Source organism: Cyprinus carpio, chromosome B4 (genome assembly GCF_018340385.1).
Source record: "Cyprinus carpio isolate SPL01 chromosome B4, ASM1834038v1, whole genome shotgun sequence".
Taxonomy (NCBI): Eukaryota; Metazoa; Chordata; class Actinopteri; order Cypriniformes; family Cyprinidae; genus Cyprinus; species Cyprinus carpio.
Genome location: NC_056600.1, coordinates 29,560,645 through 29,704,823, shown reverse-complemented (window position 1 = coordinate 29,704,823; position 144,179 = coordinate 29,560,645). Strand labels below are relative to the sequence as shown.

At 37.9% G+C, this 144,179-nt stretch overlaps 3 protein-coding genes across 4 annotated transcripts; 1 reads left to right on the top strand and 2 right to left on the bottom strand.

The window, feature by feature from the left end:
- Nucleotides 1-20,675: 20,675 nt before the first annotated feature.
- Nucleotides 20,676-29,690, bottom strand: LOC109071926 (membrane-spanning 4-domains subfamily A member 15-like). Its single transcript, XM_042722494.1, has 8 exons — nt 29,464-29,690; nt 26,761-26,959; nt 26,165-26,275; nt 26,001-26,069; nt 23,233-23,370; nt 22,634-22,750; nt 21,631-21,708; nt 20,676-21,109 (listed from the first exon to the last, which is right to left on the bottom strand). Exons 2-8 carry the CDS (start codon nt 26,932-26,934, stop codon nt 21,026-21,028), a joined length of 771 nt encoding a protein of 256 aa, XP_042578428.1. The 5' UTR covers nt 26,935-26,959; nt 29,464-29,690; the 3' UTR covers nt 20,676-21,025.
- Nucleotides 29,691-37,752: 8,062 nt separating this feature from the next.
- On the bottom strand, nt 37,753-70,439 carry LOC109069575 (membrane-spanning 4-domains subfamily A member 4A-like). Its single transcript, XM_042722495.1, has 8 exons — nt 70,366-70,439; nt 48,174-48,372; nt 47,588-47,698; nt 47,422-47,490; nt 46,677-46,820; nt 45,109-45,222; nt 40,156-40,230; nt 37,753-37,854 (listed from the first exon to the last, which is right to left on the bottom strand). The coding sequence occupies exons 2-8, from the start codon at nt 48,345-48,347 to the stop codon at nt 37,783-37,785; spliced, it is 759 nt and encodes a 252-aa protein (XP_042578429.1). The 5' UTR covers nt 48,348-48,372; nt 70,366-70,439; the 3' UTR covers nt 37,753-37,782.
- Nucleotides 70,440-88,048: 17,609 nt separating this feature from the next.
- On the top strand, nt 88,049-100,481 carry LOC109069574 (gastrula zinc finger protein XlCGF8.2DB-like). 2 transcript variants are annotated; one of them, XM_042722868.1, is made up of 4 exons: nt 88,049-88,241; nt 95,642-95,668; nt 95,927-96,078; nt 99,034-100,481. In XM_042722868.1, exons 3-4 carry the CDS (start codon nt 95,997-95,999, stop codon nt 99,825-99,827), a joined length of 876 nt encoding a protein of 291 aa, XP_042578802.1. In that variant the 5' UTR covers nt 88,049-88,241; nt 95,642-95,668; nt 95,927-95,996; the 3' UTR covers nt 99,828-100,481. The 2 variants fall into 2 exon arrangements, with proteins under 2 accessions (XP_042578802.1, XP_042578801.1); XM_042722867.1 differs by lacking the exon at nt 95,642-95,668.
- Nucleotides 100,482-144,179: the final 43,698 nt, after the last annotated feature.

Here is a 144,179-nt window from a genome sequence, read left to right as displayed (position 1 = left end):
GACAGCTACGTTACGCCCCCATCAGACAACAGGTGCGTCACAAGAAAGCACCAGAATTCAAATAAACACTCTTCTGCCTATCTTTGACTTTAGACTTTTTTATTAGTGGATGGTCTCATTCTGTTAGTGACACTGTATGCTACAAAACCATGCTGTTTTTTACTATCGTGACTCAGGTTTTGAGCATATGTTGTTCGATAAGGGATACAAACAATACTGTCCCTGAAGAACCAAAACGTAAACAAAGGAATTATCATCCATATTACAACAGTATTCCTTTGTTGGACTAAAAGTGCTCTATGAGATGTCGGTCAGTGGACCCTTACCTTTCTAACTAAACCGGGATTTACATCTATAGATGTGTTTATGACTCATTATTACGACAAGTCTGGTATATACTGCATTTTGTTTATGCATGTTTTGATATGTACTGCTTACACAAATTTAGCAAATACATTCCTTATAAGCTTTCCATTGAAAAACAGCGATCTGTTGTTGATGCTTCAGGCTTAGACCTTTATAATGATATATAGTTTGTATTGATGAATTTTGCCCCATTTCATTTAATCTATTCGTAAACATTGACACATGCAAACAAAGAGAGTTCAGTGCGCTGGCGTCCAGATGTGAGATAACAGGTTAAAGGGTAGCATTCTCACCGGCAGTGTGTACTAGGAAGTGACAGTAACGTTTTTGTGCGTGGCGTTCAACAACAGAAACAAAGAAGAACAACGTCAACAACAGGAGGATGGAGGATGCTGTGATCGGATCTGTGTTTTTGTTGTGTCTCGCGGGTTTCACAATAATGATCATGGAATGTCTACGTATACATAAAGTGATTGAAAGAACGGAAAGGACGACTAAGAATCTCAAACGACAACTAGCAGTGATACATTTGCTACAAGTGCCTGCACTTCAGCGTCCGTCCATCTATCACTGTTCATCATACTTGAGAAATAAGTTGACACAATGTTTACTGTATGTTTACAATGTGTTTTAAATCACGGAGGATGAGGGCGTTTTCAATCAATCAATGTCTACTTACGTCATGGGTAGTACCAGTTGTGCTGGTTAGACCCTGCTCCGGAGTAGGATCTAATTTGGTTCTCAAAAATGGCAGTCCGGTACTAAAATTGCACCCAGTTCCAGTGGTCCAAGAATGCCAAAAAGTGGGTAGTTCCACAATTAGTTCTGGTACTATGAAAAGGTTTCCACGGTGCGAAAGGCCCTTTCGACTCGTTGGATGGAAACGGTGCTTCATTAGCAAATGTTTTTGTTTTGTTACAGTTTTGCGCATAAGTTTAATTTGTATCATTGGATGGAAACATAACTAGTGCTGCTGGATCTTTTGAGAAGTGAACAGCAACACGGATGGGGTGCTACAATCCAGATCCATGAGGTCTTTTCTGTCTGACCAGTGGTACATCATACAGAGTGCTCTCCCTCCAGAGTGTTTGACATGTGCCTCGTTCCACTGTCACCGCATTGTCCTCCGAGTCTCTGAGGAGGTGCTGGCTTTTCACTAAGAGATTCACCTCCTGAAGACCCCAGAACACATGGGCTTTCTCTGATGTTAAAGCTAAGCTATTTCATTTTATTTATATAGCACAAATAAACACAACAGAAGTTGACCAAAGTGCTTTTTCAGAATATAAAACTTAAATACAAATAAGAAAGAAAGCAATAAGACATAACAAAAATCAATAAAACATAATTAAGAATTGCTGAAAGCTCGGGCCAGAAGATAAGACTTTAACTTTGCTTTAAACTCATGGACAGAGGACAGGGATCTCAGATAAAAAGGAAGACTGTTCCAGAGCCTAGGTCCAACAACAGCAAATGCACGACCCCCTCTTGATTTCAGTCCTGTTCAAGGCTGAGCTAGAGAATAATTGTTTGCGGATTGCAGGCACCTGACTGATGTGTTTAGATTTAAAAGTTCAGACAGGTACGATGGTGCAAGACCATTAAGAGATTTAAAAACAAACATCAATATTTTAAAATCAACTCTATGATGAACCGGCAAACAATTTAGAGACATTAAAATAGGAGTAATATATTGGCGTTTGCGGTCTCCCGTTAGAAATCTGGCTGCAGCATTTTGCACCATTTGAAGCCATGTAATAGAGGACTTGGAAATTCAGCATATAAAGAATTACAATAATCCGAAAGAGATAAAACGAAAGCATGTGTGACTCTTTCAAGATCTTTGGGGGACAGACTCTAGACATAAGTTTCAGATGAAAAAAGCCTGACTTAACTACATTAACTACATGTTTATGTGATGATCAAACTTAAAGGAAGAGTCCAGAGTTCTTCACAGAATTTTCACAGTTGGTTTGATATAAGAGTGATTTCCAACATCAACAATGTTTTATCCTTTACCCACAGAGGGCCCAAACATAATTGCTTCAGTTTTACTCGCATTAAGATGTAGAAAATTTTAGGACATCCAGGATCTTATGTCATTTAGACAGGCAAGCAAGGTTTCTAAGCCTTTCTTGTCAGTGTGCTTAAAAGGCAGATACATTTGAGTGTCATCTGCATAAAAGTGAAAAAATACTCCATGCCTTCTAAGAATAGAACCTAGAGGTAAAATATATAATGAAAACAGAGTTGGAGACAAAATGGATCCTTGAGGAACACCACAGGTAAGAGGAGCTATGGATGAGACAGAGCCTCCAATGCCAACTGAAAAGGTCCTGTCAGTAAGAAAAGATTTAAACCAGCTGAGGGCACTTCCACAGATGCCGACATAATGTTCAAAACATGACAATAGAATGGCATGATCAACAGTTTCAAGTCTAAGAGCATTAAAGTCTCAAGTCTAAGAGCATTAAAATGACTGAGTCTCCGGAGTCAACAGATAGCAGAATGTCATTCAAAACTCTTAATAGTGCAGATTCTGTACTGTGGTTTGTCCTAGAACCGGACTGAAATTTATCAAGGATAATATCTGCATCAAGGAAGCTCTGTAATTGCAGTAGCACTGTTTTCTCTAGGATCTTAGATATAAAAGGTAAATTAGAAATCGGTCTAAAGTTTGATAAATCAGTGATGTTCAAATTAGGTCTTTTCAATATTGGTCTCACCCTGGCATGTTTATAAAGAGCGGGGACAGAGCCTGAGAGAAGGCTTTTGTTGATAATTAACAGGATCCATGTCCCAACACTGTCAAATATCTCCTTAAAAAAACGAGTAGGAATAATATCAAGAGAGGAGGTAGAAGGGTTCAAATTGTTGACTATATCTGTTAGACAAGACATAGTAATTGGGTTAAAAGAATTTAAAAACCTGGTGGCCATGACAGAATCGGCTGGATTAACAGATGAGGGTAATATAGAACGTCTAATCACTACTATTTTGTCAACAAAAAAACTCAGAAATTTTTCACACAGAGGATGATTCAGTGAGATAATTGTTTCCTACAGGGTTAAAGACAGACTTAAAAATATTAAACAAGATCCTAGAATTATTTTTATTTTTATCAATTATCTCAGAGAAATGGCAAGACTTAGCAGCCTTGACAGCTTTCTGATATGATATTAAAGACTCCCGTAGTATTTCATAGGACACCTGTAGCTTATCATTTTTCCATCTGCGCTCTGCTCTTCTGCAAGCTTGTCTTAGATGGCGAGTGTTACTGTTCAGTTTTATTTTTCTGATGTTTAAGTCTCAGAGGGGCAACAGTATCAAGCACGTTGGTACAAAGAGAATTAAATAAATTGAGTAGTTCATCAATGTCTACTGTATTTGCTAGATGTTCAATAGGAAACATCTGATAAGCTTCAAGAAATGCAGCAGAAAAGGCTTCAGCAGAGGCAGGGCAGGATAAACCTACAAGTGACCATTTTACAAGTCTAACAGGTGTAATGATATGACAAGAAAGATCGACATTAAAAACAACTGGTCTATGATCTGAGAAAATAGGATCACCAATTTGAACATCTGAGATAGGGAAACCATGAGTTAATACCAGATCAAGTATATGTCCATGTACATGAGTTGGCTCGTTTACCCATTGAACAAAATCACAGCCTTCTATAAGATTCACAAAGTCTTTGGCTAGTGAGGTATTTAAAAAGTTATAGTTACTAGGTGTGAGTTCCAAGAATGAACTAAGATCATCAACTGAGAGCCAGGTCTCCGTCACAAACAGAAAGTCAATATTGCCAGAAGTTATAAAGTCATTAAAAATAAACTTTTTATTTCCCAATGATCTAGAGTTTACTAAAGCCATCTTAATAGGTAGAGAGTCACTGACCGACTGCGGTACATGTTTTACTGCCTGACACAATGGACGAAGATGCCGCGAAGACGTGCCGCGAAGACGTGTTGGGCAACATTTTGATTTAATAATAAAAATACAAATACGACTACGGACAAACAAAGAGACAGACAGCAAGCCATTGACAGCGGCGCCATCTTTTTCTATGTTGTAAATAGTTGTAAAAGTACTTTCAGTAATGTATAGAATAATTTGTTTTAATGTGAAAAAAATATATTTACAGGACAAAAAATTAAACCGAAGAATGTTTAGTGAAAAAAATATAAGCTCCATTAAAAAAAAATTAACAATGAACATATTTACTTTTATTTACACAATATGCAAAACAAAAATACAAAATGTATGGAAAGTACTCAGGCTTATATACAAATAAATTACACTGCAAAAATTAATAACGTATACAACTTGTTTAATTTTTAACTTGCATCACAAAAGTAAACTATAGAAATTAGGTTGTTTCATTGGCAATGTGAAAAATTGTAATGTACCCATTTTTTCACTGCAGCTCCACCAGCTTCCACTCACTCCCTCATCTGTCCCAGGACACTCACTCCCTCATCTGTCCCAGGACACTCGCTCCCTCACCTGTCCCAGGACACTTGCAATCCTAAAGCAGAGCAAATAAACCATGCCTGTTAACAACAACAGCACAATGAATTTCAGCAAAAACTCTCTATTAACTTGCTTAGTTTGTATTTTTTAAGTTTTTCCCCAGCAGGCTCATTTTCTCCAGAATAGTACTAAAACGAGAAAATGGAAACACTTATGAAAAATATGAAGACATGTTTGCAATCTTAACATTAGAGAATACGACACAACAGGACATGCATACAAAATACTTAAGTGCTAAAGTTTGGTTAAAACATTTGTAGACATATCTTGAATGACAGGACTACAAAAACATAACAAAGGGAAAGACTATTGCCTTATATAGTGGTTGTTTTATTGTCTGTGGGCTTTGTGTTAAAAAAACCTAACTAGGTATTTGAGTAAATGAAAACACATACTTACATTCAATGTGAATTCCCCCACAGAACTCTCACCCGCCGTGTTCTTTAAATATTAATACCATTGTCATCTGCGCGCAAGTGATTCTGAGATATGGTAGGGTGCGAAGTGTACATTTTCAGAGTACATAAAGATGTATAATGTAAAGTGAATACTGCAAAATTACTGCATGCTCCTTAAGAGTGTAAATTAGTTTAGGTTTAGGATAATTTAAGTAAATTATTTCTCTAGGCCATTAAGCTGACTAACAACAATATTAGAAAAGAACTGGGAAGGTCTGAAACATGAAGATAGTGCCATACATACCATTGTGCAACCTGTATGAACTGAAAAATACTGAACATAGAAGAATACCAACAAAACAAAACAGTCAATGAACAGATCAGAACAAGGAAACAGAGCATCAAATGAATTTATGATGCTATGAACTTATGAACTCTTAACACAAACATAAACTTGACTTTTTTAAATTAATTCTTTAATTGATGAAGGGGTGTGCCATCTTTCATCACCAAACTTATCAAATATTCCCTGGCTCTCAACAAGAACGCTACTCTGTCAATTCAATTCCATGCAGCCAGGGGACTTTTGAACCCTTTACCATGTGGATTGCAGCTGTTCATTATGTCAAATAGCCTGTCAATTATCTAAAAGCAAGTGTTTGCATTAAATGAAAGCATTTTATTCATAACCATGTTTGCATATAGTATTACCTCAATGAATTCAGCTTTTGCTTCACAGTGTTTGAACTGTGGATAGCTGATTTCACAATGTGCACAGAGCTACTGTCACTGAGCGACTTGAGTGTCTGTGCAGCCAAGGACACCTTCATCTTCTGGGAATTGAAAAATATGTGCTTGTCTGTTAACTTGTTGGCTGCATGCAATCCATCTTTGATTTGAACATCATTTGATTAAACAACGTGTGTCCAGTTGATCTGGCCAGTACTGCTCTTTATAGGACTGTAGACCTGCAACATATTCCATGCCAGATCCATTGTGATGCAGAGTACCCTTATGCCACGCTCATGCAGCTCCTTCAGCGCATGCAGAATTAACACTTTCTGTGTATCTGGTGACAGTGTTGGTGAGGTAGTAGGCAACTGGAGCCTTCCAATGCCCTTGTAAGCCAACCACCATGAAAACAAGAGCCTCTGAGGCAACATCTGTTTCATTCATACCATGTTCTGTGTCTGCGTATTGTACTGAATGTGTTTCTTGATAGCCATGGCATCCAACATCAGAGTTACACTTACATATTTAGCTGGGTCTTCCTCTTGTCGTCTTTTCAGCATGTCCAACATCATCATGTTGAGGACAGGCTTGGCATTGTGTTTGTATGTGTATCATTCAATGTGTGCAGGTGTATGTGCGAATGTGTCTGAAAACAGTGGCAGAGAGAAACAGATAGGATCGAATTTGACCATAGCCATAATGCTCACAGTTGTTCTAGTCTTAACTAGTACAAATATTCACAACATTAGGCAGAGGAGGGTCGACCTCTTGGAAATCCTGAGAACAGTCCACTGACCAACTCTCCTCAGCTTTCCTTGAGGCCTTTGTTTTCCTGGTTGCCACAGGCTAAAATAAATATTAAATATATGTCACTAACTATTTAATGACAAGCTATCAAATAATTATAAACCAGTGACGATAAAACCCTACTCTTTGTAGATGAGGGGGGAAACTGAAGATCGATGGTTTAGCTCCATCCCTAATCCTCACAGTTTGACCTGTCCTGTCAAAGTCCTTCAGCTTGAAGTGTTCACTGCATAGCAAGGAGGACTCACCTGCGGAAGAACCTTCCCTTCTTAGAGCCACTTCTCACTGCCGCCTCAACTGTATGTTTTTGGGAAACTCAATGTGTGAGAAGAGTTAGTGAATGTCAGCTTGCCAACTACTAGCGGTTAATGGTAGATTCATGCTGCTTAGCCGAAACGAGTAACGTTAGGTTGGCACAAGTCGGTTTTGATAAAAAAAAATGCAATATAAATGAATATCTCGATTATAGGCAATTTAGTTTATGACATATTCAGAGCTGGGTAGTAACGGATTACATGTAATCTGGATTACATAATCAGATTCCAAAACTCAAGTACTTGTAATTAGAGTAAACTACTTTTTAAAATACTCGTAATCAGACTACAGTTACTTTTTTATGGATTACATGATAACATTTTATTTACACAATGGTAATAAATTGTTCACAATTAATTGATTCTCCTAAATTTCCTTTTTTTTAACGTGTATATTTTTTCCTGTTAAACCTGCCACTTATATACGTTCGTGATTCTTCGAGTTTTTCCGGCGGACGGGGGAGGGGTGTCAGAATCGCGCTCAGAAGAAATCAGCAACAAGATAATGGAAAATGGAGGGGAATATAGCCTTTAATATGTTCTTTAATATATTTTTTGAAATGTTGATTTTTTGAATTTATGAATTTATTTTTTCTTTGTATATGTCAAAATAGTACAAGATTAGACTAATTCAATATATGTTATATCAAATAAGGATTAGCACAAATGTAATCTAAATGTAATCCAAAAGTAATCAGATTACGTTACCAAAAATGTGTAATCTAAGAGATTATATTACTGACTACAAATTTTGTCATGTAATCTGTAATCAGTAACTGATTACAATTCATAAGTAATCTACCCAGCTCTGGACATATTATATACCATATGCTAAAACTATATAAGAATACAAACTTTCTGGTTATCTATAATGTCTCAACTCGCAGCTAAATAGCGATAAGGCTAGCTATTAATAGTCTGACAGTCAATTACTGTCAGCATCATGTTTTAATGACCAAATACAACCAGATCAGTGTCAGTCAACAACTTTTCAGTCTTACCTGTGAAAAGTAATTCCTCAAGACCTACTTTTAATTGTGTGGCGGTTTGTACAGCCCCAAGCAGCAGACGATGGAGGCATTTTCTCGAGTCCACTTATGAGATTCCACAAGATTCCCCACAAATGTTGCAGAAAACATTATATTACATAGTATATTCATGGTCAGTGCAGACATTTACCTGAAATTACTTTCTCATCGATTCTAACTACTCCTTGCTAGTCCAGTCAGAGAAGTATAATAAAGAAGTCTACTGTCTGACAACAAGCACTGCTCGGTGTTCACAGGTGTCTGAGTTATGTTTGTCATTTTTTCCGCGATGACACTCCTCTTGTTACTACAAAACGTAGGTTAAAAGATATTTGTGGCACATTTAAGATAAATATTCAGTTATTCCTGTATGTTTCCACTCTACTTGCTGAGTGAAGAAGCAACTAAAGTAGCAACAAAGCTGTGATTCTGTTTTTTGTTGAAGTCAGTTACATGCGTTTTGGTAGTGGTGAGCACTTTTACATATAAGTCTGCTTATATAGCAACTGCAAAAGCAGGACACAGCTACTGCAAATGATCTCAGACGTATTGATGCATATAATGTCATTGTAAAAATCACTACAACTAGCTTATATATTTAGTTAACTGAGATTCTTTGAAAAGAATATTCTTCTGCGGAATAATAATAATAGTAATAGTACAAACAAATCATTTTCACTCTAACATCCTTGAAGTAATTACATTCAGTTACATTCATAAAAATAGGAATGTGGAAACTAAAACTACGAACCTTTTTTTGTTACTGCCTTTATTATTTTTGAAAAAATAAAAAATTCATAAAAACACTATGAAATGTATAATTAGTATTAAAAGTATTAAATAAAATAATATTAATAAACATCAAAATAGAATTATTTGTTCTATTTTTTATGTTACATTTATTTAACCAGGAAAAAGTGACAACATTTAAGTGTAATAGGGACATATGTAGGCCATTATATGCCTCCTCCTTTTAAAACACCACCGCACGCCACTCCTTTTAAAACACCACCGCACGCCACTCCTTTTAAAACACCACCGCACGCCACCTTATTTATATAAGGACTGTCAGTTTAACGCGTTACCTTATTTAATTAGTTATGAAAAAATAACGTGATTAAAATATTTTAATGTAGTTAATGCACTGGTCCCACCCCCAGACCTGTATAACATACAGTTGACTGTTGACCAATAAGATTCAGGGCAACAACTCCATAAATGCAGTTATGCCATAAAATTCAAGATATTGGGGTTTTTGCATCATATTTATATCATACAATATCACACGAGCAGCAAGAACAATATCATATGAGTGCTGATTTTGTCCTGAAAGTTTAAATGTGATTTTATATAAGTAGTTGATATTGTGTTATATTTTAAACAGAATATTATGTATTATTGCTCAATTTTGCAGAGAACATATTACCTTTAAAGCCATAGCAGAAATGTTGTGCATCTCTGAGCAACACAGCGGTGTTTAGTTCCTGAATGAATCCGCGTTTCAGTGTTGCCAGATTGGAAATGTCCAAGTATTGTACCAGAACCTCAAAATTATCGTATTTGGAAGAATACGAGTCAAACAGAGAGAATACAGCTATCATCTAGACAAACAATGATTTGACACAACGTGCAAATTACCACAATAGATAAAAAACTAGGAGTACCTTAGTGGGAAGGTTCAAACTCCACCTCCGAGTCGCTGTCTTCTGATGCCTGCGTGTTGCCAGATGTTGAGGGAGTCTTTTTGTGGTACAAATTCGATGCCGTCATGGACAGCAACATAGTGCTGTATGGCTTAAAAGCAGTGCACCTCCCCAAATTTTTTTACACACTCTGAGGTGTGCACAAGCCCATTCAGAGTATGTGAAATGAGCCATTTCGTGGCTTTGTTTTGATGAGGTTGACTTTGGAAAAAACACGTTCATATTTTGCATTTGAATGGGGAAACACAGAACATTGAGGGCAAACTTTCCCAATTCACTGAACATGTTTGCCCTCTCGAAATCCTGCAAAGTAGAAATATGGTGCCAGAATTCATCAACATCCATTGCCTTTGTATCTTCATTTAAGGCATGGCACTTGTTGCATGAGGAGAAGCAGAGACGAATACTCCGCACGTGCCTTGCCATCAGTAGTGAAGGCAGGAGAGATACACACGATTTGAGTCAAGAGGGCATCATCAAAGTCAAATCATTTCTTTATTTCTCCGCATGCAACCCGGAGAAAATTCTGACAGCGCAGATGAAAATCTGTCAGGGTGTCTGCTGGAATATTAGCCTGCTGGACATTCTGCATTACTTTTACACCCAAGTACAGTGGGCCTCATTTACGAAACTAACGTACGTTAGGCGTACAGTTGTTTCAACGCACAACTTGGAATTGATCAATATGAACATGAGCAGTGGCTACGATCAAATCTCATGTCTGGTCTCAGCTCTTGTAAGCAAGTTTTTGAGTTACCGAAAATTGCACGCAGCATAGTAAATTGAAGAATGACAGCATTTTGTTCATTTGTATTTTCCTGAACCGTCAAACCAAGCTCATTAGTCCATCGTTAACCAGTAAGTTTAGAAGGTTTTAGCTTTTTTATGTGCAAATAGCAGTGTAAACAAGAACATGAGGATTTAATCGTCACATCATGCATCTGCAGCGCTTTTGTGAAAGAAGAAAAATGGAAATTAAGTCTATAAAAGGAATAAAATACAAAGGATCACATAAAAGATATTAATAGGCTATAATATAATTAACAGATTAACAAAAAGAAAAAAAAAGTGCAACAAGCATAGGCATATAGCATTTTTTTTCCTTTTCTTTACATCTTTATTTGATTTAATCCATCTGATCACACGGGTGCCTCACTCACACAAAAAATACATTGGTTCTAGCGTTGCCTGACATTTTTTAATTTATTTTTTTTCATTATATGTTTTTTTGATTTAATAAAAGTTGCACTGTTTATTTTAAAAGGTCCGCTGTAAAATCAGTGTGCAGTGCCCAAACAAACATTTTGCGCATGTGAAGGATTTTACACGGATATAAGAACATGAGTGAAGTATAAAGCCATGTTTAGGCTACATAATGAGTTATGCAAACAAATGTTTAAAAAAAATGGCAAAATTTGAAACATTTGGATTCTTGTGGTATGAGACAGGCTTGTGAGCCCAGTGCCTTTTCAGTTTTGCTTGACATTTGTATTCTGTTCATAATGAATGCCACTAACGCCTAATTTGTGTTTTATTTGTAATATATAATTTTATAACTATTTATTTTCATTCTTGTTCTATTCTGAATACCATTAAATTTAAAATATTTGTTGTAGAGTGAGAGGAACTAAATAGGCTGTCTATATTTACCAGTATTTTAATATTCATATAAATTACATAAATTAATGGTGTTTTTGGAGTAAGATCAATTTCACTTTCATGAGTTTATGTCCTCTTTTTGGCCGGATTTCGTTTCTCCGTGTCGTAAACTCTAGGTGTTTTTAGGGGCATGATATTCAAATATTTTCTACCGCCACATTTATCAACGTGCTATCATTCATATGATCAGACTGGGGGCATACGAATGTTTCATGAATCACACGTGAACTCTGTCGTAAGTTGATTTGTGGACACAGATCTGCGCTTATTTCTATGTAAGATTGATAAATGAGGCCCTGTGTGTTTAGTCTGAGCTTTGGGCCGTCATTTTTGTCGATCTGATTCAGTGGAGTGTGCAGAACATAGTCTCTGTCCATTAAGGTAAGAAGGAGATCTGTGTAGGTTTCACAGACCTTGTTCTTCAATGAAGTAATCACTACTTTCTCACTTTGAAAATATTGATTAAGGTCTGTGAATTTAGGCAGTGCCCACTGTCTGTCTTGGTCGGAATAGATCTGCACCAGTTTCCAGAAACAGGTGTGAATCCTATTTGTGCCTTCATCGAAAAATGAACACGGACACAAAGCGTTTTCACATGCCCGATGTCTGTTGACTCATCAATCAAAACGCTGCATTTTTTTATTTTCAGGATTTCGGTTGGACTCTAAAAGTAACAGTCGCCAATGACATGCTTAGTTATAGTAGTTGTCTTTGTGCGATCAAGGCTCATGTGCTGAGTGGTTTTCGAATCTTTAAATATATCTTTCAAGACCTTGACCAAATGGTCCGAGGTCCTTAATGCTATGTTTTATCCAACAGTTTTATCACCAATCCTCGACTCATCCCTGAGATCTCCAGAACACCCAAGGCTACGCACTCTACCCGGCCGGGTGCGGAAGTGCTTGCAGGTGGCGTCAAGATCGTAAACAAAGGCAGGGGAAGCACGGAGGTCTAATAGCTAAGCTAAAGCTAACACTGCTCTGTCTCTCTTTACCCAGCATTTCCTCACTAATGTGCGGCCACTGGTGAACAAAATGGACGAGTTACCACTTCGCATCACCCACAGTAAGAGACTTTTGGATTGCAATGTCATGGTTTTCACAGAATCATGGCTACACAGTGACATACCCAATAATGCTATTGAGCTAGCCGTTACATGCTCCGGGGAGAAAGGACAGCAGAAGACTCCGGCAAGACCAAAGGTGGCGGATTGTGCATTTATGTTAACAAAGCTTGGTGTACAAACACTGTCATTGTTGGGAGACACTGCTCAGCTAACCTAAAGTTTCTTATGGTTAAATGTAGACCTTTTTATCTGCCGCGGGAGTTCACTTCCACCATTATAACTGCAGCCTATATTCCACCAGATGCTAATGCCAAGCTTGCTATGAACGAACTGCATGCGGCCATTAGTAAACAACAGACTGCTCACCCGGAGGCTGCTTTTATTGTCGCTGGTGATTTTAATCACTCCAACTTAAAGACAGTGCTCCCCAAATTCCATCAACTTGTTTCCTGCCACACTAGAGGAGACAAAATTTTTGATCATGTTTACACAAACATTGATGGAGCTTACATCGCGACCCCCCTCCCCCACCTCGGACAGTCTGATCACCTTTCTTTGTTTCTCAGCCCTGAGTATTCACCCCTCATCTACCGTGTGAAGCCATCAGTGAGGACCATCAAAGTGTGGCCAACTGGAGCAGACTCTTTACTTCAGGACAGGTTTCAATACACGTACTGGAATATGTTTGCTTCTCAGGCTGCCTGTGGCTCTCATGCGGACATTGATATCTATACCTCCTCTGTACTGGATTACATCAACACCACCATTGACTGTGTTACAACAGAGAAACGGATCACAACACACCCTAATCAGAAGCCATTGATGAACAAGGAGGTGCGACTTCTGCTTAAAGCCTGCAACACTGCCTTCAGGTCAGATGACGCTTAGGCCTACAGCAAATCCAGGGCTAACCTGAGGAGGGGCATCAAAACTTTTCAAACTATTACCCCCGACACATGTGGCAGGGCTTCCAGGTCATCAGCAACTACAAACCATGCAACTCCACTCCAACGGTCACAGACGTCTCCTTCCTTAACAAGCTAAATGACTTTTATGCTCGATTGTAAAGTGAGTGTAATTAGTTGGCAAGATAATTGGCTTTTATCCAACCCCTCAAACTCACCTCCACAGATGTCTACACTGCTATGAGCCGGATCAACACCCGCAAGGCTGCTGGCCCAGACAGCATTCCTGGACGTGTGTGTAGGGCATGTGCAGAGCAGCTTACAGGGGTCTTCACAGCCATTTTCAACCTGTCCCTCACCCAAGCAACTGTGCCAACATGCTTTAAGTCCACATCCATTGTGCCAGTGCCAAACTGAATACCGCCCCGTAGCACTCCTACTGTTATGAAGTGCTTTGAGTGACTGGTCCTAGCACACCTCAAGGACTGCCTCCCACCCACACTGGTCTCACACCAATTCGCCTACTGTAGCAATAGGAGCACAGAGGATGCAGTATACACAGTGCTGCACTCTGTACTGACACACTTGGACAATAGTAAAACATATGCACGGATGTTGTTTGTTGACTTCAGCTCAGCATTTAACACTGTCATTCCTTCCAAACTGACCACAAATCTTGGAGACCTGGACATTAACACCTCCCTCTGCAACTGGGTTATGGACTTTCTGACCAACAGACCTCAGCATGTTAGGTCAGGCCACACCTGCTCCACCACCATCACACTGAACACCGGCGTACCACAGGGCTGTGTGCTGAGCCCATTTCTCTACTCCCTCTACACCCACGACTGCAAGCCTGTGCATGGATCCAACTCCATTATTAAGTTTGAAGATGACACCACGGTGATTGGCCTCATCAGAGACAACGATGAGACTGCCTACAGGGAGGAGGTACAGCACCTGGCCACATGGTGCGCTGACAATAACCTGCTCCTTAACACCAGCAAGACAAAGGAGCTCATTGTGGACTTCAGGAAGAAGAAAGGAAGAACGCATTACCACATCCACATTAACGTGATGATTGTTGAATATGTCTCCAGCTTCAAGTTCCTGGGAACCACCATCTCGGAGGACCTGTCCTGGACCACAAACACCTCCAGCCTGGTCAAAAAGGCTCACCAGCGCCTCTTCTTTCTCAGGACACTGAAGAAGAACCAGCTGTCTTTAGCCATCCTGGTGAACTTCAACTGGTGTGTGATCGAGGACATCCTGACCAGTTGTATCACAGTCTGGTATGGGAACTGCTCAGTTGTTGACCGCAAGGCCAGGGGTGGACTTACCCATTAGGCAAAGGTGGGCGACCGCCTTGGGCCCCCTAATGCCAGGGGGGCCCCCTAAAATGCTTTTCATATAGTAGTTGCGCATTAAGCTCTGACACATTAACAGTTGCTGTTTATGGTGTTTATTACCACGACAACCGTCTGAGTCCGTGGCGCCTGCAGGTGTATGGCTGTATGCACTGTGAGTACCATGAACGCTCAGACTGACCTCCGATTTCCCCCGCAAACATTTCAGCTGACTGAACCAGCCATGCCATTTATTATGAATTTATAAGTCTTTTGCATGCCAAATTCAATTTCTGCATAGAAATATTACACCAAACAGAAGCAGAAAATTGTGCTATATGCAGTATCATGAGATCGGGTTAGCCTACAACAATTTAATTTATTGGTGTGACGAGTGGGCGGGGCCAAGAGTCGTGGGAACGGAGCGAGGCCGGTGGAGTGATTGGGAAATGAGCGACACCTGCTTCACTCCACCCGCCTCGCTCTGTTCCCACGGCTCTCGGCCATGCCTCACTCGTCACAGTTGCCTATTTTACAAATGGGAATACAATGAATTCATGATGTGTAAAAAAAAAAAAAAAAAAAGAGGCTAATAAATAATTCATATATCATACAAAATTATGTTGCAGAAAATCCTTTACATGTTAAGATATTAAGCACAGAGCAACATAAAAAAATCAGAAAAAGCAGCTATATAATTATAGGACAAAGTTTTACATAGCCTATATTTGCCATTATAATTTGTGTTTATATTTTAATTGTACAGAATTATAAAATAAAACGCAAAGTATAATCGGTCTGTTTTAGGCTTTTCCTTATTTTTATATTTTAGATATCCATCAGTTATGGTGATGAAAAAATTATTCACCATCTCCTTAATGGACGTGCCTTTAAAGAGAAATGCATGGATTACATAATGAAAGAGTTTTTATTTTATATCTGAATTATTTCATTTTAAAGTAGGCTAGTAATTTAAAGCTTTCTATTTTTTTTATTAATTTTTTTTAATCAGGTCTGTGAGGCAATTTGCTGAGTTTAGGTTCATCATTGTGAAGTACTCCTGTTCAAACCCCAGGTGGCAGAAAGCGTTTGTTTTCTTTATTTCATAAAAGCACAACGTTCTGTTGATATTTTGAGTGCACACAAATAAAACTAGCCCCTTTACAGTTTAGAATGAGATATTACTCTTACCTTTATGAGAGAAAATGACTGCATATTAAGTTGTTTCCACTGTTAGAAAAAACTGCAAGTGATCACGCCGGCGCCGTTAAAAAAAACTAAAATAAAAAATACGTACATTTTACAAATAAAAAATGCTCCAAACATTTTTCTAAATTGACTTTATAAAAAACTAAATGAAATATAATCACTTTTCCATTACAGGTGCATCTCAAATTAGAATGTCGTGGAAAAGTTTCACTATTTCAGTAATTCAACTCAAATTGTAAAACTCATGTATTAAATAAATTCAGTGCACACAGACTGAAGTAGTTTAAGTAGTTTAATCACACATGCTAAAATCATTCCAATTAAAGTGCTTTATTTTTTTTATCTTGTACCTCTCTCAACATCACAACAGCGTCATGAATGAGCTAATGAAACAGGCATTCAGGTAGCCTACCATCGGCACCTAAATAGGCTGTGGAACCTGATAACTACACGCAAATAGACCTATTAATGAAAAAAAAGAACAAGAAAAAATACAACCTGAGCCTGTCGCTCACAAACAATAGCCTTACTAGGCTATGAGAAGCATCAACAATAGTCGCACTGTCGCAGTGGTGGTGACGTAATGGGTCAAATGTCATATCGTTGTTGCATATGTGTAATGGTAATTTAGACATACAAATATTCCACATATTTTTCATCCGCGCTACTACCCGCCCGCAAGAAGTTAATTATCCACCCGCATCCCTGCCCGTGAATTTTAGGAATGTCACAATTCAGCCGTTTTAGCCACTTTTATGCGGGTACCCGTGGGTACCCGACCCGTTGCAGGACTCTAATGGAGGTGATCAGTTTGTGGCACTGCTGAGGTGGTATGGAAGCCTAGGTTTCTTTGACAGTGGCCTTCAGCTCATCTGCATTTTTTGGTCTCTTGTTTCTTATTTTCCTCTTGACAATACCCCATAGATTCTCTCTGGGCTTCAGGTCTGGTGAGTTTGCTGGCCAGTCAAGCACACCAACACCATGGTCATTTAACCAACTTCTGGTGCTTTTGGCACTGGACTTCAAGCAACTTGGGCTATGAGCTTCTCCACCCTTCCTCCAGACTCTAGTTTCCAAATGAAATACAAAACTTGCTTTTATCTGAAAAGAGGACTTTGGACGACTGGGCAACAGTCCAGTTCTTCTTCTCCTTAGCCCAGGTAAGGACGCCTCTGACGTTGTCTGTGGTTCAGGAGTGGCTTAACAAGAGGAATACGACAACTGTAGCCAAATTCCTTGATACGTCTGCGTGTGGTGGCTCTTGATGCCTTGACCCCAGCCTCAGTCCATTCCTTGTGAAGTTCACTCAAATCCTTGAATGGATTTTGCTTGACAATCCTCATAAGGCTGCAGTTCTCTCGGTTGGTTGTGCATCTTTTTCTTCCTCACTTTTTTCTTCCACTCAACTTTCTGTTAACATGCTTGGATACAGCACTCTGTGAACAGCCTGCTTCTTTGGCAATGAATGTTTGTGTCTTACCCTCCTTGTGAAGGATGTCATTGATTGTCTTCTGGACAACTGTCAGATCAGCAGTCTTCCCCATGATTGTGTAGCCTAGTGAACCAAACTGAGAGACCATTTTGAAGTCGATAAGCTGATTGGCATGTCACCATATTCTAATTTATGGAGATGCACCTGTACATACAAAACTGAACTATTTTAATAGCTGAAACAGCAGTATGAATTTCTTTTTTTGGGGGAAAAAGACAGGCTAGGGCCTATATTTGAGGTCCCTGCAGGGCTCTAATCTACTTTATCCAACACTGTTTTGTTCTCATCTGTGAGCATGCTCTTGATGTACAGGTCCTTCTCAAAAAATTAGCATATTGTGAAAAAGTTCATTATTTTCCATAATGTAATGATAAAAATTAAACTTTCATATATTTTAGATTCATTGCACACCAACTGAAATATTTCAGGTCTTTTATTGTTTTAATACTGATGATTTTGGCATACAGCTCATGAAAACCCAAAATTCCTATCTCAAAAAATTAGCATATTTCATCCGACCAATAAAAGAAAAGTGTTTTTAATACAACAAAAGTCAACCTTCAAATAATTATGTTCAGTTATGCACTCAATACTTGGTCAGGAATCCTTTTGCAGAAATGACTGCTTCAATGCAGCGTGGCATGGAGGCAATCAGCCTGTGGCACTGCTGAGGTGTGTTATGGAGGCCCAGGATGCTTCGATAGCGGCCTTAAGCTCATCCAGAGTGTTGGGTCTTGCGTCTCTCAACTTTCTCTTCAGAATATCCCACAGATTCTCTATGGGGTTCAGGTCAGGAGAGTTGGCAGGCCAATTGAGCACAGTAATACCATGGTCAGTAAACCATTTACCAGTGGTTTTGGCACTGTGAGCAGGTGCCAGGTCGTGCTGAAAAACGAAATCTTCATCTCCATAAAGCTTTTCAGCAGATGGAAGGCCTTGTTACAGCACTCTGGGAACAGCCTATTCGTTCAGAAATTTCTTTCTGTGTCTTACCCTCTCGCTTGAGGGTGTCAATGATGGCCTTCTGGGTTAACCTCTTACCCATGATTGCGGTTTTGAGTAATGAACCAGGCTGGGAGTTTTAAAAGCCTCAGTAATCTTTTGCAGGTGTTTAGAGTTAATTAGTTTATTCAGATGATTAGGTTAATAGCTCGTTTAGAGAACCTTTTCATGATATGCTAATTTTTTGAGATAGGAATTTTGGGTTTTCATGAGCTGTATGCCAAAATCATCAGTATTAAAACAATAAAAGACCTGAAATATTTCAGTTGGTGTGCAATGAATCTAAAATATATGAAAGTTTAATTTTTATCATTACATTATGGAAAATAATGAACTTTTTCACAATATGCTAATTTTTTGAGAAGGACCTGTTTGTATTTAAAGCCATTTAACATTTAGGCTACAATGTAGAAACATTGGACACAACTATGGGGCACCATCAGTAAACATCAAAACAAAAAAGGAACCTCAAGGTTTATCTAAGAAAATGTATGAAAATGTATAGGGCCCCATTCCTATATTTTGCCTGGGGCCCCCTATTCACTAAATTTGCCCCTGCGCAAGGCACTGCAGAGTGTGGTGAAAACCGCCCAGCCCATCACAGGGCCACCACTTCTGCTATTGAGGACATCCAGAGGAAACGCTGTCTACGTCGAGCTCGCAGCATCCTTAAGGACTCCTCTCACCCTGACTATAGACTGTTTAACCCCCTGCCCTCCGGGAGGCCCTTCAGGAGCCTCTGGACAAGGACCAGCAGATTCAGTAACAGCTTTTTCCCCACAGCTGTCTCCTTACTAAATTCTGCCCACTATCGCCCAGGTGTTTTTTGGCATTTCATTGAATGACGTGTTTTTGTATCTTAGGTAACCACACCATGAAAAGGTGGAATTATCAAGTATTTAAGAGCAGGAACAGCTTTTATATGATTTCAGAATAACTTCTTGTTCCTGTTACACTGAATGATCTCTGACAAGCTGTATTTTCGGGACAAAACTCTTAAGTCTTATTATGTAAATGTAAGTGTTGGCTGTTATATAAAAAATATTAAGACAACAGATGTATTTGTTAACTTGCTAATTTATGTTCATTTAAAGCTGTAATGGTAAAATCAAAGGTCCGGACCGTTAGGCTGAATGACAATTTTACACTTTGGAACATTAGTTTCCATATTTTGATATTATTTTCTCCAAAGTTATTTGAAATATGAAAGTTGACACTTTACTTGCATTTAACGTCATTATATATATATATATAAAATTACTTTTGTAAACTTGTTTTAATGTGGACACCAAAATGGTGACATCTTGTCTTTGACCCACATATATCGAGACACTGGCATTTAACAGTAATTATGAACATGCACAGTTGATATTGAAGTAAACATTTATTTGAATAAAAAGTTACATCCAATTGCTGAAAACGGCAATCACATTGACTTTTGGTTTATGTTTCTTTTGAATAATAGATTTCTTCTCACCCAGATTCCAAACTGATGACTTTTTGAATGTAAGACTAATGATGCTTTAATCCATTGCTACAGCAATCCAGTGCGAGGGCTGTTGAATGATTGAATCTAATTGGTTGATGAATGTTTGGAGGTGTGCATAAATCTAGATAGTTATGTAAAATGAAAGTAGCATTTTGTTAATTATGCACAACATTTGGAACTCTATTATGCACCTGATTAACTGTGATGAATATTCATGTACTGATACCTAACAGCTTTTACATTTGCAATGTGCATTCTTATTTACAACCTGTTTACATTCCAGTTAATTTTCGCATGAAAGCACCACATACAACTGCAGCAGCACAACCCTCAGGCAAAGAAAACATCTTCTCTTGTACACTAACAATCAATATATTAAAGTGCTTAATGTATATTGAAAATATACTGAATAATATGTGTTAATATATTACAAGATATTGAATAATACATAAGGAATTGATACCTTTCATATATTGAAAAATGTGACAATATATTTAAATATGTAGTGTATTTATTCAATAATAATATTTATAATATATAGATATACATGTGATAAAATACCTTTAAACTGAAATAAATAATATGAAAATAAACCTGTTAAATGATTTTAACAAGACATCCAATGCTCCAAAAATAGAAAACTTTAATATTTGTTTTCAGTTTTTTTCATACATCACAAATATTTTCATAAATGAAATGTGTAACAAAGCAAACAAAGTAACAGAAAAGTTTATGAATGTGTTCGACTATATATAAACCCAAGCATTAACTCTTGAAAGATAAATTGAGTGTTAAAATAAAGCTATTACATGTAAAAATTTATTTTTATATGGCTCAATATATAGCCATACATGGCCCATGAATATACTGCAGTATAGTTTCCATGTATGGAAATGTATTATTTTAGAAATTGCATTATATTTTTTTAAAAACATTCCCATATATTTTTTGTTTTCATAAGGGAATACTGTCCACTTAATAATATTGATTGCATTCACTGTATTCTGGCGGCGCGTCTGCAGGATGGTGAGGAATGGAAGAGCTGCTGGTCACAGGTATCTGCAAGAAGAAAAAACGCTATATGATGAGCTTTCTTGCTTGATTGCTTATTTATTGATAATATTATGTAACAATTATTGCTCTCATTACTGAGTGCTTTACACATTTCCAGTACACATTTATAAAGCGTGCATACGAACAGATTTGATCTTAGCATGCTTAAATCCACGCCAGCGCTCATATTTGTAAAAACTGCCTTTGACGTGGAAGAGTGCTTAGCATCACATCAGGGTCTGAGCACATGTACGTACTTCTGAGTTTTTGTCCTGACAAGACTACAGGTTTTTGGAAGTGTAAGCAGTTTTTGCAGCTCGCCGTTCTAGATGAAAGGATTTGGACGATGACTGGTGGTCTTTTATATGTTAATGACATTAATCAGTCATTTACGAGGCAAGAGAGCTGAAACCATTCAGTCGTGCACAAGTTCAAGATCATTTGTAGATTTGACATCAGAAAGAGGGGAATATGAGCGTTTTCTGTGCGCATGTTCATTTTAATTTTGGATAACGAGTTTCTCTTACCTCTGAGCTGTTAAGATCCTGGAAACGAATGGGTCTGAAATCAGAGGACTGTGGTGCTGAGACCTGAGCATACTGCATCTTTAGAAAAACACGGGGTGTTAGAATTAGGGATACATAAGAAATTGGTTCTACAAGAAAGGGTGTTTTAACAACGAAAACCCAACAAATGTCTTGAATAAAATATTATTAAGTGGAGCATATTTAATGTCGTTTCAGAGCACATATTGACATACTTTATAAACAACAACAACTTCTGAGAGTACAAATGTGTGACTCAAACTCTTTCTAGAGCTTTAAATCTACATACCCTTATGTTCCTTCAACCAGAGTACTGAACCTCTCAGTCAAAATGTGGACTTTTTAAAAGTGTTTTACTTTCAAATTGACAGCCTAAATTTGTGCCTTCGTAGTAATAGAAGTAAACAAATTTAAAGCAAACGAGTCCTTAAACTCACTCTGTATGAAGTGTGAGGTGGATTATTTTGAAATCAGCAGGTTTGTTAAATTATTTTGTTCAATTATTTTTTTTTAGTTCTATCAGGAGAGAAAACACACTGGTCAAACTCAGGCCTCAAGTTCAAGTCTAACATAATTATCTTGACCAAAACATTTTATGCTATACGTTTTTAGGGCAACAGTAAAAATGCTTCTCATGAACTCCATCTCTGCAAGCGCTGCAGGTTTAATATTTGAGAACATAATGTGTGCTGAGTTCACTTTATTTATTTCAAGTTTATTTGTATCGTGCGTTTCACGATAGAAATCGTTGCAAAGCAGCTTTACAGCAAATGAAGTTTCTACAATATTTAGTAGTAGCTTATCAGTGGTGACTGTCAGTTAACATCAATTAAAGACAATCAAACAGACGATGAACACTATTAACAGCAATTATTATATGACGCAATCAAACTTACAGCAAAATGTGGTAGTTCTGTATTTACTCGTGAATTTTACATTGAACTGGAGAGAAGTTTGAGCTCTTCTGATTTGGCTCATCACTCACCTGAGGACTACAACAGCAAGCGATGGCTTTACAGGCAAATGTTGACAGACAGATGGAGATGATAAACTCAACCACGGCGAATAACAATAACACACCACTGATTCCCATATAGACAGTCTGAGAGAAAAATCAACATGAACACAAATAATTAGAACAGTAGTGTTGGACGCACCTGCTTTTGTGTCGAATAAAACACGAGTTCCAGTCACGCCGACGCTGTCTTCTTCCTTCCATATACTGAACCTTGTTACATTTGCTAATAGTTCACTGCGTGACATGACAGTAGTTTTTTTTAATGGCAAAATGATTCTAAATTGGCTTCTAATATCCAGTTAAATAACCGTTTGTAACCTTTATCTGTGAATTCTCATACACATGCAAAAAAGTTTGGAGTGTTTTTCGATAATGGCCTGAACTCAGCAGTAAACAATAGCTTTTATCATCTCAGATCTATTGTGAAACTGGAAGCATTATAATCAGTAAATACTAAACAAATGTGAATATTTGGGCTCACATTTTTGGCCATTTTTCTCCTTTGAACAAAAAACAAAAATGCAATTTCGGTGCATCCCTAGTGAATATAGAAGTTGAAGACATACCTCATAATTTCTTAAATAACCACAGTCATAACCCCTGCAGGACATGTGTAGACCTATAATATAATCAAGTGAAGTGAAAGTAATGTAATTGCATTGGGTTATAGTACTGAAAATATTCATTCCCAGTGAAGCCTTCACCTACAGGCAGAGAAACAGAGAAAACAGATTAATACATTAGCAAAAACTTTAAAACATTGTGTCAACACCTTAAATGTAGATAGAGAGTTGTTGTGGGTGTTGTGATAAATATACTATATTATACATATATGTGTGTGAAAGAGGTGTTATGGGTGTAAGAGCAAGTGTGTCTTGTGTGTAATAAAGTGAAACAATTATAACTTGTCTTTTTAAATATAATGTGGTTTTTACAGCAAAGTCCGGTCAATCTTCACAGATTTTTTTTTTTAGCTTACAGCGAAAATATATATATTTTTTTTGCATTAAACCTAACCAGAAGAGAAATAGGAAGCATTCTGCAAAACTTGACTATAGATTTAAGCTTAGACAGCAGAGGATGAAAATGTGCCTAATTAGCCCTTCAGAAAAGTTGAGATGGTGTTTTCTTTTCATCTTGCTTCTGTATAATGCATATCAAAGTAGGGTTTATAAGCGCAGCGCTGCTTTGTTTAGAAACAAAACATGGGCGTTTACTACCAAATGGTGGTCTGGGGGCACATAAATCAGACTGAAAGGGCACTTTAGCGTTGCGATTAAAGAGCCAGGGGCTCAAGCAACTCCAGCCCACCCCTCAAGCCCAGAAATTTATGTTAAATTATACAACACTGTAAAAACTTTGAAATCACCAGCATGATTTATGATGTCTTGCTTTTATGAAATTTGATCAAGAGTCATCGTAGCTACACAAAACACACTCTGAAGTTTCCCCAGCCATTGAGATTTGATGTTATTAGTTGCTGAAATTTGATCGGCTGGTACTGGCCATGTCTTTTTTTTTTATGTATTCGAGTCATATTACGTTATGATAATAGATCAATAGATGCCTGAATAGATGTGCACCTTTGGGCCCTTCCTGACAAGTTTAGGGTCTTTATGAATTATGGTCAGTGATGCGCTTACTACAGTCGTAGCCAAAAGTTTTGAGAATTACATAAATATTAGTTTTCAAAAAGTTTGCTGCTAAACTGCTTTTAGATCTTTGTTTCAGTTGTTTCTGTGATGTACTGAAATATAATTACAAGCACTTCATACGCTTCAAAGGCTTTTATCGACAATTACATGACATTTATGCAAAGAGTCAGTATTTGCAGTGTTGGCCCTTCTTTTTCAGGACCTCTGCAATTCGACTGGGCATGCTCTCAATCAACTTCTGGGCCAAATCCTGACTGATAGCAACCCATTCTTTCATAATAACTTCTTGGAGTTTGTCAGAACATTGTTTGTCCACCCGCCTCTTGAGGATTGACCACAAGTTCTCTTATGGGATTAAGATCTGGGGAGTTTCCAGGCCATGGACCCAAAATTTCAACATTCTGGTCCCCGAGCCACTTAGTTATCACTTTTGCCTTATGGCACGGTGCTCCATCGTGCTGGAAAATGCATTGTTCTTCACCAAACTGTTGTTGGGTTGTTGGGAGGAAGGTGCTGTTGGAGGGTGTTTTGGTACCATTCTTTATTCATGCTGTGTTTTGGGGCAGAATTGTGAGTGAGCCCACTCCCTTGGATGAGAAGCAACCCCACACATGAATGGTGTCAGGATGCTTTACTGTTGGCATGACACAGGACTGATGGTAGCGCTCACCTTATTCTTCTCCGGACAAGCCTTTTTCCAGATGCCCCAAACAATCGGAAAGGGGCTTCATCGGAGAATATGACTTTGCCCCAGTCCTCAGCAGTCCATTCACTATACTTTCTGCAGAAGATCAATCTGTCCCTGATGTTTTTTTTGGAGAGAAGTGGCTTCTTTGCTGCCCTTCTTGACACCAGGCCATCTTCCAAAAGTCTTGGCCTCACTGTGCGTGCAGATGCGCTCACACACCTGCCTGCTGCCATTCCTGAGCAAGCTCTGCACTGGTGGCACTCCGATCCCGCAGCTGAATCCTCTTTAGGAGAAGATCCTGGCACTTTGCTGGACTTTCTTGGACGCCCTGAAGCCTTCTTTACAAGAATTGAACCTCTTTCCTTGAAGTTCTTGATGAACCTATAAATTGTTGATTTAGGTGCAATCTTAGTAGCCACAATATCCTTGCCTGTGAAGCCATTTTTATGCACCGCAATGATGGCTGCACGCGTTTCTTTGCAGGTCACCATGGTTTTAACAATGGAAGAACAATGATTTCAAGCATCCACCCTCCTTTTAACAAATGTCAAGTCTGCCATTTAACCCAATCAGCCTGACATAATGATCTCCAGCCTTGTGCTCGTCAACATTCTCACCTGAGTTAACAAGATGATTACTGAAATGATCTCAGCAGGTCCTTTAATGACAGCAATGAAATGCAGTGGAAAAGTTTTTTTGGGATTAAGTTAATTTCATGGCAAAGAAGGACTATGCAATTCATCTGATCACTCTTCATAACATTCTGGAGTATATGCAAATTGCTATTATAAAAACTTAAGTAGCAACTTTTCCAATTTCCAATATTTATGTAATTCTCAAAACTTTTGGCCACGACTGTATACATTTAGGGGAGAAAAAGAAGAAGAAATCAGTATAAACCAGTTCAGAAAATCAGTACAAACACAACAGAACACTATTTCTGTACTTCCAGCTGGTGCTTAGACCCCAAAAATAAGTGTTGTGTACATACCAAACACAAACTGGAGGGAGAATTAATTTTGTTTTCTGCAGCAATGCAGAGTGAGCCTGCAGTAATGTACTGAAAGGAGAGAAAGGACAAAATTGAGGCTTGGGCTGAAATATGTAGCTTGTTTTATAAAAGACAGAACACTTCCTTGTATGACTGTTTCTTACGATGAGAGATCCCCAGAAAGGAATACCAGCATGGACAAAGATGGACTCTCCATAAAGTTTAGACACAATGCCAAACAGCAGAGTCATCACACTGATCGTTATCTGGACCGTCTGTGAGGGACAAAAAGAAGTGTGAGTAGCATGAGAGTCTTTCATAAAGGGGGACAATATAAAATATACAATATAGATTTATGGCAGCTGTAGTTATGGACTTATGGTTGTACTAAAAAAATATCTTTGCAAAATATTATGCAAATATGGAATTATCATTGTATGAAAGTCATTGTATTTGCGGATGTGCAAGATTGGATTACTTCCCTTTTTTTTGATAGTTTGCAACTCCTACAACATTCTTCTCTGTGACTGACACACTGTAAAGTTTGCTGTTTATTCTGTAATTGATAAACCTGATCTTATACTGGTGTGTTTCCTGCACTGCCACCAAGACAATAAGTCACATTCTTCAATAAATATTGTGTATGCTTTGTTAATGTGTGTAGTACTAATTTTTTAATTTATTTAAGTACATTTCTTACCTCACATTGACAAGCACATATAAAAAAAACAATTATTTGTGTTTAAGAGACAATTCTCACCCCAAAGGCTTTCGGTTGGCCTTTGAGAAATGCCTGAACTCCATGAAGAGGTGAAGCTCCTGTCTCCTGTTGTACATAAACAGGGAGAGGAGCATTTGTCACCGTTGTTTGTGTTGCTGGTTGAAACTGGATGACGAGCGTCGAAGAGTTCACAGGAATGACAGTGTGAGACATTCTGGTTTCTCAATCTCAAACTGACCTGTACAGAATCATAGTAAATCAAAACATATAAATGATATGATTATGAAACAGATCATGTTTAAATTGATCTACATCATTTAAGGCTTTTAGCAGATGCTAATTTCCAAAGACACTTATAAAAGTGACTTAAAGGGCGAGTTCACCCAAAAATGAAAATTTTACTCACCCCAGATGGGTCTTCTTTCAGTTGAATCCAGTCAGAGTTATATTAAAAATTGTCTTTGATCTTTCATGCTGTTTCATGGCACTCAGCGGGTGTTGCAGTGCTTCAGTCCAAAAGAAGTTAAATAAAAAGCGCCCTTCCATCGGAGGAAATTCCCACACAGTTCTTCCATTCAATGTCATGTTCACGTACAAATGAATCCAATGTGGTGAAAAGTTGCTCACCTGTTGCACGTTCACGAAGAGGGTGACAGAAAAGAAAGTCCTCCTTAATTTCTCCTTCATCAGCACATCTAACGTAAACCAACAACTGCGCTTCTCCGGCAATATCGGTGCTCTCGTCAAGTTGGAGAGAAAAAATGAACTCGATTAAATTTTCGTGATTTTCTGCTCTTTCACATCCATTGCCATTCGACCAATACAGTTAGTCACCATATCGTTTGACACCTGAATCAATGCTAATTGATCAGCAGTGCTTTGTCCACACATAACAGAAACAGTTTTTTTGGCGCAGGGTAGGAAGAAAGTCTCACCTAAATTGTGTGGTTCTCCAGTTTTGGCAATCCAGTGAGAGATAATGAACGATGCACGAAGAGCCCTCTCACTGACTTTCTGTAGTATTGATTTTTGACCACATAGCTCCTGTAGTTTTCACTGAAAAAATTCAAGTGGTTTTGACTCCAGTGATTCGTGTTTAGTTGTCAAGTGTCTTAGCATTTTGGAAGGTTTAAGACTCTCCTTTGCTAACACCTCGCCGCAAATCACACACTGTGGTCGGGAATCTCCCCGATCGCTGGTCTGAGTGAAACCACCAATCTTTGTCAGCGCCAATTAAAAACCACTCCATATCTAATCAGCAGTCCAGCTCATGTGAGTACTTCCAATTAGCAGTTAATTTGTTGTATTATATTGCCAGCAGGCAGTGGTATTAGGTGAGCATTTTATAACATTCAAAATAAAAGTCTTCCTGCACCACCCCCTGTGACCCCCAGGTTAAGAACCGCTGCTGTAAACAAATGTTAGTTTTCACGAGACCCGCCGGCGCATGCGCAGCGCTGACCTCCATACGTCATGCTCCCGGAGCTGCTTCTGTGTGCAACTGTTAGCACAAGCCACATTAAAGTGATTATTACATTTTGAATATGGATAATGTTCTTACAAAAACGCACTGAGTCGCTACAGGAGGCCTCTGTTCACCCCCCGGAGCCATGTGAGACACTTTTTTATGGAAGGGCGCCTTTTATTTCACTTCTTTTGGACTGAAGCACTGCAACACCCACTGAGTGCCATGAAACAGCTTGAAAGATCAAAGACAATTTTTAATATAACTCTGACTGGATTCAACTGAAAGAAGACAGTCATATACACCTAGGATGACTCGGGGATGAGTAAAATGCAGCCCTATTTTCATTTTGGGGTGAACTAACCCTTTAAAAGCGCTCCCTTTTCATGCTGATATATGATTCATTAACTCACAACCGCAGTCTGTAAATGTGACCGTGATTTCAACTAAAAATCTTTTTTAGGCCTACTGTTCTACTGAAAAAAAAGTCACATCTTGGATGGCCTAAGGTTGAGTAAAAAAAATTTTTTTTTTTTTTGGTGAACTATCCCTTTAAGGGCACTGCGCGTCGACATCTGCCTGGGGCTGTCTTGCGCACCTTACTTCCTGTCGCAATTTCCACGTTACAGTGACAGTAAACTTCTGCGTTCTGTCTCTTATGTGTCAGTTTAATATTTACATCATCTGCATTAGGTCGCAATAGAGTGAGTTTTGAGCAAAAATACTGTGTATTAATCTCATACTGTCACATACCGACACATGAAATAGATGAGCACTGACTTTCTGAAATTTATTGTCACATTTCAGTCTTTTACTTGCTCATGTTTTAAAAAATACATATATTTTTGTTTATTTTATATGCTTTGTTGGTGGTTGATGACTTTCCCTCTGTACATGGCTAAGGGGACGAGCAGTTCTGAGCTGCTTGGAATTCTGTATCATTAATTTAAAAAACAAATAGTGCCACATTGATGTGACATTGATGGATTATTGTTCAAATAACATGTTTCATTTTAACATATAAAGAAATTGTAACACTAAAGTGTTTTAGGTGTAATATTTCTGTAAAGGCTAGGGACAGAAAAATTGACATTTCCATAGAATGACCCTGAATCATAATGGATTCGAACTCGCAGAATAATAGAATCTGTGACGAATCGCCCCTGACTCCTCGAGTAAACACCTTTCAACTAGAAGTACACCAAACACACAAACACGCTTAAAATCGTCACATTTAAATGATGGCATCATATAAGTTATGGGAAGGTCATACTTACCGATAAATAACACAGAAGTTGAAAGCTTTGGTTTATAGCGTTCAGAAATGGAGTCTTATCACACGACGAACTCAAAGTTTCTTTAGTTTCGGTTTACCTGTGAAACACCTCTAAATCAGAGAGAGCGCGAGAGAGAGTTGCGACAGGGAAATGCTCGATCGTCACGTGATTCACGTAGACCTCAAATACTTCCAACTAATTTTCTGGAGCAGTTGCTAAAGATCGAGTTGTTGATAAAAGTTGCTAAATAACGCTGTGATGACGTCATTGCATAACCATTACACAAAACAGCGTTTTTACGTAGAATACATATATACATACATTATATATATATATATATAAAATTTGTAAAAGTAACATAAATGTAAGTAGTATCATCTTTATGATCGGATTTTTTACAACATTGAATTATTGAACAGTTTATGTATATTATGTATTTTCTTATTAACTAGTAACATTGCACATTCTGAACAATTATAGTTGTAAGCGGTGTACTGGTAGTTAGTGTGCTACACAAAAGTCTATAGAAACAGGACACAGTGTACTGTTTATATGAAGTAACAATATGTATTTATTTTTCACAGGTGTCTTACCTGTGTTTTAAATTCCACATTGCATTTTGTGTTTTCAGGTTACAGGTTTCAACTTAATGGATAACATCCTGGAAGAAAATGCCTAGTACCTTTTCAGTTTTTCCACATATTTTGTTCTTACAATGTACCTAACTGAACAACAATTATAAATACAAGCTAATAACATGCTGTATCATAAATGTGCATATATTATTGAACATTTGTAACTAGCAGCATTGATGCACATTTGATGTTTGTATTGTTAGACATCTTTCTCCAGCTCTCTCCAGGCTGATGTGCTGCTTGGCTGGCTAACTGTTCAATGGTTTCCTCTTTTTGTGTAATTCAGATAAAAATATGTCTTTTATATCATTTGAGTCACTGTACAAAAGTTGCTAAAAGTTGCCAAAAACTTTTTAAAAATAGATAAATTTGTTGCTAGGTGCTTTTTTTTATTTTTTTTTATAAATGTTGCTAGGGTAGTCTGAAAAGTTGATAATTCTAGCAACAAAATTGCTAAGTTGGCAACACAGGCAGGAAGTTCATAGCAGACAAAGAATACATTGAGTTGTAGAGACAGAACTGCGATTTAAAAGAATTTATTTACATTACATATACATGTCGATGTATTTTAGAAGTAGTTATATCAGTGTTGTTTTTAAAAGATAAATTACGCTAATATTTGAGGATTAAATGCGGTCAACTATTGCTGCTTGCCTTGTTAACATATTTTAAGCTAAAGTTAAGTGGGTTAAAGACGCTGTGTTTGCTGGTGTTTTGAAATAGTTGTCTTGTTAGTGTGTTGTCTTAAGAACTTAATTCCAAATAAGTGAATTATAAAATTAAGGGAAAATGTGTCTTGTTTAATGTTTTTGATTTTTGTTCACTTCATAATTATGTATATATAAATATAATAAACTTAAAACATTGTTTTTACTCATTTAATGTATGTTGACACTTATTATACACTTATTTACAGCAATGGATTTATTCGTTTATAATAAACTGAAAAGCACGTTGTCCTCGTATAGTCTACTCCACACCAGGGGTTCCCAAAGTAAGGGTCGAGGAGGAATCAACCACGAGGAGAAATCAAATTTCCAGAAATCAAATAATTTTATTAGAAATTGTCTCTGTGCCCACCCAACTAATTAGGTAAGATTAATGTTGAAATGTAAGTAATGACTAAATTATAATAAAATAATATTGTTGTTGTTAGACTGTTGTGTTCCTTTGTGTTGTCATATGCTATAAGTGCATGTGCACTGTTGTGCAAAACGTTTGTATAGTTTAACCACCTCAGTGGAAAGTGGGTACTGTTATTTTGGGGGTCGTGGGCTGAAAAGTTTGGGAACCCCTGCTCTACACCATAGTTTGCTGTGCTATATGGGCATGGTCCAGTCATGAATGTACGGTTTTCCTACTGACATGGAGAGGAGAAAAAGGATGCAAGTTTTATTCAGTTCACATTTATGTGTATAGCATATTTTATCATACACACTGTTTCATAGCAGCTTTACAGAAAATTAACGTTTCTTTGTTACAAATAATAGTTCTGTTAAAGTCACTACCGAAACATTACATTTATGCATTTAGCAGACGCTTTTATCCAAAGTGACTTACAGTGCATTCAGGCTAACATTATTTATTTATTTATCTAACATATGTTCCCCTGGGAATCAAACCCACAATCTTTGCGCTGCTAACGCAATGCTCTACCACTGAGCCACAGGAACACATTAAAGGATTAGTAATTAATTTCTTCAGTCGAAAATAAATGAAGGTTTTTGATGAAAACATTCCAGGATTTTTCTCCTTACAGTGGACTTCAACGGCTACCAAATGGTTGAAGGTCAAAATTACAGTTTCAGTGCAGTTTCAAAGAGCACTACATGATACCAGACGAGGAAAAAGGGTCTTATCTAGTGAAACAATCGGCCATTTTCAAAAAAAAAAAAGGTATATGCTTTATAAACAAAAATGTGCACCTTGCACTGCGTCGCACCTCCATGACTTTACATGAGTAATTAATCTTTAAAACAAATCAACAGCAAAAAGACATCTTTATGAAGCATGGCTATCATTTCATTAGACCAGTGCAGCTACAACAACTGTCTATAACAAAACGCTGACAAGATCAGACCTCTGCTGTCTGAGACTGGAAGTGTCACGGAGGCCATGGCGAAGCAGACAATTCAGGAGGCCATGGCAGAGCCGCCTCCGAAGCCGTGGCCCCCACCCCGGCCTCCATGGCTGGAGCCCTACCAACAGAAGCCTTCCATGGGCCAAACTCAGGAACAGGAGCCCTCTCTGGGCTAAACTCGGGAACAGGAGCCCTCACTGGGCTAAACTCTGGGATGGGAGCCCTCACTGGGCTAAACTCTGGGATGGGAGCCCTCACTGGGCTAAACTCTGGGATGGGAGCCCTCACTGGGCTAGATTTGGGGGTTGGAGCCAACACTGGAGTGAGCTCCGGGGCTGGAGTCGACTGCCTTATCCTCCTTTGATTCCCCTTTTGCTTCGGGGTGAAAGGTGTGGTCAGTGGGCTTGAGTGAGGAATGGTCGGCAGGCTAAGTAACGAGAATACTTTTTGTACATGAAGAAAACAAAAATAACTACTTTATTCAACAATTCCTCTCCTCTGTGTCTCTCCAAATCAGCGTAGCAGAGGAGAGGAATTGTTGAATAAAGTAGTTATTTTTGTTTTCTTCATGTACAAAAAGTATTCTCGTTACTTCATAACGTTACGGTTGAATCACTGATGGCAGATGGACTATTCTGACAATGCTTTTCATACTTTGCTGGACCTTGACACTGTTATTTATTTGGCAGTCTATGGGACAGTCACAAGCCTCCCTGTTTTTATCCAAAATATCTTATATCTTTAACTTTTATAAAGAATATCTCTTTGGATTTGAGACTTTAGTCTTTGCAACTTTACAGATCTTCTTCATAAACCAAGAGCTTGTAACACTCACACTGAAATCGCATCATATGACCCCTTTAATGGGTTCAGTCTTACATGTATTCTGTAGCTTACTGTGAATATAAACCATCAGTTTCAGACACGGCAAAGTGTCGGCATTTACAGTGCCGAATGAAATATTAGTATTATCTGTATGAGCAAAAATTACGGTCTTCAAGTTGTTTCCACTGTTATGAAGAACAGATTGAAGTGATTGCATTGGGTCCTCTGTGTATTAATAAGCACGAGTCAGCTTCCACTTAACACACAAATGCTTAGATACACCTAACAGTGCACTTTTAAATGTTTAAGCTAACATTGTAAAATGTTTTGTGTTCTTTATCTACAGATTTTATTTTAAGCAAGTCGTGATTATTTGAGAAGGCTAAATTCATCAAACGTGATCAACTCAGCTGTCTGCCGCTATCCGCTTGGTCCTCACTCAAAAAAAAAAAAAAAAAAAAGTTACAAACATTTTTTTAATTTTATTAATAATGAAACAATAAGAAATCTAACTTTGCAATTAAAAACAAAACTATTTTAATGGCTGTAACAGCAGCTATGAAAAAAGACACGGGCTCCAGTCGGACTCGGGCCGAGGATACTGGTAAGCTGTCGGCCAAGGGCCGGTTATAGGGCTTTTTAGGCTTGAGGCCCGTACAGTGCTCTACCTGATTTCTGTTTTTGGAAAAGAATGTTGTGAATCAGGGGTTGACATTAAATGTCAAAATTCTTAAGGTTTTGTGTTGTCTAAATCAATTCAAATTTCTCTCTTACATTTAACAGATTGTTCCAATCTCCCGCACGGCCAAATTCTGTATACAAAACTATATTATTATCAGTATTATTTATTTATTATTGTTATTATTTTTATATATATATTAATTATTATTTAAAAACCATTTTAATTCATCCAAAAGAACAATAAAAAGTGATACATTTCTTAATTCATGGACATAATTTTCGGCATGTCATGGGCTTTGTATACAGGAATAAAATGTGTTAAAAAAGGCCAGATTACAATTGAGTACGTGTGACCTGCTGAAATAGATCAGCGAATTATTAAATGTAAGTTTCAAGCTTTTCATAATTTGTGACATTAATGTGAGTGCCAAAATATGTGTTAGAACTAGGCCTAGCAATAAGCCACCTTTACAATCGTTATATTTTTATGGCATAGCCTGCACACCTCCTTAAATGTAATCAAAACATTCCAAGTTAATATCCTACTTTTTGTATGATTTCTAGTTTTTAATGTCACAGAATTAGCCTTTTATTCTTGATTTCTCACAACTTATTTTGTTCAAGGCTTTTTTTTGTATGTTTTGTTTTTTAATGGTGTGAGTCAGTGTAAATTGCGACTCGAATAAAGTCTCATGAACGTGCAGCTTTGTACAGAGATGACCAACAGCTGAGGTCAGGATTTTTCATTCAAAAATTTTCATTGGCCTATAGATCGAAATGAAAGCCCCTTAATACAACATAAGGAATTTGTGTAGTTTTAATAATTTCATAATGACTGTTTATTAATCATAACATGCAGTGACAGCCTTTGTGTCATATTTTTTTTTTTTTTTTTTTTTTTTTGATGCATTAGGCTGCAGTCTATACCATATCTTACGTTTTGAAATTAAGTTTCTAAAAATTATTTTTTAATTAATTTTCTAATGATTTTTTAGGATGTTATAATGTTATATTATAAAGTTATTTTTGTTTTATTTCGTTATTTGATCTCAGTTTACTAAACAAAATAGGGGATAAAGCTCCTTAATACAACATAAGGAAATTGTGTAGCTTAAATGGTTTTCATAATGACTGTTTAATAACCATAACATGCAGTATCAGCCTTTGTGTAAATTTAATAATTTTTTTTCTTTTTAATGCGTTAGGCTGCAGTCTACGACTATCTCACACAAATTAACTTTCTAAGGATGTTATAATGTTATATTATAATGTTATTGTTGTTTATTTCGTTATTTGATCTCCGTTTACAAAACAACATAATTACGGTCAGTTTGCAAACTGTCCCTTTGCGCCACCTGTCAGTAGTTTCGTGAACAACTTTAACATGAGACTGACCTGCAGTTAACGCCGTGGCCCCGTGGCGGCGGTAGTAGGCCTTTTGGTTGGCCACCTACTGTATGTGTGGCTGTGGGATGACTTAAAAACTTGTAAAAACTTGCAAATTGTGTGGGGTGGTCTGTCGTTTAGACCAATTAACTGCGATCAAATGGTTATTTAATAATCATGACAGGTCTAAATATACTCTAGTTACTAGTACTTGATTTTTGGAATCTGATTACCTAATCCAGATCAGTGGTTCTTAAATTTTTTGAGTACTGGACCCCCATTATATCTCAAACTGTCCTCTTGGACACCCCCCAACCCATGATTGATATTGATGTGTTTTTGTGTTGTCCATTTTTCTTATCTTTTCTGGTGTGTCAGGTCCACTTAATGCAAATATAATGAGATTTTGACAATATTGCGATTAAACTTTACCTCAGGTAATTGCAATACTTTGATCTAAATAATATCGCAGCAAGCATAATCGTATTAAAGGAGTTATATGATGCGATTTAAATTTTTCCTTTCTCTTTGGAGTGTTACAAGCTCTTGGTGCATAAAGAAGGTCTGTAAAGTTTCAAATACTAAAGTCTCAAATCCAAAGAGATATTCTTTATCAAAGTTAAGGGTCAACCACACCCTCCTAAAATGGTGTAACTAAAACAGTACATTGACTGAACTGCTAAAAGAGAACCGATGATGGGATCTGCACGAGCAGAGCAGCTGGACTGAGTCTTGTGCTGCTGGGATTACATAACAGTATGTTAAGGGAAGTAACATTTCCGTCACACGCTTGAGGCATTTGGCCAATTACAATGCACTGGATAGCTGGTGTAATTTGCATTACACCAAATACACAAAATAATGTTTTTTTTTAGCGACGTCATATGACCCATTAGTGGCGTACACCGATTTTAATTTAAATAAACATGCATGTAAATACCTTAATCACAGTATTGCTGCTCTGACCAAAGTGCTCGTGAGTACTTGAATGACGTGACACGAACCTGTAATAATACTCAGATTAAAAACGATGGCATTTCTGGGCAAAAACACAACTCGCTGCCACCAGTCTCTGTTCATTACCAGAAACAGTGAGTAGAACGCGACGGCAGTGTAGGCAAATGAATTTCCATCACATTTCTATGATGCTGAAAAAGCATGGAATACAACCATACAGAAGTGTTTGCATTAGATGTAAATAAATTAAAACAGCAGCCATCAACACATCCGCTCTTTCTGAGTCCATCGTTTGTGCTGTGCAGTGGGGTATGTGAAAAATAGCAGTAAAAAAATAACCACAGTTCTTAGCGAATAATAAGAATTGCATGTAAACGGGAGTGAAGAGCTTTGCTCTTGACGTAAACATCATAATGCCATTAAGTTCTTACTCTGATTATTGCAAATAATCGCATTATTCCTGCATATGTAAACGTAGTCAGTGTTTCGCTAGCAGGTGGTGGCAATGGATTGACTTTGCAAGTGAGTCATCATTAAAAACCATTCATTCAATGGATATGCTTAAAATGCTGATTTATTTATGAATGACTTTGGGCTCCATTTTAATGCTCAGTCGACAATCATCACATGGATTACACTGAAGCTGATGTTTCACTTCATAAACATCAATGCCATTGATTCAGTGCTTTAAACAGTGCTGACCCAGTCATGAGAAATGCCCTTCAACTTCATCACAAACATTTTTCAACATTTTTCTGCTTTTAATTAAGACATGAATTAGGCATTTCTTCAGTATAATTTATTCTTACAGATTACTTTAAGCAATTATAGTTGTTCAAAACAACTTATCGACATCTGTGAATGATTATGCAGCATTCTTGACTTAAAGAAAATCATGAAAAATCATCTAGACTTGAATAGTTTATACATAAGTTAATTTATACACAAGTGATTAAAAAACTGCAATAATTATCTGATCAGGTGATTTCTTTCTTAGCTCTCTTAGTTCTCTTTTTTTAGTAGAAAAAAACCCCAGAGATAATGGACAGTGGGGAAACAAATGTGTCACATGAAAGCATCACACACAACTGCAGCACCACAATCCTTATGCAAAGAAAACATTGTCTTGTATATTAACACTCAATATATTAAATTGTTCAACTATTTTGAAAATATACTAAATATTATATTGCATTAACATATTACAAAATATTAATATAATACATAAGTGTCAGGGGTGTGGTGTACAATAAGCCCACAAAGAAGACGTAAACAGTCTTTAATTAATCCACACAGAAGTTATCCACATCACGCAGGCAAGTAACACACGCACAACTCAACTTTAACAATGGACGAGGAAACACAGGACAGACTAGAACTAAATACACAGGCAAATGATGATAAACGATGATAAAGGCACAGGTGAACTGAATGACATAATCAGACAAAAGGAAAAACTAGGCCATGGGCACATGAGAGAGAAAACACAACCAAAAGTCCTGGGGTGTGACGATAAAGAATTAATGCTTTCATATATTGAAAAATGTTACAATATATTTACTTATTTATTACAAAGTACATATTCAATATTATTCTTCATAATATATACATGTACATGAAATCAAATATGGTTTATACAATAAAACATTTCTCATATATGTAAATATATTATTATATCACATTATATTTTCCAATATACTCACATTTTTTTTTTTTTTTTTTTTTATAAGGCAACACTTTCCACTTTTTTTTAATTCATATTTCACTGTATTGTGGAGGAGCGTCTGCAGGTTGGTCATGAATGGAATAGCTGTTGGCCACAGGTATCTGTAAGATTTAATAAATAAATAAATAAATATATATAATATATATATATGATCAGCTATCAGCCTATGAAGAGGAACTAGGAGATGCAGGAGTATTACCATCATATAGTCTTATAATCACAGACGTGGAATCACACGGTGTGCAGGGGGAGATGACATATACAAAACACGGGACAGAGTCTGACATACAGTAAGGCCCCCACTGGAAGGCTTGTCCTCATGCCCCGTAACATCCAAAGTGGAGGGGGGTGGGAGCTCTGGAGGTCCCTCAGGACAGACACGGGACAGTGGGCAGTGGTACCCGTTCGAGGCGCCATGGCGGAGCAGGAGACTCAGGAGGCCATGACGGAGTAGCCTCTGAGGCCATGGCCCCGGCCCCTACCTCGGCCTCTACGGCTGGAGCCCCCACCCCCCAAAAAAAAAATTGTTGGGGATTATTGGGGTGATGTAGTGGCCTGGAACTCTTGGTGGGCTTTATGTGGTGTCAGTAGCCCTCCCTGGGCTTAAGGGGGGTTAGGGGGCCTTCCTGGGGCTTAACGGGGGATCAGGATAGTGCACACGGGGTGCTGGCACTGGAGGGTGCTTTGGAGGAGCAGGCACAGCAAAGCACTTTCGAGGAGCTGGCACTGGAGCGAGCTCTGGGGCTGGCCGGAGTCGACACTGAAGCGAGCTCTGGGGCCGGGGGCAACACTGGAGCGAGCAACACTGGGGGCAACACTGGAGCCCACTCTGGAGCCCTCACCGGGCTTAACTGGGGGTCAGGGAAGTGGCTACGAATTGCTGGCACTGGAGGGTGGTCTGGAGGAGCAGGCACAGCAAACTTGACTAGGGAACGGCTGGCTGATTTGACGTGGGAACTGCTGACAGAGGGGTTCTGAATCTGAGACTCTCCGCGGGGCGATGGTAAGTCATCCCGATCCAGAACATGTTAGCGTGGAGGATCGAACAGGAAAAGCAAAAACAAAACACTTCTCAAAAAATGCAAAATAACCACGGGGAGAAAAGGTGCCGCTTTACTTTGTTTATCAGTCGGCTGTTCTGTCACAATACACGGGAGCAAGGAACTAGGAGACGCAGGAGTATTACCATCACATAGTCTCATAATCACAGTAATTATGTATATATATTTTTGAATCTTGATAATATTATGTAATAGTTATCGTGCCCATTATTGAGCGCTTTACAGGCCTCTGAGGCCATGGCCCCGGCCCCTACCTCGGCCTCTACGGCTGGAGCCCCCACCCCCTCAAAAAAAAAAATTGGGGAAACTTACGGGGCTGAACTCGGGGCCTGGAACCCTTCCTGGGCTTAACGGGGGATCAGGAGCCCTTCCTGGGCTTAACGGGGGTTCAGGAGCCCTCCCTGGGCTTAACGGGGGTTCAGGAGCCCTCCCTGGGCTTAACGGGGGATCAGGAGCCCTCCCTGGGCTTAACGGGGGAAACAGGAGCCGCCCCTGGGCTTAACAGGGGAAACAGGACCCCTCCCTGGGCTTAACGGGGGGAAACAGGAACCCTCCCTGGGCTGAGCTGGGGATCGGGATAGTGCACACGGGGTGCTGGCACTGGAGGGTGCTTTGGAGGAGCAGGCACAGCAAAGCACTTTCGAGGAGCTGGAACTGGAGCGAGCTCTGGGGCTGGCCGGAGTCGACACTGAAGCGAGCTCTGGGGCCGGGGGCAACACTGGAGCGAGGAGATGGAATTTGGGCGAGCTCTGGGGGAGCGAGCTCTGGGGCCGGGGGCAACACTGGAGCCCGCTCTGGAGCCCTCACCGGGCTTAACTGGGGGTCAGGGAAGCGCCTACGAATTGCTGGCACTGGAGGGTGGTCTGGAGGAGCAGGCACAGCAAACTTGACTAGGGAACGGCTGGCTGATTTTGACGTGGGAACTGCTGACAGAGGGGTTCTGAATCTGAGACTCTCCGCGGGGCGATGGTAAGTCATCCCGATCCAGAACATGTTAGCGTGGAGGATCGAACAGGAAAAGCAAAAACAAAACACTTCTCAAAAATGCAAAATAACCGCGGGGAGAAAAGGTGCCGCTTTACTTTGTTTATCAGTCGGCTGTTGTGTCACAATACACGGGAGCAAGGAACTAGGAGACGCAGGAGTATTACCATCATATAGTCTCATAATCACAGTAATTATGTATATATTTTTGAATCTTGATAATATTATGTAATAGTTATCGTGCCCATTATTGAGCGCTTTACACATTTCCAGTACATGGATACTCAACACTTAATCCAAATGTTTTTTTTTTTAGTACAATTTTACTCAAAGAACTCAGGTTCAAGCCTTTCTTACCTCCGAGCTGTGAAGATCATGGAAATGAATGGGCCTGAAATCAGAGGGCTGTGGTGGTAGAGGAGCAAACTGGACCTTTGGAAAACAATAATTAAATACACATGTAATGTTTTATGCCTTCTTACTGTTGAAATGCCAGAAACCCAGACAGTCCCAGTATATTACAGGTTTATAAACAATTACTGTATTTTAACTGGAATAAGAACAACTTAAAAGACAGAAATCCTTCTTAAATGGTTTGGTGTGGAAACTTACGCCTTCATCTTGATCTCAAAAATAATTTCACAACTTGCTTTGTGACCTTTCTCAGAAAATGGTAACATTGCTGTTCTTGAAGCAGTTAAAAATTGAGTTCTGCTATTAGTAGAGATGCTGATGCAGGTTGAACTCAGGCCTCAAGTTCAAGTATAACCTAATAATCCTGACCAAATATTTTGCACGTGGCCTGGGAAATTTATCTACCCTGTTATATGAATTTTTGCAATGCAATGTCTAGTAGTTATAGTTAAGTTTTTAGCTAATGAAACCAATTACTAGCTAGGATAGAACAACATACAAGCAGAAGACTAACATTTAGGAATAACTGTAATAAATATATAAAACCTTAATAAAAAAAAAATAAAAAAAATTCATGTCCAGTATGAATCTCCATAGACTCCCTCCGAGCCGCTGAGGACACTGTGGTTAAGTTTAATTTTTAAAGGAAAAATCGCTAAAGACCTGTATGTTTATGTCAGTTATTTTGTGCTTGGGTGCCTCACAAATGAGGGTTACTTTAACGCTGAATTTTTGCAAATGTTGATTCTGGAAGTATTTTTTTTGCCAACACTTCATGCGTGAACGTCAGCTCCAGACAAAGTAAGTATTACACACAGTGTTGGGTAAGTTACTTTTAATTAATTAATTACTATTACTAATTACATCAATATTGTATTTAAATTACTTTACTAATTACTCTGTCTGAAAAGTAACTTAATTACTCAAATCGCTAATTAGGCTACATCTTAAAATCCCTATAAACCTTAATAGAAATTAAACTCTTTATTCTTTCAATTTGAGTCAAACATAGAATAGTTTAGCCTTTTAGATTTAAAACAACTGTAATACTTAAACATTTTTATTTAAAAAAAGTAACCTTCTTTGGTTAATAAATAGAAATACTCTGAATAATAACATATCTGAATAACAAAAAAGCTTAAGAAAAGTTAAACAATACATTTCAGTTTGGCAAGATGTTAAGGAAAAGCCCAAGTAGTAAAATCCGTACAGGTTTATGTAAGAATAACACGTTAACTAATGTAGGTAAGTATAAATTACATAAATTATCTTCTCTGCTGAATAAAGCAGTGTCAGATCATGCTGTTCTTCTGAAGTAAATTCCTCATAGCAGGACTTCTTTCAAAAACGATGAAAATTAGACAAATCTATTTTTTTTTTTTTTTTATATATTTTTTGTATATAGATGAAGGTGTCTGCATATAATGAGCTCAGATAAGGGAAAGACTGTACATCGCTTTAGTTTCATACGGATTACATAATCAGAGAATATTTGTTTTCGATTTTAATTTGTTCAGTTTAAAAGTAGACATTTCAAGCTTGGATGGTACACTGGTACCAGTCTCATTCTTATTCTTTCTGGGCCTGTTTACACCTGGTCACTTCATGCGTTTTCTCTGATCGGATATCTATCTGATTCGTCAAAATGTTTCCATTTACACTTGGCCACATAAATGTGTCTTTGCAAAACGGATATAAAGCCGTTCTTCAATTTCCGCGCTATATGCAAATTTAACAGAGTTCAAGTCAATGAAAGCAATAGATATGCGCTGCATTGTATTCATTATCAGCTAATTTCAATGTCAGAGACCGCAACAGGAGAGAGCGCGGCCTCAGCACTGTAGAGATAGGTAAGTATTTTTAATGAAGATGGCTGTGTTGCGTCTGCGACTTACTTTCAGTTTCACTCGAGGTAGTTTTCACATCGGCTTATACAGGTCCTTCTCAAAAAATTAGCATATTGTGAAAAAGTTCATTATTTTCCATAATGTAATGATAAAAATTAAACTTTCATATATTTTAGATTAATTGCACACCAACTGAAATATTTCAGGTCTTTTATTGTTTTAATACTGATGATTTTTGGCATACAGCTCATGAAAACCCAAAATTCCTATCTCAAAAATTAGCATATCATGAAAAGGTTCTCTAAACGAGCTATTAACCTAATCATCTGAATCAACTAATTAACTCTAAAAAACCTGCAAAAGATTCCTGAGGCTTTTAAAAAACTCCCAGCCTGTTTCATTACTCAAAAACCGCAATCATGGGTAAGACTGCCGACCTGACTGCTGTCCATAAGGCCATCATTGACACCCTCAAGCGAGAGGGTAAGACACAGAAAGAAATTTCTGATCTCGAATAGGCTGTTCCCAGAGTGCTGTATTAAGGCACCTCAGTGGGAAGTCTGTGGGAAGGAACAAGTGTGGCAAAAAAACGCTGCACAACGAGAAGAGGTGACCGGACCCTGAGGAAGATTGTGGAGAAGGACCGATTCCAGACCTTGGGGGACCTGCGGAAGCAGTGGACTGAGTCTGGAGTAGAAACATCCAGAGCCACCGTGCACAGGCGTGTGTGCTTTTGAAACCAGAAACAGCGGGCAGAAGCGCCTGACCTGGGCTACAGAGAAGCAGCACTGGACTGTTGCTCAGTGGTCCAAAGTACTTTTTCAGATGAAAGCAAATTTTGCATGTCATTCGGAAATCAAGGTGCCAGAGTCTGGAGGAAGACTGGGGATAAGGAAATGCCAAAATGCCTGAAGTCCAGTGTCAAGTACCCACAGTCAGTGATGGTCTGGGGTGCCATGTCAGCTGCTGGTGTTGGTCCACTGTGTTTTATCAAGGGCAGGGTCAATGCAGCTAGCTATCAGGAGATTTTGGAGCACTTCATGCTTCCATCTGCTGAAAAGCTTTATGGAGATGAAGATTTCGTTTTTCAGCACGACCTGGCACCTGCTCACAGTGCCAAAAACCACTGGTAAATGGTTTACTGACCATGGTATTACTGTGCTCAATTGGCCTGCCAACTCTCCTGACCTGAACCCCATAGAGAATCTGTGGGATATTGTGAAGAGAAAGTTGAGAGACGCAAGACCCAACACTCTGGATGAGCTTAAGGCCGCTATCGAAGCATCCTGGGCCTCCATAACACCTCAGCAGTGCCACAGGCTGATTGCCTCCATGCCACGCCGCATTGAAGCAGTCATTTCTGCAAATGGATTCCCGGCCAAGTATTGAGTGCATAAACTGAACATAATTATTTGAAGGTTGACTTTTTTTGTGTATAAAAAACACTTTTCTTTTATTGGTCGGATGAAAATATGCTAATTTTTTGAGATAGGAATTTTGGGTTTTTCATGAGCTGTATGCCAAAATAATCAGTATTAAAACAATAAAAGACCTGAAATATTTCAGTTGGTGTGCAATGAATCTAAAATATATGAAAGTTTAATTTTTATCATTACATTATGGAAAATAATGAACTTTTTCACAATATGCTAATTTTTTGAGAAGGACCTGTACTGTCATATCTAACTGTATAGCCTATAAAAACGATCTCACATGTTTATTATTTTAATATTTTGGGAGGAGTAAAATTTACATATGGTTTCAACAACCAGATGCATTACGCTTGTCTAGCTCCTGAAGTGGTTTGAGCGATCGGATTTAAATGCGTCTCGAAAGCATTTCGGAGGGATTTTACATGTGGTCTTTTCACGATCGAATAGCTGTCCGATCATAAAAAAAAAAAAAAACGCATTAAGTGACCAAGTGTAAACAGGCCCGACGCATGCAGAGTGCGGGGAATAAACGAAAATGCGTGCTTTGGTGGAAATGCATAGGTGGACGTTAAATGACAAGTGAATGTGGAGAGTGCCAAAATATAGGTACCTCAAATCGATATTTTACTTGTGGCATCGATGCTTCATATCATTTGAAATGTAATCAATCCATTATAAAAAAAAAAAAAAACGCATTAAGTGACCAAGTGTAAACAGGCCCGACGCATGCAGAGTGCGGGGAATAAACGAAAATGCGTGCTTTGGTGGAAATGCATAGGTGGACGTTAAATGACAAGTGAATGTGGAGAGTGCCAAAATATAGGTACCGCAAATCGATATTTTACTTGTGGCATCGATGCATAGTATCATTTGAAATTTAATCAATCCATTGATACATATCGATGTATCATTACACTCTTAGTGGATAACGCGTTACACCCAACACTGATTACACGTCATATTTTGTTTTCCAAATTGCCTTTCTAAAAGAGATTCTTGGCTTTCTGTTAGGCTAATTGCTAAAGCTACCATATTCTCTGCCTGTTTTACATTTACATTTAGTCTATTAGCAGACGCTTTTATCCAATGCGACTTACAAATGAGGACAATGGAAGCAATCAAAATCAACAAAAGAGCAATGATATACAAGTGCTAAAACAAGTCTCATCTTAATGCAGTACAGTTTTTTTAATTATATATAAATAAAAAGGAAAACAGATAGAATAGAAAAAGAATAGAATAAATTTGTTTTTTGTTCTGTTAATTGTATAATAAATAGAAAACAAATATATACAATACAAAATGATTAGAGAAGCTAGTGTTATTTATATATATATATATATTTTTTAAATAAAGAATAGAATTAGAATAGATAGTGCTAGAGTTAGAGGGTCAAATAAAGATAAAATAAAAAATAAATAAATCCAAAATGAGGAGAAGAATGGTTGTGACTAATACACTGTTCATGGAGTTGATTTCCCTCCAAGGAAATTATGATAATTGTAATAAGTCATGTGGTTTAGTGCATATGCTTAAGATTTTAAAGGGCAAGTAGCACCAATTTAACATGGTGGACTGGAGTTAGAGAGACAAACTTATTTAATGATATTACTCACCTGAGGACGAGAACTGCAGATGTTTTTACGGGCAAATGCTGACAAATAGATGGAGATGATAAACTCAAGCAAGGCAAATAACAGCAATACACCTCTGATTCCCCTGAAGAGAGTCTGAGAGAAAAATCAACATGAACACAAATATTAATAACAAAATCAACGATAATTACTATAATGATAATTTATGTTGAATGTCACCTGACCAAACCAAGAAAACGGTCACTGGTCTCATCGGATCCAGTTCATGGAGAATGTGTTAACAGTTGTATAATGTTACGGCCAGAGTTATGTTTATTTATGTGTATCTTTTTCATTGATCTGGTTCTCTCTTTCTTAATAGGCTCCGCCCCTGCGCACCTGCAGCCGGTTTAGTATCTAGGCTGGATAGCCTATATAACATCAGAGTGAAGAGAGAAGAGGGCGGAACTTGATGGATACGGTTGTTTTCCACAGCGGCGTGATCGTTGCGATCACTGTTTTAGCTCTGTGAAGAGCTTGACGTACACTGGGTGAGAAGGGCTTGAGAGGATTGACGAGGAGTCCTGTGTGCGTCATGATGTTTCCGCCAGCCGCTGCTCAGCTGTGTTTGAATGTTGTTTGGTTCTATGTTGCGTTGGTCTATGTCTGTATATCTCTGTCCTTGATCAGTTGCCTGCTGATATGTGAGTTTTGATCTAATAATAAACAATTTCAAATTGCTATCTCGACATCGTGTCTCTTTATGTTGCTTACCCCTTTTAACGAGCACTTTAATAACGGGGTTCGTAACAAACTAATGCTGATATCTTTGGACATTTATGGTAATCGGCTAACCTTGCTGGCTGTTTTCTGATGACGTTTTATTCAATTTTAATATCGAATTGTTAGTGAAAAAAATAATAAAAACCTTTAGATAGTCTGTATATATGATGGACATTGGTTATGATCATCTTTGGTACCTCCTTTGAAGGTGTCTTGAGTAAAAACAGCTCCATGTTTAATGAAGCACATACAAAACACTTAAACCAGATGCTAATGGGGTTATTGCACAACAGACGTCAGTATTCTGTTAAAAATGTCTTGTCACTTCTGGTTTAAGACATCCTTTTTGGGGGGCATTAAATTAAATTATGGTGCAAATACCTTATAGGTCAAACTGGACTGAAATTACAATTGATGCGTAATGCCAATGACTTCCTGCATTGTAAATTGTAAATTTTGCTATAAGTTTGATCGCAACATTTAATCATTGCTGCTAATAGTGTTCACCGTCTGTTTGGTTACATGACATTGACTAACTGCTTGATTTTTACCGTACATTTCTGCCACATGGACATCTACTTGAGATAGTCATCACTGATAAGCTATTACTAAATATAATGCAGAAACTTCAATTTTCTGTGAAGCTGCTTTGCATTGTGAAAAGCGCTATACAAATAAACTTGAATTGAATTAAATGATCTATAAACTACTTCTGAAAATGATAAAAAGAGTGAAGAGATGAGTGCAGATTAATGCTTGTGTACTGACCACACAGTGTCCTTATAGTAATTAATAAATAAATGTGAATATAAAAGTTGCTGACATACCTTATACCTTCTCTCTAAATCACGACAGTTATAACCACTGCAGTCAGTGTATATTGCCCCTAAAGCCAAATCCAGTGAAATTAAAATAATGGCAATGCCTGCGGTTATAATACTGAAAATGTTCAGTCCAAGTGAAGTATTCATCTGTAGGAAGAAAAACAACATAAAACAGATTAATAAATTGGCAACACTGTAAAACGTTGTGTTAACATGATACTGTAGATAGAAAAGTATATAGAGTGTGATAAAAATACACTTACTGCATTGTAGTCGAATTATTGATTTTATTTTACATAGCTGCAGCGTTACAGTCACACCAGTTCATAGGTGTTTATGTGTGTGTCCGCGCGTGTGTGAGTTGGTGTGTTGATTTTGCATTCTAGATGTTTTAGATTTTCACCCCTTCATTGCTGTTGTGTTTTTTGGTTTGTGTGTTGGTTTTTTTTTATATTTTTTTTAGAGTTATGTTCTGTATTTTAGATTTTTTTCCCATTTCCCATTAATTTCCTATGGTCGGTCATTTTTGACCGAAGACCATGAGTGTGACTACTTTTTTTACGACCACTTAGCTTTTTCGAATCATGCCCTCAATTTTTTTTGTGTTCACATAAGTTTCATAAAAGTCAAGTTTCGTACCATTCTGGTGAAGCTATGATTTTAAAAAAATCAAAATGCAAAATTCTCTGGTCAGAAATGACAGAAGACCACACAAGGGTTAAAAGTAAAAGTGTTGTGTAGTACATACCAAACACAAACTGGAGGGTGAATTAATTTTGTTTTCTGCAGCAATGCAGAGTGAGCCTGAGACAATGTACTGAGAAGAGAGAGAAAGACAAGAATTAAAGCTTGCGTTGGAATATGTAGCTTGTTTTATAAAAGAAAGAACACTTAATTGTATAGTAGTTTCTTACAATGAGAGATCCCCAGTAAGTAACACCAGTATAGACAAAGATGGGTTCAGCATAAACTGTAGACACAATGCCAAACAGCAGAGTCATCACACCGATCATTATCTGGACCGTCTGTGAGGGACAAAAAGAAGTGTGAGTAGCATGAGAGTCTTTCATAAAGTGGGACAATATAAAATATAGAAGTATAGCAGCTGTAGTTATGGACTTATGATTGTACTAGAAAAATAACCCCCAAAAAATATTCTGCAAGTATGAAATTATCATTGAATTATACATTGTCATTGTATTTGCAGATGTGCAAGATTGGATTACTTCCCCTTTTTTTGATAGTTTGCAGCTCCTACAACATTCTTCTCTGTGACTGACACACTGTAAAGTTTGCTGTTTATTCTGTAATTGATAAACCTGATCTTATACTGGTGTGTTTCCTGCCCTGCCACCAAGACAATAAGTCACATTCTTCAATAAATATTGTGTATGCTTTCCTAATGTGTGCACCGCTCCTCAGTTAGAATGTATTCATGCATTCATTTGTTTACCTCACAGTGATATACACACAGAAAAGGGTTTATGAGACATTTCTCACCCCAAGGGCTTTCGGTTGGCCTTTGAGAAATGCCTGAAGTCCATGAAGAGGTGAAGCTCCTGTCTCCTGTTGTACATAAACAGGGAAAGGAGCAGTTTGTGGTGCTGTTTGTGTTGCTGGTTGAAACTGGATGACGATTGTCGAAGAGTTCACAGGAATGACAGTGTGGGACATTCTGGTTTCTCAATCTCAAACTGACCTGTACAGAATCATAGTAAATCAAAACATGTAAACCAAAATATGATTATGAAACAGATCATGTTTAAAAAGGAGTCATATGATGTGATTTCAGTTTTTCCTTTCTCTTTGGAGTGTTACAAACTCTTGGTGCATAAAGAAGATCTGTGAAGCTGCAAAGACTAAAGTCTCAAATCCAAAGAGATATTCTTTATAAAAGTTAAGAGTCAACCGTCCCTACCTAAAATGCCTCATTCAAACACGCCCCCACATATCTAAGTCACTATGTGGGAAGATCTGCATAACGCTGCCCAGATGTTCACGCAAAGAAAGAAGGCTTAAGGTTTATTCTCTCTGCTGCCGCAGGCGTCATGTCGTGGAGTCTCTGTGTGTTTCGAAGTTTCAAAGTGAAACTTTGTTTGTTCTTCCAAAAGAGGACATAACTAGAAATCAGTGGCTAAGTTGTTTTTCAACGCTGTTCCAGAACAGTTCAAACCTAATATTCAGATGTGTGCTGCGCATTTTATGGAGGATGAGGACTGCTTCCTGAACCAGTAGCCTACAGTGTGTCTGTGGCACAACAGCTGTTTCTATAAAGTTGGGCAGTTCAAACGTTGCAAGGACAGTCTGGCGCTTCTGACTCACAGCCTGTAAGTATGTTTACATATTTAAATAATTTGCCACTGGGATTCAAACACGGCATCACAGTATGGTGAGGGGCGTAACATTTCTGTCACACGCTTGAGGCATTCAGCCAATCACAATGCACTGGATAGCTGGCCAATCAGAGCACACCTCGCATTTCAGAACGATGAGCTTTGTAAAAATCGATGCGTTTCAGAAGGCGGGGCATAGAGGAGAAACAATAATGTACAGTATGTGGAAAATAATGTTAACCTTAAATCGCATAAACACATTGCATTACACCAAATACACAAAATAATGTTCTTTTTAGTAGCATCATATGACCCCTTTAAAGAGCAGGTCATATGGTATTTTAAAGTGTCCCAATATTGTATTGGAGTCCCCTACATCAGGTTTAAATGCATCTAAGGTCAGAAAACATTGTAATTTTCTCAGAATATACATTTAATATTAGAGTAATTTGCCAATGATTACAAGTACTCCTCGCTGCAGACTGTAGCGCGGTGACGTCACGTACATACGTCACGTATGTGTTTACTGCTCATGCGCAAAGTGACGTAAGGTATGTCTATAACACGCATGCGCGCCGTACGTACTGGCGTTACTGTGCATGTACACGTTCATTCACTTCCGGGTGTATGGTGGATTCAAGAATCGGTGGATGTAAGTCAAAGAACATTAACTTATGTTTTCTTAAAAACAATGTGTATTTGTGTTAACGGATTTTATTTAATTGCAAGGATGCTTTAGTAATAATCATAGATTGCAAATGTGTGTGATTTCGGACATTTATGACATGTTTTATGATATGTGTTGGTATTCGAAGTGACAGGGATTCTAACGCTGGTCTTTAAAAGCATTATTTCGCCAAAAATTAGCCTTTAGAGATGTCTTAAAATAGAGCAGAAAGACTTATATTAATAAAATATGCTAATAACACCTTTTGTTGCAGGCGTTGCAAAAAAAATTCTCATATTTGTCATCTTTTTAATGAACTAACGTTAACAAATATTATTAGATACTGTAACAGATGTTTTGCTCATTGTTAGTACATGTTAATTAATACATTAACTAATATTAACCATTATTGTAAAGTGTTACCTCTTAAATTAACCTTCATTTGACTGGCAGAAATCCTTTAAATATGAAATATAGAAACATTTACTTTACTGTAAATGTGTTTTTGTTTAGATGCATGCTACTGTCCTCAGAAAAGGAGAAAACATAAAAATAGAACAATGCATCTCATGCTGTGATAATTATCACTGTCCATTTTGTGAAACCTGGGTCTACAAACCAGTGGACTTGTACAGTGTCGAGAAACATGTGGAGGATCACTTGAAAACAGCTGTTCATGAAGAAGGTGTGTAGTGTTTGAACATCCAAAAACATTATTTTGTGAGTGTATTTGGGTTTTACACACACACACACACACATATAATATGTATTTTTTTTTTTTTTTTTACATTTCAGATTATATTATCATCAGGTGCAACTTAAAATGCAGAGATGATTCTCATTTTCATTGCTGCTACTGCTCTGCCACTATTATACGAAAAGCACAATTTAACATTCATCTCACAAAATGCAAACAAAAGAAGCAAAAGATTCCATCTCCACAAAGAACTGCAACACCCATGGTTCTGATTGGTAAAACACCTCTTCCTTCAGCTTCTGCTCAGACAGCACCCCTACTTCAACCTCCGCCTTCAACAAGTGAACCACACACGTCTGTGTCTCCTAAACACCATGTCCAGACTGCTTCAAAACAAATCAGGGTGAAATGCATTCACTGTGGAATTGAAGTTAATAAGAAAAACCTACGGCTCCACATTACAAGAAAACATACAGATGTGAAACAAATGATTACATCTGAACGTCACTTTCTTTGTCAATGCATCGACAGTGAGAATGGTATTTTTGCTGTTCAGAAATCTTTCTTTGGCCCATCACTGCCAATACATGTGCAGAAGAGAACATGGGGGGGCAAACCACAGAATCATGTGTGAGGTAGACCAGTGTAACACAAACACAGAATTTGCATTTCGAAGTGGTTTGAAGGCATTCGAATGCGACCATTTGAAATCCTTGGATTCCTGTCCTTGAAGCACTGACGACACTATCACTCTACATGAAGAAATGCTGACAGAGATGGTGCAACAAAAGTGGTTCGGGGAAGACAGAAAAAAGAAGTGCATTGAAAGGCAGCGGACAGCAGCTATTGTAGGTGTGCCACTCTCAGTGGAGGTAACAATTTCTGGACCCTCATCCAAGAAATATATTTCTGTGTATGAACCCAAAACTTCATATTATAGCCGGCTTGGGAGAGTCATTGTTGTGTATGACTCCAAAAAATCACATGGACAACAAGACAAAACAATCATGTGTGCATAAATCAATTGGTAAATGGCATTTGTTTCAAACTCAAAAGTTGCTTTTTAGAAAAGTACGGACCACAGAAAGGACTGATCCAATCCCGAGTTCTCCACACCAAACAGAAGATCTACAAGATCAACAGTACCCACCAAATGAGGCAGGCATAAAGAAAATCGTGCTATATTTATTGAAAGAGAAAAGACTTCCTGCAGACCTGCCAAAGGAACTGGTCAATGGCATTCGGCCTAAGTGTGAATTCCCACGCCGCCTAATTCCAGAGGAGACTTTCTGCTCACAGTGCAAGGAAAATCATATGCTAAGTGAGCCGATCCTCATAACATCAAGAGCAAAGATTCTGACATTTACAGGAGTTATTGAAGGTAAATAAAAAAAATAATTAATATATATATATATATATATATATATATATATATATATATATATATATATATATATATCAAAGATTCTGACATTTACAGGAGTTATTGAAGGTAAATAAAAAATAAATAAATAAATAAATAAATATGTATGCAGTTTGAAAAGGAAAACTCTTATCTTTTAAGGGATTTCCACCTACTACAAAATCTGCAGCAACTGCAGAATGACATTCCGCTATCAAGAGTGCACAGACGGTATTCATAATTTTAATGACCACCTGCTGATTTGTCTGCATTTATGCATGATTCTTCGCAATGCTATTCAGGTATGTTACCCATTATAGTACCTGGTATTGCTGCTTAAATCAATTATTAGAATTTGAAAGTTTAAATATTGCATTTGAATTCCTTGATCTTTAAGATTCAAATTTGCCTCTATAATGTTTGAATTGTTCTTGTAGAATCACACCGCAGTTAGCAGGGTCCTCAGCCTGCTTGAAGCCACTGAAAATACTAAATTTCCCAGCCATGACACGGTGCTTCATGCATACATTCATTCTGAAGCACTGACAAATCACGATTACATGTACTCCTGCATAAATTGTGGTTATTACCCTAAAGTGGTAATCATGGACCTCCACAAAAAAGGAGTTTTTACCGTGCCTTGTAAGTTACTACACTGAACAGTACCTAAAATTGAAAAGATTATGTTTGTTTTTTTAATATGAATTCCATTTGTTTTAGTCAGTGAAATAAAAACTCCCCCTGAAGACTTTGAGGGAAACACCAACATTGTGTCATTCTGGGAGCAAGTGACACAAGAGATGGTTGGTCGGGGATTTCTTAGAAGTAACTTAGTTGTTATTATTATTATTATTGTTGTTATTGTTACTATGCTGGTTTAATTGTTTTTGCTATTAATAGAAATTGTATTGTAATTGTTAACTTGTGTGCCTTACAATATGCTTGTTAATGCAAGGTGGCAAGAATAACCCCTTCGTAGTTCCCCCGAGTTATGATTTTTGGCCTCCTTGGATTGGTGTCAACACAAGGAAATCTGAAATGGTGTTAAACACAGAATTTGCAAAAAAAAAAAAAAAAAAAAAAAAAACAAGCCATGTGATATGGTGGATCTTGATATTACTGAAGAAAGACTTGGAGATTAGCTCTTCAAGATGAAGGTGAGCTCTTAGATAATACTTATTAATAAATTAGTCAATGGTTTTTATTTATGTCATAATGATGGTTTAGGTTGAAGCCATAAGGAAACTCGTTTGGAGTCGAAAGGATCTAAGATGGACCTTGTTTTACGGTTAAGACAGGAGATGCAAAACCGCTCCTCATATGACAAAGTGTTCCAGCAGATCTGGGGTGCTTCTGGTAAGATTTCTTTCTGCTCTCCTTGACATTTACTTTGATGATTATAATGTAAGAATTATTTTATATTGTTTTATTCATTAAACTTGATAGCAACTACAGTTATATTTCTTAAAGAAATTTTACTACACTACCTAACACTTAATTGTACATTCTACTAATTATATCTTCCTTTTCTGTTAGGTGGATGGGCAGTAATTACTTGTCCCTGTGGAGTAGTGTACTCCATTAAATTTAATATTAGAGCAGAGTCTCCAAGAGACTTCGCTGATTTGCTCTTTTCTTGGAAACACTTCCCAGATGTCTCACTGTATGATTTTGCTAGAGGACTAGCAACACATGCCAATCTTCGTGAACCAGAAACTTTACCCTTTAGCCCTCATGAAGGCAGACTTGTGGAGCCAACACCTGGAAATATTCAGCTGGCTAAAGAAAGCAAGTTGACCGTGAATTTGCCTTGGTTAAAAGTTAAACAGCCGGAAAAGGATACCACTTGCCATCCTCTTAGCGGTTCATCTGAGTTTTATGTTCTTTTTGAGCGTTTTGATGTGTATGATAGATTTGATGAGTATGATGGAATAGGAAGAGTCAACTTAGTCCCAGAACTAAGTGGGTGGTTGAACACACAAACTGCAGAACAGCTGTTTGCTGGGATGCGGAAAAATAACTATTTTATGAACATGCTGACACCTTTTTAATGCGAAACATAATCCACCTCTACAACAAATCAAAAAATGAAAGTGTGAAAGAAAATCTAAGAAAAATTGTTTCACCAAATGATCAGTTGATTTTAAATGGTTATGGTCAGATTGTTGTAGGTAAGATTAGTCTGATTAGTCAAGTTTTTGGTTATTGTGAGAGCATTACTAGACATATAATGCATCAAATTTTATTCCATCTAAAGGCACACCTTCAGAATCTGTTGAAATTGATGACAGACCCTCAGGAGACAAAAAGCGAAAACGTGACCAATGTACGCATGTTATTTTTTAAAAATATGTAATGTGACGTTAAACTGGAATTTTTTTTTTTTTAAATAAATTTATTTACACATTTATGTACTCCTCAGTCCCTTCTGAGTCTTCCATGGTGAGTATTACTGCTCTACGGGATGTGCAACCGAACAAGGCATGCTGGAAAGAGTTACCTAGTACAGTCCAGCTGAATCAGGTAAAGATGTTTTTTTAAATTTTATTATTTTTTTTTTTATTACTGTTAGTTTTTTTTTTATTGTTTTAAGACTAACAAAAAAGACACATTGTAGTACTTCGCTGTTATTTTCATAGCTAAACCATGCCTTAATGGAGACGGGACCAGCCAATGAAATTTTTGGCATCTGTTTGGAACTACAGTTCTCTCCAGGATGGATTTCCTTACTTTAGGGCACCAACGTGAAGTAGAAGCAACAGTGAGATGCAGCTAAAATAATATAATTTTACCCTTTAACCCATGGAGTACAGTATAGTACCATGTGCTCTTTTTTGTTCTTAAATGTTAACAGATTTTGAATGCCTGTCTTTCTGTTGTGAAGGATATTGCTGACCTTCAGGTAATACAAAACATTCCCTTGATCAAATATTCTGTATGCACAATGTGTGGAAAAAAAAAAATATTTAATTGTTGCACTTTTACTTAACAGGGCATAATGGTCCATGTCTTTAATTCATATGTGACAGTGACTTGGTTGCCACCCTTGTGCGCAGACCCAATGTGCAATGTTCCTGTGAGTATCATTGTTTTGTGATTGAGGCAGTATGAAGCCATTTTAAAAATATTTATATTCTAAATAACTTATCTATTTATAAATGTATAAATTGATTTCATATTTACTTTTTATTCTTAAGAAAATCTAGCAAAGTCATGACATAATTCTGCTTCCCTCCTGGTCAGAAAATCATTGGAAGATCTGTGTAGGTCTCAAAATAATTCTTTAATGATCAAATAATCAAAATGTTTTAAATGTTCTGCTTGTGTATTTTATACCTTACAAATGTAAAGGAACGTGCTAGCACTTGACAGTTGATGTCAAAGTTACATTGTTTTAGATCATGAAGCCAAAAAATAGAGAGATCTATTGGCTTGATTCCCTTTCCGGACGTGGCTTCAGTGATTGCCGTTTCATGAACAGTTACAGGTCTTACGACTGAAATGTTCAAAGTTCATGAGTTCGGGGTTATGGTAGTTCAGTTTTAAACCATATATCCCCATTTTTGTGAAGGTCAAAAAAAAAACATACATAATTTATTTATATATATATATATATATATTATATAACATATATATATATATATATATATAAATTATATATATATATAAATTGGATATATATATAATAATACATAATTTATTTATATATATATATATATATATATATATATATGTAAATATAAATAAATTATGTATGTTTTTTTTTCTTGTAATTTTCAGGGCATTCCCAGACAACACAATTCAAATAACTGCGGAGTGTTTGTGTTGATGGTAAGCCATGGAGTGTTGTAATCTAAGTCATACCAGAAAGTATGATAAATGTCCTACATCTGAAAGAAATTGCATTTGATGTGTTGTTTATTGGTATTGTTGACTAGAAAACAAACATTTTGGTATATGATTGTACATTGTCTGTTAAAATGAGCTTTAATTCGTATTGTAGTATGCACTCTACGTGGTATTGGAGGGGCACTTTGATTTCAACAAAGTAAGTCTTAAATTCCGAAGTCATTTATTTAGAGATCCTTAGTTACCATTAGCTCATCAGTGCTCTATTTTACAGTATGACATGCCAACAATTAGAAGGTGGTGGTGTATGCTTCTGCTGAGTAATTATCCATTGAAGTAAGTCAGATCAAGTTGTACTGCACGTGAAATGTTGCAGACTTATCTGTAAACATAATCTAACAGTTTAAATTAAATAGTACAAAGAAGTGTTTTTATGATGGTGCATATTGCTGCCACATGTTATGCTGTTTTATGACATAATATGTTGTTTTTATGATATGTCGTTTTAATAAGATAATTATCATTTTAACAACAACTCGTTATTACAAGAAAAGATGTCGTTTATTCAACATAATCGAGTGGACAAAATAATAAATGTTTGTGGCAGTAATGCGCTACCCTACGTTTTACCTATAAAGTGTAAATAATTTCATTACATATATCAGTCTAAACCTGTGAATTTCAGATCCTCTTCTGGGGATGTCATTAAGATCTCTTCATAATCTCTTTATATTTTAAACATTTGAAGGTCAGACGCGGAATGAAAACAACTCAGAAAAAAGATGAGACTAGAAAGAGCAGGTATGGGTTCTACTTTAATTCTTGTACAGCACAATTAACAGGGTTTTGACATTGCATTATTACTCTCCAATTTAGAGCCAATGGAAGCCCCCCACCTGCTGATTATTTGACCAAGGTAAGCACAGTATCAAATCTTGTCAATCTATCAGTTTTTTTTAATTTTATCAGTCTTATCTACGGTCACATTTTAGACTGAATGTTGGTTATTTTGGACAGATGCCACAGGAGATCCTCAGGCAGATCCTGTTGAGAGTGGTCTCAGACGACGGAGATATGGCCTTTATGAGACTTTCTCTCACGTGCAAGCTTTTTAGGGACATTGTCAGTGAGACAAAATTCAAAGAAGAGGCCCACTTCACGTGGTTAGACAGTAAGTTCTTTAACTCTAAAGTGTAGTGAGTACTGTAAAAAGTATTAGAGTGTCTGTCTGTCTGTCTCCTCTCATCTATCTGTCTGTTTTTTGTTTTGTTTTTTCTGGTAGGCTGTATTGCCCTAAACTGTAAAACTTTAAATTAAAAAAAAAAACTTCAAACTTTCAGGCTATGCTTTCTCAAGCCAAACCAACCTAAATTTTGACTTGACAATTTAAATTTTTTTTTTTTTTTTCATTCAGAGTTAAACCTCTTTTTTGGTTCATATTTTATCAGTAAAAGAAAACATACCTTATAGTTTTTCACTTACAGCCTTCATTGACAATTATATATCACTTATAAATGATTAAATACAAAATCAATAGTAGTTAAGATTTATGTGGTTTGGAATTGGTAAAAAGGTGCTTGAAATTTTTTTAAAAAGACTAGAAAATCAACTTGCCTAATAATTATGCACACAGTATAGTTGATGGTTATGTTGATTATAAATTAAATCTAATAGGTACTTTACAGACGAAGCAAATAACACACTTTTCCTAACACCATCCTATAATATATCAGTATAGTTGATGGTTATGTTGATTATTGTTTGGATCTTTTGAATTTCTTTTAAATGATTTTATTTTTTTTTATTTTTGTTTGTTCTTTTATGTCAATTAGGTGTCGTGAACTGGAGTGCATTTTCTGCACGATACAGAGAGCAGTTCCGGGTGCCATATTCACTGACCCAGTGCCTACGGTGCTGTGAAATATTTAAAGACTGTCCACCTGGCTATGTTGGGAATGGCAGGGTCCTGCGTGGGTTTTATTTCTTCAAAGACTTTGAGGGCTACTGCTCAGTTGATTGTTTTTTAAATGATGGAGGAGAATTTCATAACGTGTAGATGCATTTTTTTTTTCTCATGTGTCATGTTTATAGTCATGTTTATAGTTTTTATTGATCTACAATAATACAATTATATTTTCAGTTTTGTTCTTTGCAATAATAATAAAAAAAAAAGATCACTGTTATCAGTTTGGTTTTTTTGGAGGCACCATGCATAAAATGGAATGCAGACACTGAAAATATACTGTATGTAGTCAGTTTAACTTAAAAATACTTTATTGGATTAAATATTTCACATGTAGAATTTCCAAAGTAACAGAAACATGTCTATAATTATACTAAATAAATAAACAAGAACTATGACAGAGGAAATATTAAAATAAGAAATATATAAGGTGCCAGTAAATTGTATTGTTACAATATGCACAGTGAAGTATAGTGCAACAGAATTTTAATAAATTGTAAATAAAATACTACACCGATATTACAGAATAAACTGTAATTCTGTATAATTTAACCTAAAATGATACGATTAAAATTCTAGATATGTGCTGTACTACATTTTGTTTTTTTTAATAAATATGGTAAACTGTAATTCTGTATAATTTAACCTAAAATGATACGATTATTCCATAATGTAATGATAAAAATTAAACTTTCATATATTTTAGATTCATTGCACACCAACTGAAATATTTCAGTCTTTTATTGTTTTAATACTGATGATTTTGACGTACAGCTCATGAAAACCCAAAATTCCTATCTCAAAAAATTAGCATATTTCATCCCACCAATAAAAGAAAAGTGTTTTTAATACAAAAAAATTCAACCTTCAAATAATTATGTTCAGTTATGCACTCAATACTTGGTCGGGAATCCTTTTGCAGAAATGACTGCTTCGATGCGGCGTGGCATGGAGGCAATCAGCCTGTGGCACTGCTGAGGTGTTATGGAGGCCCAGGATGCTTTGATAGTGGCCTTAAGCTCATCCAGAGTGTTGGGTCTTGCGTCTCTCAACTTTCTCTTCAACAATATCCCACAGATTCTCTATGGGGTTCAGGTCAGGAGAGTTGGCAGGCCAATTGAGCACAGTAATACCATGGTCAGTAAACCATTTACCAGTGGTTTTGGCACTGTGAGCAGGTGCCAGGTCGTGCTGAAAAACGAAATCTTCATCTCCATAAAGCTTTTTCAGCAGATGGAAGCATGAAGTGCTCCAAAATCTCCTGATAGCTAGCTGCATTGACCCTGCCCTTGATAAAACACAGTGGACCAACACCAGCAGCAGACATGACATGGCACCCCAGACCATCACTGACTTTGGGTACTTGACACTGGACTTCAGCCATTTTGGCATTTTCCTTCTCCCCAGTCTTCCTCCAGACTCTGGCACCTTGATTTCCGAATGACATGCAAAATTTGCTTTCATCGAATCCGAAAAAAGTACTTTGGATCACTGAGCAACAGTCCAGTGCTGCTTCTCTGTAGCCCAGGTCAGGCGCTTCTGCTGCTGTTTCTGGTTCAAAAGCACACGCCTGTGCACGGTGGCTCTGGATGTTTCTACTCCAGACTCAGTCCACTGCTTCCGCAGGTCCCCCAAGGTCTGGAATCGGTCCTTCTCCACAATCTTCCTCAGGGTCCGGTCACCTCTTCTCCTTCTGCAGCGTTTTTTTGCCACACTTTTTCCTTCCCACAGACTTCCCACTGAGGTGCCTTGATACAGCACTCTGGGAACAGCCTATTCGTTCAGAAATTTCTTTCTGTGTCTTACTCTCTCGCTTGAGGGTGTCAATGATGGCCTTCTGGGTTAACCTCTTACCCATGATTGCGGTTTTGAGTAATGAACCAGGCTGGGAGTTTTTAAAAGCCTCAGGAATCTTTTGCAGGTGTTTAGAGTTAATTAGTTGATTCAGATGATTAGGTTAATAGCTTGTTTAGAGAACCTTTTCATGATATGCTAATTTTTTTGAGATAGGAATTTTGGGTTTTCATGAGCTGTATGCCAAAATCATCAGTATTAAAACAATAAAAGACCTGAAATATTTCAGGTTGGTGTGCAATGAATCTAAAATATATGAAAGTTTAATTTTTTCATCATTACATTATGGAAAATAATGAACTTTTTTCACAATATGCAAATTTTTTGAGAAGGACCTGGCTGTACTACATTTTGTTTTTTTTAATACATATGTATTTTATTTTAGTGTTGTGTTACATCACCACGCAATGCAAATAAAACACGCATGCGCCATCACCACGTTTTAATGCGCATGCGTGTTATAGACATACCTTACGTCACTTTGCGCATGCGCGGTAAACACATACGTGACATAGATACGTGACGTCACCGCGCTACAGTCTGCAGCGAGGGGTGTCTCAATGATTAGGCAATGATTCGTTTCAAGCAAGTTCGGAGCAAGCTCCTCCCTTCCTCAAGCCTACTCTGCTCTGATTGGTCAGCTGGCCAAACCTGTTGTGATTGGCACAGAGATGAGTCCTTGAGACAGTTAGCCCGCGCTAACATTGACAAAGCACCTTTACATAAAACAATATTATAATCAATCCGTTCTTATAATGACATAAAATACAAAAACACTTCGGAGCAAGCAAATCGTGCCCACAGCTAAAGTTTAGCTGCTAAACTGTGAACACTAGGTGGATACGTTAGCTGAGTGCTAACATGACTAACTGATTAAACAATACAGTTTTGTAAACCAAAATACGTCTACTGTAATGTTTGAAGAATGACAGACAAAAGACGCTTAGTCTTAACTTTTAATCAGAACGCAGAACAGTTGTATCACAGGAGCACCAGCCGAAATCACTCATCTCTCCCCGCATTAACCCTGTAAACTGCCAGTGTAGCTCAATAAACAGCAATTTCACAATTATTATAAAGTCTGTGTGCTACACTACATTCTTTATTATTAAACAAAGTAATTAGAACAACGTCAGTCTACAATAATCGACATATTCTTAGGTTCACTGCGAATTTTTAGAACTACTTCAGTAAGACAGTAATATCGTGCTTTACCTGGAAACCTAAAGCTGAACTAGATATACATCACATATTAGCACAAAAACTTGATATTTTGAGCACACAGCTGAAAATGTACACATAACGTATCAGTCGTACTTACAGGTTATGGTTCAGAGAGTTTGTTTTTAAACCAAATTAAGAAGATTAGAAGCCAACGAAGATAAAAGCCAAGATTAAAAAAGCAGTAGCATGATAAAATGGCAAGCACACAACAAAAGGCTGGAATTGTATTTCTGTGGTATCCTTGAACACCGCGTCTTCTCAACATGATGTAAACACACTAACTAGTGGAAGTGTTTGTGGGCAGATCAGACTCTGTTCGTATTTCGCGGGCAGGCGGGGATTATGCAAATGTGTTACCAAGTGACGTACACCGGTAACAGGGCAAAAGATTCGACCATATAACGACTCGTTACGGCGATTCAGAACCGACTCTCTCTTTTGAGAGACAATATCTTTATTTATCATGCACTTTTTTGATTAACAACTTTGCAGATTGTTTTCATTTAAGGATAGCTACGTTATAAACTGCAAAAGAGAGATTTTTCAAAACCAATATGACCTGCTCTTTAATGTGATCTACATCATTTAGGTTTAAGGCACTGAGCAGATGCTCATTTCCAAAGATACTTATAAAAGTGACCTACCTGCCATTATAGATCCACTGAAAATTTTTAGTGACCTACCTGCCATTATAGATCAATAATTACAAATGGCCAGTGTTACTTCCAAAATGCAATACAATTATATATTACTTATTACTGTCTTTTGAAAGTAATTAGTTATAATATTACTGTCTCTGAATTGTAATACGTTACACTACTTTTGAGTTACTTTTACTTTTAAGCACAAACTGCAATTATATGCCCTAATGTAGAAACAATAAAAACACAACAGCTAGCCTATAGGCTATTTTAGTTCTCCTCACCCCACAGCAAGCCCTTTAAATTTAATGTTATTCACAACTAAACAAGTTTCTAAACAAGCCTAACAAGACTTCTTGCTAAACAAAGAATTAATTTAAAGCAAAAATGAAAGCAAACACCATTGTTCTCATGCAGCCAACCTCTCTCATTCGGCATGAATCCAAATGTCACCATATTCGTGATGTATTTGAATGCTAAATTATAATTTCTTACGTTATGTAAACCAGGCTTTGTACTTAGTGTTAACAATATATGTAAATAAATAAAAATTCATCCTCTTCACATGATCTAATATATGCATGGCCTGGCTTCACACATACTATGTAGTAATTTCACAATAAATAGATATAATTAAATTCTACTGTCTTCAGTCAACAACTGGGCTTTTTGGCTATGTTTAAATCAAGGAAAATTGCACTTAAACAAGGCAACATAATGCACTTGTGGAGGTAGAAAAACATAGTTCTTTAAGACCTGCGGGACTACTTGTAATATGCAAAAGAAAAGTCACGAGAGCTGTTTCTGTCTGTGGTAAGTTTTTAATTGAAAATGTTTGTAATAGCCTACTTTTAACGTAAGAAAGGTAGGCTATATGCTGTGTTCAAATGCATTGCCACTTGCTTGAGCAACTAATATACAAGTCTAGAAGTCAAATGCATTGAATACGTTAAATGAATATGTTGTTTAAATTTAAAGAGTTCAAACGTAAATAAGGCTTTAGGCTGAACAGCATGGATTGTTTTAATTATTTAAAATTAACCAGTATATCTAGTGTATTTATATGTTTGGTTGACTGCATTTTATTCTGATAATGAACAGACTGCAACGTTTGCAATGCTGTATGGTGCGTGAGGCACCGGCGCAATCGAACAGTGGAAACATAAAATACTCTAATTTTTGGTCATACAGATAATTACAAACTCTAATGTATTTACTTTTATTTTAGGATGCGCAAACTTGTTTGGTAGAGCGCTGCGCCACAAAAATGAACCAAACTCAGCAGCATATTGTAGTAAATTAAGCTCAAAAGGGAAATGTATATAAATAATTACAATTAATTATGATTAATTACAATTATTTATATGAGCTGCCAGTAGTAACTGTAGCAGAATTTAATTGCCATCAACTAATCTGTTTGTCCAGCGAACATTTAGCATAATTTCATATAAACTCTAAGAAAAGATATTTTCATGGCCACAGAAAATACTTTCTACAGTATTAATGCATCAGAGCATGTAGCAAAATCGGAATCGTAAAGGGACTTTGATTTGTAAGGCAGAATCAGAAACTCAAGTAATTTGTGCACAAGAGTTTTATTAACGAAACACTAACACAAACTAGTCTAACAAACAAACATACAATCACTCATACAGGGGAAAAGGCAAATGAGACTTTGATGAAACCATCAGGAAAACCAGAGAATGAAGCTATGAAAAGATAGCCTGACTTCGTCATACTCATATTCTAGGCAGAATGTGAGTCTGATACTGCTCCATTGCACTTGAATTATGGGGCGTGTCTTAACCGAACCAGTAAAAAAAAAAAATCTGCACTCAATTGGATAGACCTACAACCAATCAGAGCAACGCCGTAAGTGACGTATGTTGAGCGATGCATAGTTGTCAACAGAGTTCAACTGCACGCACGCACGCTGGAACTGGAAGAAGTAGGAAAGTAATGAGTGTAAACGATCTTTGCCGCTGTTGTATAAAGAATTTAAGAATTTGCGGAGTACTTACAAGCACGAATAACATTTTTGAGAGAAACACAAAAGGTGCATGTATATACGAACAAGTTCTCTGTTAAGGATTAGATCTCGACAATAATGAAAATAAGTCTTATCGCATTTGTCGGCCCTGTCTCAACTTTATTACACGGTTGCAACGCGACTTGACTAACTTTAAAAAATGGAAAGACGACGAAAGAGTGGGTGGTTACGTAACCGCAGATAGCCTGTCCATCATCGATTAAAGCCCGCCCTGGCAATTTGATTGGCTCGGCCTTCTGGGAGCCGAGCATAATTACTCCTCAATGGATCGAGTCCAGACCGAACTTCCCGTCCAAAAAATGTTGTGGGCGGGGTTCGGGCTGGCACCCAGGCTAATGAAAAGAGTCAGTTAACCACCTAACCACCATTAAAACCATCAGCGCCGTTTATAACGGGGTCTATAACTTATACTAAACCTCTGTGTAGTTTAGTTAAATGTATGATACTTGCATTTCCTTGGCCTGGAATGAGCGTCTGGATGCAAAGTCTTGATGGTTTGGAGTTTCGGTGGTGTAGGAGTCACAATCACGTTCTTCCGGTTTTGAAGAGTGATGAATTCCAAAGATGTCCTGACTCGATGGTGATTGGGAGTTTCTTCCCAGTGGAAAGAACTAAGAGAGAAGAGCTGAAATCCTAACATCTTTGGTGAATGGAAAGTCAAGGCACGAGGCCTGGCACAGACTCAGAGGTCCAAGAGAGTTCTAGCTCATCCTCCTCATCTCCTCAGGATCTAAAAGAACCGCAGACTGAAGACGGGTCACTGATGTGAGGCCTTTAAGCTCTGAGAAGGTCCTTGCCTCTCAGGATGGGCTTGTCCAATGAGAAAGGCTGAAATTCCAAGTGGGAGGTTGGAACTAATGAAGAGTATTACAACCCTTTGTGTGAAAGCATGGCAATTTGCAAAATGGAACTCGAGTGGGGGTTCAAGAGAAGAATCTTCAAGATTCTTAGAATACTGATGAATTGCTTATGTACCAATGTATAATATACACTCTCGTTTAGATCATCAGAAGACGAATTCATAGATACTAAACATGGTAAGATTACATGAACGAGTGGTTCTATCACAAGCATGCATAAAACAGTAAACAAGACAAAAAGACAATATACAAGAACAGTAACAACATCACAAGTATATGTGTGCTCATTCAAACAAAGGTTTTTCTATGAATTAATTAGAGAAGAGTCTATTTTTATAGCAGTATGTTTCAGAGAGAACTCTCCACATACTCTTAGGTCGTAAAAGTTATCTAGTCTGGCTGAGGTGTCGTGGTTGGCATGGTAACCAGGGGTCTGGAGTCGTTCGCAGACATCCTGGCACCCAGTATGTTTATAGGAGTCTGTGATCATTTGTTAATCTAACGAATAATTGATTTGTTAAATCAAATGAAAAATGGTGTGTCTGATTGGTTCAAATGCTACATATACTTGCCATTTTAGCCCTTTTCCCTTTGTTTTGTAACTTGGTTAATTATATATAAGTCAAATATATTTCATGTATTCATTTATTTTATATATAGACTATATATATATAGACTATAGCCCCTTTCCACGATTCCACGATTCGGGTAGCCTGAATGAGAAGCTGACGTCTGATTTCTTCAAGTGGTCGTGTTTACCATGTTTGCTATGGTAATGGCTAATGTGCATAGCCTTTTGCATAGCTTATAAATATTTCTGCCTTGTATGGTGATCATAATCCACATCGGATCTCCAACAGAAGTTATTTGAAACACTCGCTGCTGTCTGAATGTGAGTTTTGAGCTAAAATTATTTTAAAAGTCTTTAATGCTGGTGTTACAGCTGTTAACTTTATGAAGTGATATGCAGCGCTGATGCTCTTCAGATGCAGAGAAACTACACCTTTGTTCATAACCACTGCTCTATTTGGCCTGCTTTTGCTCAAGGTTTTCGTCGGGCCAAAAAAACATAGCCTTTGGCCCAGAAGAAGCACCAACGAGGCATGATCAAGCCCCGGAAGTGACAGCGGAAACGTGACTATTGTTTCCATCAGCTGGTTTCATTTATCAACACTGCCTGTATGCTGTGTAAAAAAGGCTTGCACACTCTGAAAACAACCCCAAAATGGACAAGGAGCAAGACAGAATGAGTGAAGAGAGTGAATGAGACACTGAATAAAAATGTAATTTGAGTCTCTGACAGTAGGTGGCACTTATGTAACAGCAGAAATACAGCGGTTTCCAGGGTAAACACAACAGGCTATGCTACTTTCTGTTTCTGATACAAAGAAAATCAGTCAAACAGAATTTAAATGTTTTCAAATAGCTGTAAAGATATTTTTGTTTTTGGTCACTATGGGGAACACCTTCAGCATGACCGGTGTCTGAAGCAAACAACTAAACACGACAATAACACTGGCTGGCGACAGCTTATGACGTCACTACTGACACGACCACAGTATAAAAGGGCACTCAGAAAACACGTCATCCTCATCTTCACTGCTGTATATGTTAGCAGCTAAGCACGACTGGGAGGGCATGCTCTCTCATCAGAGGCTTTGCTCAGATACCCGCGGTTTCATGCGACTCTGTGTTGTGTGGGCAAACGCGTTCAGCTCTCGAGGGATCTGAGCTCATTGTGCTTATTTTGATTCAGTTTAATTTGATTGTTTCTTTCAAAATTATACTGCTGTTTATGTGTGTTTTTAGATTCTTATTGAAATATTTTAGTTTTCATATAGAAGAATACACGATGCACATGTTCTTGATTTTTGAGTAAACGTTTATTTTGGCTCTTGTAATTAAAGTATAATTGCCTATGAGTTTCAAAAATGATCTTTTAATATCATTAACAGTGACTCACATAATACAATGAAACAAATAACTATATACAATTATATATTTTTAAAATGTTTTTTAAATGCTTAATGTACCTTAACGTATCAATATAACATGCATACTTATATAAATTATGATGATTTATGTGTAATAAAAGCAAATTACCCCTTTAAAACCCTATATGGCGCTACTCTGTTAAGAAAGTAAGCCCTGCCCCTCACTTCCAGTTCTGTGGCTGTGGTTCTGCAGATGGATATATCTCTCAATTTGAGGGTCTCCTATGAGTATGCTCTCCAGGAGCCCCATCATGCACCTCTCCGAGCATTTGAGTTTTCCTCTCACTATGAGAGGCCATGGTAGAGTTGGTACTTAGTGTTTGCCTTGGTGCTTGACATGCACACCCCTTAGCATGTCAGCATGGGTATTTCATTTCCCCATGACAACTGTTAGAGGATGCAGTTTGAGTTCCCTTGGAAGGGAACTTCTCAGGTTACGCATGTAACCATGGTTCCATGAGAGGGGAATGAGAGACTGTCCACCCTTGTTCTTGGCATGCTTTGGACGCAAGCTTCAGACAAAGCAGAAGACGTGTTCTTTAAGTGCCCTTTTATACTGCTGTTGCGTTGGTAGTGACTTCATAGGCTGTCGCCGACCAGCATTATTGCCGTGTTTAGATGTTTGCTTCAGACACCGGTCATGCTAATGGTGTTCCCCATAGCTACTGCAAAGGGATGCAGTGTCTTGTTCCCTTCTCAGGGAACCATGGTTACATGCAGGGCTTGACGTTAACTTTTTTGCTCACCAGCCACTGTGGCTAGTGGTTTTCCAAATTTACTAGCCACTCAAGATTTTCAAAGGCCACAATTTTGTTGATGGGAAATTACGTTTTATATGACTTTTATATGACCATAAGATCCTTTTATATAAGCTTTCCAGTATTGGTTTGTCCTCATCTAGTTGTGATTGGTTTGCCAATTATCTCACCAACTGTGTCCAGCAATTGAAGGTTGAAAACATCATGTCAGACCCATTTATTATCTCTAAAGTTTTGTCTCAAGGCTCCATCCTGGGCCCAACCCTTTTTCTATCTACATCAATGATATAGCCAGAGCTGCTGGCACCTCCCGGATACATCTTTATGCAGATGATACCATTATGTACTCAGTTGGATCCTCTCCAAATACTGCGGCTTCCAGTCTTAAACTCAGCTTCACCTCTATAGAGCAGTTTTTTGACAATCTCCACCTCCGTATTAACACCAGTAAGACAAAATTTATTCTTTTTAGCTGAGAACCAGTTACCCAGACTCCACTTACAATCACCTGCATGAACGGTATGTCTCCGGAGTATGTCAAAAAATATAAATATCTAGGCATTTGGTTGGATTCATCCCTGTCATTCATTACACACATCAATAACCTTCAAACAAAAGTCAAAGCTAGGCTAGCCTTTCTTTTCTGCAATAAAGCTTCCTTTACTTATGCTACCAAATGCACCCTTGTTAAGATGACAGTACTGCCAATTTTGGATTATGGCGATATTATCTACAGAATGGCACCAAACACAGCCCTAAAAAAAACTTGACACAATTTATCATTCAGCCATCCGTTTTGCCACTAATGCACCCTTTCACATTAATCACTGTGACCTATATAAACTGGGCTGGCCCTCCCTTCATACCCGGCAACTCCATCATTGGTTTCTCTTCATATACAAGACAATCCTGGGCAAGACACCTCTCTATCTGTCATCTCTTCTTCATGCCGTTTATAACACCTATTAAACAAGATCAAGTAATTTGATTAAATTTAGTACCCTTCCTACTTTTACTACTTTTGGACGTAATGCCATCCGCTTTGCAGCAGTATATGACTGGAACATACTACAAAATACCCTGAAACTAACATCTCTGATACCATTCTCCACCTTTAAGTAAAACCTTCAAAATTACATAGTTGACTCTTGTTCCTGCTGACTATCATGAATCATATTTATACACAAATACTTTAGCACTTTACTGTTTTTCTTTTTCTCTTTTTTCTTTGTTGTCTATCTTTTTTAATTCAGTTGCTTGTTCTATGTGTCGTGTTTGACTATGTACAGTTGTACAGTATGTTCCTATTTATTCCTGTAGCCTCTTGGCCAGGTCATGTTTGTAAATGAGAAGTGGTTCTCAAAAAGTTTACCTGGATAAATAAAGGAATAAAAAAAAATAATAATAATAATAATAAACTTAATAGGCTACTGCATATAAAAAGGGCATTAATTAAAGGCCATTTTCCGCTAACCGTGTTAATGTATCATCTTTAATATCACATTCTTACATTTTATTAATAATTTCACTTAATATAATATGACAATATTTTTAAAATAGTTTTAAAATAGCTTCTTTTTTTGTAAATATACAAATATAAAATGTTGGAAAAAATGCAAAAATAAGCTACTATGAAAGTAAACTGCCAGTAGGTGGCAGCAAATGACTTAATTATAAGCCATTGAAGCATGCCTTCAAATGATTTGTTCAGACGGCTGATTCATTCAGGAATGAAGCAAGTGACTGTCTTTATGAAAAGGACTACTGAATCATTGAAAATTCAAAAAAACGCAAAATCATTCATTAAGGAAATAGAGATGCGTGACTATTTTGCTGTGATCTTTGTTTGGAACTATTTTCATTAACCAAAACGAACAAAAACAGTCAATGTTGACGATATATCCTTTCAATAAATTCAAATTTAAATATTGAACTAAAATGCATATTACCTACTTGTTTTAACTATTGTGTAAAATGTCAAATTTGCAATCATGGTTTTCAAGGAAAACTTAACTCTCTTGGTCGTGTCATGTTGCTTAACTAGGTTATATGTTATAAATATAAAAACAAAGTAACATTTTTATGTTTCTTCTGTGTGTAGTCGTGGTCATTTGTTTTAATTTCTCCACGAGATTCTCTCACAGACAGGCTGCTTGAGCCTCAACTGGCACAACCTTGTTGTTACTGTTGATTATCCATTATCAATGGCTGTTTACACCAAATGTAATAAAGACAGAATCATTCTCGCTGAAATTTAGGTTCTTCCCTAATTAGATGTTTTAATTAGATTAGTTGTCTGGTTGGGCAAGTAGATGTTTTAATTAGATTATTTGTCTTTTTGGGAAAGTGTAATTGTGTGTTACAAGCATTAATGTCAAGTTCTGTTACTGTAAATAATATTCAACCCACCGAAGTGGATAGTGAGACCGACTGTGTTACCGAACCACGGCTGAAATCCTCCCGCATTTGGCAGTTGTCAATGTCAAGCACTGGCTACATGCATAACCTAAAAGTTATTATCAGTATTCTCTTTTTATAAATTACATAACCCAATGGTTCTTGAGGTCAGAAAAGTCACAAAAATGTTAAAAGATTGTTGTCAGTGGTATATTTTTCACTGCAAAACAACACAAGAAATGCTGCAAATATAATCCTATGGGGACTTGCCTGTATCAACCTTACTTTTCAAAGAGGAATTTTTCACAGACATTCTCTGTGAATGTACTAGACTTCCGTTTCTATAGCTGCTGTATAACAGGAACAATAACAAAGTCCAATAAACTGTAAAAAGTGCTCTTAATTAAGACACTACATAAAATAATATGGTGAAGCCCAAAGTATACTTTGTGATACTTTTTGTGACTGCCTGGATCGTCTGCATACTACATCGCAGACACGAGGTGAATGTTGAGACAGGAGTCAAGAAAGTAGTACTGCGCATGTGTCAAGCTCTTGGAGGTTGAGTGTACTTTGAAAGCTGTGCGATACGGCTGTGTGCTAGCTGTGACGGAATGTGGAATGTGAAGTATACCTGGCCTTAGAAACACCAGTTTGCAATATCAGGAAGCAAGAGCTGTTTTGTATAGCTATAAATAGCCCTACTTGCTGGAATGCCACAGGTAGAGCGTTTGCACTGTGGGCAACACGAATTCCAGTCCCGGCTCGTTGAGCTTTCCTGATTCTGTCCCCTGTCTCTCTCCCACTTCATTTACAAATTTGCAGAAATGTATATAATAAATACGTTCATGATAATAAGATAAACATTAGTTAGACATAAATTGTTCCTGACTCCTCGAGTAAACGCCTCACAGTAAACCCGAGTTCAGTATATGAATCTAATATCATGACATTTATATGACCACATGAAATAAATAAGGTATGAGTAGACAAACGGACTTACCAATTAATAAGACAGAACTTCTAAGCTCTGGTTTACAGCATTCAGAATGGGAACTTATCACAAGAGGAACTCAAAACACATGTAATAAATTAGGTGTTAAATGAATGTTGTTTATGCTTTGGTTTGCAGCATTCTGAATTTGGTGATTATAAATGGTTTTGTTTGTGTGGTATCAGGTGAGCACCCGCCCTTCTTCAGTCATCTTATATTTTGTAATACATTTTGAGCATTTCACGAAAATAAGGGACTGGATTACGGACAAACACAGTGAATACAGGGTTGTGCAGGACGATATATAATGTTTACTGCTGCTGTACGTGACTTTAACAAAAATTGTATGTTCTTTTACACAGTCATTACTGGTCTTTCTCAGTTTACTTATGGCTTTGTTCTATTCTGAATACACTAAAATTCATTTTTAAAATGGAATCACACACACACACACACACACACACACATATATATATATATATATATATATATATATATATATAGTCAAACCAAAAATTAATCAGACACCAGATAATTTTTTTTATATTTTTTACTTTTGGGTGCGGGACACTATAGTTCATTTATGTAAGTGAGGATAGCAGAATAAAGTAAACTGACATATTATACCCAAATATTCTTCATACAGTGGACTGCCAGTAATATTGCTAAAAATTTGGGACCAAAAATGTGATTTGACACTTTGTCCTGACCATGTTTTGTTACATACCTTTCTATCAAAGTTATCTGACATTATCAAGATTAATTTGTTCTGACAATTTAACTCTTGAGTTCTTGCCATATTTTAAAGCCATTTTCTAAACTATAGCAAATAAACTGTGATAATGTAAGAAATGTTCAAGGTGTCTGAATACATTTTGGTTTGATTGTGTGTGTGTGTGTGTGTGTGTGTGTGTGTGTGTATATATATATATATATATATATATATATATATATAAATACAGTCATGTGAAAAAGCTAGGATACCTATTGAATACCTATTGATTATCCCTATTGAATTCTATGGTTTTCTGTATCAGGAAATAATAAAAGAAATATGTGGTCCTTGGCAGCAGGGCCGGTGCTGGGGTTTGCAGGGCCCCAGTACAAGTTGTACCTGTGGGTCCTGTTTGAAATTGTGCAGATAGCCCCCACATCTCTACGTCACTATGTGGAAATATTTGCGTAATGTCACCCAGATGTTCACGCAAAGAAAGAAGGCGTGGTTTCAGTAAGTGTTGAAGCAGTTGTGGCGACTGAGTTCGGAAACAGGGACACCAACTAAATAAACCAACTATGCCACCCCGGGGGCTTATTACCAGGGAATCGCCCTCAACAAACTAGGAGCACAAGGCTCACAGGCTCGTATCAGTTGGAGTCAGGCATAAGACTTGGGTGAGGTATACAAACAATAAAAATCACTTTTATTGATTAAAATAAATCCAAACAGTCACAGGAAAAGAAAACCACTAACACCAAAAAGGATATTCAAAATTGGATACTCCTGGCGACAGAAATTGGGGACGGCAGCCAAATCACTCAACTAAGGGGCCTCCTTATTCTCCTAAAAAAAAAAAAAAAAAAAACAAGAAAACCACCAAACACACGTGCACTCACACTGCACTCAGTCAAACACCTCCATGTGGCACCGCAATCACTCCAAAATACCACCACCAAGATGAGGAGGGCACCCGCCCTTAGTTTACTTGCCGTCCAGGCCTACAATAAAGAACACACACATAAGATGCACATACCACAAATAAAAAAAACAAAATAAAAAAAAACACAAACTACACAATAACAATTATTAAACCCAAATGCACAGTGTTCAATTCAAAACGGTAGGATAAACAGTCTCATCACATGTAGAAAGATACATTCCAGATGATCACCTCACAACATTGTTTAATACTACACATTCACCACTTAAATTCAGGGTACTCCTATGGGACCAGTTGGATAACCGAATATCCTAGACAGCATCAGGAAAATATGGACCAAGTGTTTGTTTAAATCCTACTTGGGCCACAAAGACCACACTTGAAAAAAAAAAAAAAAGAAACAAAAACAGTCACATAATGAGTAAACCAAAAAGGGTGAAGAACTTAAATCAAAACAAAAATGAACAGTGATGACCTAAGAATAATGAGCATCAAATGCCACTTTAAAATACAGCTCATTACATTCTAGATGACCAATATCAAATCCCGGGCAATGAAAACATCCCCACCAGTTCTCGTGGAACAGAAGAAAAACAGCTGACGATGAAGGTGTCGTTGAGGTCGGAGATGTCGTAGTGACACTAGTCATTCAGGAAACAGAGCAGCACAACAGCACACAGTATTGTTTGCTCGCAGTCTTATATCCATAAAATAAAGTAAAACAGCAGCACGTAGTAAGTTAGTGGTCGCTCAGCAACTTGTTAAACTGGACCTCTGATCCAAGCGTCCAGTAAACGACAATGATGGCAAAACAACCCAACATGACCTTGAACAGGCATATGAAACACCAGGATAAAAAAAAAAAAAAAAAAAAAAAAAAAAAATCACCAAGCGGACTTGCGGTCGGAATGAGGCATTAAATATAAAAGGTTGAACACATACCTGAAACAGCACGTCATTAAAGAACCGCGAAGCTAATCAGCTTTACAGGAAGCTCACACAACAACGAACGCTGCTGAGTGTACGCCGATTAATTCCCCTGTCCACTCTCCAGCTCTTGCACACCGCACCAGAACAATGACATGACGTCACATGTAATAGACTTAACATGCACCAACCACCTTTATAGTCCTCATAACTAGAGCTAAATCACCATCCAGCCAAGTGTTAATAGGCGGGGCGAATGCCTGCTGCTACACAGTCATGTCAAGGAGATTCTGTGTGTATCTAGGAGAAAGCAAAAGCACTTTATTTGGCCTTCCGAAAATAGATGCATTAAGGAATCTTTAAGATTACTTACAACAGAACAGCAATGCATTTTATGGATGAGAGTTTAGAAGGCATGGTTTCAGTATCCACTGTTAGTTTTGTAGGAGAATGTGGGGGTTATGATTTGTGTATTTTACCTAGGAGAGGAGGTAATTCTGACTTTGCTATATTGACGGTTCAAATGCTGAGTTTTGCGCGTCGTGTGTGTGTCTGTGTGTGTATGTGTGTGAGAGAGAGAGAGACAGGGTCATACAGTGAAGTCAGCTGTCTTAACCATCCTTGGCCTGTGTACTGCAAACACATAGGAGCTTCATCACTGTGTCTGTCACGTGACTCTGTCCCCATTTCGGGCTTGGACTGATGGTAAAACTAAGGACATTATTTACTGTCTTGACATTTAACATTATTTTGAAAGATGAAGCTTGCGATTTAGGAAAGGGGCATTACATTTCTGATGAGTGCTTGCGGTGTTTGGCCAATCACAATGCACTGGTTCAGTTGGCCAATCAGAGCAGACTGCACTTGTCAGAAGGACGACGCATTTGAGAAAGGCGGGGCATAGAGGACCTACAATAATGTACAGTATTTGAAAAATAATGTGTTTTTTGAACATTACAGTATTTGTCAACATACTCCAAATACACAAAATAATGATCTTTAAAAAAGCATCATATGACCCCTTTAAGTAAGAAATCAGAAAGAGCTTTATTGCCAAGTATGTTTGCGCATACGAGGAATTTGTTTTAGTGTCACAAGCGTCCAGTACACAGAGACAATAAATAATAAAAATAAGATGTGAATAAAATACACATACATAAAAAAATAACTAATTGTGTGTACAGTTGTGCTATAGAATAAAATAGAATAGGAATAGAATAAAAAATAAGTTGTAGGGATGTACTAGGATGTAGAATGATAAATAAGTATAGGTTATTGCACATACATTTATTGCATTTGAGAACTTTTAACTGTTCACAAGGTAGATTGCCTGAGGGAAGAAACTGTTCTTGTGCCTGACTGTCCTGGTATTTGTGCTCTGTAGCGCCGGCCAGATAGCAAAAGTTCAAAAAGGAGATGGCTAGGATACGAGGGATCCAGAGTGATTTTCAGAGCCACTTTCCACACTCTGGATGTATACAGTTCTTAAAGGGTGGGCAGGGGAGCACCAATAATCCTTTCAGCAGTCCGAACCATTCTCTGTAGTCTTCTAATATCTGATTTTGTAGCTGAACCAAATCAGACAGTTATTGAAGTGCACAGGACAGACTCAATGACGGCTGAGTAGAACTGTTTCAGCAGCTCCTGTGGCAGGTTAAACTTCCTCAGCTGGCGAAGGAAGTACAACCTCTGCTGGGCCTTTTTAACAATGGAGTCAATGTGATTGTCCCAATTCAGGCCTTGAAAGATGGTGATGCCCAGGTACCTGAATGTCTCCACTGCAGTCACAGTGCTGTTCATGATGGTGAGTGAGGGGAGTGCAGGGGGGCTTCTCCTGAACTCCATTATCATCTCCACTGTTTTGAGCATGTTAAGCTCCAGGTTGTTAAGACTGCACCAGACAGCCAGCTCTTTAACCTCTTGTCTGTAAGCAGATTCAGCTCCATCCTGAATGAGACCGATGACTGTAGTGTCGTCTGCAAACTTCAGGAGCTTGACAGAGTAGTCAGTAGAGGTGCAGTTGTTGGTGTGCAGTGGGGAGAGGACACGACCCTGATGCTGGTGCTGGTGATGCAGCTGTTGGATGTGAATTTACCAGTTCTCACTAGCTGTTGCCTATCTGTCGACAGATGGACAGAGAAATGGGTCAGTTTGGTCTGGAGGAGTGTTGGGATGATGGTGTTGAAAGCTGAGCTAAAGTTCACAAACAGGGTCCTCACATAAGTCCCTGTTTTGTCCAGATGTTGCAGGATGAAGTGCAATCCCATGTTGACTGCATCATCCATGGACCTGTTTGCTCGGTGAGCAAACTGCAGGGAGTCCAGTAAGGGTCCAGTGATGTCCTTCAGATATCAGGTGACATGCTAGTGTCACACTGTCTGGGCCTGGTGCCTTTCTTCTCTTGTTCTTTCTAAAGAACTGGCTCACATCATCTTCACTGATCTGAAGTGCAGTTGTGGGGAGAGGGGGGTTGCAGGAGGTTGTGTGGAGAAATGTTCAAAGTGTGTGTAGGATGTTAGACTGGGAGTTTCAAATCTACAGTAAAACGAATTCAGGTCTTCAGCAAGGATGGTGTCTTGTAGTTGGTGATGTCTTTCAGGCTTTTCCACACTGATGCAGGGTCATTGGCAAAAAATGGGTGTTCTAGCTTTTTTAGCGTAGTTCCTCTTGGCCACTTTCATCTCCTTATTCAGTGTGTTTCTGGCCTGATTGTACAAGACTCTGTCCCTCCTTCTGTAGGTGTCCTCTTTGGCCTGATGAAAATGTCTGAGTTTTCCTGTAAATCATGGCTTATCATTGTTGAATGTTAAATGAGTCATGGTAGGGATGCACATGTCTTCACAGAAACTGACATATGATGTTACAGATTCCGTGAGCTCATCCAGATCATTGGCGGCAGCTTCACATACACTCCAATCAGTGCAGTCAAAACAGGCTTGTAATGCCCACTCTGTTTCGTTGTTCCATCTCTTTACAGTCTTTACTACAGGTTTAGCAGATTTAAGTATTTACCTGTAAGTTGGCATAAGATGAACCAGGCAGTGGTCAGAGAGTCTTACAGCTGCTCTGGGGATGGAGCGATATGCATCCTTTATTGTAGAGTAACAATGGTCCAGAATATTACTGTCTCTGGTGGGACATGTAACATGCTGTCTGTATTTTGGCAGTTCACAGACACTTAAAGGGTTACTCCACCCCAAAATGAAAATTTTGTCATCAATCACTTGTCGTTCCAAACCCATAAAAGCTTTGTTCGTCTTCGGAACACAATTTAAGATATTTTGGATGAAAACCGGGAGGCTTGAGACTCTCCCATAAACTGCCAAGTAAGTAACACTGTCAAGGTCCAGTAAAGTATGAAAAGCATCGTCAGAATAGTCCATCTGCCATCAGTGATTCAACCGTAACGTTATGAAGTGACGAGAATACTTTTTGTACACAAAGAAAACAAAAATAACGAATTCCTCGCCTCTGTGTCTCTCCAAATCAGCGTAGCACCATTTTGGCAAATCTGTGCTAGCAGCGCTGCGCTGATGCGCTGTTTTCATTCAAACCAAAGTGTAAATACACGTAAAAAATGTATCCTTGTGGCGTAGCTGACACAGAAGAGCGTACACTGCCTGTGTACTGCTCAGATTTGACAAAATGGTGCAACGCTGATTTGGAGAGACCCCACTAGCATTGGCGCTGCCCTACAATTATGAGATTTGAACAGTAATGGGAATGCATAAGCAAGAAAAATAATAAATATTAAATATTAAAACATAATTATAAATAAATTATAAAATAAGTAAAATAATATAATTGATAAGTGTTAAAAATAATCAAATTATAAATCATGTAAATGACTAATGATTATATGATTATATAAATAAATGACTATAAATGAATAAAACAATAACACAAAATTTTAGGATGCTTAAATCCTTTACCTGTTGCTACACAATATTCACAACATGATACTGTTTACCTGCTGAGAAGGCCAAGTTTTTTGGTGCAAACCGCAGAATCACACTGTGGAACCCCTCCAAGGCAGATCTTTGGTAGAGAGTGCTCAGCTTTTTCACATCACCAAGAACACGCTTGTTCATTAGCACCTTCTCCAACCTGTAGGTGGACTTTTTGTTTGTAGAGGGGGATAGAGAATAACCATCACATAAACAATTATAGGTGCATATCAGCTGAGGATTCCAATAGCTTGTTTATTGAAGATGCAGGACAACCATCTGGAAGTGCATTACAATAGTCCAGTCTAGAAGTCATGAATGCATGAACTAGCTTTTCTGCATCAGGAACAGTTAACATGTTTCGTAGCTTGGCAATGGAAGAATGCTGTTTTTGTAACATGGGAAATGTGATTTTCAAAAGACAAAGTTGCTGTCTAATGTAACACCCAGATTTTTGACTGTAGAGGAAGTAACAGTGCATCCGTCTAGTTGAAAACTGTAATCCAAGAGATTCTGTGTACTGTTTTTTGGTCAAATAAGTAATATCTCTGTCTTATCTGAATTTAATAGGAGAAAAATATTGGTCATCCAGTCTTTCACATTTGTAACATACTTTGTTAAGTTAAGTTTCATCTGGTCTTGTTGAGATATATAGTTGAGTATCATCAGCATAACAATGGAAACTAATTCAGTATTTTCTAATAATATCCCCAAGGAGCAACATGTATATTGAAAATAGCAGAGGACCTAGGACAGATCCTTGTTGCACTCCATATTTTGAATAAATAAACAAACCATCTTAAAGCCTGCCCTTGAATACCTGTATAGTTTTGTAATCGATCTATGACTGTGTCGTGATCTATGGTGTCAAACGCAGCACTAAGATCAAGTAAAACTAGCAATGAGATGCAGCCTTGGTCTGATGCAAAAGCAAGTAATTTGTAATTTTAACAAGTGCAGATTCTGTGCTATGATTGGGCCTGAAACCTGATTGAAATTCTTCATAGAGATAATTTTTTTTTGCAGGAAGGAGCATAATTGAGCAGACACAACTTTTTTCTAAAATTTTAGACATAAATGGAAGATTTGAAATGGGTCTGTAATTTGCCAGTTCACTTGAATCTAGTTGTGATACTACAGATTTAACAGTGTGTTTAGAAACTGTTGTGATTTGACACCTCATATGCTTTAGTTAAAAGTGATTTCGTGTGGGATTTAGAACGTTCAGTGACGTCGCATAACTGCCAAATTCAAACTGCGTTTTCGCGCGTTGGCTGGCGCTGAGCCAGAGAGAGACGTGCACTGCTCTTGTCATATTATCAGAACTATGCAGTATTATTAACCACATAATGCATATTTTAGGTTTCAGAGATTTAAATACACATAAATACTATACATTTAGAGTTTGAAAAATCCACACATATGTCTATGGAAACAACAATAACAATCCATTCAAATTAAATTTGCAGATGTTTTTTATTCATATCACATAGTGTAAGTAACTATAAAGTTCACTCTATTCTTCGCCCAGTTCACCGGCCACTTATTACCTGTATTTCGGAAGAAATTTATGAATTCACGTGCTGTAAATCCGACTGGCAGGACTCTCTGAACTGCAGCGCGAACAAACATGGCGGCGCTCATCTCACATTACAGATCACGATCAAGATCATTTAGAAAGGTTTTTAAACGATAAAACAGACTCATTTACACATATTTATGAATCAGAATATCAGATTGTTCATGACATGGTATGTTTGTGAAGTTTGTGAATGTTTGTGAAGTTTGTGAATATTTTAAATTAAAAAAGTAAAAACTAAATAAAAGTGATCCATCTGTCATACAGTGTTATTGTGGATGCGGTGTGTCACATGACAAGCCTGATGTGTCGCCATAGAAACAGTTAGGGGAACGTTCTAAAATAACGGTCGTCTTAAAAAATCTCACTCTGGGGGGACCGCTAGAATATTTTAAACTCACCGCTGAAAAGTTAAATAAGAGGCTTAATAACCGCCAGCTTGAATGGTTTTGGGACGTGACCTAAAGATAACGATGAGTTAATAATATTGAGAAGCTGTTCTTCTATAACAGGTAACAACTCTTTCAGTAATTTAGTAGGTAGAGGATCTAATAATCAGTGATAAGTTTATTTAGCTCTTCCTGTCCTGTATTTGTAAACCACTGCAGATTTTCTTTAGGTGTGATAAATGAAGCTGAAGTACTAGATGCTGTAGAATCTACATTTGTTTTATCAGTAAAGAAATTCATAAAGTCATTACTGTGAGGGAATATTTAGATTGAGTGGTGTCTGGTTTTTTGTTAATCTAGCCACGGTGCTAAATAAAAACCTTGGATTGTTTTGGTTGTTTTCTAGGAGTTTATGCACATGCTCAGCCCTGGCAGATTTTAGAGCCTGTCTATAGCTGGACATACTGTTTTTCCATGCAATTCTAAAAACTTTCAAGTTAGTTTTTCTCCATTTGTGCTCAAGATTACGAGTTTCTTTCTTGAGAGCATGGGTATTACTGGGGATGCACGATATTATCGAACCAATATCGGAATAGGCCCGATAATGGATTTAAATGTAAATATTGGCATCTGTCTGATGTGAAAAATTATGCCAATATGTCTTTCCAATAAGAATACATTATCTCACATGTGCTCAGGGTGTGCTAGCGATTATCTCACGTCAATAGTGTGATTAGATTACGTCAGCAGTGGGGCTCATTCTTGAAGCAGTTTTGCCTGAATGATGATTAGATTCACAAGGTACGTTTACATGGACACTTTATGCTTCCATCGGAATAAATTCATTCTGATTGATGAATCCAAACGTAATGTTTACATAAACGCTAAATAAAGTGATCGGGTTAATATGCACGTTTATATGTCACTAACTTTGATCGGATTTAATCTTTTGATATGCGTACAATGCATGAATATACAGAGTTTCCCACTGTTGTCGCATACTGTTTTAAATAGCACATATGATATTTATCTGCTTCGGGTCCTAATTAGGCGATGACCAGCACATGAACTGTTGTGCGGTACATCTGAGTGAACGAGATGGAGGGAAGATTGCGAGTGAAGGGCATACAAAAATGGACTGGAATCCAGTTCACCAAATCGGACTGAATCGTTTGAAACGGTTCGCGTCTTCAGTAAGCATTAATCCACAAATGACTTAAGCTGTTAACTTTTTTAACGTGGCTGACATTCCCTCTGAGTCAAAATAAACCAATATCCCGGAGTAATTCATTTTAGGACCCAGCGTAAAGCAGTGGACTGAACTTCTGGGCTTCACCATGCTGAGGTATTATATTTTTGATATTTTGTTACTGGTATATTATAGCCACAGCCATTTTATTGTAGTAAAAGCTTTGTTTTAAATGCAGCTCCTCCGCCGGCCTAGTTATAATCATAGAGGCTCTCGTCTGAGTCACTCTACTGCCGGTGCTGGAGTCACTGCACTTTGGTCGAACCGCAGGCGCTCGCTGCGTCGTACTTCTGGTTGCCGTGGAATCGGCCATGGTAACCTACGCTATCCTGAGGTTCTCTCTCAAAAAACCCGCGGCGAATGTGTGCTGTAGCACTATGCGACTTGCTCACTTCAACACGAGGTCAATAAAACAATAAAACGGCACTTATCACTGACACTATCCTTGACAGGAAAATTGACATTCTCTGTCTCAGTGAAACTTGGCATAAAGACAATGACTATCTTAATTTGAACATGTGTGCCCCATCTGGATATAAATATATTGACGTGCCTCGAGCTTCTGGTAAGGGTGGTGGCTTGGCTGCAATATTTGCATCAAATATATCACTTGATGTTATTGATGCTCCTACTGTTTCATCATTTGAATGTTTGGTTTTTAAAGTCAATGGTGCTTCACCTGTTCTTGTGCTGCTCATTTATCGTCCACCAAAACCTAATCCTTTATTTTTTTCTGAGTTTACTGAGTTGCTGACACTTCTTAGTCCACTCTGTCCGTCTATGGTCTTGACTGGTGATGTCAATTTCCATATTGATAATCCAAACTGTGTCAAAACTGCTACCTTTTTTGGACATTTTGGATGGTTTTGACTTTATACAGCATGTTACTTTTCCGACACATAGGCTGGGCCATATATTGGATGTGGTATGTTCTGCTGGTGTTGGTATCCAATCTCTGGATAGTATCGACATGAGTATAAGTGACCATAGACTTATTACTTTTGACATAAATGTTATGTCTTCACGATCCATTTCTGAGCGCACTATCAAATTTCGTAACATCAAGCACATGGACTTCACTCTTTTTTCGACTTTTGTCTCTGGGCTTCCCACTACTAACTCCGTGGAGCACTATAATTCCATGCTTTCCTCACTTTTGGATGAGTTCGCACCTGTGCGAGAACGGCTTGTTACTTTTAGGAAACCCTGTCCATGGTTTACCCCGGATTTACGTTTAATGAAAGCCGCCGGAAGACAATTAGAACGGCAGTACAAAAAATCTGGCCTGACAGTGCACAGGCTTCTTTACACTGAACAACAGTCTGCTTACCATTCTGCTTTGAATACTGCACGTAAGAGCTACTATTCAAGCATCATTGGTAACGCTGCAACAAATTCTAAATCGCTGTTTAAGACTGTTGACAATCTTCTCAAACCAACTAAGGCCGTTGTTCATTCCTCTGTTGACCAGTGTAATAAGTTTATTCATTATTTCACCGGTAAGGTTGAGGGTATATATAGCACTTTAAATACCATCGCTCCTCTTGAGCTAGTTAATATCCAGCCTTCAAACTTCCCAACTACTACCTTTTCAAACTTTGAAATGGTCGGAGATGATTTTATTATAAGTACAGTGAAGTCCATGAACTCTACAACCAGTATTTTAGATCCGGTTCCCTGCTCGGTCATTATGAACTGCCTTGCATCAATCTGCCCTTTTATGACTTCAATTGTGAACTTGTCATTGACTTCTGGAATTGTTCCTCCAGAACTAAAAATAGCTGCCATTACACCAGTTCCTAAGAAGACTGGTTGTGATGTTTCTGATTTATCCAATTATAGGCCGATTTCTAACCTCCCATTCTTGGCTAAAGTTCTTGAGCGTGTTGTGGCTGTTCAGTTAAATAATCACCTAGCTCTGAACAGTCTCTTTGAACCTTTTCAATCTGGGTTCAGAAGAGGGCATAGTACTGAAACCGCTTTAATTAGGGTCGTAAATGATCTTCTTATCGCGGCGGATTCCGGTGCATGCAGTATTTTGGTCTTGTTAGACCTCAGTGCTGCTTTTGACACTATATGTCACTCTCTTCTGCTTGACAGGCTGGAAAATTGGTTGGGTCTTTCTGGAGCTGTCCTCAATTGGTTTCGGTCTTATTTAACGAATCGTGCCCAGTTCGTTGGCTTGGGTAACTACAATTCAGATACCGTGCCTGTTCGACAGGGAGTTCCTCAGGGTTCAGTATTGGGTCCAATATTATTTAACATTTATATGCTTCCACTTGGGAAGATCATTAGGAAACATGGTCTTGGGTATCACTGCTATGCGGATGATACGCAGATTTACATCACCACTAGTCCTGATGTCCATTGCTCATTAATAGCTTTGCGTGGTTGTTTAGCAGAGATCAGTATCTGGATGCATAACAACTTCCTGAAGCTGAATGGCTCCAAAACCGAACTGATGCAGATTGGTACAGTGGCAGCTACTCGTAAGGCCGAGCAGATCAGTTTGATTGTTGATTCCTGTACAGTAATCCCCACTTCACAGGTGCGAAATCTTGGTATCATTTTTGATTCACAATTATCATTTGAAGCACACATAAAACACATCTCTAAAACTGCATTTTTCCACCTGAGAAACATAGCTCGACTTAGACCTTTTCTCTCTTTTGCAGACACAGAAAGGCTTATACATGCCTTCATAACAACTAGGTTAGATTACTGTAATGTCTTGTTCTCTGGCCTTCCAGCTAAGTCGTTGAGCAAGCTTCAGTATATACAAAAATTCTGCCGCTCGTGTGCTCACTTGTATTTCTCCTCGTGAACACATTACACCGGTTCTTTCACAATTACACTGGCTTCCCGTAAATGCGAGAATTGATTTTAAAATTCTTATTTTAACTTACAAGGCACTTCATGGGACTGCACCTGACTATCTTTGTGATCTCATCAGTCCTTATACTCCATCACGCTCTCTTCGCTCTACTAACTCTCTTTCACTTCACCAGCCATCATGTAAGCTAAAGACCATGGGGGAAAGAGCCTTTTCATACAAAGCCCCTAAGCTATGGAATGTCCTTCCTCTGCCCGTCAGAAATGCACCAACGTTGGGTTATTTTAAAAAGTTGATTAAGACACATTTATTTAAGACTGTCTTTCTCTAATGAATTGTTGTATTGCTTTTGGTGTTTTTATTTTATTTTATTTATTACTTTATTACTGTAGCGCTTTGGGTTTAAGAAAAGCGCATTACAAATAAAATGTATTATTATTATTATTACTCAAACAGTACACTGACTGAACTGCTGTGAAGAGAGAACTGAAGATGAACACCGAGCAGAGCCAGATGACGAACGTACACGCCCACTGCTGGAGCGGTTCTCGTTCTCGAGTCAAGAACCGGTTGCATCGGTTTTCGGATCACCAGTACACTGAACCGAGAACCGTTTCTGTCGGACGCGTCCGATTTGAGAACCGATGAACTGATGATACTGCGCATGCGTGTAATTTTTCAAGCGTTTTGTTAAACATCAGAAAGTGTGATGAAATAACTATATTTTATTTTGCTTTTTTTTTTTTTTTTTTTTTAAGTTGAATGTATCTAATCTGTATATTTTGTTAAATTGCAGATTGCTAGATTATAGGCCAAAGGGGTTTTCAGGGAAGTTGGACAATAATTAAGACTCTAAAGACTCTATGTTTAATAGGAATAAGGAATGATTTATGAAATATCTGTACTGTATTTATAGTTAACGATGACACATTCACAAATTGAGTTTGTAAATAAAACATGAACACGAGTAGAGCAGCTGATGATACTGAACTGCAGCGAGTCGGTTAGAGCAGTTCTCGTTCACGTGTTTAGATTTGGTTGAATGGGTTTTTGGATGTTTGGTACATTTGAAAGTTATCGTTTTATTTAGGAGACTTAAGGTTTGAGAACCGAGGAGCTGATGATACTGCGCAAGCATGATTCAGCATGAAGCTCATTGACACACAGCGCGTCTGAACCGAACTGGTTCTTTTGGTGATTGATTCTGAACTGATTCTGTGCTAATGTTAGGAGCGCGGGAAAACCGAAACATAAGTTTATTTAATAACAAATAAATCGCAATGGATTATGTATAGTAAGTGGATCGTGGTTTCTGCACTGATGACACCTAATTTATTTACTTTATATCTTCAAGACTTAAATCCTCGTATGCACATTAGTAAGGTTACTGTATTTGGGGTCATTGTTGCAAAACTTAATTGTAAACTTTTCATGATTATAAGGTTTTTAACTGACTTAATTACTTGATTACTGACTTTATATATTTGAATAGGCTTGTTTGAGATGCGCCGCCTCGCCTGAAATGTAGGCGAGAGTAGGCGGCTGAAGTGAGGGGAGGAGTGAAATAAGCGCAGGTAAGACGGACAGTTCTGAGCTCTCGAAGTGGAACAGATACCTACGAGATCAAAGGCAGATATCGCGTTATTCTCACTCACGTGCTGTGTTGCTAATAAACATGATATAATTTCAGTTCTGTTGCTTTTATATGAAAATAAATATGATAAACAAGACACTCAAGGTGCTTGCTATTTAATTCCATACGAAAGCCGTATTTATCATCCGTTTTTACTTTAATACAAACATGTATTTTAGATTTTGATAGAAATATGACAACAATCACATATCTCACACAGATATCGCACTGTAATAGTGTTTGGGAAGATTCATGCATAATTTAAATAGGCTACATAATCACATGAAATCAGATAAAAAAAAAATTTTAGAAGAGAACGCAGCATCACAGTTGTCTGAACCAATGAGCTATAAGCTGTGTCGTCACTCGGTCGTTTCCCATCATGCTTTTGATCAGCGCAGTCGGTGGAGAGGAACTTCGCTCGTCTGCTCAATCCGACACAGCCGCCTCGCCGTCGTGAGAGTTTTTCGGCACACGTCAGCATGACATCAGAGCAAGGCGGACGTAACTCGGACGCTTTTCTAACCGGCATGCATCTCGCGGTGATCACTGGTGATCGGTTCTGCGCAGATTTTGTTCATCTCAAACAAGCCTCCGGCATGCATCTCGCGGTGATCACTGGTGATCGGTTATGAGGTGATTTTGTTGATCTTAAAAGAGCCTTTTATGTGTTTTTTTCAACCGGTTTACTGAATCGAACCGTCCGAAAGAACCGGTTCGCGGAAAAGAACCGAACTTCCCATCACTACTGTTAGAGAATGGGTTCGTTGAAAAGAACCTAAAGCCGTAAAACTGTCCCTTCCTGCACCAAAAACTGTTGGTGTCGTCTGTTGATGATAGTCTTGACTGGACACTCGTTTATGACACTTTATTTCCCAGGAAGAACAGCTCGTTCTGCGTGTCATACGCCATTCTACGTGACTGCACATGCGCAGTACTTTCTAGGTCTTATTGCGGTCCTTCTCCTTGAAGATGGCATCCACCATCTTGGAACAGTTTAAAAATATGTAATACTTTGGTTCTACAGAAGGTGTTAATGTGGCACAGGATTAGCTATGCTACAAATAATCTATAAACTACATTTTCAAAATTATCCTACATTTACATAAATGCCATACATCCTAAATGTGATCAGTGTCTGGTATCTGTTCCCAGACAAACTTTTGAACATGGGTGTGTCGGTCTGTCACCAAGGAATCTGCTTTGACACCAGCTCTTTCAAGAAATTTCATACTCTGAATATGCCCATCCTTTTCTATTCAGACACTGCTTCCTACTTCATTGCTCTGAGGATCATAAACAGACACAACATTTATTTAAGTACAGACTTCAAAACTCTGGAATTTAATTACTCAAAATGTCCCAAGAGTTTCCCTGGCAAATACCAGATCTACTTGGTGGAGGTCGGGCTCTGCTGAGTGCATTTTCTAGGTTTTAGCATCTATTTACCTGTACGAGCTGGACATCAACAATTTTGTTTGTGCTGAGATGCATCATGGAGTATGAGCCATACTTTGTGCAATGGACTGTCGACTCTTATATCATCATATCACAGTTTCACTCTGTTTTAGTCCCTCAAGCAGGTCGGTCTGGTATGATCACCATTCATGCAGCACGGAAGGCAGAATGTAGTTATGTACAAGATTTCGATCCGTCATTCTGGTGAAGGTTTGGTAACTCTAGTATAGGAACCAATTCTCACTATTAATTATTTACTTATTAGCATGTCTATTATAAGCATATTGGCTATTTATTAGTGCTTATAAAGCACATATTCTGCATAACCATATACCTATACCATATACCTAAACTTAAGAACTACGTTACTAACCTTACTGCAAATTGGGAGTTTATTGAAGCAAAAGTCGTAGTTAACGGTTTGTTAATAGCAAGAATTGGTCAATCCGTCCAATATATTACATCCCACTGTAGCATTGTGGGATGCACTGGCCCTAGAAACTTTTTTTTTTTTCAACCCTTGTTGAAAGAGAAGCCTGTGTAGTAGACAGTAGTGCTAATAAACAACAGTATTGTGAGTATCGTGTATTCAGTAAACTCAGCGGCAGACTTCCACCCATCTTTGACAGCCTCTAGTACAGCAATCTCATGCCAAGTTAGGTTTGGAGTGTGCGATGGCTCTTGTCATCAGCAAAAACCCATTTGATTGCAGGGAGTTGTTCCTGCAATCCTAGCATAGTTACTATCTTAGTTTGAGGTAGACTGAGCTGTTCCTGCGCCTTGTGAAGCTCTCGTCGTCGGAGCGTAATACTGCCTGTAAGGTGCTCTGAAGCTGTGTACACGATATTGCTGCCTGCAGTGAAAACACCTGAGAAGCACTGTCTTCACACCCCACAAATGCAACCAGGTCCTTTGAGGTGAAACAGCATTTTTATGATATCAGAACTGACTCTTTTTAACAGTCTTGCAAACACTGGTACAATATATATATATATATATATTCTTTTTAACAGTCTTGTATATATATATATGGTACAGAAGATATCTGAGTGAAAACGCTGAGAGATAAGTGATTTCCTTCTCCTCAGGTCCCCATCAGGGTGTTTTATTTGAATAATAACAGCATCTTGGGACTCTGTCGTTGCATCCACATGCTGTCTTCTTTCAAGTATTCATCACAGCATTTACATAATATGTGGAAATATTAGAAACATTAAAAAGTGTCTCCCACCACAGAATGAATGGATGGATGTGTTGTTGTAGTAATTCTGATTCAAGCCGTGTATTTGGACTGAATCCCTCTCTTGCGCTCGTCCTCTCAGAAGAGTTTTCTTCATTGGTCTGTCACCTGTTTACCTCGCGCTGTCTCCTCTTTTTTCATCTTGAGCAGCTTTGGGTCGTTGATTTCACTCTAGAAAGAATGAGAAAGTGAGAGCTGTTTGTTGGTTTATTTTAGGCTGTAGTTTGCTGTGTTCCTTCTCCTGCTTATAAAGTACACTTCTGTCTCAGGCATCCTGCCAAGCACCTTCAAAAAATATTTTGTTTTTTTGTCAGTTTTGTAGTAAATTTCCATCAAATTGAAATGTAATTACAAAATAAATAAATACCATAACACCTGAAATGAACAAGGAGCGTGGAAAACCACATTTTTAAATGTGCTACACAGTCTTTCATTGGCAATTCCTTTCAGCACATCATTGGACAAAAATAATTTAAATATTTCACCAAGAATTAATTCAAAATAAATAAATACAGGCTGACATGTTTTATCATGAGTCTTTGTTTGTGTGAATTTCTATGCACGTTTATTGACTTATGAACAGGACTTTTATTTTGGCCCGTCGGTGTGACGTCACAAGGCTGTGTCGCGCTCCTACTTCTGTTGTGAGTCAGCTGAATGTCCGAATCAATTGATTCGCCAAATGATTCAGTTGAATCGCTCGAATCACCGCTCGCTCGAATAAGAGAGGGCGTGACTTGAGGTTGTCCAAATCACACAGAACCACGCGAGATGTCAAAACGAGATGTTGTCGGGCTGCGTCCGAAACCGCATTCTCTCTGAGTAGGCACTTAATTTCACGAGCGCTAAAAGAGTTACGTACTCCACAGCCGAGTCTCGTTGAGTATGCACGCGATGCTGACGTTATCATGTGACGTCATGACAAGCGCAACACCTGAAGAGACACGAGCGACAGGTTTAATTCATCTATCTGTGAGTATCTTGAGTGATGAAACGTGCTCATTTCGTGCTCTTGTTGAGGAACCAGCTGGCCTTTTACTGTGACAACACATTTTGGGTTGATTTAAAGAGCAGGTCATATGGGCTTTCGAAAAATATCTTATTTAAAGTTTGTAATGTAGCTGTCCCTCAATGTAAACAGTCTGCACAGTTGTTAATCAAAAGAGTGCACGATAAATAAAGATATAGTCTCTCAGAAGACAGAGTCGGTTCTGAATCGTCTGAACGAGTCGTTATAGGTTCGAATCTCTGCCTGTTACCGGTGTACGTCACTAGGCAACACATTAGCATAAACCCCGCCTGCGCACAAACACTTCCGCTATTAGTGTGTTTACATCATGTTTAAGGAGACGCAGTTTGTTTTGTTTTCATTGCCTAAGGATGCTGATGTTTTGCCGTACAATGAGAACCTTGTGTTGTGCGCTCCTCATTTTACCACGGACTGTTTTTCTAATTTTGGAGAGTTCATCGCGGGTTGTCCATGAAAGATAAGTCTTTATTTGGACCAACAAGCGTCTCCAAACCACTACCTGTAAGTATGATTAATAAGCTCTGTGCACACTTAGTGCTAATATGTGATGTTTACCTAGTGCAGGTAGATTAATGTAGACTGTCGTTGTTCTGATTACTTCGTGCAATAATAAAAAACGTAGACATATTTTCAGTTTTCAAACTGTATTGTTTCATCAGTCACATTGCGAACATATCCTCCATGATTGTTTGGTGAAATACATACAGTTTATCAGCTAAACTTTCGCTGTGAGCACGAGTCGCTTGCATAAGTGTTAAACTTATGCATTACTTTAAGAAAGGATTGTAGCACTATATTATTGTTTTGTGTAAAAGTGCACGACTTTAGTTGGGTTTTGGTTGTAAATTGATTTGTTGTCTTGTTCATTTAGAGCACAACAGGACTCAGATGCAGGCATGTCTGTGGAGGTGAAGTGTCAGACTGACCCTCCACAAACGATGCGAAGAAATGGTTTCAACCAGGTATTTAGAGAAGTTATTGTATTTTATCAAACACGAGTCATGTATTAGTATGTCGTACTACTCCTCCAGTGATAATCATTACTGAACGCATTCGTTAGTATACCATTACAAGCATGTCATTTACATTACTGCTATTTAATGACAATATAGGGTCACTGGCTCTCTACAAAGTACAGAAAATTCTCTGCAACAAGAAGGATTCTTAAAGACATGGAGAAGCTTGATCTTGAGGTTCACACCGAAAAACATAGTGTTCACTTTCATGGGAATGTTGTGCAGGTAATAATTATTAAACTCCAGGCGTATCTGGGTTTTCAACACAGGAAGGAATGATGTCCCTCACATGCCAACCTACAGTAGGTGGCCAACCAGAGTGTGCTTTCTACCGTGTTGTGGCGCTTTAACCACAAGTTATCAAACAAACACATCAAAGCACTTTTTCGTAAATAGCCATCAGTTTTGCCTCGCTGGTGTGTTACATTTGCCGGCTGCAGTCAGGGAAAATGAAAGAAAAACACTGTAGTTAAAATATTTAATATTTTCAGATGAAAATTTAGTAGCCTACTTAATAAGTTACGTTTGTTTCTTAGAATGAATGAAACACGCACATACTTTGTTATTTGTTACCTGTCCTTTATTTTGACATAACTTCTTGGGAAAAAGATATGTCTGTACACTGATGAAAAAATTGTTGCCTGTTTTATAAATTATTTCCATTATTTTAGTAAAACGGAGGAACTGAATAATTTCACTCACATTATTTAGGCTTAACTAAAACAAGAAACTAATAAATTAAACCTGGCCAGGATTTAGCTAAATCATTGAAACTCTAAAGAATGGACGGATTAATAAAATGTCCTCACGTTTAAACTCAAGTTCTCTCATTATGATCAACAAAGTGCACACAATGTAAAAAAGAGCTTAATTAATTGACAAATTCAATGATTTTAAAGGGAGCCATCTTTACTTGCTTTCACACAATTTAATAAAGAAAATTGCAGCTTTCATTGGCCAAGGCCCGCCCTTGAGGCCGCTTGACCGACATGTCAAACAACCAATCACAGTTTGTTTCATTCAGTGTCACGTTTCGGGGCGTGGAAATGTCGCCACAACAACAGACTGGTGTGTAAAACTCTTGGACATATTTTAAAGATTCTGTTTAGTTGATCCTGATAAGCGCTCGTCGTCACAGTGGTAAACAGCGGCTTTCTTCTTTCGTGAGGGGGTTTGGCGCCACTGTATCTTTGTTTCCAGGCCAATTACACACACCTGTATAACAATTACTGACAATTACACACCTGTATATTTCATGCTGAAAACCAGCTTTCTCCTCTTCTGTAAGCTTCACAGCTGGAAGCATGTCCAGCAGTTTCTTTAGGTGAGGAATGATGTGCTGGCTTCCCCGGGCATTCGGGTCCAAGCATGACAGGGTCCTCAGAACTGGATTGTCCAGAGGCAGTTTTGCTTGCAGGTCAATGGCACATCTGGTGTAGGCTTGGATAACCTGTTATAATGAAGACAAATGCTTGAGTAACACAGAGAGACAAACAGTAAATGGAGGTTAGTTCAAGACCATAGTTTATTCTTTCTGTATTTCTTTTGATATTAAAAAAGAAAAAAGTTTTTTGAAATGTGTAGTTATTTCAAACAAAATTTATGTAAACAAGCTACACATACTATACCTTCATATTGAAAAATTTTGCTAAGGGATGTTTTTTTCCAAGCTTTTCGAGAATGGATGTGGCCTCATATCCGATAAAAGTCTCTGGCATATTGGTTTCGGTTGACCTTAAATCAAGAAGCTTCATGTTTGGTCCCGACAAGTTCTTCCCCTTTCTTACGAGTTTCTCTGGCTTGATGAAACAGGACAAGAACTCTTTAAGGAGTATTTCTTGCTCATCGTGCAGTCTGTGGATCTTGGGCTCCAAGTTACTTATTGATCATAAGCCCAATATTTAGCACAGCAGGAAAACATTGTCTACCTGAAGGAAGACGTATTTTATTGTAAGTTAATGCTGTTAAACAGAGAGAGAAAAAAATAAATTGAAAACAAACAAACAAACAAAAAACATAGAGTAGGCTATTCTTAAACTTGGACTTCATTATACTGAAGTACAAATCCAAACACCAGAAGCAACCTACACTCTCAGTGTTCTTTCATTGAAAAGTATGCATTTTATTTATTCACAGGCTATATGGTTGAAATAATGTTTTAGTTTAAAACTTTAAGTGCCATTGTTTAAAAAAAATGCTTTATTGACTAACGTTTTATAGACCTTCAGGGTTTTTTATACTAGGATTCACTTGGATCTCAATACTATTAAACTGACTTTAAAATCTCAAGGAATGTATAAGTTGAAATGGGTAAAATGTCACAGTGCATGTGAAATAGCTTAAATGAACTTGTAACTTGTATATTAACCGAAGACCTTGATTGCATGTTAGCATAAAACTAACAATATAATTTGATTGTTTTTAAAATGAACGGTTCCTGTATGAAATGGGACAGCAACCTTTATATCAAACATCCACAGCTGAGCAACACAGGAGGCAGGTTCTGCGCCAAAAGCTTTTTTTGTTTCAAGTCATTTTCAGATGCAATGGAAAAAAATGGGATACACACGAAACTTGTAAATAGTTAACAACATAGGCTAGATAAACTCACAGTAACACATTTTAACCTATTAATTGCCTATTTTCGTTTGCTGCATGTTTTTTTAAAAACACATCGTTAGAGGCTTTCCACAGCTTGATCTTGAGGTTCACACCGAAAAACGTAGTGTTCACTTTCATGGGAATGTTGTGCAGGTAATAATTGTAAAAAAAATATATATATATATTACAAAAACAACCTATGGTGTACCTACAATGTATGAGCCAATATGTTCTTGCAGATTGTGCCTGGCAGTGTTCCATCACAATGAGAACGCGAATCGACAACAAGCTACATCTTCAGCTGGGCAAGCTGTTTACAAAATGGTGTTTCCTAAATCCAAAAAAGGAGAATGCACTGCAAGGCCAGTAAAAACAGATGCTACATTCAGAAAGTTATCATATCTTTTTTTAATTATTAAACAGTATTAATGCCTAAATAAATTACAATAAATAATGATACAATAATTTATTTGATCTTTTTCAGGTTATGTGTAGGACCTGCTGAGGCTTGTGTTCGAGGAGGTCATTGTAGACCCCACTCCTTTTGTTGAGGAGTTAAATGGAAATGCCCAATTGCTTCGGAATTTAAGAGAGCCTCTAAAGAGAAAACAACTGCCGGCCATGTCTCCCGAGTGGTGGTAGAAAGCCAACATACTGGCCAGCCTGATCCAGAAACTCCAGGCATATCCGGGTTACAACACAGGAAGGAATGATGACCCTCACATGCCGACCTAAGCACCAGCTAACAAAGCTGCGATAAGCCAGATGATGCATTTGCCTATAACACATACAGATGTAATGTGTATGAGCCAAAAATACATGTGTACATAAATATTCTGTTGACATTTACAGTTGTACATAACAAATATTGTTTGTTTATAAATAAAGTTTTTTGGATTTCAAATTTCATGAGTAATTTTACTATTTTATTAGTGTAAAGTAACAAAGTTGTTACATTAATTTCCAATGTTTCATATGAATTAATGATACAAACTAACTTCTCTCTCTAATGGTCCACTGTCGCTTCTACAGGTGCTGGTCATATAATTAGAATATCATCAAAAAGTTGATTTATTTCACTAATTCTATTCAAAAAGTGAAACTTTTATATTATATTCATTCATTACACACAGACTGATATATTTCAAATGTTTATTTCTTTTAATTTTTATGATTATAACTGACAACTGAGGAAAATCCCAAATTCAGTATCTCAGAAAATTAGAATATTACTTAAGACCAATACAAAGAAAGGATTTTTAGAAATCTTGGCCAACTGAAAAGTATGAACATGAAAAGTATGAGCATGTACAGCACTCAATACTTAGTTGGGGCTCCTTTTTTGCCTGAATTACTGCAGCAATGCGGCGTGGCATGGAGTCGATCAGTCTGTGGCACTGCTCAGGTGCTATGAGAGCCCAGGTTGCTCTGATAGTGGCCTTCAGCTCTTCTGCATTCTTGGGTCTGGCATATCGCATCTTCCTCTTCACAATACCCCATAGATTTTCTATGGGGTTAAGGTCAGGCGAGTTTGCTGGCCAATTAAGAACAGGGATACCATGGTCCTTAAACCAGGTACTGGTAGCTTTGGTACTGTGTGCAGGTGCCAAGTCCTGTTGGAAAATGAAATCTGCATCTCCAAAAAGTTGGTCAGCATCAGGAAGCATGAAGTGCTCTAAAACTTCCTGGTATACGACTGCGTTGACCTTGGACCTCAGAAAACACAGTGGACCAACACCAGCAGATGACATGGCACCCCAAACCATCACTGACTGTGGAAACTTTACACTGGACCTCAAGAAACGTGGATTGTGTGCCTCTCCTCTCTTCCTCCAGACTCTGGGACCCTGATTTCCAAAGGAAATGCAAAATTTACTTTCATCCAGAGAACATAACTTTGGACCAGTCAGCAGCAGTCCAGTCCTTTTTGTCTTTAGCCCAGGCGAGATGCTTCTGACACTGTCTGTTGTTCAAGAGTGGCTTGACACAAGGAATGCGACAGCTGAAACTCATGTCTTGCATACGTCTTTGTGTAGTGGTTATTGAAGCACTGACTCCAGCTGCAGTCCACTCTTTGTGAATCTCCCCCACATTTTTGAATGGGTTTTGTTTCACAATCTTCTCCAGGGTGCGGTTATCCCTATTGCTTGTACACTTTTTCTTTTTAATCTTTTCCTTCCCTTCGCCTCTCTATTAATGTGCTTGGACACAGAGCTCTGTGAACAGCCAGCCTCTTTTGCAATGACCTTTTGTGTCTTGCCCTCCTTGTGCAAGGTGTCAATGGTCGTCTTTTGGACAACTGTCAAGTCAGCAGTCTTCCCCATGATTGTGTAGCCTACAGAACTAGACTGAGAGACCATTTAAAGGCCTTTGCAGGTGTTTTGAGTCAATTAGCTGATTAGAGTGTGGCACCAGGTGTCTTCAATATTGAACCTTTTCACAATATTCTAATTTTCTGAGATACTGAATTTGGGATTTTCCTTAGTTGTCAGTTATAAACATCAAAATTAAAAGAAATAAACATTTTAAATATATCAGTTTCTGTGTAATGAATGAATATAATATACAAGTTTCACTTTTTGAATGGAATTAGTGAAATAAATCAACTTTATGATGATATTCTAATTATATGACCAACACCTGTATGTGTTATGGATGTTCTGTAGGGTATATGGATTAAGACAGCTTGCTTCAAAACCTGGATGGTGTATCATGCATACTGGAGGCACTGGAATCGGTTTCATTCTTCTATGACCTAATAAGGAAAAATACTTTTATTAAATGGTAACATTACTACATACTATGTATCTAAGGTTACACAAATGTATGAAAAAAATTGTTTTACATAATACTTCATAAAATGTGGCATTCTAAATACTAATAATAGTCATCAATAGCCCAAAAAATACAGCAAGTTATTGTACTACCTGTCGTACTTTATGACAGCACAGGTTTTCAGCCTCACTGGGCATTCTAACACAAATAAGTAAATAATAATAATTAATGCAATAAACTGCTGTCACATTACGTAAAGTTAAATTACCACATATAAAGTTTAAACTTACCACTGAGAAACGTCCTGATCAAGTTGTGTTTGCGATGGAGTTTCAGTTTGAGCGACTGCATCTGTATCATCTGCGGACTCGGGCTCGAATTGATAAGGTAATATCAATTTTTATTTTTTATTTTTTACATCTTTTAACCCAAAAATTAATTATCGAAATGGGCGTTTCATTTCCGACACGGAATAGATACGGAAAGACCAATCAAAACAGACTTGGCCAGCTGACCAATCAGAGCAGAGTTGGCTTATAGAAGGCAGAGGGGTTTACCAACCTTATGCTCAGAACTGCTTCGAACTAATCGAAATCATGGACAAATGACTTTATGTATAAATGTATATTTTAGGAAAATTACAATGTTTTCGGAACCTTAGATCCATTTAAATCTGTTGTAGCGGACTCCAACACAATATTAGGACACTTTGAAAAAACATATTACCTGCTCTTTAAGTTCTTAAATTTTTAACCCCACTAATGTGTCCCACAGTTTTATCCTTAAAGGAATTTTTATTTTAACGAAAACCCAAAATCATTATCTCTTGAATATGTTGCTAATTTCTTCATTTTATGTGCAAAATATTTCATCCACAAGCAAAAGTGGCTGAAATCTCCTTTGTTTTCTTCTTTTTCTTGTTGAATTTAACTCTTGTTTCATCCCTCAAGCTTATAAAAGCATCATGATGAATTAAGGTATTTTTTCCTGGTCACTGTGCTTTTTTTCTGTGTATATAATCTCATATTATGATTGTCCATAGTAAGATACAACCATCTGTCCCTGATCATATATATAATTAAAAGTTTGGCAAATTTTCCATTTGTAGCGCTAGTTTTCAGTGTTTTTTGACTAATCAGATAATTTAAGGTCATTAATTCTCACTCTGACTGACTCCCTTGTTGAACTAATTCTGTTAATTATTATGTTCTGTTAATTATTCTCATCTTAAACAGGACAAAGTGTCCACATAGACAGAAAAACTCCTGGTGAAGCAACTGTGATCCACGTGACACTGTTATAAAGATGGCGTTTATTAAAGAGGAGAGTGAAGACATGAGGATTGAAGAAGTCATAGTCAAACAAGAAGAAACTGATGAACAAATAGGTTGGTTCTGAAAGCTGAACGAAACATTTCTGAAGAATGTCTGAGTGTCATAATTAAAAAGTATTTTTTTAAATCACATACTCTCTTGCTCACTCATACACACACACACACACACACACCACACATACAGTGCAGACACACACTCAATGTGTTGTCAAAGTTGCTCTGATGATTTTGTCAATTAAATTGTTTCACAACTTAAAAGCTACATGACCGTTCTCATCACAGAGTTATAATGTTGCTGTTCTTGAAGCAAATAAACTTGCTTAGCTTGGCACACATCAGGTGATCATTTTGCTGATTGTCACCACTTATTTAGCCCTTGGCCAGACTTTGCTTTTCTAGGAGCAAAGGAGGGCCCTTAGGGCTTGTGTCAAAGCAGATTGTTGTCACAACAAATGCCTTCAGATTGGTCAAGAGGCACGCTGCCCCTGGCTCCTGGACAGGACCTCATCTGCAGTGGCATATAAATTGCCTCGAGTTCACGATGGTGTTGCTAACTTTGCTCGAGTTCTGACTGCTGCTTCAGGGCAAGCATGTGCTCATTTGGATGGACCATACTGCGTGGTTATACACTCACGTCACATTTATTTGGGAAGCTCAGTTAGACCTGATCGCCTCCCAAGAATCCTCCTTTGCCAGCTTTTTAATTCCCTGACTGAAGACTTCTCGGTCCGGATGATGATATGGGCTTGTATCCCCCATACTCAACCAAGTCTCAGTCACTAATAAAAAATCCAGTTTGTTTGAGGTGATGAAGTCTTGCAAAATAAATATCTTATTTACAAGAGATCTAGCGTTTACCAGAACCTTCTTGAAACACTGGATCGCAGTCTGGCTATGCTGCATGGCACAGCGACTGAAAGATTCACACCTCTGCGACTAAGGCCTGGTTCACACGGGACGATTTTAAAATTGTCGGCCGATTTTCCAAACATGAGAGACCCCACACACGGCGATAAAAAAAATCACGGATCTAACAGTTTTGGTCGTACAGTGTGTGGTGTGCAGCCACACGGCAAAATCAACACATCACACATGAACCGATTTGACTCCCGAGCATTCCTATGTCAGACGGGAAATCTCGCAAAATCCCTTAGAGTTGTGGCCCGCGTCTTCACTTCTTCAACTGACATGAACAAACACGAGACATTTATATGAAGGAATGTTATGGTCATGCTAGCGATGGGTAACGTTACTGTAGATAAACATTACCTGGTATTTCAAGTGCAGCAGCTATTTCTGCCCAGTTCCTCTCCTTGTCATTTTGGTTATGATATTCTTTACACGAAATGTTGTACAAACATTCACGGTGTTGCCACATGTCGACGAGTTGGTCCTCCATCTCCGACGTCCACCGGACTTTCTGGTGCGCCATGCCGCCGGCTGTTTTGATTTTGTTTCCCGGTACTTCCTCACCGCCTCGTCACCTCGCTTTCTGATTGGCTACACGCCACAGTCCACAGGCTGCGTGATCGTTTGTCCTCGGGGGACACCACACACGAGAAGAAATCGGGCCAAATAAATCCAACATGTTGGATATCCCCGATTTGAGATCGGAGCGGTCCCGATGTCCTTCCGAGCAGAGGAGAGCAGTCTTAACACACCAGACACGGCAGGAATATTTGATCAGATTATTTTACGATAATCGGAGCATCCTAAGATTGTCGGAAGGGGTGAATCGGGGCTAAAATCGGCCTAATTATCCTGCCGTGTGAACCAGCCTTAAGACGTGGAGTCCAACAGCGAGGAGGTATTAAAAACTTGTCGTCCTGGGGCACAGATAAAATCCATTAATAAGGCACCTCAAGAGAGCGCCGCACAACAAAGCGATCACATCCAGGCCTGAGCTGAAGGCAATCCAAACTATAGTGTGATTTCAGTTGATGCACTAAACTTAATTTGAGTTTAGCTGCAATGCCCCACCCCTGGATTTTCTTCCAGGAAAGTTCCACGGCAGCCAGCTTTCACAGGCCGGGACTGTCATCAAAAGAGGAGGGGGGAAATTTGAGTGAAAATGTTTCAAATCAGCATCTGATGAAAACTTAACAGAGTCCCTTATATTCAAAAGCGTTTGACAGTCATAAACAAAAAAAAAAGTAAAAATATTTTGAGTTGAGAGAAATAAAAAAACAAACAGACCAAAGAGCAGATGGCCAACCAAACACACTGGCGCCATCTTGCTCTGTCTGAAAGTAGGTGCAAATGATTATCTGGCTTACCTGGGGCATTGGGAAGGTTATGGTTTTTGATTGCATCTGTCTAGGCACACTTCTGCTTACCGGCACCTGCATCTTGCAATCTCGTAACATTTCAGTGGTTGTGGCATTTCCTTTGGAACTCCAACATATATAACCCTTGTTCCCTAAAAGAGGGAATGGAGACATTACGTCCCTCTTGCCACAACCTGGAACTACTTACAGAATGACAGAAACAAGCTTCCGGCTCCTCAGCATAAACCTGAATGAATGGATGCATTCCTGCCATCTTATATACTTGTATGCACGGAGCGTGGCTTGATATGCAAATTCAACTCGCCAATATTCATTGGCGGTTTCTTGTACTACACAGAGGTGATTGGGCTCCCAAGTAAGACCCCAATATGCCAGTGTCAATGCAAAGTCTCCATTCCCTCCTTAAGGGAATGAGAGTTACATACATAACCGGAACGTTCTCTATAATAACTGCAACACTTTTTCATTGAAGAATGTTCATTTAACATTGAGGATTTTGTTGTTTACAGTAGTGTTTTGTATTCATGCTCTTTTCCATTGATTCTAAATAAACACTAAAATGCAACACTATTCACAGTATACTGCAGCACATAGGAAATGGCAAATATTTCCCATAATGTTTTTTTTTCTCACAGTATAGTACCATTGTAATGGAAAACAGTGTTAGTCAGTTTTACAACATGGGGTTAACATAAATTTGTTTTAATGCTTTTCACTGTAGACCTGATGCCACTGAAAGGAGAAAGTCAAGAACTGAATGAAATGGAAGAAGAATACCATGATTTCATAACTGGGAAAAAATCCACAAAGACTGAAAAGAAACCTTACAGGAAATCTTACAGGTTTTGCACCTGCCATCAGTGTGGAAAGAGTTTCAGTCACAAACAAAACCTTAAAATCCACATGAGAACTCACACGGGAGAGAAACCTTACACCTGTCAACGATGTGGAAAGAGTTTCAGTCAAAAAGGCAACCTTAAAAGCCACATGAGAATTCACACAGGAGAGAAGCGTTTCACCTGCCAACAGTGTGGAAACAGTTTCACTCAGAAAGGGAATCTTAAAAAACACATGGGTATCCACACCGGAGAGAAGCCATTCACATGTGATCAGTGTGGAAAGAGTTTCACACATAAAGACATGCTTAATTCCCACATGAGGATTCACTCAAGAGAGGACTGTTTTTTATGTCAGCAGTGTGGAAGAAGTTTTGCTCATAAAGTAAGCTTCAAGATTCATATGAGAGTTCACACTGGAGAAGAGCCTTACGCATGCTCTCAGTGTGGAAAGAGTTTCAGATATAAACCGTCTCTTGATTCCCACGTGAGAACTCACACTGGAGAAAACCCTCACACCTGCAAACTGTGTGGAAAGAGCTTCTCACGAAACGCATCTCTTAAGACTCACATGGACATTCACACTGGAGAGAAGCCATTCACATGTGATCAGTGTGGAAAGAGTTTCAGACGTAAAGTAACCCTTAATGAACACGTGAAGATTCATTTTAGGAGATAACCAATTTAGATGTCACCAAAAAATTTAAAATATGGGAATATGCGAACTAGATCTAGACTAGAACTTTTTCTTAATGGAGGGTGAGTAGATTTTCCACTACAGGTGGCCATGTAGCTTATAAATTTTAGTTAAGCCTGAAGTCTTTATCACTGGAGTCTGAGTCAAGTCTCGAGTCTTTGGTCATTAGGCCAAGTCGAGTCTCAAGTCATTTAATGGCTTGCTAAAAAAAATCCCATTCAGAATCCTCATGTATTGAAATCTTCCTATTTACGAAGCTGTTTTATAGGCTATAGACATAATATATATTCTATTATCTGCTTTGGTAAAAAAAAAAAAAGTGGTGTTAAAATTTAAGTTTATTGTACTTTAGGGATGCGCAGTATACCGGTACTGGAAAATACCAGTATCTATTATATTTCAAACGGTACGATTTCATAATTTTGCTCAATTTGGTATTTCATTCGCTGCTGCTTCCCAAATTGATGCGAAACCAGTAAACCTGAAGAACAGTGCCATGGATCAAACAGATAAAAACTCTATTAGCGCGCCCGAAACTAATAAATAAAGAACAGTAGAAGTGAAACATGGGATTACTTTGCATACACAACAGATGATAACTGACCACAGGAGGCAACACATCAAATCTTGCTAAGCATTTGTGAAGTTTTTATATTGATCTTTTCAGAGAATTAAGAGATCAACAGGTTAGTGCTTCATTCATAAATTCAGACTTAATTTTAACTTTTATTCCCAACTTCTCAGTGCACATACATAAGATGTGTAAACACGAAAGCTCAAACATGCAAGAACCAGTGACATTTTGCCCACATAATATTTGCACTTGCATTTCAAACAATCAAATTTTAATTTGATTTGAATGAAACCAGTTGATTCAAATTAACAGTTTTGCTATATTAATATTAATATCAATAATATAAAGGGAAAGTTTCTGCCATATTGCCGACCGCTAACATGAAGCAGCGAGAGAGAGAGAGAGAGATTTATATATAAAGCTTTTTCTTTGACTATCAGAGTCTGAAATCTGAGGGAGTGGGAGAGAGAAATAATAATGTGATTTTGATTTAGAATAACACTTTAGAAAATAATTTGTTATAATTCATTAACAGTATTACAACACTAATTAATGTAGGTCAGTAATTATTTATAAATGATAAATGTAGGCTACTAATACATGTTTAGTATGTTAACATTACTTTATGCATTGAACACATACCTAATATTAACCAAGATTAAAAAGTACTATATATGATGATCATTCACTTTTTTTTCCACCTATGGTATCGCTTTAGTATTGATACTGAGGTATTACTTTCTGGTATCGTACCGAAGCCAAAATTATGGTATCGAGCCATCCCTATTGTACATCCGGCCTGTTATTTATAGGCTATGTTAATCCATTACCATGTTCAAAACAGTTTTTCTGTAATGAAATTCTATAATAAGAGTCTGATCTACCATGACACACAAGGAAATATGTGACGCAGATATTACAGAACCATACAAATAAAGTATTTCTGTATTATATAAGTCAAGGGTATTCAGTTAAAGTTCCAAGGCGCTGCCTTTGTATTTTCTTCCAAGCAGAGGTACAATAAACAAAAACCCTTTTTACATTTAGATACATGCGAGGCTATGTAACAGAAAAAAATACTGTTTCTGTTCAGGGTTTTCCTCCTGACATCTATACTATTTAAATTAGGGCTGTCAAATGATTAATCACGATTAATCACATCCAAAATAAAAGTTTTGTTTACATAATATATGTGTGTATACTGTGTATATTTATTATGTATATATAAATACACACACATGCATGTATATATTTAAGAAGAATATGTTATGTTTATATATTAAATATATTTATATATAATATAAAATATAAGAATATAAATATATAAATGTATATACATGTAAATATTTTCTAAATACATAATTTATGTGTGTGTATTTATATATACATAATAAATATACCCTGTACACATACATATATTATGTAAACAAAACTTTTATTTTGGATGTGATTAATCGTGATTAATCATTTGACAGCCCTAATTTAAATATTTTAGCCTACTGAAAAGCATTATCTAAAAACAATGTAGCTACAATAATCAAAATGTTCTCATCTTGAGCAGAAAAGAAAAATAACTAGCAATTTCAAAGTTTAAGTTCTATCCAAGTCATCTAACAACATTGCATCTAAATATAATTGCATGATTCTTTTGAAATGTTCTTAGCCTACAGATTAATAATGCTAAATGTAGATGAGAAACATATTGTCATATAGATAGATAAATAGATGGTATAAAAATTAACTATATTTGCAGCAATTCTTTTTCTGCTGTGTTTTGTTGTTTCTGTTGTTGTTAAAATAACCGTGTCATCCGAAGCTCTAAACTTGGCGCCGGTGCACGCGTCCAGAGAGAGAGAAAGCTGTAAGGGCTTGAATAAAGTGCGTTTGGCTTTTGTTTAAAATACTAGAGGAGATAGCTCTGAAAGATATTTACCATGACCGACGCTGAGCGCTTGTTATGTGATCCGCTCCGCTGTTTTTATGTGCTATTCAGATAAAATGTTGCTATGTTCCGGCTCACGGTCCAGATGGATGCCAGGGTGCGGATGCACACCGCCTTTTGATTATCAGTTACAGTTGTATTTAAGGATGCAAAAGACTCAAGTTGCTTTTAAAATATTCACAAGTCCTTTTCCTCGAGTCGAGTCAAGTCTGGAGTCATTTCAGGTCGAGTCTGAGTCAAGTCTGAAGTCTATATAAATGCAACTCAAGTCTGAGTCACTAACTCGAGTGCCCATCTCTGCTCCCCACAGTCTCTCAAATATTTGTATTCCCCAGGATACAGAAACCATTTTAGGGTTAAGAATCATGCAATAACTGGAGAGTAGTGTGCCATAACTAACATGAAATAATTTGATCAGTACAGAGCAAAATCATTAGTGTTAAATTTTCACGTACTATCAAATACACAGTGTTAGTTTTATTTTAACATTAAAGGTTAATAAAATAGCACTGCTGGTGTTATTAGAAGCTAACGTCCAGCATGCCAGAGCAAATTGCAGAGGTTACGAAGAACAAGGGTCAAAAATGTAAATATTGACTCGTTATATTTTTTTGCCCATAAGAGCCTTTAAGACTTGATGTGCTTCTCATTGTTTTTCAGTATACCATAGAAACTTGGAAAAATAATCTACAAATACTGAAGCAACAAACTTTGCAAAACACAAAATTTGTTACTGCCAAAACTTTTGTCCATGACTGTATCTACATCTTGGTGACTGTGTTAAATCACTGTTAAAGAGTTCTTTTCACATTAACCCAAACTAGCGTGAATCAATGCCACCTCTCCATGTGTTATTCATTGTACCTATGTTTAACAGTCCCACCATTTTCTCTTCCAAAAATGAAAGAACAGGTACAATTGTTTTCATATGAACTTGCTTCACGAAAACTAGGAGAGAATGTCCAGTTAGAATATTTTTGTTTAGAAATGAGTGAAGAGCAAGTTTAAATATTTTATTTACTTACATTTTCAAATTAAACAACAAACAAACAGGGCCCAGATGCTGTTATTGCCAGTTGTTACAGTCACATTTAGTACAGCGGTGGGAGGAAAGGTTGTTGATACAGGAACACAATTAGTTTACTATATTTTAGTTTTTTCAAAATGAGTTAGGAATGGATTCCAAGAACGGGAAAATGTGTCCATTTGACTAATGCAAAGTTTTTCCATTTGTATTATGGATAGCATATTGATTATTCATGCCTGAAAGGAGGGAAGAGAGGGAGACTTCCATTCCTTCAATATCAGTCTCTTGGCAACTATCAGTCCCAGTTCCAATGGTTGCCGCATTATAGTTGGAATTGCCCTTGTTATTTGTGAGCAGCCAAAAATAGCAAGTCCAGGCTCGGGCTGAAGGGGCCTCTGATATGCTTTGGAGTACCAGTCAAACATTTTAGACCAAAAGTTTGTCAATGAAGAGCAGGACCATGCAGGGTTTTATTTTAACCGGAAAATTTCAGAAGTGAAGTCACGGCAGCAAGTACTTGTACATTTGTACTGTCAGGGGTTGCTAGGAGAAGGAGTTCGAAGGAATACGTAGGAGGCAGATATACAACACACAGAGTCTTTTAATGAATCCACTGGGGAGAAATGTAGAACACAACCTCTTTAAACAACGGAGACACGACAAAGAAACTTAGGAAAGGAAGGGCTATTTAAACTGAACCAAACGATCGACTAATAAGATAATAAATTAACACAGGTGGAAACTAATTAACTAATCAAGCACCAAATGGAAAACTAGGACAAGGGAGGGAGAAAAGAAACAACATACACGTGACATATATGTATGAACAAAACATTTTACGTTGGTTTATAACTCGCCATTTAACGAAAAAGGCTGATGTTTGTTGGTTAATGTATATTTATTCGAGATGTAACTTTTCCAAAGTGGTACGTTGTGTTAAATACAAAGTTCTGGCATGAAACTCTAAATGACACAGTCTGATTGATCTAACTCAGTATGCTATAATGACATCATCATCACATGTCACAGCTGATTGGTTCTTTCCTGTATGGGCAGCCAATGAGCTTGCTGCTCAACATGCAAATATTTGGCTAATGCTTGTTGTAGCAGTTTGCACGCACTTCATAATCATAGGCCACCAGCGTCAAGCTGATTGGCGTGCTAGCCATGGCTCACAGTCAAAAGCCACTAGCATTAAGCTAGTCGGTGTGGTAGCCAAGGCTCAAATAGATAATAATACGGTTCACATAACCCTTCAGATTAGTAGCAATACATATGTCTTGGTGATAGATCTGCTTTGTGGGGGTGTCTTGTTCTATTTCTGTCTGTTAATCTTCCTGTGTGTGGACACATGTATGTGCACTGATGCAGCAGTTATATCCTCATACTCAGTGACATTCACATATTGGCTCGTATTCTCCTAATAGTTCATAGTTCAGTGGTGCCTGGGGCAGAGGGGGTGGGTGGGGGGGATTTGGGTCGGGTGGGGGATGGCAAGTTCGGGAGTGAATTCAGCTTCCTGACAGCCCGATTAATGAAGCTGTCTTTCAGTCTGCTGGTCCTGGCCTGGAGACTCCGCAGTCTCCTCCCTGATGGCAGCAGACTGAAGAAGCTGTGTGATGGGTGTGTGGGATCACCTGCAATGCAGAGACGGGTTCCATAAATGTCCTGGAGGGAGGGGAGAGAGACACCAGTGATCTTCTCAGCTGCTTTCTCACTATGCGTTGAAGAGTCTTCTGGCAGGACGCGTTGCAGGCGCCATACCACACAGTGATGCAGCTGGTCAGAATGCTCTTGATGGTGCCTCTGTAGAAGGTGTACATGATGGGGGCCAGGGCTCTAGCTCTTCTCAGTTTGCGGAGGAAGTAGAGATGCTACTGTGCTTTCTTGGCCAGTGCTGCGGTGTTGTCAGTCCAGGAGAAGGTCCTCTGTGATGTGCACACCCAGGAACTTGGTGCTGCTCACTCTCTCCACAGTTTCACCGTTGATGCTCAGAGGAGCATGCTGAGTGTGCACTCTCCTGAAGTCAACAACAATATCCTTCGTCTTCTCCACGTTCAGAGAGAGATTGTTGTCACTGCACCACCCGGCCAGGCGGCTCACCTCGCTCCTGTAGTTTGTCTCATTTCTGTTGCTAATGAGACCCACCACAGTCGTGTCATCCGCAAACTTAATAAAGAGGTTGGAGTTGTGTGACGGTGTGCAGTCGTGTGTCAGCAGAGTGAAGAGGAGGGGGCTCGGCACACATCCTTGGGGGGCCCCAGTGTTCAGTGTGATGGTGCTGGATGTGTTGCTGCCGACCCGTACTGCCTGAGGTCTTCCAGTCATAAAGTCCAACAGCCAGTTGCACAGTGTTGAGCCCCAGCTGGACCATTTTGTGAATGAGCTGTTGAGTTATGATTGTGTTGAATGCTGAACTGATGTCTATGAACAGCATCCTGACGTATGAGTCCTTTTTGTCTATATGTGTGAGTGCTGAGTGGAGGGCAGTTGCGATGGCGTTATTGGTCGAGCGGTTGTACCGATATGCAAACTGGAAAGGGTCCAGGGAGGGAGGGAGGGAGGGCAGACTTGATATGGTGTATGACTAGCCATTCAAAGCACCTCATGAGAATAGAAGTGAGTGCAACAAGATGGTAGTCATTGAAGCAGGATGGAGACGGCTTCTTCGGGACTGGAATGATGGTGGTAGCTTTGAAGCATGTGGGAACAACAGCCTGACTAAGCGAGATGTTGAAAATGTCTTTGTAAGCTCCTAAATGTTATTACCTCGTGTTGGAAAGTTAATGTTAATGTGTATTTTTGGGAACACACTCTTTAGGTCTGCATGGTTGAAATCCCCAGCTATGATGAGAAAAGCATCAGGGTAGGCTGTCTGCTCCTCACTGATGTGCTGGTACAGATCATTCAGTGCCTCACTCCTGTTGTTGATGTTGGAGTTCAGAGGAAAGTATACAGCAACGAGCAGTATTGTTGTATATTCCCTCAGTAGATAGAACGGCCGGCACTTAATAATCATAAACTCCACCAGGGGTGAGCAGTGTTTGCAGATCACAACAGCATTGCGGCACCACACGTCAGGTGTCACGTCACGGGAGGTAAAACCCACGGTGGCGGGCTTTGTGTTTACATCAATGACGCGTGGTGCCGCGATGCTGTCCGCTCGAGGGCATGTCAGCTGATCGAGCTGAATAGCGCAGTCTGGAACACTGTTGCTAAGCCATGTTTCCATGAACACAAAAACACAACAGTCTCTTACAGTCCTCTGGGTTGAGCTTAGTAGTCGGATGTAGTCCAGTATATTGTCCAATGAGCATATGTTAGCCAGTACAATGGTGGGGATAGCTGGTTTGTGTGGGTTAGCCATTAGCCTAGCCCGCGCTTACCCCTCTTCTGCTTCCTCTCACGCCGCTTGTGGCGCCTCCGCTGTGGGCGAGATGCAGTGGTGGGGGTTGGTGATGATGTAGGCCTCTGGAGCAGACCGAGGGCCCGCAGCTCTTGCGCGTGCGCGGAGTTTAACTCTAAAAATGTGGTTCTGCCAACATTCAGCACAAACACATGACTGTATGCGCGCTTAAAGACAGGTAGACGCAATGAAGACGTACAAAAACACTGCAACTCACAAGACAAAAAAAACATGAAAACACTGTTCTGATGGGAGAGAGAGAAGCCGGTGCGTGTGGACGCGCCGCCATCTTGGATTTTGTCAAACTGTCAAATGGAGAAAATAAGTGCTTTTAAGAATTCATCATCAAATTTGAGGAAACGCATTGAGGTAAAAGCCTATTTAATGGTAATTTAATGTGAATTTAGCCAAATTACCATGGCTGACTTTACAACAGTATTTTCAGCATAATGTTTGTTAACATAACTTTGTATGCCAAATGTTAATACAGTTACTGATATGGCAAAAACCACTGCGACATGACTATATTTTTGTAAAAATTGTAGTGCAATGTGAATGAATGTAGTCACTGAAATTAAATCTAATGATCTAATCCATTTGAAAGTTGAATATGGGAAGTCTGCTAACAGATTATAAATTGTGCATCAGGTGTATTTAGCTGTGAGTTTGTGATGTATTATCATTGAATTTTTATGTATTTTACTAAGTTGAAAAATAACACTGCTCCTCCGTTTCATTTTAATACAGAGAAAACATCCTAATAAGTTGAAAAACTACCCAGACCTGACCTCGATCGCACAGAAGCGGAAGAATGTGAGCAAAAATATGGAGCCCCTAACAAAACAACTCAAAATTGGAGAGACCAAGATCATTTCTCAAGCTACCGTTGATAAAGCTGTACTGCGATTTCATTGCATATGGTCTCCAACCTTGCAGCCTGATTCTACTGTACGATCAAGATCAACAATCTGTGCCAAGATAGAGGAAGCTGCAGGAGGAATGAAGAAAAGTGTAACAGAAGCCATGAGAGGGTTGGAATACATCTGTACAACCACTGACTGCTGGAGTTCAAGTATGACAGCGCAGTGGATTGACCGAGACAATCTACACTGATGCTCTGCACCACTTGCCTGTCGACAATTAAAGGGGTCGCACACATTTGATGTAGTTGCAGTTGTGATACATGACATACACACATTTTTTGAAAGCCTTTTCTGTCTATGGAGGTGAGAACATACATGGCAACGATACAGAAAGTGCAACAGCAACCCCATCAGAAGATGAGGATGAATCTCAGCGTTGTTCTTGCCATCTTCTGAACCTGGGCCCGTATTCACAAAACATCTTAAGGCTAAAAGTAGCTCCTAACTTGCCGATTTAGGGGCATAGGGGGCAGGTCAGTCCTAAATATTAAGACTCCTAAATTTTTGCTCTAAGAGTATTTCATAATTAGCTCCTAAATCTGTGAAACATTAGGAGTAGTGAAGAGGACTACTAAGTCACTAAACCCAAATCTGAACTATCCTAAAATGACTGTTGCCAACAGTCTACATTGGAATATAAACATTTTAGAAACATTTTTTCTAATTGGTTTGGAGGTTATCCCAACTCCAAATGTTAAATTATATCCTTAATATATAGCTGTTCTCCCATCCAGTTTGGTTTTCTTTTATGTTTGCATGTCTTACTATCTGCCATACCTAACATTCATCAACCTCAAATATGGCTTATCATCTGAGATATGTATGTAGTAGCAACTTTACATGGCAGCTCAATCAAATGTTAGCCTAGAAGTGCGCATGTTTGTGCGGAGTGTGGAAGCTGAACAGTAGTAGCGCTTGGGCTACTGCAGGACAGGTGGAGGCGCCGCTGTGATCGTTTGCTCTTAAAATAATGCATCTTTTGTATCTGTAATGCATCAAGTAATGCATCTTTTGTATCTGTAAAGACTACGTTTATTCGTGTGCACTCAGAATAGCAACGAAATGTTGGGCTTTTGTAAAATAATTAAAGCAAACAATGCGCTTTCTGCCGTCTTGGACTCTGTGAACTTGAGCACGTCACTTCGAAACTCTGTGTATGCTTGCCTTATTACAGACATGAAAAATATATCTATAGAGAGTGAAACTTTAAAAATGAACCAATTCAAGCAGAAAACAAATATTCTCAGATTATGTAATCCGTATGAAACATGCATACAGGTGCTGCGGAGATGAGTCACTGTCACAGACTTCATTTCTTAAACCGAAAATAGAAAGCACTAGTGTAGGCAATTAAAGGCTCATTATTATGATTTGTATGGTTTATTAATAAAAGTATGACTAATAGTAGACTAATGCTTAAAATTAGTTGCAAAAGAAAATCTTTAGTTGAGGGCAGCCCTAATGCATATTGTTCCTGTGGCTCAGTTGTAGACCATTGCATTAGCAGCGCAAAAGGCTGTGGGTTTGATTCCCAGGGAACACAATAGGTAAAAAAAAAATGTTAGCCTGGATTTGATGTGTAATTTGATTTGGTTTGGATAGTCTGTTAAATGCATAAAATGCATAAATTTAATGACTAGCCATCCACTGTGTGCAAGTATGCTGACATCATTCATAGCAACGAGGCCAACCCCGCCCCCTTACTCTTAGCTTAAGACTTCTGCCTATTCCTTAGTAAAAGTTTGTCTCAGCAGCTTTGTGAATAGGTTTTAAGAGAAAACTCTTAGCTAAAAACTTTTAATGCTATTTAGGAGAACTCTTAGTGGTAAGTTAATATATTTTGTGAATATGGGCCCTGGTTTCCACCGTGGATGTTGACACTGCTCAATCGGATGAAACATACAAAAGGTTATTAAGATCATACTTCTCCAAATGTTGGGCCTTGTGGATAGGGTTGCCACCCGTCCCTTAAAATACAGAATCGTCCCGTATTTTATTATGATATTGCTTGTCCAATTTTTGGTCATTGTGGGTAGGGGTTTGTTCCGTATTTTCGGAGTTGTCTTCAATGCAGCATCTCATGCAAATCATCCCACCGGCATTCTGTGAAGACTCGTCCTATTCTGCCCCTGATTGGGTAATACTCGCTGTCATCGTTGGATTGATTGGTTTGTTTCAGGTTCACGGCCAATCAGAGTCAGAGGAGGGCGGGTCTCTTGGCAGAGAGTCGATTTGAAAGAATGGCGGAGGCTGCTCCAGATACCCCCCGCGTCCAGCGCTGAAACAAAAGCGGATGCAAAAGTACTGATGAGAGTGGGAGGAATCAAATACTTGGCTGGAAAGTGTCAACGGAAATGAGTATCAAGCCAATTGCACAATTTGTCAACGAGTGTTCTCTGTTGTGCACGGTGGCTTGTCAGATGTGCGACAGCATGCCTCGGGAGAACAACATTGCCGCAATGCCAGAGGTCACAGAAATCAAAGCACCGTCTCACAGTTCTTCATACCTCAATCATCTCCTGAGGCAGATAGTTTAATGACAGTTTTTTTAATCACCTCAATAATTTTCTGATTGATTACATCAGATTTCATATTTGTTAAGAAATAATGTTAAAAATGTTAATGAATCATGTTATGGTATGATTTGTTTTTATGTTTTTATGATAGGTGACGTTTTGAGCCGAATGACACCTTATCAGACTAGAATGAAATAACAATGAGTAAGTAATACATTTGTTACAGTATTTTTTAATCTTTGTTAATGTTAGTTAATAGAAATAAAGCTTTTAATTGTTTTTTGTTGTTAGTTCATTTTTTATTGTATAATATTAACAAGATTTTCATAAAGTATTATTAAATGTGGAAATTAAAATGTACAAAGATGAACAATTGCTGTGTAAGTGCAGTTCATTATTAGTTAATGTTAATTAATGTAGTTAACTAATGAACCTTATTTTAAAGTGTTACAGATTTGTTTATTATGGTTAAGGTGTACAGTCAGACACATAAGCATTATTTTAATAAGAGATAAGAGAAGGTGCAGATGATGAATGGAAGTCCAAAGACGTGGCTGCCAGGTGGGTGGCTCTCTTTCAAGTAGCTAACCTGCCTAACATGCTGTCCATCATCAGCCACATCTTAAGTATCCCAGCATCCACTGGTTATGTGGAAAGGATCTTTTCCAGAATGTCCAACAAATGAAGTGACAGCAGGAACAGGTGCTCTGTGGAGCTCATAAGGAGTGAGCTCTTGATCACTCTCAACTTTGAGCAGTCCTGTTCAGAGTTTTACTGTATCTGTTTGAAAGACAAACAGCTTCTCAGTGCTGCACAGAGTGACAAGAAGTACACTTATAAAAGGAAGTAGGCATGCTCCAATACTGCACACTACTAAATTTACTACTTCTGGGCCACTGATGTTATCACATTCATGATGTTCATGGGAGATCCATGGATTTTTTCCAATAGACTTTTTTGAGTATGAAAGCATTTGTTTAATTTAAAGTTAATAAGTTATGGATCTGTTAATTTAAGTTAATAAAATATGGTTCACATCTCACAAGTTCCTCCAAATGCCTATTTTTTGTGGTCTCACTTTCAAACTTTGTTGGCCTATGTTTGTTATCGTCATAGCTGTGTATTCAGCTATGATGATTTGACTTGAGTTGTGATATAGAGAGACTGAGTGCATCGGTTCACACGGATTTCAATAGCAGATATCTTTTTATAACGCCCATGTATCAATCTTAATATTTTTATGAAAACATGTTTTAAGTTGTGATTTACAACCACTGGCACGTCATCGGACCTGTGGTCATCGTGGCCCCGAGGGGTGACCCCCCAGGCGTCCCTTATTTTTCTGTATTGAAGGTGGCAACCCTACTTGTGGAACAAGAGTGGCCCATCCAACATAGCTGCAGAGATGATGGAAGAGGAATGTAGTATGCATATTCGTCCAAATGCCACAAGATGTTTCTTTCAGTGGAGAGGATCCTGAATATCATGAAGGAAAAGGGAGATGGTGCTTTCCGGAATCTCTGTGCAGAATTCAAAGTCCTAATGTGTTTATGCTGCCTTAAAATTTTAAGTTAACTTAACTTAAATTTTGAAGTTGTCTTAACGAAGAATAAAGTTGACAGGACTTTATAATATGATTTTTGTTTTTTCTTTTGGACAAGTTCAGTTAATTAACAACGATACTGTATGAAGCATACATTGATGTATTGTATAAACAATAATAATAATGCATAAAATACAGAGTAATGTACTGCATGAACAATGATACTGTATGAAGCATACATTGATGTACTGCATTACCAATAATACTGTATAAACAGTATAAAAGTGTCTAAAATCAAACAAGATATTTTTTATATTCAGTTGCATACATTGGTACTGCATAAAGTACCATGTCAAGAAAAAATGCATTGAACATTCATTGTTTTTAATCATATATGGTATTTTTTTTTTTTTTTTGGGTGGGTTGGTATTTTATAAAGTTTTTTGGGAGCTTGGGGGTCCCTGATAATATATCCATCATAAAATGTGGAATAAGGAAAACGTAATATATTCATTAGAACATGTTTTATTTTGACAAACATCAATAACAAATGGTTCCAACCAATAAAAAAAAACAATGAACAATCAAATAAACAAACTACTACTAATTACAACACCAAATGTTTCTGACATTTCATATAAACATATTGTAACACTTATATATTAACCAACATCTGAATGACTATGTGTGTATGTGTGTGTGAATGTGTGTTTGTGTGGTTTCTCTGTGTCATTGTCAAGAGACAGGCATTCTCCTAAAAAAGACAGCAGGAAGCATGTTTGTCATATACCCTTCATCATACAATGACATGCATGCAAACAAACACACACACATGATACTTTGCTGACTGACCCCTTACTGACCCCTGACCTCCAAACTGTCTCTCAAACCTGATTCAGGGATCCAGTCTTCATGACTCTCCTCAACCTCACTGTCCTCATTTTCACTCTCCTCAAGCTCACTGTCAGAAGGAATGACCCTAACTGCCCGATCATGTTCCTTCCGTCCGTAAAATTGTCTTGTGTCCATTTCCTGTAAGTATCAGTAGATAGTAAAAACATTGATCATGAAAAATGCATATCTTAATGCTGACTGTTCAATGTAATTTGTACACATTATGTGTACTGTTAATAAAGAAGAGAGATAAAGTTTGCCAGAAAACACTACTCATTTAGCCAGATTATGAGATGATAGGCACCATCATCTCTGTGGCAACATAATAATAATAATAATAATAATAATAACATAAATTGCACATATATGATGCATTCACAGAGCTTCCCAGGAGGACTTGAATGCACCATGTGGTCCTAATTTTGCATCCGATCACATCTCCCCAATTTAGCATATTGCCCGAAAAAAAAGTGGTCTAACTGCACAGTGTTGCCCTGAGGCCAACAAACAAAAAAACACAATTTTAGTATATAAATAAAATCAAAATGTGTCTTTAAACAATCAAACATACTTCTTTACATACTGATGCACATACATATATTTTTTTTATATAAAGTTATTTAATTTTAAACATGTTAAAAAGTGAAATTGGACTTACCAATTGGTGGCACTGTGTCCCATGCGACTTTGCTTCCGGAAAGGACTAGCCCACCCCCAAACAAAAGGCTACAACGAATTTAGTCCCTCATTTGATTGAACAGACATGTCAGGTGATATTATACACTTTTTTTTATTAAAAAAATTTAAAGGGGCAGTGTGAGGTCCAAAAAGGTAGTTTGTTGCCTGAGGGCAACACCATGCCATAGAGGGTTAAAAAAACAATAACCAGAAATTCAAAAATGAAAAGGAGCGCATCATATGTTTTTCAGTTAAAACACTGCACAGTTTTGTGAAGGAGTCTATTTACAGCCCATGCACCTTCACAGAACCACTGATCACCTCCAAGGTAAATGAAAATCTTTTGAATGACCTAAAATGTGTAACATAGTTTTTTGGGGTAATCAATATTAAGTGCAAAAATCAGCCCGACTAGTAAAGCTACAGCATGAGGAAGGTCTTTGACATCACTCAGGACAATTTGTTCCTCCAGCACCACATAGTAGTCGAAAAAAGATATCATCTCCATCAGGCATTATGAAAATGTCCACATCCATTCCTTCCGTCACACGGTCTTCAATGTCTGTTTCCTACAGTAATTGTATTATCAAAATACAGAAACAGGAAGCTCTGATGTATAATTCTGCAAATAACAAAAGAATTAGAGAACTTGCATGTTAATAAAAATACTTCTCAAAAAACTACAGTTATATACAAACAAACCTCACCTATCCAGTCAGATGGAGCCCCTTAGTGTGGACACAGAAACTGGAAGCTCTGTGGTGTAATTCTGCAAATAACAAAAGAAAAGAATTAGAAATCTTGCATGTTAATATAAATTTTCTTTTCTTCTCTTTCTCCACCTTGAAGAAAAATTTAAAGAATTTAACATGTAAATGAAGCGTTCTGGTGCACTCTGACAACAAAAAGGAAAAAGACAACAAATGCTTCAAGTAAAAAGCACATTTATACCACAAACTTTTTGCTCAGTTGTCATCAGTGTTCATACTTCTCTTTGTGAGCAGTGGAGTAATTTATTTTTGCAATTTTTAATGTTCACATTAGAGTGCACATACTATCAACAAACTCCATCTTTTCACTACTTAATGCTGTCACATGACAAATCTACTTCAAAGATAAAATTTAAATGAATTTCTTATTACAACATTGAAATAAAAATGTAAAGCCTATACAAATACTTTAAATCATGTAAAAATAAAATAAAATGAAAACAGCTCACATTGCTTTTATCTGTTATTATTACCAATTGCTTGGCTGTTTCCGGAAATTTGTCAATCGCTGCATTGCTGATCATGGTCTCAAGTATCCAACATGTCCTCCAACCAATACGCCTGCATAGTTCGTTTGTCCAAATCCCTGAAATATGACCCATCAGAGCGTATACTACAATTGCACCCCTATCGGCAACAGGACACTTTCATATTAATGCTTGTACTCTTTTATCTGCGCCATAATTTGGGTTTGTATAGCTCAGTAGAGCATCACGTTATACGACAAAATGCAACCATGTGATCATGGGTTTGATCCCAGAGAACACACATGCTCATAAAATGTATATGCACTGTAAATCATGATTTTGCATGATTTCTGTGAGGGTAGGTTTAGGGGCGGGGTTAGGTGTGGTCATTTGTATGAATTCGTATGAATTAGCCAATTGCCATGAGATTGGGTGGGACCATGTAAACGCAATTTGATTGGTAATGACGGTCATACATCATTTCAAGACGGCAGATGCAACATGACACAGTCTTTATTTTTACGCCCGCTAGAGGGCACTAAATTATAAAAATTAAATACAGGTCGTAATAAGGTGCTTTCACAAACTACCTATAGGGTCGCTTTTGTTGGAGGACAGTCTGCAAGTATCAATACATCTGCCTTTTTTGGGGAACACGAGAACATGCACTAATCTTAGACAACTTAATCCAGATATTTTAATCAAACCCACGAATTTGTTTGAAGAACCAAATTAGCCAGAGATCAGTTATCATGATTACTAGATCTGAAATCTTTCAAATCATCTCAGAATTATTAAGCGAGGTACGAAAAATGGACCCCAGGTAACTCAAAACCTTGCGTACACGAGCTGAGACCAGATGTGAGATTTGATCGTAGCCACCGCTCGCATCCATATTGATCAATTCCAAGTTTTGTGATGATGCCCTCTTGACCCAAATCGTGTGCCTCTCCCCTGCCTCCGCGACTGATGACAAGGCATGCGGAGAGTATTCATCTCTGCTTCCCCTCATGCAACAAGTGCCCCAGTTGATTGACAAGACAGACGCAGACCGTCTCCAAGCCATCGATGACCAGTGGAGGCGATTGCCACTAGTGGCTTTAAACGAAGATACAAATATTGTTATTATTATTGTTGAGCGCCACGAAAGGCACAAAAACATGATAAAGCACCAAAAAGTTTTCGTGGACTATATTTCAAGTGTTCTGAAGCTGTTCCATAGTTCCATGTGAGGTACAGATTAATATTGAAGTCATTAAATTCAAGTTCACATAAACTCTTCTTTCCGCTGCGGCTGTGTGTCATCCTCCATTCAGCAATCAAACTGTGTGTTGTGTTCGGTTACTACCGTCAAAACCATGAAACTCTCTTCAAGAGAGCACAGTAACTGAGGTTTAAAACTGTTCAAAGAAAAGGCTCATTAAACTAACAAACAGATTTAATACACTACGTATCAATATCTCTTCCCTTTGTACTAACTTTTCTATGCGGACTCGGAGGACTACGCAGCCTGCAAACTGTGCATCTGTGTTACTTCAAGCATATCATTCTGCGCACAGGATGTGCATAAGCGCTCTGTGCCATTCTGTATTGGAATCTTTAGTAATAATACTTTTCTGCGCTATGAAAGATTATTAATGGTCTTTCTTGTTCTGTCCTATCTATCATATGTTGCTGCCTTAATTACGGTGTTATACATTTAAAAGTGAAAAAGACATAAGATAGACATCAGTTGAGATTATAGGATCTTTGGTGAATGCAAAGTCAAGGCTGAGGCCTGGCACAAACTTAGGGTGTCCTTTGAAGACTAGCTCAGTATCCCCATCTTCTCAGAATCTAACAGAACTGCAGACTGAAGGGCTATATGTTGGAGCCCCCCGGGCACGCCCGCACCGGCTCAGGATCTCCACACAGACAGCAATCAGAAGATTTAGCACAAGACCTGGGCGGAACTGTGCGTGAGCCCTTTAAGGTCTGAGAAGATTCACTACTCTCAGGATGGACTTGTCCAATGAGAAAGGCTGAATTTCCAAGCGGATGGTTGGAAACACTGGGCAGTTTTATGACCATTTGTCTGAGAGCATGGTAATTTGCATAGGGAACTGGATTGGATGTTGATATGCAAACTGTTTAAGATTCTCTTAGCACACTAGTATGTTGCATAGGTATCCGCATATAATAGTGATATAATAATAATGATTTAGATCATCAGAAGACACATTCAAAGAGACCAAACATGGTATGGGTGGGGTTATATTAACTAGTGATCTATCATAACACACACACAAAACAGTATAGAATTCAAAAGACGAGCTGTTTTAGTGGGGTGTGGACCAGTCTTAACCCTCTTATATCCTTTGGGGTCTATATGACCCCAATCGACTTTTCTTTAGTTAAAAAAAATGGTTCCATTCATTTCAGTGGAATAAAATTTTGTGACTTTTCCTAAATTGATTGATCTATCTGCTGCTTTTGACACGGTTAATCACCAGATCCTCCTGTCAACCCTACTGACAAAGGGCATCTCAGGAACCGCACTCCAGTGGTTTGAGTTTTACCTATCAGGTAGGTCCTTCAAAGTATCTTGGAGAGGTGAGGTGTCCAAGTCGCAACATCTAACTACTGGGCTGCCTCAGGGCTCAGTTCTTGGACCACTTCTCTTCTCTGTCTACATGGCATCACTAGGTTCTGTCATTCAGAAACATGGCTTTTCATACCATTGCTATGGTGATGACACTCAGCTCTACCTCTCATTCCATCCTGATGATCCATCGGTAGCTGCTCGCATCTCAGCTTGTCTAACAGACATTTCTTGCTGGATGAAGGACCATCACCTTCAACTCAACCTTGCCAAGACAGAACTGCTTGTGGTTCCAGTAAACCCATCGTTTCATCACAATTTCACCATCAAGTTAGGCACATCAACCATAACTCCTTCAAAAACAGCCAGAAACCTTGGAGTTATGACTGATGATCAGCTAACTTTCTCAGAACACATTGCTAAAACTGTCTGTTCCTGCAGATTTGCTTTATTCAGCATTAAGAAGATCAGGCCCTTTCTTTCTGAATATGCTGCACAACTCCTTGTTCAAGCTCTTGTTCTTTAAATGTTTGTTTGTTGTGTAGCTCTCTTGGCAGGTCTTCCAGCCAGTTCTATCAAGCCTTTACAGTTAATCCAAAACGCGGCAGCAAGATTAATTTTTAATGAGCCGAAAAGAATACACGTCACACCTCTATTTATCAATTTGCACTGGCTACCAATAGCTGCTCGCATAAAATTCAAGGCTTTGATGTTTGCATACAAAACCACCACTGGCTCTGCACCCCTTTACCTAAATTCATTACTTCAGACTTATGTGCCCTCTAGAAGCTTACGTTCTGCAAGTGAACGTCGCTTGATTGTGCCATCCCAAAGAAGCACAAAGTCACTTTCACAGACTTTTAAATTAAATGTTCCTTCCTGGTGGAATGACCTGCCCAACTCAGTCCCAGCAGCAGAGTCCTTAGCCATCTTCAAGAACGGCTTAAAACACATCTCTTCCATCTTTATTTGACCCTCTAACTTTTTCACTCACTATTCTAATTCTATTAAAAAAAAAAATAATTTAACTACCTTTCTAATCTTTTTGTATCCTATCTATTTTTCTTTTCATTTATTACACAATTATAAAAAAGACCTCTAACACTAGCTTGCTCTATTCTTTTTCTATTCTATCTGTTTTCTTTTTATTTATTATATTATTTAAAAGCCCTTGCTACGTATACTGTGTTTAGGCTAACTGAGACTTGTTATAGCACTCATATATCATTGCTCTTTTATTGTTTTTGATTGCTTCCATTGTCCTCATTTGTAAGTCGCTTTGGATAAAAGCGTCTGCTAAATGACTAAATGTAAATGTAATGTAAATGTAAATTATCTATCTATACACACACAAAAAAAACTGGGTTTGATTCGGTTGCTCTAAAGGTGTGTAAAAAAAAAAAGAAGACACTTTTTGAATGGGAATGGGAAAACAAAAAAAATTGTTTGTCAAAAAAAAAAAAAATCCAGTATAAATCTGAAAGTTTCTACATTTAAATCAAGGTCTGGTCCTAGAGCATAAACACAAAGTGGAATAAACGTTCTATCTCATACACACACACACACACACACACACACACACATAAACACACACACACACACACACACACACACACACACACACACAACAATTATGACTTCCACAGAGAACATTGGTATTGAATTTAGCAAATAAAATCAGCCACAAATGCAGAACAAAGATAAAAGGGGTGAGATCTAATACACACACACACACACACACACACACTTACAAACACTTACACACACACACACACACTGTAACAGTCCATAGTTCTGTTACTATGGTTTTAGTAGGTTGTAGTACTACTCCTGTCCTCTAGGGACCCTAAGTGGCTCTTCTCCTCTAGCTTAAATCCCAGTGAGGTAGTAGAGGAAAGAGAGATCTGTTTGGTGAAGTGGAAGCATGGTTTTCTCCTCAAGTATTCAATGCAGTAGAGTCCAGATTGAGAAATGTGTTTCAAGCTCAATCATAAGAACTCTTTAGTATTGGTAGAATCACTATTAATATGTACAATGGGGATGTGAGGAGCATTTCCACTGTAAGACGACTTCACAGAAACCTATAGTGGATCTTTTGGGATTATTCGTTCCACAACGACTAAGCCTCAGTTGGGAAGCACATGGTGGATGGGGATCGTGTTGGATTATTGTTTATTGGTCATTGAAAAAGACTTTGTCAGCATCATCATCGTCATCATCCTCTACGTCCTCTACGTTGGGTTTAACGGACATTCTCCAAAGGACAGTTGAGATTCTAAATGGACAATGGTCGTATAAGGTTTTTTTATACAAAAATTCACTTTGGTTTGCTGTGATTTGTGTCTTTATGCTTACGGGTTTTGTTGATAGCACTTTCCAGTCTTCTTTAAATGAGTATGCTGATGTAGTTTGCTTTATTTTTCCTTGTCTGTTGTTTTCACCCATTCTTAATATTCAATAATAATCTGGTATAGCTCTTCTATCTGTGTTGGTACAAACTTTATTTCTTATCTTGGTTGACATTTGAGTGAACAGCATTTTAGGTGCTTATATTAAATGTGGTTGGTGGGCCCCTCCCTTAAAAATGATCAGAAGCTGTGCCTTTTAAGAAGAGGAGGATGGTTATAACACACACACACACACACACACACACACACACACACAGAAACACATGTACACTCACACACAGACACACACACAGGTGTGCACTGGCTACCAATAGCTGCTCGCATAAAATTCAAGGCATTGATGTTTGCATACAAAACCACCACTGGCTCTGCACCCCTTTACCTAAATTCATTACTTCAGACTTATGTGCCCTCTAGAAGCTTACGTTCTGCAAGTGAACGTCGCTTGATTGTGCATCCCAAAGAAGCACAAAGTCACTTTCACTGATTTTCACATTATCTGTTCCCTCCTGGAGGAATGACCTGCCCAACTCAATCCCGGCAGCTGAGTCCTTAGCCATCTTCAAGAAATGACTAAAAACACATCTTTTCCATCTTTATTTCATCCTCTAACTTTAGCACTCACTATTCTATTTTAATTCTACTTCATCTATTTATCTTCTTTTTACATTTACAAAAAACAACAACACTAGCTTTCTTTCTTTTCTCTTCTATCTACTTGTTTTTGTGTGTGTGTGTATGTATATGTATGTATATGTGTATATATATATATATATATATATATATATATATATATATATATATATATATATTTATTTATTTCATTTAATATTTTTAATACTAATTATACATTTCATAGTGTTTTGTATTTTTTCCATGTATTTTTATATTTCTTCCAAAATAATAAAGGCAGTAACAAAAAAGGTTTTTGGTTTTAGTTTCCACATTCTTATTTTTATGAATGTAACTGAATGTAATTACTTCAAGGATGTTAGAGTGAAAATGATTTGTTTGTACTATTAGTATTATTATTATTCTGCAGAAGAACGTTCTTTTCAAAGAATCTCAGTTAACTAAATATATAAGCTAGTTGCAGTGATTTTTACAATGACAGTGTACTGCAATCAAATTTATATGCATCAATACGTCTGAGATCATTTGCAGTAGCTGTGCCCTGCTTTTACAGCTGCTATATAAGCAGACTTATATGTACAGGTGCTCACCACCAAAACACATGTAACTGACTACAACAAAACACAGAATCACAGCTTTGTTGCTACTTTAGTTGCTTCTTCACTCAGCAAGTAGAGTGAAGACATACATATTTCTCTTAATGTGCCACAAATGCCTTTTAACCTACGTTTTGTAGTAACTAAGAGAAGTGTTGTTGAAGAAGAAGTGGCAGACACCTGTGAAAACCGAGCAGTGCTTGGAGTCAGACAGTGGACATGATCTTTATTATACTTCTCTGACTGGATTAGCAAGGAACAGTTAAAATAGAAGAGAAAGTAAGTTCAAGTACATGTCTGCACTGACCATGAATATACCATGTAATATAATGTTTTCTGCAACAACTGAAGAAACAAACTGACCAACAGGAAGCTTTGGATCTGTTGAATGTGTATTTTTCAAGCATAGGGGGCTCTATGGTATGGAGCATATACAGTCGTTGCCAAAAGTTTTGGCAGTGACATATTTTGCGTTTTGCAGAGTTTGCTGTTTAAGCTGTTGAGGTGTTCATTCACATTGTTTCTAGATTATTGTGTAGAGTGATCAGATGCATTTTAAATAATTGCTAAAAGCGTCATTGCCCAAAAAAATGAACTTTTCACACACACACACAAATACACTGTTTTTTGATCCTGACACAAAATGAGCAGCTAACATTAATTGACTAATCATATCAGCACATGATAAAGTGTGAATGAGTACTAGTCAGGTGAAATCACTATCATACTAATTAAATAAGAGCAGACTGAGTGCTGTAAAAGAAGGGGAAGAAGTGTTTCCGATCATTATACTCTTGATAGCAATGGTTACCTCTAAAGAAACACGTGCAGCCATCATCACTTCACATTTTCCAGCATGATGGAGCACAGTGTCACAAACCAAGAGTGATAAAGAAGTAACTTAAAGATCATTACACTGAGAGTTTGGATCCGTGGCCAGACATCTCCCCGGATCTCAATCCCATACAGAACCTGTGGTCAGTCCTCTAAAGGTGAGAGGACAAGCAGAAGCACACAAACTGATCAACTCTGAGAACTAATAAGACAAGAATGATCCCCTTCAGTCATTCAGGCCCAGAAGCTGATATCCAGCATCCCAGAGCGAACTGCAGAGGTTATGAAGAACAAGGGTCAACACTGTAAACACTGACTCATATATATATATATATATATATATATATATATATATATATAAATTTTTTTTTTTTTTTTTTTTTTTTTGCCAAAAATGCCTTTAAATGATATGCTTATCATCTGACTGTGTGTGTGTGTGTGTGTATATATATATATATATAATATATGTATACGTATGTATGTATATATATGTATATATATGTATGTATATGTATAGATATGTATATATATATATATATATATATATATATATATATATATATATATATATATATATATATATATATATATATATATATATATATATAATAATATACACACACACACACACACTCAGTCAGTCAGTCAGCTCTATATCCGCGGTGTTTGACCGTAATCCCGTCATTTATTTCCGGTGAACACTCGGACTTTATCCCATTTCAACTCCACAAAACTCAAGGCGACTTCAGAAGAATGAACCAATCACAGCCGGCTAGCGCCAGGATGAACCAATCACAGCCGGCTAGCGCCAGGATGAACCAATCACAGTCGGGAGGTGTTTGTAATTTGAGTGTTTACACACGTTAAATCGAAACTCGTCGTTAGAGTTTGTCCTGTGGTCAGACCACATTTCTGAACTCTGAACCGAAGCTGACTTCTGTCTTATTTATCGGTGAGTCCTGAATGTCCTTCTCATGATATGATGCTGTCATATTAATAACTATATTATATGTGTGTGTGGTGTGTTTGCTATTTAAGTCGAGTTTATTGTGAGGTTTTTACTAATGAATGATGTTTATCATAAAATGTATTTATTATATACATTTCTGCTTAGTCGAATCCATTATGAATCACATCAAAGTTTAAAGTGAGATTAGATTAATTATTTTGTTTAATATTTACATAGTACAGTGAAGACAGTAAATGAGGTTATGGAGATATAGTTTTCTCGTTAGATTGAGCGGTCGTTTGTAAATGTTATGTGTCTTTCTGCTCTTTTTAACTAAAACAGCTGGTTTTGCTCTTTCACGCTGGTGTATGTCGTATTATTTTAATGTGTTGTCTTAATCATAAACACTGGTTTGTAGCGCAGCTAGGTCTACAGTTTAAGTGTTTTGTTATTCCCGTTATACAGCGGCCAAACAAACGGAGATCTCAGACTTTATATTCGGACTTCCGCGTTCTGTAACTTTATAATTACATGTGCAATAAAGTTGAGTTCTGCTAATTATATTCAGCGACATTGTCAACCTACTACATTATTCACAATCGATAAAAATGTGCAGGTATTGTTTTATTGACACCATGTCCTCTGAATGTTCAGTGTAGTGTGGAAGAAGGGACCGTCTACATTTATTAATTTTTTCCATTGTGTGCAAACAGACAACTTCATTTTAGCCAACTACTACCAGCAAACATTACTCACATTATATCTTCTAATGCTATAGATTTCCCCTTAGCATGGGCCGACTGCTCCAAAGCAAGTAGAAACATCTTGGACCCTACTACAGCTCATGTCTTGCTGTTTTAGTCACCTCTGCTTTTCTGGTTTTAAGTGTGATAATGACTTAATAGTGTTCTCCGGGTGTTGAATGAAAAAAAAAAAGGCTAAACTTTTAAGTTTTCCTGTTCTATGACTTTAAGTTGAATATTAAACTTTCACAATATTACAATTCAAGTGCGTGGAATGATGTTTACATTCCTGCAGAACTATCACTGTCCGTGGTACTGAATCCATCAGATTACTGACAAGTACTCAGAAAGCATGACAGCAAACACAATGGTTATTTCGGGTGAACAGTTCAAAAATTAGTGGCAAAACTTTTTTCAAGATGGTTACTTATTAATTTTTTTTTATTTAATAAAATACTAGTTTTTTTTGTTTTATTTTTTGTTTTAGGTCAAGTACTCCTCCCAATCTGTTGCATTGGCTTCTTCATTCTCACATTACACGGTTCAGTATGTCTAGATTAAACAGACTAATTATTCTGGGACAAACTGTAAAATGTTAAATTGCTAAAATTGTTAAAATGTTAATAGCTAAATTGAAAGAACATATTACAACTCTTTAATGTATGAGTTTTTATTTTCCCTGCAAATTCCCAATGCAATGTTTAGGTAAAGAGTAATATTTTTCTTTAATAGACACACTGTTTTTCACTTTTTACATTTTTTCCCCCTTATTAAACACGAAAAGGACACTTTGCGACATTGCTCAGTTTGAATCTTTTTTTATTTTGTGTATTTGCAGTTGGATGTACTTTGACAATTGCAAGAAAAAAAGAAAAAAAAATACATCAACCAATGTGTAAAGTGTCAGGACCATTATGACGCCATCATTTGTACAGATTTTATTTTATTTTTTCCCCCAAAAATGAGCCCAATAAAGTTAAAAAGCAAGTTATTATCAGTAAAGAGGACAGAGGAGCAATTGTCTCACATTAGTGTGTTTCACACATTTTCCACATTATCATGGCCTGCTTAAAATGGTGAGTTAAATATATATATATATATATATATATAAGTGTGAATGAATGTGTATTGTTATCCCCAAGCTTCCATTTAAAAATAATTTTGGGTTGAAAAGTTTCTGAAGGTCTTTAGAAACAATTTCCTCAGAAAATTGTTTAATTGTTCGTATTTAAAAGTCCTTGTCTTGTTAAAATCCCTTTTGATACTTAACGTTCAATGAAACTTTAACATAATTTAAAAAGCCAACCACCAATTTATATCGAATGTCATATGATACAAATGGTCATGCATGGTCTTGACATTAAGTCAGAATGGGTCTCTACCAATAGCTCTTGATGTATTTATCCCAATATACATCCTGTTTAATGTCATGTTCCGTTCTGTTTGATGTAAAGTCTCTTTAATAATATGATGGGTTCAGTACAATGGACAGTTCTTCAAGAATGAAACATCAATCATCAATGCAAATAAGTTCTTTTTTCCGGTTCCTAAACTACTTAGCACAGCTAGCACATACGTCACAACGAGCACATTTCTCCGAACTACACTAACCATAAAGCATTTCATTCAGGATTACATCAACCATAGATAGTGATCTCAAGTGATAACTATAAAATCCCTTCTTTCTGCAACACTGTCATTGATATGACTGCGATAAGCACGTGCTTCTGACGCTCCGTGCAGCTGAAATCAACCACACACTCATTACGATGAAAACACTGACCTTTGAAAAACGAACGTGAACATTGAGATTACTCCGATGTATATGGTGAACCCTAGTTGAAATGCATACACAAGTATGCTTATTTTGTTTACATGTTCCTCAGAGCGATTACATGCTCTAAACTGCCTTTGCTCCAGCTGTAAACACAGATGCTAAATGCTGCTGCTAAAATGCTTAATATTTTGCTGAAGCATACGATGCAAACTGCTAACATGACACTTAGTTTTAAACTAGTTTATGGTTGCACATTCTGTACTCAATTAGGCAGACCACACAAATATACACAGCGATGTGGATTAACAAAGCATTCACTTATCTTTAGATGTTGATTTCAGCTGTTCTGAAGTGCACTGCCGACAGCGCCATCTAGAGTTTCATGCCAGAACTCTGTATAGAGATTGAACATATAGAGCAAGTTATTGTACATTAAAGACTTGTATGTTCTTTAGGGTCAAATAAATATTTTGCAACTTGTTTAGTAGCGGTGTGACCCTCTTTTCAAAAGCTATTGAACTGGATGGTGTACCATTGAAGTAACCAAAACAACACATGAAGTAGAAGAAATTGACCATATAAAGAAAATTACTGCACAATAAAGAGTTGTGGTATGTTTATTAGGGTCAAGTTAAGATTTTACAATGTGTTCAGGAACAGTCTATCAAGTCTTTTAAAAGCTATTGAACTTAATCATGTGTCATTGAAGAAACCACAGTAATTAACACAGTCATAGCAAATTATTTTACACTTGTTTATGAAATATATAAATAAATGTATCATATATCAACATGCTCTGCAATGTTTTAAATAAAAGCAACCAGCGCTTTTCAGCTCAAAAGAGTCTTTAGCAACTTGCCATAAAACTATCATGTAATTTGTAGACGGTCCCTCTGATGGTGATGACGTCACAGTATTCCATAGGCATGTGTTTTTCAGCCTTTTAAAAACATCAAATTCTGCAGAAAAATGTATTGTAGGTACTGCTCATTATAGTCGGTAATGAAAATTAATTTTAAGTATCCTTTTTAAATGCATATTAATAAAGCTATTGAACATGGAAGTCCGAATGTGTGAATATGAATCCAACTTTACCGCAGTAAAAATAAGGTAGATAGGCAGTTCCACAGGATTACAGGTCCTTCTCAAAAAATTAGCATATTGTGAAATTTTCCATAATGTAATGATAAAAATTAAACTTTCATATATTTTAGATTCATTGCACACCAACTGAAATATTTCAGGTCTTTTATTGTTTTAATACTGATGATTTTGGCATACAGCTCATGAAAACCCAAAATTCCTATCTCAAAAAATTCTTTTTTTGAGCTATTAACCTAATCATCTGAATCAACTTATTAACTCTAAACACCTGCAAACGATTCCTGAGGCTTTTAAAAAACTCCCAGCCTGGTTCATTACTCAAAACCGCAATCATGGGTAAGACTGCCGACCTGACTGCTGTCCAGAAGGCCCATCATTGACACCCTCAAGCGAGAGGGTAAGACACAGAAAGAAATTTCTGAACGAATAGGCTGTTCCCAGAGAGCTGTATCAAGGCACCTCAGTGGGAAGTCTGTGGGAAGGAACAAGTGTGGCAAAAAAACGCTGCCCAACGAGAAGAGGTGACCGGACCCTGAGGAAGATTTGTGGAGAAGGACCGATTCCAGACCTTGGGGGACCTGCGGAAGCAGTGGACTGAGTCTGGAGTAGAAACATCCAGAGCCACCGTGCACTGGCGTGTGCTTTTGAACCAGAAACAGCGGCAGAAGCGCCTGACCTGGGCTACAGAGAAGCAGCACTGGACTGTTGCTCAGTGGTCCAAAGTACTTTTTTTTTTTTCGGATGAAAGCAATTTTGCATGTCATTCGGAAAACAAGGTGCCAGAGTCTGGAGGGAAGACTGGGGAGAAGGAAATGGCCAAAATGCCTGAAGTCCAGTGTCAAGTACCCACAGTCCAGTGATGGTCTGGGTCCCATGTCAGCTGCTGGTGTTGGTCCACTGTGTTTTTATCAAGGGCAGGGTCAATGCAGCTAGCTATCAGGAGATTTTGGAGCACTTCATGCTTCCATCTGCTGAAAAGCTTTATGGAGATGAAGATTTCGTTTTTCAGCACGACCTGGCACCTGCTCACAGTGCCAAAACCACTGGTAAACGGTTTACTGACCATGGTATTACTGTGCTCAATTGGCCTGCCAACTCTCCTGACCTGAACCCCATTGAGAATCTGTGGGATATTGTGAAGAGAAAGTTGAGAGACGCAAGACCCAACACTCTGGATGAGCTTAAGGCCCCTATCGAAGGATTCTGGGCCTCCATAACACCTCAGCAGCGCCACAGGCTGATTGCCTCCATGCCACGCCGCATAGAAGCAGTCATTTCTGCAAAAGGATTCCCGACCAAGTATTGATTGCATAACTGAACATAATTATTTGAAGGTTGACTTTTTTTTTGTATTAAAAACACTTTTCTTTTATTGGTCGGATGAAATATGCTAAGTTTTTTTTGAGATCATTTGATCATTTATTATACTACATAGCATTATACATCACTAGTTGTCCGCAACCAACAATGTTGATCTGCTGTGGTACAAGTCCTTGTGGGGATTGAAAGAATCCCATCTTCTCTTGTTCCGTTTTTGTCTCCTTTTTGTAGGTTTAAATAATGATTTAATGATTTGATATTTATTTGTCACCGTCATGGCTATAATGCTTCTCTGACGAGCCGCTTCTTCTTCAGCTTTTGTCGTGGTACTGCAGGTTACACCAGCAGCATGCCCGTGGACACTGCAGACCAGCGGTTTGCATGTGTACTGCATGTTGATGTGGACAACGACTCAGAAGTATAAATGAAAACTGATGCATAGCCTATGGCGTAGAGGATGTACATAACAAAATGTACAGTATTTATTAGTTACCATATCAACATTATATAGAAAAAAATGTGCACCAAAATTCAAAAATCTTTTGAAGATATCACTGAACATTTATTCTGCCTTAAGTAAATTTGTAATCTCAGTTTTTTTTAATTCATTTAAAATTAGACAAATCTGCTATTATTTTAATCCCCAATCTGTTATTAACAAGTTTAGATTGTTTTTTAATGCTTTGATACTAGCAGAAGACACTAACCAGTTTTAAATTCCAGTTGTGCAGTTGAGGCACATTGTAACACTGTTCTATGACATTAGCGATGTAATTTACACTATTTACTTTAATGAATTTTAATGAGAAACAACGAGAAACAGGTGAATAAAGACTGACAGTCAATGTTTAATGTTCTAAATTTTTTATTTAAAGATATGTAAAGCATTTTTGCTTGTTTATGTGGGTCATTTAACCAACTTTTGGTGCTTTTGGCAGTGTGGGCAGGTGCCAAATCCTGCTGGAAAATGAAATCAGCATCTTCAAAAAGCTGGTCAGCAGAAGGAAGCATGAAGTGCTCCAAAATGTCTTGGTAAACAGGTACAGTGACTTTGTTTTTCAAAAACACAATGGACCAACACCAGCAGATGACATTGCACCTCAAATCATCACAGACTGTGGAAACTTAACACTGGACTTCAAAGCAACCTGGCTATGAGCTTCTCCACCCATTCCTCCAGACTCTAGGACCTTGGTTTCCAAATGAAATACAAACTTGCTCTCATCTGAAAAGAGGACTTTGGACCACTGGGCAAACAGTCCAGTAAACTTCTTCTCCTTAGCCCAGGTAAGATGCCTCTGACGTTGTCTGTGGTTCGGGAGTGGCTTAACAAGAGGAATATTGACAACTGTAGCCAAATTCCTTGACACGTCTGTGTGTGGTGGCTCTTGATGCCTTGACCCCCAGCCTCAGTCCATTCCTTGTGACGTTTCACTCAAATTCTTGAATCGATTTTGCTTGACATCCCCTCATAAGGCTGCGGTTTCTCTCGGTTGGTTGTGCATCTTTTTCTTCCACACTTTTTTCCTTCCCACTCAACTTTCTGTTGAACATGCTTGGATACAGCACTCTGTGAGACAGCCAGCTTCTTTGTGCAATGATGTTTGTGTCTTACCCTCCTTGTGCTCAAGGAGCTGTCAAAGTAAGCGTTGTCTTTGGCCACCTGTCCAGATGCAGCAGCGTCGTCCCCATGATTGGTACTGTAGGTCTCCGGGAAACAAACTGAGGAGGACCATTTTGACGGCGCCATCAGAAGAACAACCAGCCTTTTGGCAAGGTGTTTTTGAGTAGATTACTGACTTGGCCTGTCACACATATTCTAATTTGTTGCGATGGGTGAGACTTGGATGGGTTTTTTGTTTTGTTACAGTGTGCGAGAACAAAAATCATCACCAAGTTAAAAAAACCAAAGGACTTCAAGGTCCGTCTGGCTCGGAACACTAGTATAAAGAGATTTTAGTTTTAGTCACAGAGCGCTTCCTGCGTGTCCTCCAATTGAGAATGTATGTTACGGTATACGGGTCCACGTCCAGAAGTGAAGGTAATACAAACATCGTCAAAGTCAGTCCCAGAGTGACATCAAAGGTTTCATGAATAGTGAGAATTTCAATGTTTCGTTCGTTATCTGTCTCGGCTCTGGGTGTTCATCTTCAGTTCTCCTCTTTACGAGCAGTTCAGTCAGGGTACTGTTTGAGTCAAATGAATTACTCCGGGATATTGGTTTTATTTGAACTGCAGAGGGCGTGTCCGCATGTTAACAAAGTTAACAGCTTAAGTCCATTTTTGGAATCTTAATGCTTATTGTAGGGAAAACGGGGGGGCGGGAACGCTTCAAACGATTCAGTTCGATTTGGTGAACTGGTTCAAGAAGACCGTTTTCATCGATGATTGGCAGTAACCGTACAAATTCTCAAATGGGGAACGGGTCTCACAAACCCAAAATCAATTTTTCTGAAGTAAAGGTCTAGGGGTTTGGGGCATTGACCAAAATTTTTTTGGTGCTTCCAAAATTCTCTTGGAACCTCCGGGGGGGCCACCATGACACTTTGGAAAAATGCTTTTTATTTTTTTTCTTGGGCAATAAATGCATTATTAATGAGGAATCCGAACTCTCTATTAAATCAAAAATTCAACTGTGTTCTAGTGACGGGGTCCAAGGTTGGAACAAGCAGAGGGTTGAGCAACTGTAATCTTCTGTGAATTTTTACTAATTCTCATTTCCTGCCCATCAGCCGGTTAGGTTTGGCCAAACCCCCTGACGTCAAAATGGCCCCATTTTAAAACCGATTTTCCATTTTTTTTTTACAAAATGTTTTTTTAATCCCAATCTGTTTTTAAAACAAGTTTGTTTGTTTTTTAATGTTTTTGATAATTTACCCAAGAAGACCTAACCAGTTTAAATTTCCGGGTTGTGCATTTGAGGACTTTTTTAACACGTTCTATGACTTTAAAGGATTTTTTTTAAACTATTTACTTTAATAAATTTTTTTAATGAGAAACCCCGAGAAAAAACAGGTAAATAAAGATGACAGTCAATGTTTAATTTCAAAAAATTTTTTAAATTTAAAGATTTTAAACCATTTTGCTTTTTTTATGTGGGCTTTTTAACCAATTTTTGGGGTTGTTTTTGGCGTGTGGGAAGGTCCCAAAACCCTGTGGAAAATAAAATTCGCTCTTAAAAAAAACCTGGTCAGCAAAAGGGAAAGGGGCATGAAGTGCTCCAAAATGTTTTGGGTTTTAAACGGGTTTTGCAGTGGATTTTGGGGGTTTTAAAAAAAAACAAGGCCCAAAACCCCCCGCAGATGACATTGCCCCAAAAAATCTTTCACGGACTGTGGAAACTTAACACGGGAAATTTCCCAAGAACCTGGGCTATGAGTTTTCTCCCCCCTTCCCCCCGATCTGGGAAAACCTTTGGTTTCCCAAAAATGAATAAAAAAATTTCCCTCTCATCTGAAAAGGGGGTTTTTGGGACCACGGGAAAACAGCCCCCGTTTTTCTCCTCCTTAGCCCAGGGAAAAGTTTCCCCTTGACTTTTCTTTGGTTGGGGAGGGGTTAAAAGAGGAATACGAAAAACTGTACCCAAAAATTCCCTTTGACCCCTTTCTGTGGTGGTGGTTTCTGTTTCCCTTGGCCCCCCCCCAGCCTGGGTCCTTTCCCGTGTAAAAAAGTTCACTCAAATTTTTGAACGATTTGTTTGGGAAAACCCTAATAAGGGGGCGGGTTTCCCCGGGTTGGGTTTTTGTGCATTTTTTTTCTTCCACATTTTTTCCCCCCCAACTCAATTTCTGTTAACATGTTTGGAACAGAAACTCTGTGAACCCCAGTTCTTTGGGAATTTTTTTGGGGTGTTTTACCCCCCTTGTGAAGAGTGTCAATGATTGTCTTTGGAAACGGGTCAAAATCAGCGTTTTCCCCATGATTGGTAGTCTAGGGAACCAAATGGGGGGGGGAACCTTTTTGGGGTCAGGAAACCTTTGCAGGTTTTTTTTTGATTTGATTTAGTGTTTGGTGTCCCCATATTCAAAATTTGGGTTGCGATGGTGAATTGGGGGGTTTTGGGTTTTACATGTAAACCCAAAAAATCTAAAAAATTAAAAAGAACCAAAGCCCTTTTTAAAGGTCATCTGGAACACAGTAAAGATATTTTAGTTTAGCCCGAGAGCTTTTTTTCCCCGGGGGAGAAATGATGTACGGTATACGGCCCAGCCCGGAAAAGGAAAATTAAAAACATCTTCAAGAAAGGCCCATTGACTTTCAGAGGGTCCTTAAAAAATCAAGGGTTTGTTCGTTATTGGCCGGCTCTTGTTCACTTCTTTCTCTTTAACAAGCAGTTCGTCGGTACTTTTTGGGGAAATAAATTTACTCCGGGATTTTGGGTTTTTTAAAATCGAGGGGTGTCCCCCCTTTTTAAAAAAAGGGTTAACAGCTTTAAGTCATTTGTGGATTAATGTATTGTAGCCGCAAAACCCCCTTCAAACGATTCAGTTCTTTTTGGTGAAGGGGTTAAAGAAGACCGGTTAAAATCGAATGATGGAAAAGTATACCGTACATACCTTCTCAAGGAGGAACAGAAAAGCTTCCGGGGCTAAATCTAAAATATTTTTTATGTGTTCTGAAAATGAAGGAGGTTTTTCCACGGGTTTGGAACGACATGAGGGGGAGTCTTTAAATGAAAAATTTTTTTCCTTTTTTGGGTGAACCCCCCTTTTAAACTATTCGTCTGTGTGCCCCAGGGGGGTTTCCCCGGGGGGGTGGCCACCACTGACAAAAGTTTGGGCCCCCCCCATAAAAAAACTGCAGTTTGTCTTTTTTTTTCTTGCAATAAATGATTTTTTAAAGATGGGGAAAAATTTTTGCCGATCTCTTTATGCCCCACATCAAATGGGAAAATTTCAGACTCGCCCCTTAAAGCTTAAACCTCAGCATCGGGCCCTGAGTCAACGAGTGGGGGGAAAAGCACACAGCCAAACGGTTCAGTAAAACAAACTGTAAACCTGGGGTTGAGGATTTTGTTGACTATAGTCAGTAAAAACCCTTTTCCGGCCCATCAGCCGGTTTTTTTTACGGCGGGAATTTCTTCAACAGAACCCCAAAAGGTGGGCACGTTTTATTAACTTCATAAAAAATAACCCGCATAAAAAATTTAGGAGCCCTAGTTCTGTCACCGCAAGTCATGAAATTACCAAAAAGACAGTTAAAGCTGCAAAAATGTTTTCATGTATATGCAGCACACAAGAACCCTCTCTCAAATGCCCCTAAAATATAACTGGGATTTGAGGACCAAAAAAATTTGGAGTGCTAAATAACCGGGGTATTGGTTTTTTTTTCGCGTCAAAGGGAGGTAAGGGACGGGGGAGAACCAAAAAAAATCTTGGCGCAAAAATGTTTTTTTAAAAAAAAATTCAGTAGATTTGGTTTAATGGTTTGGGCCCCGGGTTCCCCTAAAAAGATCTGGTTAAATAGAAGATTTTTTTTTCGCGAAAATTTTAAAATCACTAGGGCGGACGAAACCCAAAAAAACCATTACAAAAAGGGCATTTGTTTCATCCCCGTTGGGGAAAAAATTTAAAGGGTTATAATGAGTTACCCCGTCTTTTTTACAGTTGGTTGGGGATCAAGCTGCGTTAAAACAAATTTAAAAAAAAGGGCCTTTCCCTTTTGTGATCGAGAAAAAAACAAGCCTACTTTTACATGCTCAAAACTCGTGTTTGAAAAATTTTTAATTTTCAGGGTGAGTCCGAAGCCACAAAACGGGCCTTGCACAGGTTAAACTGCCCAACTTAATAGAAACACCCTTGTGCCATAGACGCATTGCAGGCTCCTGGTTCGGAACATTCCCTCATCCTCCCATAAATGCACTGCACACAATCTGATATTTTGGGTTGAACTGTTCTTGAACAGTGTTGAATACAACTAACCACTGATTTTCGAGTTCAATGTCCTTTTTTGGAAGACCAAACAAAGTTTTCACTTTGAAACTTCGAAACACACATAGATTCCACAACATGGCAGCTCGCGGCACCAGAGAGAAATAAACATATGCCTTCTTTTCTTTGCGTGAACATTTGGGCGCGTTATGCAGCATCTTCCCACATCATGGCGTATACATTTGACTCTTAACTTTTATAAAAAGAATCTCTTTGGATTTGAGACTTAGAATGTACGAACTTTTGAATCTTCTTTATCACCAAGAGCTTGTACCACGCCAACGTGAAAGGAAAAAATTGTAAATCGCATCACATGACCCCTTAAATTCGTGGCAATACAAACATATTCATTAACTGATATAGCGCTGATGTTCTAAGAGCAGTGGTTTTCAACTTCTGTGGCACGCGGCCCCCTAGTGGAGTACGGAATGGTCTTTGCAGGTGGGCCGTAATTACTATTAAAATAAATAATAATATTGTTAATATATTTAAAAATGTCTAAGTCAATAACATAATAACATCATTTCATATATATAAATTAAAATAAGCCCGAGTTATTTTCCTGTTCATTTGGCAGTTCATTCTAGGGCTAATGTCGATATAAATAGATCATAAAATTACGATTTGAAGCGTGCTTAGCGATTTTCTGAATACGGCTTTATAGCTTCTGATTTCCGCAGCGGCCCTAAACTCCCACAGTATTGCCATCTGATTCTAATCAGAGATGCAACAGCGCGCCTGGCAGCGAGAACAGAACAGACTGGGAATATGCCTGGATTACTCCAGGTTCACACACACTGTCTGTGATGCGCTCTTTTCCGAGCCCCATGTTTAGCAGAAAAAAAAAATCAGAGCATTCACGCTGCACACGCGGTAAAAAGGCTAGAAATAAAACGATGTGAAAAGAATTAATATCCTAGCACATGATCGTAGAGAGAATTGTGACTGTCACAGGATGCGGTTTTTTGAAAGGCACAGGAGACGACACTTTTTAAGTGTCCGCACGTCCTCTCCTGTGCGGCGAGAGCAGCGTGTATCTAGAAGCATAATGGCGTCTGGTTTTGTGACAAATTAAAAAGAAGTCTGCGTGCGTGCTGATAAGAATCTCCGCTTCGCGCATTAATTTAATGATTCTTTCGTGCGTTACAATTAACTTCGCTCGGCGTGCTGCTGCTTCACCGCAATATACATATCTATATCACGCCTGCAAACAGAGGTACGCGTGTGAACCTGTATAATGTATAAACAAATCTATTTCAACACCTGAGGCACACGCTACAATTAATGAGCTCTATGAACATGGCATGGCAAAAAAAAAACAAAGAAAAAAAGTCCCTGCACAAAGGATTTTTATTATGGGGTAGGGGGGCATATGTTTTTTGCCATAGATCGAGAGAGGCCTGTTACACCTTGACTATAGTAGTGATTATTTTTGATTTTGTGTCTGTTCTAGAAGACGTTACAACTTTTTGATAAAAGTCTCCTAATTGGTTTTCTCTTGTAAAATATATTTATGATTCAGCCTGGGAAATGCAGTTTATGACTGTAAGAAGGCAATATCTTGTGTGTTGTCGAAAAAATTGTGAATTTAAAATCAAAATCATAAAATTTAATCAATTTTTTGTCCAGAATCGCACAGCCCTAGTTCATTTCAATAAAATACGATTTAACAATCTAGCTTCGATTACTAAGTTATTAATTACAAGTTATTAACCCAACAATGCGGGGTCATTTTAATGTTTTGCAGTGGGCGGCTTAACAGATGTTTTTAGTTTGTGTTGGCCTTGGAGTTGAAAAAGGTTGGGAACCACTGTTCTAGAGAGTAATATATGTCTTGAACCATTTGTAATGCACTGATAGCCACCAGGAAAAACAGTTGGTGATGAGAGTCCTATGTCGACTCCAAAACCTCATCACATGCAGCAACTTCCGCAAGCTGATCAGGGAAATGCATGTATTGTGACTGCTGTCAAAACAATGTTAATCGTGATGAATCACATCCAAAATAAAGGTTTTGTTTTTACCTAATATATATGTGGTCGCGTGTTCCGGTTTTATTTATGTATACAGTAACTATACACATATTGAGTATATATTTATATTAATATAATTTACTATTATATACAAATATATACAAACATTTACCTCTTACATGTATATATGCGTGTCCTGTGTATTTATATATACATAAAACATACACAGTACATACCAAATACAGGGGTGCTGGTCATATAATTGAGAATATCATCAAAAAATTGATTTATTTCATTTAGTGTCCATTCAAAAAAAGTGAAAAAACTTGTATATTATATTCCATTCAGTACAACCACAGACTGATATATTTCAAATGTTTATTTTTTTTCAATTTTGATGATATAACTGCGACAACTAAGGAGAAATCCCCCCGATTCAGTATCTCAGAAAATTAGAATATTACTTTTAAGAACCAATACAAAGAAGGATTTTTAGAAATCTTTGGCCAACTAAAAAGTATAAAAATTAAAAAAGTATGAGCATGTACAAAGCACTCAACACTTAGTTGGGGCTCCTTTTGCCTGAATTACTGCAGCAATGCGGCGTGGCATGGAGTCGATCAGTCTGTGGCACTGCTCAGGTGTTATGAGAGCCCAGGTTGCTCTGATAGTGGCCTTCCAGCTCTTCTGCATTGTTGGGTCTGGCATATCATATCTTCCTCTTCACAATACCCCATAGATTTTCTATGGGGTTAAAGTTGAGTTAGTTTGCTGGCCAATTAAGAACAGGGATACCATGGTCCTTAAACCAGGTACTGGAAGCTTTGGCACTGTGTGCAGGTGCCAAGTCTTGTTGGAAAATGAAATCTGCCATCTCTCCATAAAGTTGGTCAGCTGCAGGAAGCATAAAGTGCTCTAAAACTTCCTGGTATACGGCTTGCGCTTGACCTTGGACCTCCGAAAAATGCACAGTTGGACCTAACACCAGCAGATGACATGGCACCCCAAACCATCACTGACTGTGGAAACTTTACACTGAACCTTCAAGAAGCACGTGAATTGTGTGCCTCTCTCTTCCTCCCAGACTCTGGGACCCTGATTTCCTAAAGGGAAATGCAAAATTTACTTTCATCAGAGCACATAACTTTTGACCACTCAGCAGCAGTCCAGTCCTTTTTGAAGCGAGATGCTTCTGGCGTTTCGGTTGTTCAAGAGTGGCTTGACAACAAGGAAATGCTACAGCTGAAAACCCATGTCTTACATACCTCTGTACAAAGTGGGTTCTTGAAGCGCCTGACTGGCTCAGCTACAGTCCACTCTTTGTGAAGCTCCCCCACATTTTTTTTGAAGTGTTTTTTTGTTTCACAATCTTTCTCCAGGGGTGCGGTTATACCTATTGCTCTTGTACACTTTTTTTTTCTACCCCACATCTTTTCCTTCCCTTCGCCTGTTTTTTTTTGTGTCCTTTGACACAGAGCTCTGTGAACAGCCAGCCTCTTTTGCACTGACCTTTTGTGTCTTGCCCTCCTTGTGCAAGGAGGTCAATGGTCGTCTTTTGGACAACTGTCAGTCATCATCTTCCCCATTATGTTTAGCCTACAGAACTAACTGTATAAGACATTAAAGGCCTTTGCAGGTGTTTTTGAGTTAATTAGCTGATTAGAGTGTGGCACCATGTGGCTTCATCCTGAACATTTTTCACAATAAAGCTAATTTTCTAGAGATCTGAATTTGGGATTTTCCTTATTGTCAGTTATAACATCAAAATTATAAAAAATAAACATTTGAAATATATCAGTCCTGTGTGTAATGAATAAATCTATATACAAGGTTCACTTGTTGAAGGGAATTATTGGAAACAATCAACTTTTTGATGATATTCTAATTATATGACCAGCACCTGTATTATTATGTCAACAAAAACTTTTTTTCTATGCGATTAAATGTGAAAAAAAAAAAGAAAAGAAAAAACCAAAAAAAAAAAAAAAGACAAAAAAAACAACCAAATGGGGTATTACCGCCGCCAGCGGGCCGCGGTGTTTTACACTGCAAGCAGGTCGCGTGTTAAAATCATTCCCGAAACTACCACCAGGTGGAGCAACCACGGGACGGATTGCGAAATGATGTAATTGTAAAATGATATTAAAGGGAGAAAGTAAAACAACAATAAATTATGATTAACATTGTAATTGTTTAAACCTTAAAAAATGTTACAAGTGTAGTTAATTTCAAACGTGGAAAGTCTTAGGGCTCAGTCTACTCATCAAAATTAAAGAAAGACTTTTACACAAGGATCTGTATGCAATGCTATTTTATTAAACAGTCATTTAATATAAGGCCTATATATATATGTAACACCTATTATACTACACACGTAATAGAACCTAATGTTTTTCATTTCCGGTTTCATTCCAGGTTTAAAAAAAAATCTTCAGGTTTTTCATATGCAGAGCGAATGAGAACGTTCCAGCATTAGCAATATTATTATAACTCTGTTAGTAATTTCTTGATTTTTCAAACTGCTAACACGTTTGCATTTTGTGTAATAAATGCTTTTTACTGTGTGACCAAAAATGGATTATTATCTGTTTTATCGCGTTGGAGCCTCACGCCACATATTCGTGTACAACAGCAGGCCTTTCACCCGACATTCGCGCTAGCACGGGTCCCACTGCATATTTTTGCTCATATGATTTTTTTTCGTTGATACGAAACATGCTGAACTACAAAGCCCTATTTTACTCATGAAAAATGTTAAGCTTCAATGGGCAACATCCCGAATATGGAAACGGTTTGGATTTCTCCCGAAACCTGGCAGAGAACCAACCTTACCTTAGTTTCACTTTAAATATTATTATTATTAGTATTTTGTTTGTTAATGAGCTAAGCCTATATTATTATATCTGCAATTATATTTATCCATTAGACTTATATATTGTAATTCTTGTTCTGTTCGTATAAATTTGGTTGACGTTAAAAGGATTTGTTTAAAGGCAGGGCACTAAAATGTCCTGTTGGCACTATAACCCTTATTAGGCCATCCCGTTATTATTTTCTGAATGGTAATAAAATGCAACTTATACATCACTTTTCTATTTTTCCTTTCACAACCTTAATTTATTTCTTAGCGGTTTTAGGGCTGCCGCCTCGATTATGCAAAATCATAATCACGATTATTTTGGTCCAATATTGTAATCACGATTATTAAACACAATTATGAGGGTGCCATATACCAAAAACTTTATATGGGTGGTTTAATTTAAAGATAGTGATACTATCAAATATTATTTCCTGTAAATACAGGTTTTCTGAATCATTACCAATCTGCACGTTTACTTCCTGGTTTGCACTCTATCTGCCCATGTGCTGCTTACTTATCTTTCGTTTTACTGACTATTTGTATAGTTGTACTTTGTATTGTATTATCTGTATTAATGTTGTACTGTTAGTGTTTCTGTATGCACCGGGGGTCCGAGAGTAACGAATTTCCTTCTCTGTATGTGTATGGTACCTGTGTGAAGAACTGACAATACGGCAGACTTACTTGACTTGCTATGACATCTACATATGAGACCACGGAATTTCAAACAAACCAAAGTCCGCAAAATTATTCAAATAATAAACTGTCATAATAAAAAGCCAAAGGAACAAATACAATATAATAAAACGATACAATTAAACAGACTGTTCTTTATTTTTTTGTTTTATGCAAGTCTCAATAGCGTAGACTATTTCCTTCAGTTCCTAGTACCAGTTATTATTAATGTCTCATTTCGTTTTAATTTTTGCTTTAGTTTTGTGTATTTATGGCATTTTATATGAAAGGTTCATGTAGCGTTTCACCCTACTGCAGAAATTAATAATCCAATGTAAAATCAACAGAGCCCGCTGTCACTTTAAGAGCCGCTCGGATCCACATTAACTGTTACACGCATATTTTCTTCTCAACTCTCCTTTCATTATTATTACATGACCGAACGAAGATATACATGAATAAATTTTTGACACATTTTTTGCATGTAACTGACCGATTAGCGCACACCTTGAGCTGAAAGATGATTTTAAATGTCCGTGTTCTGTTCTGTCTCTGAGCGTAATCTCTTCCTGATGAGCAGCGCAAGTTTCTCTTTATACGCTTTTAAAAACATGAATAAATATCCTTCGATATTCAAGCACGGCCCATTTTGCAAATGTCACATTACATTAATTTTACTGATTTGCACGGGAATTGGGCTTTTATGGAGAACGAAAGCGCAGCGCTGCAAAAGGGGTGGATTGGGGACAATATCGTTTTCTCGATTATTTTGATTTTTCATAATCGTTGGAGGCCAAAATCGAATAGTTTTTTTTTTCGATTATTGCCAGATGAGAGTTACAGTCAGTGACAGATAGAGAACAATTGAGAAACATTGTGTTAAATTGCCTCAACAGAAATAACACTAAATAACATTAGTAAAAGGAAAGTTCTGATATAACTTTCTATAAGTAAATGCTGGTTCTGAATGGTGGTAGATTCATCCATTACCTTTTGAATGAACTCCAGGTACACATTGCTTCCGTCCTGGTACTCAAGATTAACATATAAGCAGCAGCGTGGCATGCCCAGTAACAGTAAACCTGGGCTGAATGCCCTCACACACAACCTCACCTTCATACCCAGCATCCAGTGCCCACTTGTCAAGTGGTCTCCTGTAAACAATCCTATCAATGTGGACAAGAGTCAGTTTTACCTATAACAATTTTTTGTATTTCCAATTTTTACATTTACATTAATTATTATCTTTAGTAGGGTGGATAAAAGGTGGATTCTTACATGTATCACAATGCGGAAGCAGATACTGAATTTGACAAATTTCAAAAATCTATTTCTAAATGTTAATTGATAACGGTAATGTTGACGGAAAGTAAAAGGCGGAACTCTGAAACGCGAAGGTGCCGTGCCCGGACATTCCAGTGACGATTGCACATACCTGTGTGTATCCACTGTTGCAGAGCGAGCGTTTTTCAGGTCATTTATGGAATTTGAGCCCATAGGAAGAACTGTCACTCCATCACTCTGCCTGCTTTTAAATAAAACACCTTAAGGCTTCCTGGAGGCTAATTTTAGGGCCATGCCGGCCAGGGCTAAGGGACCAAACGTTTTGCCAATGAGCAAACTCTCAGGGGCCTTGGCTCTGGCAGCCCTAAGCGGCCCGTAAAGGGCCAGTGCAGGCTTGGTTTACAGGGAACGTATCAGGTATATAATAAATTACTTCCAAAATTGTATCCGAGGCTGTTCGAAATTAGAGAAAGTCAGTATAATTCTAGAGGACTATTATGTTTTAAAAAATTAAGGCGAGAACTTGTCTATCCGGTCCAAGAAGTAAACCTATGGACTACTGTTATAATTGAAAACTGTGTATTTTCATTTGTATTCAAAGAAATGTTTTTAAATAAGGTGATAAATAATATTAAACTTATGATTACTTGGATATAGGATATTATTCCAACATTGTATTAATATCATGACAAATGTGTGTATTTTGTAAATTATGTATGTATATTGTGAGAAATGTCTTGCATTATGTATAAAGGGTAGGCTCAGCAAGGCTTCCACCTACAACCTTTGTTTGGTTATGTATATTTGATATATATATAAAAATTTGTCTGCAAGGACTGAATTTTGTTGAATAAAAAAAAAAACAAAAAAAAAAAACAATAAGCAAATTAAAGCAAGATGCTTTCAGTTTACAACTGTAGCATCCATTGTCCAGCTGAACCAAACTGTTTTTATTAATATAAAAAAGCAAACTGTCGGTGTAATGTAATCGGTGTACAGCTGAATACCGGGTAAATACCATTTACACGACTACCGCAGCAAGCATAAGAGCCATCAGGACAGCGTCAAAATACTAAACTTGATAATTAAATGAGGAACACCATATAAGAAACTCCTTAGAGGCAAAACAGACTGAAAACAATCACAACAAAATCAATTCTTCTTCCAAAAAAAAAAGTACAACAGTTAAGTATTTACACACACGCTTTTTCGTTTTTTTTTTCCTGTCAAGTCCGGTTTTGGTCAATAAAGAAAGAGTGTGCAACACTCATGCAACTTACCTAGCACAATAAGTCGTGGCTCCCGGGTAGTGCGTGTCATTTGAGGTCCAGCTGCTGGGCGCACCTCTAGAAAGAAAAGAAACAAAACTTTTTTTTTTTTTTTTTTTTTTTTTTTTTTACAAGGTTCTCTCCAAACTTCTAACTGATGCCTATGATACCAGGGATCAGTGTGTATGGCTTTCAAAACAGGATCCCAGTGAAGGCCTGTCCCATAAAATATTTACAATAACATCACAAACCAAAAATAGTGGTTTTCAGCTTTTATTCTTTACATCTGCAAGTATAAAAGTGCCATCCGTCCTCTCGGAATGGGCCAGGATGAGGTTTAATCAAAGGGGTCCAACTTCTTCTCTCGCTCGACAAGAGTTTTCCTTGACAACATCATTTGTTGGTTTGCTCTTAAAGAAGTCGACGAGGACTTTACCATACTCCTGCATGGCCTGGTTGAGCCTTTTGTGTATGTGGGGATACTAGTAAGCTCCTCAAAATGTGCAAATATGTGCTTTTGCACAAACAGGTATGGCCATTTACTTTTGAGGTCTTTGATAGGAGGTGCTTCTGTGTCATTGATGTGTTTTTTTTTGCAAATAGTAATGTTTCCTTCATCAAGGCAACAAACAATCACCCTGTCAGCTCCACTTTTCCCATTATTGCTGATACAAATTTCTCTAAAGTTTTGTCTTTTTTTTCCTCAAGTACATCATCAGAATTTGCAAGCGGAGGCTCAGGCTGCCACTGTGTACATCCGTATGTGGCTGTTGGTTCTCTGCATTGCATTCTCTCAGATCCGTCGACTGCGTGATAAAGTTTATCTCTATTTGACGTGTTTCAAACACAGGTTTTTATTTGTTTCAAGAGGGAGTAGTACCCATTTCATTTTTTTTTCTTGAGCATCATCAAAATCAGAAAAGCTCTTTGGATACTGTTTGACAATTTTGAGAGCAACAGCAAGGCACGAGTGCTTTTGCTTGGATTTTTTTTTTTTACCAAGAAGTTGTCTGTCAAAATAACAGGACAGGTATGAATAACTAAAATACATGTTGTTTTATTACAGTAATTTTTAAATATAAATTAAAATATAGGCCTAATATGTGAGATTATTGACATTTTGCATATAAATTCATGCAGCCTAGCTCACTAAAATAGGCTACCACTTTTAATGCAACACATCAGCGAGGTAAAACTGACGTCTATTTGCAAAAATGTGCTTTGATGCGCTTGTTTGAAAACTTGTGGTTAAATCGCCACTCAGCAGTCAAAAGCTGCAAATGCACTTTGCAGACGCCGCGGCGGTAGAACCACCGTTTTGGTTGGCCACCTACTGTATATAGGTGCACAGTGTCATTCATACTAAACACCATCATGGTAACACACGATACTGAAATAATGCAAAAAAAAAAAAAAAAGTTAATTTAAACAACATTAGATACATTAGGCAAATAAAACCCTAATGTACTGATAAGAAAAAATAATCAGAATAATATTTTTTAAGAATAATAATGTGAAGTGTCATGCAGGGAATTTTGTGAGTGTAATTTTGCGTTTTTTCACTGTAAATTATACAATTATTTGTTCTTTTTTGTTAATTTTTATTTATTTGAACTGTATTTTACTGTAAGATTGATTACATTAAATGTAATTACAGTTATTTTTGCAGTCTTTTTCGGTCTTATCAAGGGTTGGATAAAAAAGGATATGTGGAACAGTCTTATTAGACTTTACAGCTGCATTTGACCTTATTGATCATAAGCAAAATTGGAGAGTTATAGATTTAGACCATCAGTTATTGCTTGGATGGAAAGTTATGTGGATAATAGATCACAGAGAGTTTTTTTTTTGTTGTTGTTGTTTTTGTTTTTTTTATACAGAAGTTACTCAGATAGACGCAAAATTGAATGTGGAGTTCAACAAGGGAGCTGTTTAGGACCACTTTTATATTCCATTTTTACAAATGATTTATATCTGGTATTAAGAAGTGCTAAATTAACAATGTATGCGGACAATACAACAGTTTATGCATCTGCACAAACGTTGGTTGAATTGACGGCTATTTTGAATGAGGAGTTAGAGAGTATAGAAAAGTGGATTTTAGAAAACAAGTTGATACTAAATAAATCTAAATCATAGAGTATAATATTTAGGTCTAATTATTTTCTATGGTCCAAACCAGAGCTGAAACTATATATAAATAAAACACTTATTCAGCAAGTTAAGGAAGCAAAATTATTGGGTATCAACCTGGATAATAAATGATCATGGTCAAAGCATATTGAGAACACAGTGAAGAGAATGGGAAGGATTGTAGCTGTAGTAAGGAGATGTACACAATATTTTATGTTTGATTTAATAAAAATAATATCGGGCACTCTCTTCTTCACACAGCTGGACTATTGTAAGATTATATGGGCCAATGCTACAAAAAAGGATTTGAGGAAACTCAGCGAGGTTAATACTACAGTGTCCACATTATGTACGAATATTAATAGTATGCACTTTGATCTTTAAATGGCTAAAAGTGGAAGATATGATGATTGCTGCAATATTGTTATCAACATGGAAGGTTTTACATTTTAAAACTGCATTGGATCAGTATAATCAATTATAATCTATAAAAACCCAGGGGTTAAATACTATCACTCAACTTTAA

Bases quoted from the DNA above. Each gene is read 5' to 3' on its own strand.
- LOC109071926 (XM_042722494.1), bottom strand. From the start codon at position 26,934: ATGTCTCACACTGTCATTCCTGTGAACTCTTCGACGCTCGTCATCCAG. The intron at 26,276-26,760 runs GTGAGAATTGTC...TGTCCCTCACAG, and splicing joins GCCAACCGAAAGCCTTTGGG to ACGGTCCAGATAACGATCAG. The intron at 26,070-26,164 runs GTAAGAAACAGT...CTCTCCTTTCAG, and splicing joins CTTTCTGGGGATCTCTCATC to TACATTACTGCAGGCTCACT.
- LOC109069575 (XM_042722495.1), bottom strand. From the start codon at position 48,347: ATGTCCCACACTGTCATTCCTGTGAACTCTTCGACAATCGTCATCCAG. The intron at 47,699-48,173 runs GTGAGAAATGTC...TGTCCCTCACAG, and splicing joins GCCAACCGAAAGCCCTTGGG to ACGGTCCAGATAATGATCGG. The intron at 40,231-45,108 runs GTGAGTAATATC...TGTTTTCCAAAG, and splicing joins TCTGCAGTTCTCGTCCTCAG to GTCCAGTTTGCTCCTCTACC.
- LOC109069574 (XM_042722867.1), top strand. From the start codon at position 95,997: ATGGCGTTTATTAAAGAGGAGAGTGAAGACATGAGGATTGAAGAAGTC. The intron at 96,079-99,033 runs GTTGGTTCTGAA...TTTTCACTGTAG, and splicing joins AGAAACTGATGAACAAATAG to ACCTGATGCCACTGAAAGGA.